This window comes from Microtus oregoni, unplaced genomic scaffold (assembly GCF_018167655.1).
Source record: "Microtus oregoni isolate MIOR12 unplaced genomic scaffold, Mior012 000096F_ref0000112, whole genome shotgun sequence".
In the NCBI taxonomy this organism is placed as follows: domain Eukaryota; kingdom Metazoa; phylum Chordata; class Mammalia; order Rodentia; family Cricetidae; genus Microtus; species Microtus oregoni.
In genome coordinates, this window is record NW_024544709.1 from 1,309,411 (window position 1) to 1,453,589 (window position 144,179).

Genomic DNA, 144,179 nt, shown 5'->3' on the forward strand with positions numbered 1-144,179 from the left:
CTCACCATGCTCTTGATGGGAAGGTCAAAGCGTGTGTTAGCTGTATCAGAACACACCCGTTAGCGTGTGTTCTGATAATCCGCCTTTGAAATAGCGACTTCTGTTGGATTTTAGACTTGCCCTACTTTCTCGGTTCTCTCCCAGGATCATTTAACTGTATAATTATGCAAACTTACGCCTGTCTAAATGATATACTGACTCATTCGTTTAGTTGAAAGGTACAAACCCAAATTCATTTTTGAAAAAATACTGGGAACCTAATTGAAAATTTTCATGAATCATCTTAATGAGAAATCGGTACCAGGAAGCCTAAATTTTCTTGAAGCGTTAATTAGCTGCAGATTCACCCCTTGTGGAGCTCCTCTCTGGCAGTGCTTCCTCTGCGCAGCGTGGGCTGTGGGAATCGCCACCACAACTAATGAACATTTCTTTCACTCTACTTGAAGATGACGATGTGGATTCGCATTACTCCAAGGTGAGGGAAGCAGCGTCTTCCTGGCCTTGGATACAGCCTAATTGTCACCATTATTTGTTAGTCCCTGCAGTTTTCTCTTCCTTTTCCCTTTTCTCCCAGGCTGTCACTCATCACTTCCTCCTATACTTTATCCCAGCTGTCTTTTGCAGACAGCCCCTAGTTCTGCTGTCAGTTGAGAGATATTTTCTGAAAGCTTCTTTTCATACTCTGTATCTCATGCAAAGAAAATCGCAGCAACTAGCTGTTATTTATTAGTTGTACATTTACATCTTGCAAAAAATCCAGTATCCACCTCTGAAAAGCCTAAAATATGAACCTCTTCTTTATCTCCTTCTTATCAATCCAAATATCTTCAGACTCACACTCACATAAAAATTCTCTTTAATTTTATTTTTTTTTTGTTTTCAGAATTTCCTACAATGCATACTTTATTTACATTACTTCTGTTTACCTCCAAATTCATGATCTCTTCTTCTTTAATTCTCACCATTACATAATATTGGTGCGTGTGTGTGTGTGTGTGTGTGTGTGAGAGAGAGAGAGAGAGAGAGAGAGAGAGAGACAGAGACAGAGACAGAGAGACACACACACATTACCTGCTTAGTCCATTTAGTGTTGCATGTATGCATCTGCATTTAGAGCAGAGTGCTGTGTTTGGATGCCCTACCCAGGGCTCAACCTATAAAAGACTGATTCGTCCTCTCTTAGCAACCATCAATAATTGCCTCTAGCTCTTCATGTCAGGCAGAGCCCGTGAGCCCTAATCCACGTTGGCATGGCAATGGATGTTGTCACTGTGAAAATCTTGCTTAAGCGATTGCATGTCTGATATTTATAAGTTGCAGCTTCCCCATGTTATATAGAAATCACCATTTTCCAACAATGCCCATGGTTTCTGGCTCTTAAAATCTTTCACCCCCTCTGTCCTCTGAGCCTTAGGTATTGGGCCTGAACTGTAGACGTATCCATTGGTGCTGGGCGTCTGTTTGTTGCCCTTTGTGTTTTGACCAGTTTTGAATTTATTTAATGGTTTCCAGGAAAGTAAAAAAGGGACCATGGGAGGCGGGGGGAGAAATACTAAAGGAGGGGATAGTGGGACACAGATGCTATGAGGAGAAAAATGGAGAAATTGCAGTAGGTTATAACTAGGAAAGGGGGTGGGAAAGCAATACGGGGGGAGGGGACATACATTACACTAAGATTGTTTAAAAAGATCTTTAGGTAATCACATTATTTTATATTTACTTAGAGATACATACATAGTTTTTATAAATGTATGTATATGCATACAAACAAATAGGTATATAGTTTGAGTAAACATGCTATTTAGGGTGATAAAGCCCCCCGACCCCAAGATTCATTAAAAAACCCAATGCCAGGCATGGGAAATTTCCTTTTGAGTTATTTTCAGGGCAGTACAAGAGACTCAAAAACAACAACAACAACAAAAAAAAACCAATAACAAACTATAAGTTATTGCTGTAGCCTTTGGTTGCCTCCCAGAAGGTGTAGGTAAGACTCTGTGGTTGAAGACTTGACACACTTTGGACGTAGGACTTTGCGGAATCAAGCTGGAACTGACCCGAAAACATCACTGAGGAGTGTTTTCTTAGTATCTGAGGCTGCTGTGCAAGCTGCCAAGGGAGGAAAGCAACCAATAGTATTGCCTAACTGTAAAGCCCATGAACTGCAACACTAGCCTGACAAGACGTCTCCAAGGTACACTAATGGCACTTATATTTTAGGGGTCCCCAGCAGTTATGTAAGTGGACATAAGACCCTTTCAGTAAGGGAATTTATGCCTGGCCCTGTAAGCCTTGCCAACGATCCATGACTTGGTGAGGTCACGGAGCCTAGAGAAGAGCCTACCACTGTTGCATAATTAAAGGAAATCCATAAGAGTCTGCAGTAAGGTATAACAAATGTTTATTGGGGTCACTCACAATACAAGCTGCTGGGTTCCTCTGTTCTGTGGGAGCTGGGGTTGCAAATCAAACTTTGACCACTAACCAAGGAAAGGAAAAAGAGGGACATCCTGTCTGTGCCTATAGTTCCTCAGACCACGCCCTAATGGGCTGGTGTCTGAAAGGCTACTGGCTAAATGAATTCCCACAACATATCACTGCAAGTGGGCCTAAACCACTTTAGTTTTTAAGTAAACCTCAAATATTTTTTTCCTCTAACAGATAAGTGTAGCTGTCACCCATAATCAAGGAAGCCTCTTTTTTTTTTTTTCTTTCAGAAGACAAAGACCATTAAAATTCTTCATCTCAGGAAAGAAGCATACATTTGAGAGAAGAGAGCAAAATGAAAATGTAGAACCAATTAAAAAAAAACAAACAAAAGAAAGATAAAAAGTGTGGTTATGATATTACTATATAAAACTTCCCCCTTCTATGTTTCTCTCAACTTTTAATATTCTTGACTCACTATTTAGCATTCTATGTCAATAAAATTTGTAAAATGTTAAGTATTTGTAGCCAGGCATGGTAGTATTGGGAGGCTGAGGCAGGAGGATTGTTACAAGTTGAAGTCTAGCCTGATCTATATGCTAAGTTCTCGGTCACTCATCGCTATTTAGCAAGACCCTTATTTTTTTTAAAGGTTAAATAATTAGTATGACTTTTACTGTTTATATTGTAAAATGTCACTTTAAAAACATATCAGAATATTTAACTGCTGTGTAGACTCACTGAAATCACATAACTCATATCTCATGACACAGTGTCAGATGTTGCATCCAATTGCTCAGATTACATACATGTGCCAGGCCTGTGAAGACCAAGAGGAGAGGGTTTAACCAGTGTGTGACTATCTGAGGAAATAGTCCCTTGACACAGGATACTGGCAAGGTGAACGTCATCACAGGTGCTGGGACCCTATCCCATGACATAGCATGTTCGTGCCTCTGCTTAGGACCGGCTGCCTTCAGTTTTCCTCTGGTGCCTGCTGGGAGCCAGGCCAATCCAAGCTTTCTCAGAGTCCCCAGTGAAAGGACAAAGGGAATGTTAATTCTGTGTTTTTGCCCTGGGGCAGACTTGGCAAGGTCCAGTCTGGGGCTGCGGCCAAGCCCTCAAAGGACTTAAGTTTGTGGTTTCTGGGAACAAGACTCTTACCCTTGGGCTATGGTTATTAGGGCAACTGTGTCTGAGGTACCCTATGCTCTCTTTGACAACATTGCTTCATCAGCTTTCTGCTGACTCTGTCCCATTCTCTCCTTACAAATTCTATATAAAATACTCTATTTCTTAACATGCTTGCTTGGCATAAGACAAAGCTTGTGCAAGTTCTTGTGATCCCAAATCTTATCTTCTTTATTTTCCGATTCCCTGGTCCGTTCTCTCGGAAACTTTCACTGAAAGATGAGCTGCAGGTCCGGGTCAGGTGCCAGCCACTGGACTGATGCATTATGCCATCTCCCTTTTCCATGGCCTGCTGCCCCTACCTTCGAGGGTACCGCAAGCTTCATGCTACAAGGTTCCAACTACGCTGATCAGGGATGAGGAAGGTTCACCTTTACCGGTTTGGTCTTTTTTCTGGGTACCAGCTAATACAATATGGCACGGGCAACTAAGGGTGTGGTGACCTCAACAGGCTCTATTTCAAGACTTTGTTTAGTCTAGATGCCCAATTTCTTCCCAACCTTCTCCTGTTCTAGGGCACTGCTAGGGGATTTATGGTGGCATAAATTGCCTGGAAAGGGTAGGGTCAGGTCAGGCAAGGCAGAGGGTGGCAAAGGACCAATTCTATACAGATGCAGAGGAAGTGAGAAGGGCGGGGAGAAGGGGCTGTGAGCCACTCCATGAGCTCCTTCTCCCACGGACTTCACAAAGACAACACAGAATCAGACAAAACACAGAATCAACTTAATAAGCATTTTGGGGGGAAGAGCAATGACCCAGCACTTGTTGCTCTTCCAAAGGACCTCTAAAGGATCAGGTGCCCCCTGGCTTCCACAGATACCTGCAACCACATGCATGTACCCACATGCAGTTATACATACACACCCATAATTAAGAATTCCAGAAGGGTGGCCACAGAAAATAAAAGTGACATGTCATGCGGCTTTGTACAACAGCATGAGTCACGCTGCACGAAGCCAACCTGTGCAGGCGCAGCATGAGGGAACTGGTATGTCATTCACAAAAAGATAAACACCCGTTTTAACATAGCATGAGAAGATAACTGTTTGAAATGGTTGTTTCTTATAAGTCATCCACACAAAAATTAAATGCCTATTTTATTTCTAAATCACCTTTAATAAGTATTTTTTAAAAATCCTTAAAAATACAGTTTTAGGGTTCAGTGGTTTAGAGTACTGGTTGCTCTTGCAGAGGACCTGAGTTCAGTTTTCAGCACCTCTCTGGCAGCTCACAACTATCTTTGATTCCAGTTCTAAGGGATCCAATGCCTTCTGGCCTCTGACAACACTAGGCATAGATATGGTACACAGCCACACACTAGGCAAGGCATCAAAACAAATAAATATTTTTAAAATAAGATTTTTTTAAATAAGAAATTTTAAAAATCAAAATAGCACATTGCCATGCTTGCCAACCACTCCTTAGAGGAGCAGAAGAGGCACTGTGTTATGTGATGAATTGAGCTGATAGAGTTTGAAGACATAAAATCAGGTTATAGAACAATCTGTGCTATGTATATTAGCATTTTATATTGTTCTGGAAGACATAGTTAATTAATTCAGGAATACAGCAAATTGGTCTAAGAGCAATGAACAAGGATACAGCAAAAGACATTTCTGAGATGATTTGCCTATAGTGCCACAAAATTGAGGGGGATCAGCCAAAATATTTCAGAATGACCATGAGTTTGGTTGAATGTCTGAACATATAAATTTCTCTGCCACATACCAATAACAGTCAGACTGAAAAATCAATAACAAAATTCCCTTTCCTAGTAAGTATCGATGATCCACTACAGATTCTATGAGAAGGCAGTCTGTCTTGAATGGTGACAGTCATAAACTATGCTATGAGAGCAGAATAAATAATTGAGATGATGGGATACAATTATAAAGGTATTCTGATACTTAATGTTGTGTCTCTTTGATTATGACATTTGGTGGTCAGATATTTGCTCAAGCATTATTCTGGAAGCTTCTGTGAGGGTATTTTTCAATGAGATTCGCACTAAAATCAGTGGTTTGGGTAAAGCATTAGCTGCTGAATAGTTAGCCAGTCATTTGAACTCTGGAAAAGAACATAAAGGCTGGTCTCTTGAGTGCGAGGGAATTCTCCCCAAAAGACTGCCTTTGGTTGAACCATCAGGTTTCGTGAGCTCTGCAAGCCTACAGAGAAGATATCAGCTTCCCCAGGCCAAAATTATTGAAAATATGGTGGATTTTGAGGGACAGTTAATATAGAGATTATGATGCATTTTATTGGGTCGTGTATTTCATTTTGAGAAGGCAGTGAGCATTCTGTTGTGGGAAATAAAGGGCCGTTTACTGTCCTGTGGAAAGCGACACACTTGCAGGGTACATACGGAGGAGGCGTGGTCAGAGGGGTAAAGTATGATGAGCCTCGATTTCCTCTTACTCTGCAGTCACAAAGCTGGGCTTTGCCAACATATCTGTTGCTGTGCAACCTCGTGTGAACCTTGCAGGTACAGGATTCTGGGGGGATTTTCCCTTCTTGATTCTGGTGCTTCTGGAGTCTCGCCGAGCGCACGTTCTGTACTGCCGGTACTACTTACTGTATGTGTCTTGTGTGGCCCAGGTTCCTGCAAGTTGCAGCATTCTCCTATGCTTCCTTCAGACTGGGGTGGTGTGATCGTGCCGTCAATTGCCCCAACCAAAGCCACTGTTCCCCACACTCACTGTTTAGCCTTATTGTGCCAAAGCTACTCTGCAAACGTTCTAGGCTCCTGCAGAGCGCTGCCTTCTCCAGGTCGAAGCTCCACAGTTCCAGCAATGCCTAGCTACCAGCAGCTGCCTTAAAGAGTTGAGCCAACAGCCTGGGCCTCTGACGGTTGAAAATCTGTTTTGTATAGATAGCCTCTCTGGCATCCTGGAGACTCTCAGAAAATCCCAATTATGCTCCAATTTAGGAGACACCTACGTGACTTCTCTGACGCCCAACAAGCTCTGACTTTCTCGGCAGTCTGGGTCTCATCTGCGAGAGTGGGAGTACTGCCTCGGCAGGCCGGTCTCAATCCTAGCAGCGGTGGTTGTTTTCATTACCATGTGGACTGGATCTGGACTCCTCTCATTGGCACTGATGGGGTTTCCAGGGAGGATGAAGTGAGGTGGGAGGACACACCATGACTGTGGGTGGCAGCAGTCTATGGACTGGGGCGCCAGACTGAATAAATGGGGGGAAAAAAGGAAAAACTAAATGGGAAAATAAAATTAAAAAAAAATGTGTGTGTGTGTGCGTGTGTGTGGGGGGGGGGGGAGGGGAAGCGTTCATCTCTTGTTGCTCCTTACTACCGATGTTCCAGCTGAGCCATGTTCCCACCACAGATGTCAGAGCCAGCCTCAACACCATGCCTTACGGGACTGTATCTTCAAATTGTGAGCTGGAATAATTGCTTTTGTCAGGCATCTGTCACCTGGATGAGAAAAGTAGCTCTTCCTCATACACAACCACCAAGTAACTTCGAATTCTGGTCTCATTTTTCTGCCACCCTAGCAGTTCCTCCTCCTTCGTGTTCTTACTACCTACAATGCATATACAGCAAAGCATAATGATTGTAGAGGTAGATATAGTTATTCTTTCTCTCAAGTGAAAAACAAAATCCCAAACTGGTTATTGTGCAGTGTTGCAGCTTTTTTGTGGTGGAGGATCCATTTGATACCCGTTACTTGGCCGTACTAACCAGTGTGATTTCAATTTCTGCTCTATTTTTATTTTCTAGAAATTCTACCTACTTACGTAATTCCTAGTATTTTTAAAAAATACTCTCTGTATTTACATGGTTTATTTCACATATATCTGATGTGGGATGTCCTTCTGTATATGTGTTGCTTTTATTGGTTAATAAAGAAGCTGCTTCAGCCTATGGTAGGGCAGAATAAAGCAAGACAGGAAATCCAAACAGAGATATAGGTAGAGAGTGGGCTGAGTCCAAGAGACGCCATGTAGCTGCTGAAGGAGAAAGACACAGCTGGAACCTTTTGCAGTGAGCCACAGCCTCATGGCTACACACATATGAATAGAAATGGGTTAATTTAAGAGGAATGTGCCCGAGTCATTGGCCAAGCAGTGTTGTAATTAATATAGTTTCTGTGTAATTATTCAGGTCTGAGTGGCCAAGAAATGAACAAGCAATCCCCGTTTACATATATCTCTTTTGTATTTTGTACTCTGTTCTATATTCTCAGTGTCTAAATTCAAAGCTGTTGTGCTGCTGTTAATTGTTTTGTTTTTGTTTTTCAAGACAAGGTTTCTCTGTGTAGCTTTGGAGCCTGTCCTGGAACTCACTCTATGACCAGGCTGGGCTCGAACTCATAGAGATCCGCCTGCTTCTGCCTCCCAAGTGCTGGGATTAAAGGCGTGTGCCACCACAGCCTGGGTTGCTGTTAATTCTGATCCATAGTTGCTCTCCTGTTTTGTATTGGTCAATCTTCTTAAAAAAGATTATTCTTGCAGCTGGAGAGGTGACTCAGCAATAAGAGTTCTTGTTGCTTTTCCGGAGGGCCAAGGTTTTTTATGCCCCTTTATAGCTTTTAGAGGAACTGCATATACTTGCTGCACAGGCAAAACACTTATACACATAAAATAAACATAAAATCTTTTTGAAAGAAGTTGTGCTGTGACTAGGAGTGTAGCCCAGGTGTAGACTACTTGCCTAGCAAGCATGAGGTCTTAGGTTTAACACCAGCACCACACACTCATACACACACAGAGAGAGACACACACACACACATACGAACATGCACAAACACACATACATGCACATGTTGCATCTGTAATCTATAAGAAACTCCTAAGATTCTTTTTTTCTGCTTCAGTCACTATGTTTGTGCATGAGGCACACACATGCTTGTTCATACTTATCTCAGGATCCCTTAAGGTTTCTAACTCACCAAAGAAATCTCATTGCTATTTCAAGCACATTATATCCGTACAATTAGTAGAAAACTGTGGGTTCAAGCAAATTGCCCCCCCTCCCCAGATTGCAGGCTCACTACTGTTCAAGTTCCAACTGCCACTGAATGCCGTTGCTCGGGCTGAGGCCCCTCTTCTGTACATTCTGGTTCCTGCTTGCTCAGAGCAAGTTGAGTTTTGAGCTATCCGGTTCCCACCAGTGACTACCTGAAGCTCACCTCTCAAGAGTTTTAAAATTTTTGTTTTTGTTTTTCTTTTTTTATGGAGAAAATAATCCCCGTGTACTATAACTATTAGAACCTATGATGCATTTGGAGTACAGACACTATGGTTAGGAATTCAGCTTCGCTTCTGAAACTGCATGTGTCTGGGAGCAAAAGCACGTGTGTTCATTTTCTGCTTAGCAGAAGGCAGAAACTGAGTTGTTAGCATAACCTATTTAGCGTTTGTTTCCTAGCTTATTTTTCAGTCCAAATACAAGCTGAACACGTTGCGTGGACCGAGCTGCTGTAAATTTTAGAAACACACACGTGACAAATGGGGGCTGACATTTGGCTATGCTTTAATAGGCTGAACAACCAGCAAATCCTATTCTCGTATTTGTTCCTTTTGCAATAGGTCTTGACATCACCTTCTCCTCTTTCTTAAATTTACTTGCTTAGCAGGCACAATGCAGTTTTGATGTGCAATCTGATTTCAAAAGGATCTTTGAGACAGCTAATCTTCTGTATACTAGCTGTAATTAAATATTACGGCACAAACGGTACATAAGATACCTGCTTTCTTGAGAACTTCTCAGCACCAAAGAGCAATGACATAAAAAAGTATAGATTTCATGGCATTTATTTTTCGGTTTTCAGCTTGAACTTTTAACTGGCATAGTACACCTAGAGTGACATATAGCACCGAGTGGCTAGTTTCATTGTCTTCCACTCTGCCCCAACTCTCATTTTACCTGGTCTAAAACCTGCTCTCCTATTAATCTGTTTACCTTTAAGCTACCGGCTTCCTCTACGTGCCTGCTTCAAGTTGCCCGTCTGGCGATAGTCTTAGAGAAGTGCCATTCTGAAGTACAGTCACTAGTAAGTTTAGTGTCTTGCAAACAAATGTGATTAAAACTATTCATCAAGTTGAGATGCTAAGTTTTGAAGACTATGTTTGTCTCGATGTATACATGTGAGTGAGCTCATGGACTGCTCTCCCAGAGGGCCGAGGGTCATGTTGGATGGCTCACAACTACCCGTAGCTCCAGCTTTAGGGGATCGGCTACCCTTTCCTGGAACCTGTGGGTACTCCCACAGATTAAGGCGTAATCACACATAAAATAAACCTTCACTTCCCATGAAGTAAACATGAGGCTGGAGTGATAAAGCTCAGTGTTTCCGAGTGGTTGGTGCTCTTGCAGAGGGCCCGGGTTTGGCTCTCAGCATCCACATGGAGACGCACAATTAAGTGGACCTCTGGTTCGATGAAACCTGACTCCAGTTCTTGGACTTCCAGGGCACCAGACACACGTGGTAACATACATACATATAGGTAAACAATCATACATACAAAATAAAAAATAATAAATCTTTAAAAAGTAAATGTAGTCATGTTAAATATATTAAAAAATAGAAGCTGGGTGGTGGCGGCGCACACCTTTAATCCCAGCACTCAGGTGGCAGAGGCAGACAGATCTCTGTGAGTTTGAGACCAGCCTGGTCTACAGAGCTAGTTCTAGCACAGGCTCCAAAGCTACAGAGAAACCCTGTTTTGAAAAACAAAAGAACAAATGAAAATTCAAAAATAGTTCAGCAGCAGCTCAATAATTATAAAAACAAAACAAAAATTCAAATATTCAAAGACAACCAATTTTAAGTTTCTTATGTATATTTCCAGATATATTCAGAACATGGAGTTTAAATTGTCTATGTCATTTTGGACACACATTTCTGCCATTCCTTGGAATGATACTAAAATAACAGAATAAAAACTGATTTTTTAAAAGTAATGTTTTCTTGTCATGGACAAGAAAACTGGAAATGGTAATGCAGGGAAAGGATTTTTTTAACTTTTAATTTCAGGAATGGACAGTGACTATTAGATAAAAAGCATGCCACTATTATAACAGCGGCGAACTCCACTATTATAACAGCGGCGAACTCCACTATTATAACAGCGGCGAACTTCACTATTATAACAGCGGCGAACTCCACTATTATAACAGCGGCGAACTCCACTATTATAACAGCGGCGAACTCCGAGAGAGTAGATTCCCACTATTATAACAGCGGCGAACTCCGAGAGAGTAGATTCCCACTATTATAACAGCGGCGAACTCCGAGAGAGTAGGTTCACTATTATAACAGCGGCGAACTCCGAGAGAGTAGGTTCCCACAGTTCCCTTCCCCGAAGTCTGGAATCACCAAAGCTTGCATTATAAATACATGGTTGGCTGAAATGCTGTTTAGGAACCATTTAGATTTCAAGGTCCTCCCTGCCTTTTTCTTCCTTCTCCTTCCTAACATACAGCAGAAGAAAGCCCCTCAGAGCCTCTGAAGGATTCTTGACACAGATGGAAAAGCTCCAAGGAATAAGGGGGGGATCGAGCTCTCTCTCTCTCTCTCTCTCTCTCTCTCTCTCTCTGTATTTAGTTCTAACAAAATCAAAGAGAAGCTTTGAACTAGCTGGCAGAATCCTAGCCAGAGAAAAGACCTGTCAGTGTTGATGATAAAGGGCATCATAGGCACGCAGGCTGGCCAGAAGAACAGAAAGGCAAACCCATCCGTTAAAACCTCATCCTATCCACACAGATTCCAATGTGTTGTAAAATACAAGCATACAGCAAAGATCTATTAGATGCAGAACAAAAACCTGTAATATGAGAGGCCTAACACATAAATGAACAAAAGAGAGGCAACAAAAGTAGGAGAAAAAGTCAAAGAAATTAAAACTAGACAACTAGAAATAAGTAATGTAGTATAAGAAACAAAGACAGAAGACAAAACATTTAGATCTTAAATGGTAGAATTAAAGAATGGATAAAGACAACAAGGTACCACAAGGAGACAGACGGTTAGTAGAGAAGAGAAGATGACAGGGGGAGGACAGAAGGTGCGGTGTCTACATAACAGGTATTTCAGGGAAAAACAGGCAGAGAAGATGAGAGGAGAGGACATTCTCAAAATACTTCAGAAAATCCCGTTCAAAGCTGGTGCTGTGAGTTCACAGATGAAACACTGCTGTGCCCAGCACCAACAGCAGATAAAGACCTGTGCCCAAGTGCAGCAAGGGGGATTAGCAAAGACTGTGGTTTCCAAGGGGGAAGGTAAACAGGACACTGAAAGCTGGAACCCAGTGGGGCCATACTTTTACAATTTGGAGGGAGAGATGAGGTATGCCATTCTAGACTGGTATCTCTGGATAGACGATGCCCAAATTTGAAGCTGGAATAAAGGTGTTTTCAAGGCATGCAACTACAAAAATTCCCTCACTGAGGCGACTTTCCTCAGGGAGTGTGGGACACTTCTCACTACAGAGAAAGAAAGCAGAGCATGGCCTGGAGATGAGGTCCCAGAGCAACAGCTCTGGCACCAGGTGAGTGGGTCACCCTCCAGGTGGGCCAGTGAGACGGAACCTGTCCGCGGGGATTTCCAGAATAATAAAGGCTTACACGTTGCCAGAAGTGCTCAAATTCATTAGCAGTACACACAGCTTTAGAGCTCAATCTTAAATGACTTAGTGATAGGTAAATGAGGGACATAATTTTTTTAGTAAACTGAAATGGAGATAGTTACTAATTTTGACTAAGAATGAGATTTTATAGCTCTTTGGCTTTTAAAATATATACATATAATCCAGTGGTTCTCAACCTTCCTAACGCTGTGACCTCTTAATACAGTTCTTCATGTCGTGGTGACCCCTGACCATAAAATTATTTTCGTTACTACTTCATAACTGCAACTTTGCTGCGATCAGGAATCGTAATGTAAATATCTGTGTTTTCAGATGGTCGTAGGTGACCCCTGTGAAAGGGTCATTCAACCCCCAAGGGTCGTGACCCACAGGCTGACATAATGAATACAACCGCAACACAGGGCTGTGTCATGAGAATGTACACTGTGGTCCAGAGGTAAAGTTTGGGGTAACAATTTTGTTTCCTTTAGAAACCTTCAGCAGCGCTGGAAAAGGGCACCAAACTGCCCTACATACTCATGAGCACCACATTCTACAAAACCATCTTTGCCATCTGAAACTCACATGAAAACACATATCATATTTTACCTTTATGTGCATGTGCTTAAAATTATTTTTCCTTTTAGTCCCAATTTTTTAAAAAAATCTTTTCCTATTCAGGTCCCTTTTCCAGGTACCCCATTTCTCATTAGTATGTGTCCCTCTTGTCTTTCACAAAGTGGAAATTATCTTTGCAAGATGAATTTCATAGTAAGCTTTTTTTTCATGTCCTATTCGCATTGCATACTTATATACATAACGTTACAATTATAGGTATGTTCTTATTTTAAGATGTCAAAATATTTATTATAATATAAAGACAACTGATTACAAAGATGATATTTCACAGAATATAACATGGGAGAATAAGCCATTATTTTATAAGCTACTAAGAAAGCAAAACTGCTGTCCATAAAAGAAAAAGAAAATATACTCTTATTACTTATGATTTTTATTTTATCTACTGAATAGTACACAATTCATAGCTTTACATTCTTTGGGAACACAAGCGCTGCACTTCAAAAAACTGTTTACTTACTGCTAGCAGAAGTGGGATCCGGTGTGGCGACACACACCTAATGTCAAGAACTCAGGAGGCTGAGGTCAGAGAACAGGTTGAGTCAGGGAATTTGAATCCATCTGTGGTGATCTGAAAGAAAATGGTCCCCAAAGGGAGAGACACTACTAGGAGGTGTGGCCTTGTTGGAGTAGGTGTGGTCTTATTGGAGGACTTGTGTCACTGTGGAGGTGGGCTTTTAGGTCTCATGTATGCTCAGGCCAGGCCCAGGGAGACAGATCACTTCTTAGTGCCTTTTGATCAAGATGCAGCCAGCACTATGTCAAAGGGAGTGGCACTATTAGGAAGTGTGGTCTTGTTGGAGTATATGTGGTCTTGCTGGAGGAAGTGTGTCATTATGGAGGTGGGTGATGAGGACTCATATATGCTCAAGCCATGCCCAGTGAGACAGATCACTTCCTGTTGTCTTCAAGTCAAGGTGTAGAACACTCTGCTACTTTGCCAGCACCATATCTGCCCACATGGCACTACGTACTGATGATAGTGGACTAAACCTCTGAAAATGTAAGCCACTCCAATTAAATAATTTTCCTTTATAAGAGTTGGTGTGGTCATGGTGTCTCTTTACAGCAACAGAAACCCTAACAAAGACACCATCCTTGGGTACAAAGTGAGACTGTTCAATTAAACTAAAACCAAACCAAAGTAAAACAGGAAAGAAAGATAACTAATAAACTTTTAAAATGTAATTTCTAGGTGTTCTCTTAGTAAGATAACTCCTGTAAAATAGTAACACTAACAACATGGACTAATGTAATTTTGGCTTTATTTTAAGCCATTTAAATGATTAATTCTTTGAAACAAGATAGACACTCTGTTAAGTCCCATGTAAACTTCATGAACATTTTTCTAATGCTAACAATCATAGTTCTCTCCGAAATACTCTGAGAAGGCTCAAGACTCTGCAGTTTACTTATGAACAGAGGTGTTACGAGTTCAGTTTGACAGCATGTAATGCTATAGGAGTGGGTTTAAGATCAGTGGTAACCCATAAAATTCCCCCAAGTTAGGAAGTGATGTTTCCAGGAAGAAATTAACTCACTGGTATACACAACAGCAAACTACAATGTTTTTTGGTTCAAAGGAGGTACATTTATTTTAAGATAATATAACAATGTAAGACATGTAGCTTTACAGTTAAGATTTATAGTAAAACTCAGACTTTAAGCTAAAACAATTTATTATAAACTATTCTGAGCAGTACCTAGTATCATTTATCATGTATACTTTCTTAGCATAACAGTAAAATTTTATGTAGAGTTTAATGTTTGTGAAATTTTTATAATTTGAAGAGGGAAATTTTGAAGCTAATGTATGTGCATTTAGTAAAAACATTCAATATATTTCAATTGATGAAACCAACATCCCAAGGAGATATTTCTATTGATACCTTATAAATAGACCAATCCACAATAAAGCAATAAAGAATAGTGACTGTGCTTACATTGTGGGCGTTATTTCCTTGGAACAATGACAAGACTTATAAAGGATTTTAAAATAGGTTATTTAATTTTTAAGCCATAGTAACAAGGTTTCTATTTATGTATGATAATATAACTTATAATCAAAGATTAATTTGTATGTTTTCAATTATTTTACATTCGTATATTACCAAGAACATTCCAGGTGTGAGGCATATGAGTAGGTAGGCATCTCTGTCTAGACATTGAATGACTACAATTTCAAAGCAGGTGTAATTAAATAAGTATACTATACTATATATGCCCATTTATATTTCTATATTGGTGCAATAAATAATACCAGACTAAGAATGTGGAAAAGTCTAAAAAACACAAAATCAATACTAATAACACCAAAATAACATTACTTTTTAATAAATAAACTGATGTAGATCAATTTCACATTCAATAACTTAGAAAAATAAAGCCAGTGTTTCCTATTTTCATATGTAAAAGCAAAGAAATGGTTGGAGTGTATGCAATTTATACTAAATATGTCTTATGGAAGAAGATGAATGAATCTATTAATATTTTAGATATTAGATTAATAACACATAATACATGCAATATATAAATATATTAACTTAAACTTGTTGCTTTATTTTATAATACCCTTGTATAAACCAATTTTATCAGGTAGCCAAAGTTATATTAATTCTACAATTCTTTTTCAATGTGAAAATCTAGGATTTCGTTTTGCTCTTTCCCTCTTTTTCATTCTTTTTCTTCTTCTTTTTTTACTTGCAGTGTTGGGACTCAAGCCTGAGGCCCCACACACGGCAGGCGAGCACTCTGCTCCTGAGCTACTTATTCCCCAGCATCTTTATTTTGGCAGGTTCTTCTAAGAACCTAAGGACCTCAAGCTTGTATTACAGCCCAGGCAGGCCTTAAGCTGCAACCCTCCTTGTCAGTCTCTTAAGTGGGGGTTTTCAATAGAAAGTTCTATTTTTCCTTTTAAGACACATTGTTCTGACGTAATGAATTATAGAATTCATCACTAATGGCTGTTTGGATCAATTTTGCATCTGGTCCTTTTGCAAGAAACTAAAGATTATCTTCTACCTAGTAAATATACATCAATCTTCTAAACCATTTATATTAGCTTTGATGCTATAGACATACATTACAATATTAAATATATTACTAATATTATTTCCATATATTGTACTTGCAATAAGGAGCACGTTTCCCCTGTGGTAATTACCACCACCACTGTGTTGACTCCTAACATCAGCATATGACCACTAGGTTTTCTTTACAAAAAAAAAAAAGCTAAATTGCTTTTTAAATAAAATACCTGAAATCCTGTTGACCTTCGTACAAAAACAAAACAAAACACACAAAGAACAGCAAAAACAAACAAAAATTTGCACAAATCCAACAATGTATATTACATAAGTACTTTTAAAAGTTTAAAGTACAATGTAAACCATCATATTTAGTAAATTTTCACTTGTTTTCTGAAATTACTTCAGTGTGATTAAATACAAGGTAAATAACAGGTACTTATGAACATGTCTAAAGGCCCTAAGACAAATCAGAAGCAATATTCCTCGTCTGAAAACAGGTTCACAGCTCAAACCAGAAGGAAATGTGTTTCGGTTTTTAAGCCATCTATAGTCTATCATTCATAAATTATTTTGAAGTAAAGGGCATTTCTAATAAATAAACAATCTAAACAATTGTGAAGGGAATGAAAAAGTTCAGACTTCGGTCAGTCGAGGTGCACGGTCAACTGATTACATTTAGCATCTGCAGGAAGTTTTCTCTTGGTAGTACTAGGGGTCAAACCCAGGGCTACTGTTCGCAACTAGAAGGTTCAATCTTCCTCTGCTTTACATTGACAAACTCAGTTCCAGGAAAAAATATAATTTCATAATATTTCACCTTTCCCTTTATTTTCTGCATGCTCTGACTTCACACTTGAATCCATGCTCAGAAACTTGCTTTTTGCTTTGCTCATAAATCATAATCCTTCAAACTTTGTTTTAAGAGGATCTAGTTAAAAACAAAACAAAACAAAATAAAATGCCAAAGCAATATTTATGTAATTCAAGGCAATGGCAATAATAAAAGTTTTTACAAAAATTATATGAAGCAGACATTAAAACTAATTAAAAACTGTCCATATGAAATATAAGAATCAAGTATTTAAAACACTTTAAACATTTAAAAAGCTTTTTAAAATTGTATTTATTTGTTTACTAATCTGTGTGCATGAAGGCAGCGCATGAATGTGCCATGGTGTGCATATGGAAGTCTATTATTACCTGCCATCAAGTGGGGTCAAGTCGGCTGGCTTTGGGCCAAGTGCACTTATCCACTAAGACAAGTTCATGTTTTGTTAAGAAGCTTCTTTAGTACCCGGTTTCAGAAAGGAACAGGATTGGGGTAACCAGTTTGCACTATGGTTCTGTGCACTAACACGTTATCAGTAGGATCTGTGGGATGCTATCACAAGTAGGATGGGGACACTACATACAGGGATGTATGGCACTAAATGCTCTTCTTGTTTCGGAAGGCAATGCACAGTTCCTTAAACAGAAGTATGGAAGACCCTGGGCAGCTAAATCACAACAGCTACCTTAACAGATAAATAAGCCTGTTTGTCTCTTGAACCACTGCTTCCCAAACTGGATTCCATATACTAGATAGTATACAGTTAGGCCTCCAAACTACCTCACAGAACACCCATCACTGCAGTTTCTTTGTAGAAAGACGAAAACCAACAGTAGCACAGGGAAAGCTGATAAAGGATCATGGCAATGTGGCCATTTCTCTTACATTTCTCAGCTGACTGACGGTTGGTTAGTGCTGACGATTTGACAGAATCTCTTGGGAGACGTGTGAGGAGTTGTGTGGATGCAGTGTGCTGACTGGGATTTTGAACTGTGTAAATGGGCAGGGCAGGAAGCACTGCTCTCTGCTCTCTGATGGTGGATGAGGTGTGACCAGCAGCTTTCTGCCAGGATGGAGTGAGTCCCCTCAGATTAAGAGCCAGAGTAAGCCCTTTCTCCTTAAACTGCTTTTGTTGAAGTATTTTGTCACAGCCACATGAAATATAAAGATACAAAGCAACTTCCTTTTTTCTTCTTGAAAACTGTTTACCAGTACCATATGAAACCACTTTGGGAAATATATAAAGAGCTTCAAGCTTGAGGGAAATAGTAAGAAATATACATAAGAACACATACTCATTTCTAAGTGAGCAGCAAAATCTCCATCATGGGAACCTAACATGACTGACAAAAATTATAGTTATTATTGATGTTTAAAAACAAAAACAACCTTCTTTAGGAGATATTTCTCTGTTTCAAACAAAACTAGGAAAGATTTCCTGAATTACTCAGGGGTACAGTTGTGAAGGCCTATAGTCCATGTACTCTGAAAGTAGGAGGATCATGACTTTAAGACCACAAAAATCAAGAGTTAGGGATGTGAATCAGTGGCAGATCAGCTGCCTTGCATGCCCAAGGCCCTAGGTTTGATTCTCAGCAATGCAGTAGATGACAAGATGACCCTACTTGTGAGACCTGAAAGAAGGACAATCTTAGTACAGTGACATGTACCTAAACTCAGTCTTTATAAAAGTAAAGCTGCCATTTTTGTAGCAATAATTTAGAACCATGCTTCCCAAACAGAGTAACACAGATTCCATAGGTGCTAAAGATCTTCTATTACACAGCACAGCTTAGATTTATCATATTGTACCTGCACAGGTACAGAACTGCAAACTTAACATAAAAGCATCCTTCCTTCCTTTTTCCTTCTTTTCATCGAGCTTGGCTTGGAACTGGATATGCAGCTGAGGATGACTCTCCTGCTTCTACCTCCAGTGTTGGGAAAAGGGGCATGCACCACTACACTTGGTTTACGTGGTTCTGGAAATCAAACCCAGAGCCTTATGCATGCCAGGTGAGCATCCTACTAACTGAGCTATGTACTCAGCTCCTGAAAATAGTTTTTAAACCACGCCGCTCTCATTATCTCTACCAAATTGTAGGTGATCATTATATTTCTTTCAGCTATTTTCTTCTCTTGTGCAACATGGAATTTAACATGTGCTCTACCACTGAACTCTAGCCCTAATCCCTTCCCAGCTATTGCTTATTTATTATAAAATATCTATTCTTAATTATTCCTGGGAAAAGTAGAATAAACATAAGTTAACATACTTATCTGCTATGAAGTTCTTTTTTCAGGCAGGATTTGAAGGTTGGATATTTCTGGACTGTTTTATAGCCCTGTGGAATAGAAGATTACAAATGTTCAAATGAATGTGAGAGAGATTCAGTATAATTTAATTCCTATGTTGAATCTAAATCTATCAGCCAAATTTATGGACACAGAGCAGGATGCTGGTTTCCAGAGGCTGGGAGGGTTTGCAGACACAGGAAGAAGTGAACCATAGGTACAAATTCCAGTCACACAGGAGGAATGCATTTTCAAGATCAATTGCATAGAACGGTGATCACAGCTAATAATCACGTGTATTTCAAAACTGCTTTATAATAGATTTAAATGCCTCAAACTATAAAGAAGCACAAGATTATATCAACTAGATTAAGATAATCCACAATGTATTCATGCAATAAGTGTGCAAACATTAGTAAAACACTATGGGAACTTAGACACACATAGAATAGTGAACAGAGATGAGACTCATGGAACTCAGAGGGAAGACCATGCCAAGGCTTCAGTGTAGTTCATATCAAATTAAATCTTGTTATTTTTGAGGAGAAATGAATGGATTTCTATATACATCCTTACAAGTGTCTGCAGAGTCAAGGGAAATGTTAACAAGCTACCACTAGGTGGCACTGAAGCACAACAGCATCTTTTCCAAGATAGCCTGGGCTTCGGGAAAGTCGTTAGCAAATCTTTGAATTACAATGTTCTACTTCAAATGTTTGACTACAGCAGCTGTCAATTGAAAAGGATTTTTCTCCCCTCTCCTTCTGGAATGTCCATTAAGCACGTTAGCAATATGAACATTTATTAAACCACACTAGAGCTGAGATTTTAAAAAGCAATTTTTAGAAAAGGAAAGATGATCTCCTGTAACTTTTTATTATGTCAAAGGAAAAATAGTAATGAAAAATTATTTTCAGTTTATTTTACACATAGGAATGTATCTGCAGTGGCTTAAGAGCCTCAGTTTCCTAAAGGAAACATTTAATGTGCAACAAGGAATAGTGATGTTTCCTTGTTTACTACCAAGTCCGAAGGCCAATGACAAGATTACATTAAAAACAACAACAAATGGCAATACCCTTTCCCCAAAACAGAAGTAAAGACATTCCCCTAATTGAATATAAAAATGAATTAAACGGGTAGTGGTGGTACATGTCTTTAATCCCAGCACTCGGGAGGCAGAGGCAGGCGGATCTCTGTGAATTCGAGGCCAGCCTGGTCTACAAGAGCTAGTTCCAGGACAGGCTTTAAAAACATAGAGAAACCCTGTTTCAAAAAACAAAAAGAAAAATGAAAATTTATTATATATATTTACTTTTTTAGATTATTTTTTTATCACCTTGCATTGTTTTTGAATGTAGGTAAGGTAATCTTAGTTTTCAAAAAAAATCATTTCATGCTTATAACCTTAAACTCTCACATAAGATTTTTTTTGAACTTAGATTTAAAAAGGATTATCAACAGACTTGAAATCTTCAGACTTACCCGGAATCCTCTATGGAGTCTGTCTTTCATAATTCCAATAAATTCTTTATAACTTAATTGGTCATCTTTGTCAACATCAAAAATTTTGAAGATGGTATTTACCAAATGTGGTGAAAGTTTAAGTCCAGTAGCTACGTAGACGGCACGTTTAAATTCATCTAGATAAATATCACAGAAAATGAAAAGGCAGGAAAAGGTATCTTTTTTAGTACATAATGCTAATTATTACAAAGGCTGTAAATTTTTTTTTTTTTTTTTTTTTTTTTTGCTAAACATGAGCCAGGATGGGAAATAACAGACGACTGCACTGTCACTTAGGGAAGAAGACACTGTGGTTTTAGTGAAAAGAGCAAGCGGAGACTCTATTGGGTTTATAATACACTCAATCAATGAAAGCGGAATCAACAGCTACTGTCAGCAAAAGGCTGTAAGATAAATTCCCAAGAAAGAGTTCAGATGTGAGACAAGATTCTCAGATGTAACTATTATACAAGATCTCACAAAACTTTCCAGAAAGTGCTGAGAATTTGGAGATGAGTGGTTAATTCTGTCTACAATGTGGGCAAGGGAAGAGGGAAGAAAAGCACAGGCAACGATTTCAAAAGGCTGTGATGATATGGGGCTAAGCCCCACAGGACGGATGGTTTCAGTAGCGGACACAAGAGAAATGACAGGTGGGGGAATCTGAAGGAGCATGTGCTGTGAGGGAGAAGAGACCAAAGTGTTGACAATTGGCAGTCTGGCGGGGAGGTCAGGAACCTGCACACTCTCCAGCAGGCGCTGAGGGAACTTGAAAAGTTTGCCACAGTAGTTATAGCAAAGAAAGGTGAATTTTGTTTTAGGGGAGTCTTCCACATGTTTCAGGAATAGCTCATGAAAGGAACGCCAGTTAGGTGGCCTCTGCAAATCCCTTTAAGAAGCAATGGCCTGAGTTGGTGTGCTGACAGCAGCAAAGGAGAAAGGTATTAATCCGAACATTCGAAGAAGTGACACTATAAAATTCTTCCTGTTTTATAGTCCCACAAAATAGCCGGGCGGTGGTGGCACACGCCTTTAATCCCAGCACTTGGGAGGCAGAGGCAGGCGGATCTTTGTGAGTTCGAGACCAGCCTGGTCTACAAAGAGAGTTCCAGGACAGGTTCCAAAGCTGCAGAGAAACCCTGTCTCGAAAAACCAAAAAAAAAAAAAAAAAAAAAAAAGAAAGCAGCTCTCTGCTCTGAACCAAATAAACAGATACTAATTTCTTTTTAAAGGATTTATTATTCCAGTAAGATATATTACATTTTAAGTACATGATATATTTCTATTGTTTGTGATATAAATATTTATATAAGTATCATTTGTGGAGATATGTATATTATTTGTGATAATATATATCATTTGTGGAGACATGCCTTCCAACGTCTAAGCATATAGGTTAGAGAAAGAATGAAATATAAAAAATTGTTCAGGTTTGTCTCATTCAATGAATAAAATGATGCTGTATAACAGATGTAACGTGGGTGCTGAGTGGTTCCAAAGCTGACGGTTTGAATTCAGCCCCTCACAGTTTAATGCTCCTATACCTTCTATGCCTTAGAGAGAAGTAACTATCATCATTTGGGGAAGAGTGTAGTGTGACTTTTTCCTAGAATTTGAGAATAAAAAATTCAAAACTATAATTTGAGATCTAACATATTAGATTCTGGTAGAGGCCAGTAAGATTTCTTTAAAGACACAACCACACCACACAGCAAGAGGACATGGTTATAAGGGAGAGGATCCTAGTAAAAGGATTTGTCCTTTTAGTCAACCCATGAGCAAAGAATGAGGGAGTCCTGAAGACATCAGTATTTGAAGTTATATGACAAATGTATTTCTTTGTAAATTAAAAAAAGATAATCAATTTTATATATCAGTCTCAAAAACCAGTTAAAATAATTTAATGGCTAAGTGGCTCTGCTCATTTATTTTTGGTTTCTGATTAGGCAAAGATCAGTGAGAATTTGTGCAGGCTGCCATGTGTTCCCTGATGGTACCAAGTGGCCTCAAGGTTTCTTCTTAGACCTTTTACAATAAACTTTATTAGTTCTTCCTCATAATATAAAATTAAAGGCCAAAAATAAACCCAGTAAGAAATCAGCACATTCCCCTAGACTTTACATGCTTTTAAGTTTCAGAACTGATTTCCCACAGAAATTATGAAGCCAGACTTTCAGGTAAGCTGATGCATGACCAGACATATCTCACTAGCCTCTTAAAAAGTCTCTGGGAATGAGGTAGGGGCATTTTGACTTTAAAATTTTGAAGAATGATTTCTTACCTTGTCCTATGGAACGGCTTGCAAAGTTATACATATTGAGGGCTATTGCAAAGTCTTCTAAGTTGTTCAGAAATTGGAAAAATGACCTGAACTCATCAAAGGTGATGCCCTATTTTGGGAAAGAAATGTGAATCAATTAGTATTGACAATTAAAGTATTAAAATAAGTGCAACACATTTAATACAGGGAAACATTAGAATGTGCAATATATTTCATAAACAAGCACACAGGCATATTTGGAAAAAATTCTCTAAATAAAGTCTAGGATTCCCTCAGACTTATTTTCATTGGGCAGCACTGCTACTCTGATAACAGGAAACTGTTTTAAGACACTGTCCTGTTAACATCAAGGGTCAACAAGTGCTGCAATAGAATAACTGGGAAAGTTCCAACTCTGATAGTCCTCTAAACACCAGTTCTTAAACCTGCAGGATACTCATAAAAACGTATTTGCTTTACATATTTATTCTTTCACATGGTTCAGCATCAGGACATCAATATGTTTATAATGACAATACAAAAATCAAGATGTTGACTAAGCATTAACTGTCACCAAATGAACTTTTTCAGTCATTCAAATGCAGCCAAGATACCTGGGGGAGGTGAGGTAGATGCAGAAAATGGCCCTGAGAGGCCCAACCCAGGAGGGCACAAGACTATAAAGGAATGTGCTCATGACCACCTGCTCTGGGATGCCGTGTTCACAGGCCGCAGTTCTACCACTGGTGGTACTTCGGTTAAATAGGAACAGCATTTGAAATAAAAATAACGTATCTCAGGTTTGGATGTAATCAACCAAAGTTAAAACAACTGAAAAATGTACAAGGGGAAAAAGGAGCAGAGAGCCAATGGTTCCAGCTTCCCATATCTGGCTTCAACTGCAGGGGAAGTGAAGAGGAACCATGGACACGGAAGGGCTGGGTGGCTAGGGAACTAATGAGGAAGGTAGTTTTCCGGACTCTCAACTTTCAATCACTCTGAATTTCATCATTAGAATTACATCTAAGCCCCCTTTTCTTTTGGTCTACTGAGCTCTATCAGACATGACATGTACCTAACTTTCCCTTCTCATCACCTACTCTGTTCTTGATTATTATTTTTATTAGTTGCCAAAGCATTTTCTCAAATAAACTAAGCCTGTTCTGTCCCCAGGCCCTCCTGTCTAAGATACTCTTCATCCAGTTTTTGCACAGCTCACTCCATAGGCCCTGCTCAAAGGCACTTCTGAGGAACTCCAACAGCCTGCCTTCCCCATCAGTCTCCACATTCTCGGTCCTCTCCACAGCACTTAGCTTTAGCTGAAAGCTGATCTCTTTGTTTACTTAGTTTTTCTAGTAAAATATGATCCTTTGTGCCTTTAGTAAGGCCTTATATTTAATATCTGTGAATGAAAAGGAAGTGCCATTCAGATAACCAGGCTTTTTCTCTTCTGTTATTAGAGAGAAAGGGATGAGTGGGAGATGAGGGAAAGATTTAAGTAGAGTACAGTGGAAGAATCGCTTGCTTAGAGAGTCTTGGATAAGTGTCCAAAGTCCTTAGTTCTCCTTTTCTAAAAGAAATCTGCCAACACCTGCAAGGTTGTTCTGAGAGATGATGCAAGAATCCAGAACAAGCAATCACCATGCAATAACAATTGTAGAGATACTTCCACAAACTGGGCTTGCAGAAAAGCTGAATTTAACTTTAGATTTTTTTATTCTGAAATAATTTTAGATATAGAATTAATTTACAAAAACTATAAAAAGTTTCTATAAAGTCACCCTGCAATTTGACCTTCTAAGTTAGTTTCACAGATTAAAAGCCCTATAAAGTATTTCATAGCTTGAATAGCACAATTTACAATTTTTATTTCAAGAGAATTATCTACTGGTTAAGAAAATCCAACTTAGTGGGTAAAACAGAAAACTCCTTTGATTAAAAGATAATGCAAAGCAAAAGCCAAATGCATGGTCCTTTTTTTTCTTTTTTAGGTCAGTCTGAGAATTGTTACAACTGTCACAATGTGTCCACTCTATACACACTCAAACTATTTGCAAGTTTTCTTGAACAGTTTAACCTGATCCTTCCATAAACAAACAGAAGGCAATAGATCCCAAACATCCCAGGCTTAAAGGGAGACTTGTTACAGCAGTTTCTATTGGGTTGCAATGAAGCATTCAAATACCACTAGACAATGCAACTGCTCAAAAGGGCGGGCACCACACTGGCCACCAAGCAAACACACAAGGAGTTGCCCTGGGTTCTTAACTATTCATGGCATCCAAACCTGTTGAAAAGCCTCATTTCAAATGCAGATAAGATCACCCACTCATCAATGGCACTTTTCTAATGACCTTTTATTAGAGGTGCTACACAAATAAACAGAGGGTGACAGAAATAATGTCAATATCAGCTGCCTTACATGGTTTGGAACTAGTCAAACTATCTAACTCACCAGAATTCTTCTGGAAAATAATAACAGTCATAATTTGAAAAAAACAAACAAAGTAACTAATAGTCTTAAAGATTTTTCAGTATTTCTAAGAATATGATCTCTACTTGAATTCAAAATTAACAGGCCTTGGCATACAGAGGGAAAGAATGATATATATCCAAAATAGTTTTTAATTCACAGAGGAGTTAGATTAATAAAATCATTTAATAAATCTATACAAAATACCATTTATTAGATAATGTGTTTCAAGATAATAGATGTAACAAAATGAAGATAAGGGGTTAAACACCTTTTCTTCAGGTATACTGTAGCGCACATTTTCCAAAAATATTGATGTATTTTCCACATTAGTATACCGTAGAAGAATATGGGCAAAATCTTCTTCACTGATAGTATTCATTCCATTAGAGTAGGAAAGAAATTCTATTTCTAGAACTTCTGTTTGTAGGTTATCCATAAATCTGTGGTAAAATAATGAAAAATAAACAAGGTAAATGATCAAATGTTTACTGCACATTTAATTATAGGAAATAATTTAATTATGTAACGGCTCAAAGTTTCCGAGGTGGAGAGGGATTACTGCTCTGAGCTGTGGTCACAGAGCTGAACCTGAACACACAGCTTCTCTTTCGGGCTGGAGCCTGCTTGTCCACAGAATGGTTACAGCACTTCATTGGGTAGAAAGGGTATTGACTGTTATTATTGCGGCTTACTGAGGCTGAGGAATCAATGAACAATTTTCTTCTAAAAATACAAGACATAATAATTTATATGTATTTATTTTTTATTTTTCAGTAACCGTGTGCCATAAATATAACCAGTGACAGCAGTGGCAGTGGGTACTACACGGAGTACCTTCTGTGAAGACCAGCGTGGCTCAGTACCATTGCACCAGATGATTTCCCGAGATCCCTTGACATTAGCAGTCTAATAATTTTCAAAAAAAATTTAGCTCACCTATAAAAATCTTCAAAGTTGAGCTCAGCTTTTCCTTTCTTTCCAAAAAAGTGTACCAGAAGTGTAGTGTCTGCTACTAAGCTTGTGATGTCATCAGCACGCTTAAAAACATAATTTAAAGTTAGCAGTAAAAAGAAAAACAAAGCAAAATAGGATATTCACTATCTCCCAAGTATGTTATCAGACTATAAACCAAGAAGGGCAGCAAAGATGCTCAGTGGTCAAGAACACTTGCTGTTCTTCCAGAGGACCCAGATTTGGGTCCCAACACCCACACAGCAGCTCATCTGCACGGGCACAGGTTCAGACATGGTGCACATATATACATGCAGGCCCGACAATTTTATATAAACATAAACACATCGGAAAACCCCAAAATGTAAAGGTCCAAACATTAGAATGAAGAGCAAAGGATACAGTCATGAATGCAACTAAAACTAAAGTGGTCCAATTTTAAAAACAGAAATTTGAGCAATATTGACCTTTATCTCTAAAATATTAAAGTCATAGTTTTACTTTAAAATTATTCTATCTGAAGTTATTATGTATGGTCATAGGATACCTAGACTTTATATTATCTAAAATAGTTCAGTTATTCAGACATCATTCAATTATGCTGCTTTTATTTAATTAGTTAGGATTTTCTAAACAACATGAAAAATTCATTCAAAAGAGGGATATTCTCCAAAAATTCTGATTATATGGAGATGACAGAGAATGAACCCAAACTTTTATAAAACAGCTTCCTTTAGCCATGTTTATTATATAACAACTAATTTTTTAAAAATGTCATAATACATTTAGAAAGAGGAACTAGAGTAGTAATTTATCACTATACTTTTTTCAAAGAAAACCATCATGTAACTTTTAAATGGTCAAAAAGTTAATTTCACAGGATTTCCCCTTCTTTACTCAACTTAATAAACTACATTTCCACAAACAAAATTCTACTGTGTCTGACTACAGCCCTCACAAACCCGAACTGTTTTACGCAGCTCCCACTTCAGAGCTTCGCTAGCCTTTCCCTCTTCTTCCCCTTCCTTCTCTACTTTATAAATTCAAATGATCACAAAGCTCCACTGTTAAACAGCTGTGCACTCTGCTGAGTGTGCAGCTGAAATGTGCTCATCAGATGTCAGGAAGCAGAGTGGTTTTCTAAAAAGATGGGTCTCGTGGTTGCGTGTCACTCATTGTCCACTGGGTACATTTGGCTAACAGTTATATTAGCTGGGAAGTAGCTCAGAGGGAGTGGGACATGGTGCAGAGGTGGTGAGGTATTGGTCAGTGGCAGTGTGTGTTATAGCATGACTCAGTTCTAGCACCAGTTCTAAACACATAAAAAGTTATTTTAAATTTCAAAATTTGTATAAAATACAAATTCATTAAAGCTATAAAAAATAAAGTTTTAAGACAGTCTTTTAACAAAGTCTATTGATTACAATGTGAAAATAACCTTAATCTCCAGCAAAGGGAAATTGTCAAATATAATATAATTAAGTTTCTAAATAATCCAATGGATAAGTAGAATTTACAGTACAAAATATTAAATTTCATTTGTAAAAATCAAAATAATTTTAAGAATACTGGTACTGACAAACTGATTTCAGTACCTGTAGAATATACCTGTCATATTATTTTGGTCAGAAATTAGTGCCAGCTGTGACATATGCAAATTTTCTTTATGTAATTTTACAGTAATTTTAAAAACATGGTTTCTCTATAATTTAAAATACCAATAGTTTTAAGTAGTTGTGAAATGACAAAATGAGAAGCTAAGATCGAAGTTACCTAAAATATCTTAAGAACTGTGTATTATATGTAATGAAGAAATACATATGCAAATTTCTATACTTTCCTTCTGACTCAGTTTGAATGTTGAAATAATTCTGTCATATTAATATCAATAGTAACATGAGAAATTATAATAAGTTGTGACTTATAGTTAACTTTCTTTTCTATAATGTAGGGGTGCAGCAACAGAGATAATCTCCAAATTAGGCCCCACTTCAAACTTTAAAGAGAAAATCAAAAGAAGTCACAAATGTATTGGAATCAATGTTAGATGTCTTTCGACACTATCTACCTAATGTTTTTAAGGCAGGGTCTTTCAGTGAATCTGGCTTTGTCAATGCAGCAAGACTGCCTGGCCAGCAGGCAGCATCTACTATCCTCATCTCCTCCTCCTCTGCTGGCACTAAAGAATAGAGAACGTGCCTCTGTGCCAGCCCTTCCCATGGATGTATGATGGCTGAGCTTGGGTCCTCATGCTTGCGTGCCAAGCACGCCAACACTGAATCATACAGTTAGAAAGGAAATTAGATGTCAAGTTTATATTACAGACTTAAAGCCTATTGATGGAAGCACTACATGAATAGGAGAGGAGAGTCAGTCCATCCTGAGCGCAGCACTAAAGTGTCCATAGACATCAAGTTCTGATGTGGGAGTGATTTCTTATTAATAAAGAAACTGCCTAGACCCATTTGATAGGCCAACCCTTAGGTAGGCGGAGTAAACAGAACGGAATGCTGGGAGAAAGAAGCTGAGTCAGGGAGTCGCCATGATTCTCCCACTCCAGACAGACGCAGGTTAAGATCATTCCTGGTAAGCCAGCTCGTGGGCTACACAGATTAATAGAAATGGGTTAGATCAATATGTAAAAGCTAGCCAATAAGAAACTGAAACTAATGGGTCAGGCAATGTTTAAAAGAATACAGTTTCCGTGTAATTATTTCGGGTAAAGCTAACCGGGTGGCGGGACACAGCCCGCCGCTCCGTATTTCAACAAAGTTCAAACAATAATACAACAGAATCTGAGCTGGCTTGATTCTTATTTAAACATGGACTGGCAATCTTAAGTAATACAATGGTCAACAACTTCTCCATTCCTTGACTCAATATTTCTATCACACCACTAGACACTTTGTATCCCTGCCCTTGTTAAACTGTTCACTATTAGTTGGAGAAGTTTAATTGTTTAAAACTAACATAAGAGCCGGCCATCTTTTATAAGTGAAGCATTTTAGTATTTCATATAACACTGTAATGTTGTAGGATAAACAGTTTCAGTGAATTTACAAATCTGTGCTACTATTTCAACTTTCTAGTCCTTAATTAAGTTGGAAAGTTATGCTCTATATATGAAAAAGGTCAATTAACCCAGATAGTAATAACAGGCATCTCTTGTCAGTATAATGAATATATTAAAATACTCTTTCTATACAGTAATTATATATGGCACATAGTACTTATCAATTTACTAAAAAAAAGAAATAGAAAAAATGGTACATTTTTTGCTTCATTTTGTGAGTCTAAAACCAAATGTAGATTAGATTAACAAAAATGGCACGTGCAAGGACCACGTGGAGGCTTCATTGTACCTCTGCGAGGTCTGAAAAGAGTGCTTGGCTTGTGTTACGTCTTAGGGTATCCCAGTAGCTCCTGGAGACGAGTTCCTCAGCATCTGTTTTAAGTACCTGTAGAAGTTTTAAGAACAACATCATAAATCTAAGAACTGTCACAGTGAATGGCAACCTACATGTTGTACGTCTCTTTTAACCGAGAGAAGAGAGCCCATCAACTTACCTCCACTGTTATTCTGCTGCACACAACAGTATTATATTACGCAGCTAGCAGACCCATGGTGCTTTCAGGGATGAAATGGTATATAACCTGTTTCTAAGCACAATGTGGCTATGTCAAAAAGAATCAAATTCTTCAATCTCATCTGTCTCTTTGTTGAGACATATATTAACTTCTACAAAAGTATGACATGAAGATTTTATTTACACTTTGTGTGAAGTGGTAAATGGAGATTTTTGTAAATTTATGGTAACCTATTAAATGCCTATCTAATTTAAAAATTAGTTGTTTTACCATTCATCTCATTAGACTAACAAAATCAAAATAAACATATCCATACCTTATAGATACAAACTTTAATACAAAGCTTGTAAAAATATATACATCACATGTTGAAAACCTGTTCCAGGATTTGACAGCTGTGTCTACTATGAAAGGGAAGGTATATTAATGCTTACTAGGGCAGGGCACTCATGTTCATCTCGTTATTGGCTGGCGTGATGGTATTTCTAAGGTTAAAAACTACAAGTCTAACCTGAAACTCTAAACAAAAATAATTAAAATCAGCTTCTGTCTGGATATTCAATGAATACTGAAGTTATCAGGCTTACAGATCTTTTGGTTATAGAGAGAAGAAAATTTACTATGGCAGGATAGTAGAACTTTTTTTTTCTTCTGTCTCACTTTTCAAAAGGCAGGTATCAGTGAGGTGTGTGCATGTGGTTATTCCCAGATACTTTAGAGTTCAGGACAGGAGACTGTTAGATCCTAAAAGTCCAAGGCCTGATTGGACAGGATAGTGAGACTCTGTCTCAGGCAAATAGACAGGAAATCCGAAGGTAATATTAAAACTATAGCATACACTAGGAATAGTTCAAAGGTATTTTTCTAATTTTAGCTAGCTTCTTAATTAACTAGACAACACTGTCCACTGCTAATAATTTGTTGATAATGAAGTATTGTTTAGCTGGAAACAGGTAACAGACATACATGCTGTGTGTCCACGTGGTCCCAGAATCCATGTGACAAGGATCTGTCATTACTGCTTTTTCTAACTTAGTTGATGGCAATCAGTTACAAACTATGCTAGGAAAACTGGCTAAATACAAAAGTAGCACAGTGCATTTTCCTTATAGATGCTAGATTAACAACGGGCTCATTGTATTGACATATTTTCAACGTTTTTGCATTTTATCTGCCACTTAGAACATTAAAACATGATTTTTAAAAAAGGTTTATTAAACCTACTGAACTAGAAAAATATGGCTTATTGGCCCTATCACAAGAGCTAACAGTAACAACTTTGTGAATTAATGTTTTTACATGTGTAGAAAAGAAGCAACTTTATGAGGTTAGAGCAATACGCTGCCTACATGGCAGGGTATCAACTTTTTGCTTCTTTCAGCTTCCCTATAGTTACAATACTAGAAAATTTATATTTGTCTGTATATTTTTACTACTTTAAAATATGACAGTTATACAGACCCCTCAGAGCTTTTCTTAATTCTTCACTTAGCTTGAGTCTAAATCATGTTAAAACATGAGTTTGTAGAATGTTGTAACTGTCTCTATTTTCTGTTTTATACCATCTTTTAAAATATAATGCATCTAAGATCCAGTATTTTCACAGCTATTATTATTGCAAATAAAAGATGCAGTATCCTCACTGATGCCCATGTGTCTGCTCTCAAGCTAGCATTTAATTTTTAACAAATAACTTTTTTTTTGAATTGTTAAATATTTTAATTAAACTGGATCTTTTTTTTTTATTGAGAAAAGGAAAAAAAAACAAGTTTCCGCCTCCTCACAGCCTCCCATTTCCCTCCCCCTCCTCCCACCCTTCTCTCCCTCCCCCCACTCCTCTCCCCCTCCCTCTCCAGTCCACAGAGCAGTCCGGGTTCCCTCCCCTGTGGAAAGTCCAAGGTCCTCCCCCCTCCGTCCATGTCTAGGAAGGTGAACATCCAAACTGGCTAGGCTCCCACAAAGCCAGCACATTAAGTAGGATCAAAACCCCGTGCCATTGTCCTTGGCTTCTCATCAGCCCTCATTGTTCGCCATGTTCAGAGAGTCCGGTTTTATCCCATGCTTTTTCAGTCACAGTCCAGCTGGCCTTGGTGAGCTCCCAATAGATCAGCCCCACTGTCTCAGTGGGTGGGGGTGGGGTGGGATGGGGGTAAGGAGAGATGGGGAGAGAAAAGAGAGAAGGGGAGGATGGGGGGAACTTGGGGAAAAAGGATGATTGGGATAAAGGAAGGTTGGATAGGGGAGCACGGAAGCACAATTCTTAGTCAACCTTAGGGTTGGCAAGAGACTTGAACCTAGAATGGCTCCCAGGAGCCCAAGGCAATGTCCCCAGTTAGTTCCTTGGGCAGCTGAGGATAGGGAACCTGAAATGACCCTATCCTATAGCAATACTGACGAATATCTTGAATATCACCATAGAACCTTCATCTGGTGATGGATGGAGATAGAGACAGAGACCCACACTTGAGCACTGGACTGAGCTCCCAAGGTCCCAATGAGGAGCAGAAGGTGGGAGAACATTAACAAATAACTTTAATGATACAATTAAGCATGAATGTTTGTAACATGCAAAACTAGCAGGAATATTTAACAGAAGAAAAAATATAAATAGACTCTGCAATAAAGCCCTTTTCCTTGGACTTCCCACAAGGCAGGGCACCCTGACTTCTCTTAGGACTGGAGAGCAAGGGGGAGTGGGAAGGGAAGAGTGGGAGGAAAATGGGAGGATGGGAGGAGGTGGAAATTTTAAATAAATAAATAAATAAATAAATTAATTAAAAAAGAAGCTTAAACTAGAATATAAAAGGAAGAAATACAGAGCATTTAATATCAGAATATAGGTATATAGATTAAAGAAAGATACACAATGTACAACCGGGCACTAAATGATGATAAAGAGAAAGCCCTGACGCCTTTGTGTAAAATGAAAGGCAGCATGCAAAGGCTCCTTGAAGACATCTCATTGTGTGACCTCAGCTTTCAGCCCTGCACCAGTGGAACAAGTGTGGACTTTCATTAAAAGAGACTGTTCAAAAGAACTTCTAAAAAGGATGGAACAGGCAAATGATCTACCTCCTAAGCCTAATTGATAGCTATGTCTATCTATATATTTTGGTCAAAACTCTGAGGTTAAGAATTAATGGAATTTCTTAAACTTTGCAGATTTAAGAATTTCTAAGTTTTTTTTCTGTCAAAGCAGGGTCCTATTCATGTAATTCTTACTGATATCTGTGATAGGAAGAAAGAGTGCAGCGAAGGAGGAAAGAAAGGTCAAAGGAAGTTCTAAAGAAAGACTAACTTAGAGATAATGATCTGTCACTATGGTAAGCAAAATTACTCCCCAAAGCTAGCCATGACCAAAGAGCAAGTACTTCACATACTAACCCACAACAAACCAAGTAAAACTGTCTTTCTATTTTGTGCTGCTGTAGCAAATGTGGCAAGCAAGTAAGCAAACAACAAAAATACCCCAGAGTCATGGAACTGTAATTTAATGCTGTGTTAGACTAGTTTTTCACCTGGTCTGTCAAACTTTCAGAGAGAAGCTAACAGACAGGGAAGACAAAATGAGTGTCCCTGAAAGTTCCAGAAAGCAGTAACAGAGAAAGATGGAAAATCCATTTGGGTAACGGCAGTGAATTCTCAATAATAAAGGGGAGACAACAATTCCATTTTTGAAACTCAACAAATCTCACCAAAGAGAAAAGGAGAGTAGAAAGGCTCCCTTCAGCAAGACTACAGAAAAAAGACAAAGATGAGTTAGAATGGCATTCTGCTACACTCAGTGGAGTCAATGCTGTCCCACCATCATCAGAGAAGGTTCCTCCTGAGGCAGATGGGAACGAATACAGACCCACAGTCAGACAACATACACAGAGTGAGACCTTTGCACACTCTATCCTACAAAAGGATGCTATCAAAACTAACACAGCCTTCTGTTTGCTTGTCTTGTCTAATTCTGATGTGTTAGTTTTTGTTTTATCTTGTTATATTATATTTTATTATTATTCCTTAAAAGCCTGTATGTTATCTAATAAGAGAGAGAAACGGCGTTAATACAGACAGGAGAGAAGTGGGGGAGGAACTGGGAGAAGTAGAGGGAGGGGAAACTGTAATCAGGATATATTATATGATTATATGAGAAGAAATCTATTTTCAATAAAAGGGGGGAGGAGACCCAGGTCACCTACAAAATAACAATAATTACATCCAGAGTTGACCTTTTAATTTCAATTATAGAAGTAAAAAAATCAGTGTATAAATTTTATCATTACATGCTGAGAAGTGTACGTTAAATTAGAATAAAGACATTTTCAAAGAGAGGTTTTGTTTGTTTTCTTTTTGGCTGTGATGTGTATTGAACCCAGGGTCATAGACATGCTAAATAAAATTCAATGGTATAGTTACCATTGAACTATATTGCTAAATCATCATTTTCTTTTTTAATTTACAAAGGGACTCGCTCTTGAATGCATTTTATGAGTATTAGATTACAAAGGTTAGAAAGCAGTGAGAATAAGGATGTGGTCTGGTGTCCGCATATACACATGTGTGAATGTACATATGCATAGGGCAGACATCACCATCAGTTATCTTCCTGCTTTACTCCCCACCTTATATTGAGAAAGACGCTGTACCTGGACTTCATTGAGCTTTGTTAGACTGGCTGGCCCATGAGCTTCAGGGACCCATCTACTCTTGTCCCACATCCCCTAGTGCTGGGGTTACAGACATGTCCCACCTACTTAGCCTTTATGTGGATTCTGGGAATCAGAACTCAGAACAGCAGGTACTCTACAAATGGAGCCATGTCATTAGCTCCAAAAAAGAAATGGAGTAAAGAATAGTAAATAAACAGGCAATTCTAAATAAACATTGATGGTCAGGAGTGATGGCACAAGCCTGGAATCCTAGCATTTGAGAGGCTGACACTGGAGAATCAAGAGTACAAAGGCAGACCAGGCTAGACAGTAAAATTATCACAAACAGATATTGGGGTAGGTATTTAAAATATCTAATTTGAAATATTAGAAAAAAGAATAATACAGACACTGTACAAGAATTCCAATTATCTATGCAGAGAGATACAAAGTTAACCACCCTAAGGATTGTTACTAAGGAAGCACATAAAGATATTAATAGCCTAAGACTTTATTAGTTTAGGTATATTCATCAAAAACTAAGAAAGCAAACAAAGAAATACACCGAGTTTTCATTTAGATTTCAGTTAATCTAAAGAAGGAAAAACTAGGAAAAAAATGATTTATAGAGAAATAATAACTAAATTCCACATCATAAAGTTATCATGCAAATGTAAGTTGACTGAACTTCTAATTAAAACTTTCCCAGTTAACGAGAAAAGCAAAGTTGAAAAAGGTATAGCAGGTAACTGTGGATGAGAGACCAGTAATTAGCACCAGCTTGCTCAATGAGCATAAATGAAAAGGCCAAACAAAAATCTAACACAGACACATCTTAATGGTTCTTACAAATACTATTTGCTTTTGGTTTTGGATTGACACTTGTACTTATAGTACAAAAGCAAAGAGTAAAAGTCCTGGTAACTTCGTACAATGAGTTGAGACAGTGTCATCAAAGACCTAAGTCACCGTGTTCTTCAGTGCCACACACTCAGACTGGAGAAAAGAAGATTCCATTTAAGGATGCACTTGCTCAAACTGTTGAGTACAGAGTTTGGATATCTGCTGTGGTAACACAGGAAGAATCCTGGAGAAACTCTGCTGCATACTCAGGTGTTGGAACTGCCCAGCCAAAGACAGTCTGGGTTACAAGCTGAACTAGCTACTCTCTTCATGAACCACCATGCTCACTTGGTAGAAGAACTGATAAAGCCACTGACAGCAACAATAGAGAGGCTGAGCAAGAACTACCCACAAGGATTCCATTCATATAAGGTGCAAAATGAGGAAAACTGGAGCGTATTTTTCAGAATGCCTACGTAGTGACGTACAGATCTATCTATAAACTACAGCTGCAAAGACCATCTGGGGATCAGAGAATTATGACATTATAAAGGGGATTCTGGGGCATAGTAATGTTGTATTTTTTGAATTATTTTATAATTATTCATTTTATTTGCATTAAGTTTGAGCTAAAATATACTTTTAAAATCAGAAAAAGCTTCATTATCATTACAGGGAACGATAATTAAAAAGTCTAAAATATTAATTAAAAAGGTAATCTATACTTGTAACTAAACTAGATGGCAAAATATACCCAGAAATCTAGTATAGTGCCTACTGGAAATTTGGCTAATAATAATTTATCTATATTCTTACACACATAATGTATCAAAATAGATAAAATAAAAATGAAAACCATTTTGAGTAGACAATAAAATCTATAATTGTAACATTTAGTTTAATATACCAATTGACAGATTAAGCAAACAAAACTGCTAGTAATGACAGAAAAGGAAGAAAACATACAATTAACATGCATGGTAATATATGTGTAAATATATTTACACATATGTATTACAACTCTGCATCATAAACCATAGAAGACACATTTTTTAAAATAAAAATTATTTATGAATATCAACATTTAGCCTATAAATCACATTTCAACATATGATGAAATACAAGAGAAACTATTAAAAATTAACACATTTTCTGTTAGTAATATAAGTAAGGTATTTAAGAAAAATATTCTAAAACAGTAATAAAGGATGCTGAAGTAAAAAATTTCTAACCTTTGAGATATTTGAATTACTTAATCTTTTGAATTTTCTCTTACTATGTGAGAAATCTAAAATGAATCTGGGTTACTTAGAGTAGAAGATCTACTGAAGGTAACTGCTTTATTCATAGACACAGGGAATAGCCTCAATCTTTCACTGCAGTAGGAAAATGAAAACAGGCAGAACCTACTGCAGGAAGAAATAATCTTGGAACAGCCTATTTGAGGGGTCAGAGAGTGTCTGTTTTCATGTCCAGACCCCACCTCCTTCCTGAAGGTACTTTAGGAAAATCATTACTAACTGATAAGAAATTTTCTGTTATATGAAAAAGTTCAAAACGTCAATCAAAATCTTAAGAGAGTTAAATTATGTAATCCACTTGAGAGTGTAGATTAGAAAAACATGAAGTTATATCACATTCACATGTCTCTTACATAAAAACAAAGGTTTTCCTCAATAAATGAAATGAAAAATGTGCTAACCAATAAAATAAAAAAGATAGTATGTTTTCCTGATCAAGGATAATATAAACAAGACATAGTCTGTTTATATCTGGCTAATCTCTTAGCACTTGAGACTGTAAAGGACACACAGTTTAAACTGTATGGTAACTACTCATGAAATTAAACAAACTATTCAAACTGCTGCAGTTAAAATGTAGCTCATACAAAGTTATGGAGTACTAAAGTCATAAATATTATTAACCATATGTTTAAAAGTACATATGATTTCTAATGTGAGATTTTCATTTTATAATTATAAGTTTTTACAAAATTTTAAAGGATTAACAGAGAAATACTTTTTTTTTTTTTTTTGGTTTTTCGAGACAGGGTTTCTCTGTGGCTTTGGAGCCTGTCCTGGAACTAGCTCTGTAGACCAGGCTGGTCTCGAACTCACAAAGATCCGCCTGCCTCTGCCTCCCAAGTGCTGGGATTAAAGGTATGCGCCACCACCATCACTCAGCTTTAGAGAAATACTTTTAAAATCAACTAATAATTGTTCTTTTTTTGGGAAGCAGCAGTACATTTTATAGAAAATGGTTCCTATTCCTTAGACAAACTTAAACACTTGGGTATGTGATTCCCATAGACTTGGCTTGCTTTCCAATTATTCCCTGCTGTTCCTTGTGAGTAGGCAGGATACCTGAGCTTACTTGATGCTGAAACTGCTTCCAGTGTGTGTTTAAGTTTAAAGTAAGAGTTTTACAGTTTAGAGTAGCTAATTTGATATGGGATAACCCCTCTGTATGCTGTGAATATGTCTTATTACCACTGGTTAATAAAGAAGCTGATTGGGCAATAGCTAGGCAGAATAGAGTCAGGCAGGAAATCCAAGCAAAAAGACAGGGAGGAAGAAGGCAGAGTCTGGGAGAAGCCAGCAGCAGCATGGAAGCAAGATGTGAGGTAACAAGCTTCATGGTAAAATATAAAATAATAGAAATGGGTTAATTTAAGTTGTAAGAGCTAGTTAACAATAAGCCTGAGCTAAAAGGCCAAAAAGTTTATAATTAATATTGAGACTCAGAGTGGTTATTCGGGAGCTGGCAGGTGAGAGAAACTTCCGGTTACACTAATTAGACAGTATGGAAGGTGAGTGCTAGCCTTAGAACTGCACGTGATACCTTAGACACGTGCCTCTGAATTCAAGGACTTCCCAAGCTTGAAGGATACCTAGGGAAATTAAATGAACTGCACATGTTTATAGGAAAGGGTCAGGTCTATTCTGAGCAGGTTCTTATGTGCTAGACTAACCAATAAGTTTGTTTTCAAGGGAACAGAAAAGTCAGAATTAAGGAGAACATTTATAGAAATTTTCACAATGAAAGAATGAAACTCATAATTGTCTCTGTGTAGTAATATAACAAGCAGCATCTTATACATCTATTTAAAAGACTACAGCAAGTTGGCAGGCAACAGAGTTTCAGAAAAAGATGAAAACTAAAAATTAAAAAGATCTACTCATTAACATGCTTTTACTGGCAATGACCAATCTAGATTTAGTTCTTAAAATACCTGTGTTCTTCAGGAAGAGAGCCTATCTGCTCTATTATTTTTGTATAATGCTTCATACATTGCTGAAAAATATAAAATTTCAATTATTCTACCAGAATTTCTGGTGGTACCTGTTCACTCACATTTATGCTAATTTACAGATATACAGCTAATAAAGATACATGATTACTTTCTATATTTTAGTCTCAAAAGAACCTTTGGCTTGATTGCATCTTACTGTATTCAATAAATTCCAAAACATTTTAAATAGCAGATATAGCTTTAGATATAGAAATAACATTATCTAATATAACAGGTGAGGGCTATATACATAAAAAACATTTAAAGGGTTGTACATACACTATTAGTAGGAGAATGGTATCCATAAAGTTGAAGACGCTGACATAGAGCACAAAGGGCCAAATGAAGTGTCACATTTCAGAATGAACCCAAGTACAGCGAAAGAAAAAAGAAAAAGACGACAAAATAATCAATTAGGAAGGGCAAATCATTATGCTACATTCTCTATAAAGCACACACACAAGTGAGATAAATGTTAAAGATGAGTAGCAAAGTTTTTAATATCTAATATAATTAACCATTAAATGATTTTGTGCTCATTTCAACCACTTTTACTGTACGTGAGATGACCACGGCTGTGAATGAACATGTTCCTCTTAAGCATGCCGTCTGTGAGGTCCAGGACCTTACATAAGATGGCGATGCTAGACTCGGCAGCATGTGGTGACAACGGTGAGAGAGGCCCGCCCTATCTGCTCACTGTGGAGCACTATTAACACTTACCTGGCAGAAATGAGAGGAGGATAGACCTAAACACACTGTTCATTTCAGAGTCTTGTTGATATGGAAGTATTTTGATTTTGATACACTAATTTTTTGGCTAAAGAAACTATGTTATTAAGTGTACTAGCTAATATTTTTAATATTTATTTTATTTTTATAATTATATTTTCTACTGGTAAGTATCTAAGCATTTTAGCTCATTTAATCCTTATAAAATTACAGATGGTGACAATACTGTTTTATCATTTAATTGTAAAACTAAAAATTGTGAGACAGGGAGGTTAAGAATCTTGCTGAAGATTCCACAGGTAAAAGCATCATACAGGTAATAGTCAAATCCTTCAAATTAGCTCAAGAGCATAGTTTACCTTCTTTTGAGGCTTTTTCTTATTTTTATTATAAGATAAATTTTAGTTGCTTCAAGCTCACTATTTAGAATACATGTTTATTACTGTTTATATCAGCTTGACAAAAGCATTCATATTTTACTTGATCTGCATAGATAAGACAGTATAAAGTCTATTTAGATTTCATTATTGAAAATATTACTAACACAATGAAACCAAGGGCTGTTCCTTTCAAATACAAGAAAGAGGATTTGCTGTCAGTGAGAGGCAAACTAAACACTACTTCAGAAACACTGAAAGGAACATCTCCTAACTAAACTAAGTAATGAGCTCTTAACAGCGCTATGTAGAGTAATATCAACCTCTGAGGTGCCTTTGAGATCAGATACTGTAATGAAATCCTTTATGTACATAATATAAAATTATATACAACTTATTTGTTATTTTTCTTGCTCTTTAAAACTACATTTCTTCCCCAATATTTGCTAGGGAATGCATCACTAACATGTGGATACAAGACAGGTCATCAAGGAGAAGCTGATCTAATATGGATTTCATAATCTACCCAGAATTCACCTAATTAATCCAAGTTAATGTGATCACTATTATAAAATGCTCGCCTTAACTGTGTCCCAGAGCCCTTCATCCTGGCTTTTGTGTTGACACTGTAGCTTACTCCCATGTGTTGTGTGTTGTATTTTCCTGTTCTTCTTTCCCTTTGTTATCCGGTGTATATATCTGAAAAAATTGCTAATAACTAGAATTGATACTTCTAGTTAAATTCCTGTTATACATCAACAAAACAATTTCTGATATTTTTAAGTAGCAAATGGGTAACTGAAGATGGATAAAAGTACAGAATTCAGAGCTGGCCACCACAGGCTCAAATTGTGACTTTTTCATTGAACAGTATTATAGCTGTAGATAAGATATTTAAACTTTATAACAATCAGCTTCCTCATCCTTAATTATGTACAACAGGAAGATTGTTGAATAGATTGACAAAATCCATGAAAAGCAGCTAGCCTTGCATTTGACAGTAAGTACTTAGGGCCAGTTTTTATTATGTAAACTGGCCTATTATCAAGACTGAAATATTGGGACAAATAAAATGAAGACTGAGAAGATAAAATATTGTCAATTCTAACTTTAGAACAAAGCACTAGTATGTAACCCAGAAAAAGAATTTATACTACTTCTTAGAGATGCAGAAAGTCTACCTTATTTCCTTATATTTACCACTCATTATGTAACATTATCATTAAATCCATTCACATAATTAAACCTTTGCATATTCACCTTTAAATTTTTACATGCATAATGATCTTATTAATCTATTATATGATATATACCCTTCAAATCTCACAGATAACAACAGTATGGATGAAATGATTTAATGAGTATGACTGTGGATACAGATATTTAATATCAATATTTAACACAAATATTGATATTGATGATTAAGATACTGAAGTAATTTTACTAATTAAACCTCAGGAAACTTTTAATAAAGGAAAAGATCCAAATTCTAAATGTTACACTGTTTCAACATGTAAAACATAATTCTCACCTGGAAAAACCCACCTGAAACTACCATAAAGTATGTCTTACCAGCAGCGCACGTTTCTCTTCATCTCCTTTAGTTTCTCTCTTCTCATTTTTTTTCCTGAATATCTCCTGAAGCTATAAGGAAATAAATCAGGAATCGAATTCCATCAGAATTTTGAGATACCTACATAATTCTCTATGCTAAGTACATCCTAAAAATAAGGAAAAATAGTTTAGTCAACATTTAAACTACTCTAGTTACATTTTCACAAGAAAACCACATTCTTTGGTACTGGCAATTCACAGCTGAGTTCAATGTGTCTAATGTTTCAGTTTCCCTTGATCTCCATGACACAAAGACAGGGAGTCTGAGGCCTAGACAGAGATGGAGCCTGTTGGGCTGTAGAGAACATGGAAGCAGTCCTCCAGGAATCTGTCAGAGTTCAGCTTTGGTCTCACTGTCATTTAGGCCACTCAACTCCTACTGCTCTAGTTAGTTTATGTAGGAACAAAGGACAAGTTCTCGCAGTAACTGCTCTGTAGACAGTAGACTGCTGATATCATTCCTCAGATGAGTTCATTCTCTGAGGTTCATTTTCTGTACCTGGAACATAAGGAACACTCCTTACTCCTTGCCTTATGGAGTGCTATATAAAATATAAAATAAATACCACAACTAATTACCTAGCACTTTGCCTATTATTTCTAAGTAAATGTCAGCTAGTAATATTCTTTAAATTCTGTGGTTTTAAAATGGAAGCCTGCTCCCACTTCTTTTACTGTAGAGGACATGAGCTCCTTGTGCTCACAGATGAACACTAAGAATGTTAAACACACAGGGTTGTCTCTCTTCAAAGGAAGAGACGTTTTGATGTTTAAAAGATAACCAATTTTCCACCCAGACAGTTGGACATGGATGTGGCTAATTGCCTGATGACCTTTGTCCTATCTGTATGGCCAGGCCACACCAGATCCTCCAATGACCCTTAAGGCACACGTGGTCAATCTATAGAACCCATCTTTATGGGGAAGGTCACATGCACTTTACAAAGAGTTTTGATGTAGTCATGACTTAAGCTTTATTTTGCTCATAGGACTGGGTTAATTTTCACCAGGAAACTTTTTACAAATTGTGATGTGCTTCAATATGGCTAAAATAACCTGCCTGGTATCAGACTCTTGAAGTTTGAACCAACACTGGCTACTGAGTCATGTTGAACTTCCTTCTTGTCTCAGGCTGATCATTACTCTGCTGGCCGTGATGTTTGCAGAGATCTTTCTATCACACACACAATTTTTTAAACCAATTTTCTGGATAGTTCATCATTCTTGTCTATGAAATTTAGACAGCAATCTCAATTTTATTTCATTTTCCCATCCCACATGCAGACAACATTTCAAAAGACACGTGCATAAAGAGCTTTTAAGAAATGGGATTTCCAAAAGTCAGTGTTGATTAAGAACACTTGTTCAAAATTATTCTATTAAATAGGTCTGTTCTGGAAAAAAAAAGAGCCCTTTATATGCCACCTTTTTCTTACTTCTAAACATAAGACACAAAAAGATGGAACTGAACACTGATATTAATAGAAGATTTTGCTACTCTAAAAAATAAATTAACATTACTTTTTATTTCAGAAAAGTGAAAACCAGCAAAAGCATTTTTGCCACAGAACAGATGTAAGACACAGAAGTAAAAGGAAAAACAAGAGGAGAGATGGGAAAACGAGTAGCAGAAGAAGAGGGCCAGAGATCAAAGCTCTTGGTCGAAGGAAAGCAAGTGTGCAGGCAAGTGGGTCAGCACACCTAAAATATAAGGTAACAGTGAAGGAAGAGGAAAGGAAAGGGAAAGTGAGCTCGAACTGATAAAAAGAGAAGTTCCTACGGTAAAGAGCTGCAACAAGGTGGCCAGTTTGACAGCAACGGAGTATTAGCGGGACAAACATAATCTCAGAACTGTGTATTACCCATCAAGTACAAAGTGTCTGACAAATTCCAAACTTTTAGCTATATTCATCTTTAAAAACTCAATATAATTTATGCTTCCATAAGGTAAACATTACTTGAGGTATATACTTGCTTATTAGATTCAGGTGAAAGATCACTTTGTAGTAATAGTCCCAATAACACAAAAACATAACGTATCAGTGAGCAATATTCAGTTATTAGAAAACGCAGTATATCATGTACCTACCACCAAAAATTCTTTTTTATCCACCATCTCATTTCCATCAGTGTCAAACATGTTGAAAGCTATTCTAAACCCTGCATGAGGCTCTGCCAGAAAAAAAAGAACATTCAACAGATACATAGACTGCAAAAAATAACCAATAGAGAAAAAGCAACATGTTACTATAAGTTAAATACAGTGAAAGTTACACTGAAGGACACATATTTCTGCCTCATGTATTTCAGACATAGAATCAGAACTGATCATAAGCTTTCTAAGTACTTTACTGCTATTTACTGCATAGCATCAAAGGAAATATTTGACTCCATCCCTCTATAAACAAATATTCACATTTCTGCCTACTTGTTAAAAAAGAACTAAGAGGTCTCTACATTTGAATTTTTTTCTGTATGTTCAACTACTTGAAGTAGCAGAAGAGAGTAAAAATACAGCACAATGCACCAGTTTAAAGTCTTCAGAAAAATTAGACTAAAATCACCTGTGGAATAAATGTGATCATGAGAGGGAACAAATTTGTGGTTAAACTTCTAGAAGCTTCAAAAAAACAGAAACTTTTATACTATGCTTTAATGTGTAATTGAAGCACTCCCAAATCCAAGGAACAAGTTTATTTTGAGGAAGATTCATGTCTTATGTGCTGACTTAATTTTATGATTCTTTTCTGGATGCCGATGCTTTTATTTATTTATTTGTTTGTTTATTTATTTATTTATTTATTGGTGTTGTCTTTTGTTTTGGTTTCTATAAACAAGAAAACCTGGATGGAAGAAAAACTTGGATTATCTTTCAAGGAGAGGTTCAGTGCACAATGCCTTTGGACAAGAATTCACCGTTTCCTCTGAAATGGCTAGAAGAAATCTAAATGTTCCCCCTATCCAACTAATAAACTTGCTACCTTGATAGGAAATTCTGACCTTTGCCAAGAGCAGATAACCCTACTTGCTTAACCCATCATAGCCACCTCTGGAAATATCAGAAATGGAAGCCAGTTCCTTATTGTAGTGATAGTTCAGTTGTATTTTAATAAATAAAGCTTGCCTGAAGATCAAATATTTTATATTTTTAAAAGATTTTGAAGAAAATATATGTAAAATGAACCTTTATAAGCACTACTTAGAAGGCAAAATGACTAAAGGCCAGAAGGAAGCACTCACAGGCCCATACCACAGATAATATGGCCACTTCTCCATAGTTTCGTCTTATACTTATATTAATTCTAATCATGTGACTTCCCATAATTTTCCTGAGACACTCTTAGGAAATGTCATTGCACTAGACAATTTAACCAGTCTATAGTAAGCGAGCTGATTATGTGTTTGCCTTAACCCCTCACAACACCCTGCCCCTTCTAAGTGGCTTCTTAACCAACAGTGTCCTTCTTAATTCACCATCACTAAGCTTATTTAAATATTTATAACTTGCAATTTTGTGTCCAAAGACAAATGTAAATTCATCTTTGATGTGCCTCTCGACATTGTGGTTTCACGGCAGGATCATCATCACAGCCTAGACTGGCACTGTCGCTAGTGTTCTAGCTGGCTCAATCCCAGCTGGCCCTACTAACAATGGCAGAGCATTTATTTTCCAACACTAAAAATTTAATTTCATTATGGGAATAAGCTATGTTAAATTTTGATATAAACAAGTATTCACATGTTCACACCTACCCTTTATATATCACTTATAACTAAAGTAAGATTATCACAGTAGTATAACATTTTTAAGCATAGAAATCAAATTTTAAAATGAGTTTTACTAATGCTCTTATTTGTATACATCTACACATATGTCCTCATCTGAAATCTCCTAAAGTGATATTCTAATATTCTTTCTTTTTATCTTCATTAGTTGGCTTCTGAAAGAATACTATGAATGAGACATTGTTCTTGATATAGATGGCCCAAAAGAGTAACATTTAGTAATTACAGACTTTTCACAGCCATCACAAGACTGACCACATAAACCAGTAATTTCAAATAATCTAAGTTCTATGAAGAAAATAAAGCATGATGAAGGGATTGCCGGGGAGAAAATTGAGATCTTGGGGGTGGGGTGGGATGGGGGTAAGGGGAGATGGGGAGAGAGGGGGGAGAGGGGGAAAATGGGGGGAGCTTGGGGAAGGGGGAGGATTGGGATGAAGGAAGGTTGGATGGGGGAGCACGGAAGCACGGTTCTTAGTTAAGGGAGCCACCTTAGGGTTGGCAAGAGACTTGAACCTAGAGTGGCTCCCAGATACCCAAGCCGAGGTCCCCAGTTAGTTCCTTGGGCAGCTGAGGATGGGGAACCTGAAATGATCAAATCCTAGAGCAATACTGACGAATATCTTGCATATCATCATAGAACCTTCATCTGGTGATGGATGGAGACTGAGACAGAGACCCACACTGGAGCACTGGACTGAGCTCCCAAGGTCCCGATGAGGAGCAGAAGGAGGGAGAACATGAGCAAAGAAGTCGGGACCACGAGGGGAGCACCCACCCACTGAGACAGTGGAGCTGATCTATTGGGAGCTCACCAAGGCCAGCTGAACTGTGACTGAAAAAGCATGGGATAAAACTGGACTCTCTGAGCATGGCGAACAATGAGGGCTGATGAGAAGCCAAGGACAATGGCACGGGGTTTTGAACCTACTTAATGTGCTGGCTTTGTGGGAGCCTAGCCAGTTTGGATGTTCACCTTCCTAGAAATGCAGGGAGGGGGGAGGACCTAAGACTTACCACAGGGCAGGGAAATCTGACTGCTCTTTGGGCTGGAGAGGGAGGGGGAAAGGAGTGGGGGGAGGGGGAGAAGGGTGGGAGGAGGGGGAGGGAAATGGGAGGCTGGGAGGAGGAGGAAATTTGTTTTTTTTTTTCTTTTCTCAATAAAAAAAAAGTTAAAAAAAAAAAAAGAGAAGGGGGAGAAAGCTACTTGAAGAGTGGGGCCAATTAAGGGCTCGTTAGTGTTTCAAGAGGAACCTGAATGGTTCTCGGCTCAGTGTTGAGAGAAGCACTGGGGGCTCAAAGAGCAGGGCTTCCTCCCTGGGGTTCGAGGCCAAAATGGAAAGGCCAGGTGCCCAAGGTTCAGTGAGTACAGCACACAGTTTCCTCTTGTGGATGAGAACAAAGTCAAGCAGAGCTCTAGTATTTCACAAACACTGCTGCATGATGTGCCAGGGAGCGCGCGAGCCACTGCAGGGGACAATGGTGGGTATCGGGACAGGCTCCCCAGCAGTTAGGAGACTCAAGACCTTCTACTCTTTCACATTAAACTTGCAGAAAACCTGGTTTAAGTGCATATAATAGAGCCTTTATAAATTATAAGTTCTGATCTTTAAGGTCTCATGTAGCTTAAACCCCAAAGAGTACTATAGTCATAATTTATGAAAATTTTATTATTGTCACAAGCCAAGATATATAGGGTTTTGACTCTGACAATGTTGTACTTGACATTTTCCTGTGATAATTAGACATGAATCTGTACAACAGCCGACATACACACGAGGTAATTTCCAACAGTATGCCAAGAAAGACACATTTTTAAGATCATAAGGAAAATACATTTAGAAATAAATTTAATGAGTATACTTACTTGTTAAAATACATAAAAGAAAAAGATACTCAGTATAAGAAATCACACCTAGAAGAAAACAGTATCAATTATGCCTTATAAAATATTAACTTATATTTCACAAACATAAAAGCTAAATGTTGTATACAATAAAAACTATTAGTAGTTTTGAGGTATCTGCTAAATATTGTTTAAATAAAACTCCAATATTATAAAATCATTGCAAATGTTGAAAAATTCATTTTATTTAAATTTTTCACATGCCTCTATGAAAATTCCTACAAAATGCTCATTCATGATAAATATGCTGGCAATAAGAAACAACATGTTATATTTATTTATAGTTTAACTTTTAAACTTGTTCTTGTTGTTACTCTATGAAACTGACATAAAACGGTCAGAAATGCTATAAATAACTTAGTCACTTTTTAGTAACACTTGAATAAAACATATTTACTTGCTTAGAAATTTGATGTATAACATTCAAAAACAAAAAATACACTTACCAATCTTTTGCTGTCAAATGGCCCCTCAGTACCTTTATAACAGCTTGTACTCTTAACTGACTCTAAGGGTTTCTTTCTTTAGCTCAGTGGTCCTCACTTTATGTTTTCTGCATACCGAGCTCTCTGTATCCCATAATTACAAATCTTACCCATTTTGTGCATGAAGTAAATAAATACACATTCTGTTACTGCATTTTCCACTTCTAGGCTACTCTTTCGTATTGTTAAAGCTAGAATTAATAGTGTAGCTGACTAAGAAAAGACTGAAATAATTAAGTTCAGGAATAAGTCTGCAATATTTACCTACATTGCAATCAATCTTGATGTTTGGTTAAAGGTATTAAAAAAAAAAACACCCTTCAATACATCGTGGACTTTACCTCTTCACTTATCTGATGTCCTTTGAAGCTTCACTAACTCTTTGTCTAGAACAAAGAGACTAGGAGTCCCCACCACGCAGTTTGTCAGGGCCATGAAGGTAACTGCGCACTAGGCTGGGAAAACATTGTCTCCTGTTTATACTAGAATATGTGACCTAGAGACATAGTTCTGGATGACTGCAAGAACGTTCTGGGAGAGAGGTTCTGAAACAGTCAGTGGCTGTAGAGTTACAACTATCTAAGTGTCCTCTTTTGTTCCAATTCACTTAGTAGGTGACAAAGTATTACAGCTGATATAAGGGACTTTAAAGCCATATAATTACTATGACTAATTCAAGATTAACCTTACGAAAGGTTTAATTAACAGGAAGACTGTTATTAAACAGTTTATTATTAAGAGGGTCATAGCAGACATTTTTTGGTAGGGCTAACTTGGCTACTGAGTTGGATTAATATTCACACAGGAGGAGAGAACAAAATGATATAGCTGAAAAGAAAAAGGTCAAGGAGAAAAGAAAATACTGCTGCAGATGAATTATAGATTCACAATGCTTTCTAACTATAAACATAGAAAACCAGAAGAAAATGAGAAGATCAACCCTTCAGTCTACTTAAGGCTAACTTAAGTAGGACAGACAACAACATAAAGTTAAATGCTACTATATAGCAATGGTAGTTTTTACAAGTACAGGATAAAGAACATGTCAACTAAATTACACGTAATCAAGAGGCAGGAGGACTGTAAGTTCAAGGACAGCTTTGGGCTATTTAAAGAGACCTTGTCTTGAGTAGTAGAGAGGAAGGAAGAAGAGATGACAACTAGGTTTTAAAAATTCAATTAAAAAATTTAAGAATTTCCATAAAAACATGACATTGCTAAATTACTATTTCTTGATATAAGTGTTATTACATACTGCTTTTATGAAAAGCTGCTGAATTTTTTTACTGAGTTATAGCTAAAAAGATAAAATCAGTTTTAAATTATTATTTAGTAACTTTAAAGATTTAGCTTTAAAGATTTCCGACCACGTAATGTTTGTGGGCATGTGTGTACATACACACACACACGTGCATACATATATAATATATAAATACATATATATATATGTAAATCAAGTAGTTCAGTATCTCTCAACCACTTAGCAAGCTGGTTCTAAACTCTTATAAGACCATGGTTTAATGATTTTGCTACTATCAACAATATGAGACAGATATAAAGTTTCCTGTAGGTAATCAATGGGCAGGTGCAGTTATTTAAATTTAGACTAATACAAATAAAATTATATTCTTAGTTACTTTAGCAACATTTGAAGAGCTCAATAATCATAACTGACCAATGGTGTCTATACAAAATAGAAGAGAAACATGAACACTTCCAACACTGCAGAGAGTTATTCTGAACAGTGCTAAATGAATATTCACCCCTGGAAATAAACAAAAACAGACAGGAAACATAAAAAATGCATATAACATGTGGAGGGGTAGGCCTTCCAGGCTAACCTTTGCTTAGATAAAAAATATTTCTTTCTTGTATGCACTGTTTTCAAATTATATTGATCCATTTATTTTCTCATAAGATATATTAAGGCAAAAAAAATTCATTACACTTACCTAATCCTTTTGAGTTTTGAACATTCCCAGTGCTATTAACTCACTCTAAAACATGAACAAAATTTCTAAGAGTATTTTCTGTTTTGAGATGTCTTTGCTATGCAGTCTAATTTGGGAGGAGAGCAGAGAAAAATGTAAAGCTCAATAAAAATCAATACAAAAATAGAAAAAAACCCTTAAAATCCTCCCTCTTCAGGCTACAGAGAAGCTGAGATCAGTGAAATCTATCACCATGCCCAGATCTCCAAGGAGTATTTTAATATACCCGATTCCAGTATTTAAGTCTAAAAAATATCCACAATAAAAAAGCATCTCTTTCATTCATATTACGTGAAGAAAATTGGGGAAATATTATAGACAAAAACTGCAAAGATATCTTTTACTTTTTCTTTTCTTTTAATCAGGGCATGATGTAGCACAGGTTAACCTTGTATATCACTTAGTGGAGAAGTAACAATTATTTCCTAGATACAAAATGAAATGAAGAAAATTAATACTTGAAGACCTAATATTTTTGAAAAGTATGTTCTATGAGCAAATGTAAATTTTTTTCAGTGTGTTTGAAAATGATGAAGCTAAAGAGGTCATGAAGTATATATATTTGTGTATGTATATAGTGGTAATACCATCCTTAATCACACTATACCAAAATACTATTACTTACCCAGAAACATTTGCATTTGGTGGCATATATGTGTATCTCTCTCTCTCTCCACATACAATTTTAATCCATGCCAATATTAAGATGCACAGGCACCAAGGCACAGACTAAGGTTAACTTACCTCTTTCTTTAAGATTTCTAAAGAGCTTTGATGATCCCTTCCAAACTGGTGGAGTTTCTGAGAGCATCTGACTTAATTCCTATAAAAGAAGGATTGAAATACTGATTATTATCCAAATTACTTTCTTACAACATGAATCTTAAAAAAACATATGTATCCTCGCCAGGAAATTCTCCTTTTAAATGACCAGAATTGTGACATTAATCATCTTATTCTATACCTGTCCTTCATTCTGCCACAATATTTGCCCATAATGCAAATATCAAATAAATGCTAAAGATGCTATATTAAACTTAATTAGTGCTATTAAAAATTTCAGGTAAATTTTCTAACTAAATGCATATAGCTAAGACAACCAAATTAAGATAAAACACCAAGCTTAAGTTCTGGAGTGAGGAACAAGGGACTGCCTATAAAAGCCATGTAGATTTCCTTATTAAAACAGGTGATCAGTTGGTTCCATATTTTTCTTTGCTGCATGCCTGGATTTATCTGAGTTTGAGCAGAAGAAACAAATGAGTGAAGGAATATGCTAGGAATGAACAGACTGTTTTCATGGGAACCCAAAGAGTCTTACTACTGGGGCAACAGAATATTGACTTCCACTCAGCATTCTAAAGGTAATTATCACTACTGCTGAGGGATTGTTGGAGAATGTAAACAGTTGAGTCATTGCTTATATAAAAATATTTGAACAGATTATGCATATTCTGAAAAAAATCATAACAAAGCAACAATTGCAATACGGTTGACTGTGAGAAAAACCAGTGAAAGAATTTGGTAAAACAACGAAATACTCTGAAGTTTAAAAATTACTTTTCTCAGTAACACATTTTTAGCAATACATTTTCAATGTAGAAGCCACTTCTACTTCTAGATTTGATGCTTATTTGTCACAATGTGGTTTCCAACAATCCCAGTGTCATCTGAAAGCATATGGAAATGCAGAGTAGCATTTCCTCTTGACCTTCTGAAATAGACTCGTGTTTTTCCCAACCTCCAGGTGATTTTTATGCACATTCAAAGTTGAGAATACTTGAGACTTTTTCTGGTAATTGAAATCCAGAAAGTGTTCTGTGATGTTAGACTGCAAAGTTGAGGGAGCCGGAAAATAAAGAAATCCCTGGGATGTCAAAAACAGGAGATGTCTAGGGGTTTCCAAACTGTGTGTGGATTCTAGCATTCATTTCCTTCACAGGGCTTTATCTGCACTGCATGGAACAGATGCCAAGCTAATGAGTAGTGTCTAATAGGAGACTGTGGCAAACAGGTAAGACTTCAGCTGTGAATGATAAGGAACCTGGAATATTTACTGTTTAGAAGAAACTAAAATATTTTTGTTAAATTAAGAAATTTTAGGCGAATCAGGATTCTCTTGCACCGGTGAGAGTGCGCGGCGGACCACAGAGCTGAGGCACTGGTTCCCAATCCTCGGGGCACCCAAGCGGGCGGGAGTCTCTTTGTTTCTATGGTCTGCCTGCACCAAGCAGGGTAGGCGCTTTGTTTGCGACCTGCCCACCAGCACGGAGGCCTGATCTCTTGGCGCCAGGAGACCCAGCGTTGGGGTGAGTTTCTGACCCTGCGGCGCCAGCCCGGGAAGGGGAGTTCAGAGCTTCCTTGGCCCCCTCTCTTTCTTGAGCTCTCGGCAGGGCCCCCACTCCCTGCATACCTCCTCTTTCTTCCTAGCCCACCCAGCTTCCATCCAGAACCCTCCCCAATTTGCCCCACCGCCCTCTTTCTGCACATAACATCACCCAGCCCAGCCTGTCTGGGCACTGGTTCCGAATCCTCGGGGCACCCAAGCAGGCGGGAGTTCCTTTGTTTCTTTGGCCTGCCTGCACCAAGCAGGGTAGGCGCTTTGTTTGCCACCTGCCCATCAGCACGGAGGCCTGATCTCTCGGCGCCAGGAGACCCAGCCTTGGGGAGACCCAGCATTGGGGAGAGACAACGTTGGGGAGATCCAGCATTGGGTAGGCAAGGAGACCTGATCCGGTAAAGAAGATCCATAAGGGAGCATTTGGAAGAAGAGATGGGTAGACGCCAAGGCAAGAATTCGTCCAACAAGCTGAAAAGCAACATGAAGCCACCAGAAACCAGCGACCTCACAACGGGAGGACATGAACACCTTAATCAAGAAGAAGTAGAAAAGGTTGACTTCATGAAAGTGATTGACGCCTTAAACAGCATGTAAAAAATGCCCTTATAGAAATGGATGAGAAATATAACAGAAAGTTTGAAGAACTGAATAAATCAGTGAATGATACCCTAGAAAACCAAGGAAAAACAATCAAACAGATAATGGAAACGGTGCAAGACGTGAAAACTGAAATGGAGGCAAAGAAGAAAACACAAACAGAGGGCCGGCTGGACATGGAAAATTTAAGTAAACAAACAGAGTCTACAGAAACAAGCATAACCAACAGAATACAAGAGATAGAAGAAAGAATATCAGATTCTGAAGATACCATAGAGAAAATAAACACTCTGATCAAAGAAAACAGCAAGTCCAACAAACTCTCATCACAAAATATTCAGGAAATATGGGACACAATAAAAAGACCAAACCTAAGAATAATAGGAGTAGAAGAAGGAGAAGAAGTGCAGCTCAATGGTCCAGAAAATATATTTAATAAAATTATAGAAGAAAACTTTCCCAACCTGAAGACAGATGTACCTATGAAGGTTCAAGAAGCATACAGAACACCGAATAGGCTGGATCAAAAAAGAACATCCCCTCGCCATATAATTATCAAAACACAAAGCATACAGAATAAGTAAAGAATATTAAGAGCTGCAAAGGAAAAAGGCCAAATTACTTATAAAGGTAAACCTATCAGACTTACACCTGACTTCTCCATGGAAACCATGAAAGCCAGAAGGTCCTGGATAGATGTACTTCAGAAACTAAGAGACCATGGATGCAAGCCCAGATTACTATACCCAGCCAAACTTTCGTTCACTATAAATGGAGAAAATAAAATTTTCCAGGATAAAAACAAATTCAAACAATACGCAGCCACAAATCCAGCCTTACAGAAAGTAATAGAAGGAAAATCACTAACCAAGGAGTCCAACAATGACTACAATAACTCAGACATCTAGAGACCCTTCACCAACACAAATCAAAGAAGGGAAACACACAAACTCTACGACTAAAAAAATGACCGGAGTTAACATCCACTGGTCATTAATATCACTTAATGTCAATGGACTCAACTCACCTATTAAAAGGCACAGGCTAAGAGATTGGATACGAAAACAGGATCCAACATTCTGCTGTTTACAAGAAACCCACCTCAACCACAAAGACAGGCACCTACTCAGAGTAAAGGGCTGGGAAAAGGCTTATCAAGCAAATGGACCTAAGAAACAAGCAGGTGTGGCCATACTAATCTCTAACAAAGTTGACTTCAAACTTAAATCAATCAGAAGAGATGGAGAGGGGCATTTTATACTCATAACAGGAACAGTTCAGCAGGATGAAGTCTCAATTCTGAACATCTATGCCCCTAATTTAAAAGCACCCACGTACATAAAAGAAACATTGCTAAAACTCAAGGCAGCCATCAAACCCCACACACTAATTACTAGAGACTTCAACACTCCTCTCTCACCAATGGACAGGTCAAACAGACAGAAACCTAACAGAGAAATAAGAGAATTAATGGAGGTAATGAATCAAATGGACTTAACAGACATCTATAGAACATTCCACCCAAATAGGAAAGAATATACCTTCTTCTCTGCAGCTCATGGAACCTTCTCAAAAATCGACCACATAGTTGGTAACAAAGCAAACATCCACAGTTACAAAAAAATATTAGTAACCACCTGTGTCTTATCAGATCACCATGGATTAAAGTTAGAATTCAACAACAATGCTACCCCCAAAAAGCCTACAAACTCATGGAAACTGAACAGTCAACTACTGAACCATACCTGGATTAAGGAAGAAATTAAGAAAGAAATTAAAGTCTTCCTGGAATTCAATGAAAATAAAGAAACAACATACTTAAACTTATGGGACACTATGAAAGCAGTCCTAAGAGGAAAGTTCATAGCACTAAGTGCCCACTTAAAGAAAACAGAGAAAGCTCACATTGGAGACTTAACAGCCCAACTGAAAGCTCTAGAAAAAAAAGAAGCAGACTCACCTAGGAGGAGTAGAAGACTGGAAATAATCAAACTGAGGGCTGAAATCAACAAAATAGAAACAATCCAAAGAATCAATGAAACAAAAAGCTGGTTCTTGGAGAAAATCAACAAGATTGACAAACCCCTATCCAAACTAATCAAACGGCAGAGAGAGAATTTGCAAATTAATAAGATCAGAAATGAAAAGGGGGACATAACCACAGACACAGAGGAAATTCAGAGAATCATTAGATCTTACTACAAAAGCCTATATGCCACAAAACTGGAAAATGTAAAGGAAATGGACACTTTTTTAGATAAATACCATATACCAAAGTTAAACCAGGACCAGGCGAACAACCTAAATAGACCTGTTAGTCGCGAAGAATTAGAAGAGGTTATCAAAAACCTCCCTACCAAAAAAAGCCCAGGACCAGATGGTTTCAATGCGGAATTCTACCAGAACTTCCAAGAAGACCTAATACCTATACTCCTTAATGTATTTCACAATATAGAAACAGAAGTGTCATTGCCAAATTCCTTTTATGAAGCTACAGTTACTCTGATACCAAAACCGCACAAAGACTCAACCAAGAAAGAAAATTATAGACCAATCTCACTCATGAACATCGATGCAAAAATTCTCAACAAAATACTGGCAAACCGAATCCAAGAACACATTGGGAAAATTATCCATTATGATCAAGTAGGCTTCATCCCAGGGATGCAGGGCTGGTTCAACATACGAAAATCTATCAATGTAATCCAGCATATAAATAAACTGAAAGAAAAAAACCATATGATCATTTCATTAGATGCTGAAAAAGCATTTGACAAAATTCAACATCCATTTATGTTAAAAGTCTTGGAGAGATTAGGGATACAAGGGTCATACCTAAATATAATAAAAGCTATATACAGCAAGCCGACAGCTAACATTAAATTAAATGGAGAGAAACTTAAAGCCATCCCACCAAACTCAGGAACACGACAAGGCTGTACACTCTCGCCATACCTTTTCAATATAGTACTTGAAGTTCTAGCAATAGCAATAAGACAACATAAGGGGATCAAAGGGATTCGAATTGGAAAGGAAGAAGTTAAACTTTCGTTATTTGCAGATGATATGATAGTGTACATAAGCAACCCCAAAAACTCCACCAAAGAACTTTTACAGCTGATAAACACCTTTAGTAATGTGGCAGGATACAAGATAAACTCCAAAAAATCAGTCGCCCTCTTATACACAAAGGATATGGAAGCAGAGAGGGAAATCAGAGAAGCTTCACATTTCACAATAGCCACAAACAGCATAAAATATCTTGGGGTAACTCTAACCAAGGAAGTGAAAGATCTATTTGAGAAGAACTTTAAGGCATTGAAGAAAGAAATTGAGGAGTATACCAGAAAATGGAAGGACCTTCCTTGCTCTTGGATTGGGAGGATCAACATAGTAAAAATGGCAATTCTATCAAAGGCATTTTATAGATTCAATGCAATCCCCATCAGGGTCCCATCAAAATTCTTCACAGATCTTGAGAGGTCAATAATCAACTTTATATGGAAAAACAAAAAACCCAGGATAGCCAAAACAATCCTATACAATAAAGGATTGTCTGGAGGCATTACTACCCCTGACTTCAAACTCTATTACAGAGCTACAGTGATGAAAACAGTGTGGTACTGGCATAAAAACAGAGAAGTTGACCAATGGAATCGTATAGAAGACCCGAATTTTAACCCACAAACCTATGAACACCTCATTTTTGATAAAGGAGCCAAAAGTATACAATGGAAGAAAGAAAGCATTTTTAACAAATGGTGCTGGCATAACTGGATGTCAACCTGTAGAAGAATGAAAATAGACCCATATCTATCACCATGCACAAAACTCAAGTCCAAATGGATTAAAGACCTCACTATCAGTCAGAACACAGTGAACCTGATAGAAGAGAAAGTGGGAAGTACCCTACAGGAGATGGGCACAGGAGATCGCTTCCTATGTGTAACCCCAACAGCACAGACTTTAAGGGCAACATTGAATAAATGGGACCTACTAAAACTGAGAAGCTTCTGTAAAGCAAAGGACACTGTCACCAAGACAAATAGGCAACCTACTGACTGGGAGAAGATCTTCACCAACCCCGCAACAGACAAAGGTCTGATCTCCAAAATATATAGAGAACTCAGGAAACTAGACTTTAAAATGCTAATTAACCCAATTAAAAAATGGGGCACTGAACTGAACAGAGAATTCTCAGCAGAGGAAGTTCAAATGGCCAAAAGACACTTAAGGTCATGCTCAACCTCCTTAGCAATCAGGGAAATGCAAATCAAAACAACTTTGAGATATCATCTTACACCTGTCAGAATGGCTAAAATAAAAAACTCCAATGATAGCCTTTGCTGGAGAGGCTGTGGAGGAAGGGGAACACTCATCCATTGCTGGTGGGAATGCAATCTTGTGCAACCACTTTGGAAATCGGTGTTTCGGTTTCTCAGGAAATTCGGGATCAACTTACCCCTGGACCCAGCAATACCACTCCTGGGAATATACCCAAGAGATGCCCTATCACATGACAAGAGCATTTGTTCAACTATGTTCATAGCAGTATTATTTGTAATAGCCAGAACCTGGAAACAACCTAGATGCCCTTCAATGGAAGAATGGATGAAGAAAGTGTGGAATATCTACACATTAGAGTACTATGCTGCGGTAAAAAACAATGACTTCTCGAATTTTGCATGCAAATGGATGGAAATAGAAAACACTATCCTGAGTGAGGTATCCCAGACCCAAAAAGATGAACATGGGATGTACTCACTCATAATTGGTTTCTAGCCATAAACAAGGGTCACGGAGTCTACACTTGGTGATCCCAAAGAAGCTAAGTAAGAAGGTGAACCAAAGGAAAAGCACATAGTTGTCCTCTTGGCTATGGGAAGTAGACAAAATTGCCGGGGAGAAAATTGAGATCTTGGGGGTGGGGTGGGATGGGGGTAAGGGGAGATGGGGAGAGAGGGGGGAGAGGAGGAGAATGGGGGGGAGCTTGGGGAAGGGGGATGATTGGGATGAAGGAAGGTTGGATGGGGGAGCACGGAAGCACGGTTCTTAGTTAAGGGAGCCACCTTAGGGTTGGCAAGAGACTTGAACCTAGAGTGGCTCCCAGATACCCAAGCCGAGGTCCCCAGTTAGTTCCTTGGGCAGCTGAGGATGGGGAACCTGAAATGACCCTATCCTAGAGCAATACTGACGAATATCTTGCATATCATCATAGAACCTTCATCTGGTGATGGATGGAGACAGAGACAGAGACCCACACTGGAGCACTGGACTGAGCTCCCAAGGTCCCAATGAGGAGCAGAAGGAGGGAGAACATGAGCAAAGAAGTCGGGACCACGAGGGGAGCACCCACCCACTGAGACAGTGGAGCTGATCTATTGGGAGCTCACCAAGGCCAGCTGGACTGTGACTGAAAAAGCATGGGATAAAACTGGACTCTCTGAGCATGGCCAACAATGAGGGCTGATGAGAACCCAAGGACAATGGCACGGAGTTTTGAACCTACGTAATGTGCTGGCTTTGTGGGAGCCTAGCCAGTTTGGATGTTCACCTTCCTAGAAATGCACGGAGGGGGGAGGACCTAGGACTTACCACAGGGCAGGGAAATCTGACTGCTCTTTGGGCTGGAGAGGGAGGGGGAGAGGAGTGGGGGGAGGGGGAGAAGGGTGGGAGGAGGGGGAGGGAAGTGGGAGGCTGGGAGGAGGAGGAAATTTTTTTTTTCTCTTTTCTCAATAAAAAAAAAGTTAATAAAAAAAAATAAAATAAAATGTCTAAAATCAAAAAAAAAGAAATTTTAAAAAGTCTTCAATACACTTTACATACTTAAATTTATACCATTTCTATTGTATAAATATTAATATTCTCCCATTATAACTATATTCTGCAACCTCTGTTCTGATTTTTAAAAATTAGTTACCTTTATCAAGAGTCCTCTGTGTGATTAACAATGAACTCGTAACAGCTCATTTAGTTCTACTAACCAATTCTTGCACATATAGACCTAAATTGGACAAGTAATCTACGCAAATTAGGCACATAAAGGAAATTACAGAAACTGATCCTAATTGATTTCAAGTATTTATTTATTTATTTATTTATTTATTTATTTATTTGTGATTTTCGAGACAGGGTTTCTCTGGAGTTTTTGGTGCCTGTCCTAGAACTATCTCTTGTAGATCAGGATGGCCTTGAACTCATGGAGATCCGCCTACCTCTGCCTCCTGAGTGCTGGGATTAAAGGTATGTGCCACCATCACCTGGACAAGTAGTTATTTTTAATAAATATAACTATAATAAATAAAAATATAGTTTTTCCATGCTTAGATTATATAGTTGCTTTTGTGATCATTTTTGTTTTCTGCTATTTTTGATTTTTAATATTTACTAAAATCTTTGTATATCCATTCATGTTGGAAATTTGCTTCCTCACTAGCAATACTTATCTCTTCTATTATACTACTGTACTACATAAAATGAATTTGGCCTTTGTCTTCAGCTCCTGGAAGAGAGACAAAATCCATGAGTCACACTTGAGTGTTTATTAAGAAAATAACTCACAATTGTGTTTGGTCACAGAAGAAAGGATGGGAGCAAGGATAGGAAGAGACTCAGAGATAAAGACATGATTGGAAACTTACACCTCAGAAATAAAACCCAAGACAATTCTAGACACTAAGCACACTGGAGCTCGAAGAAGATGCTCGGAGGGTAACAAACCAATTCCACGTGGAGAGAGGACAGACACTCTTGTTCAGGACACTTCCAGACCTAATACTTTTCTTCTTCATTTGGGATGTCTTAATATATGTTCTTTGTCTATAACCACAACTACAGCAATTTTTGAGTTCTATGAGTCATTTTAGTCAATTACTAAACCAACTGTAGGAAAACCCTGGAACTACAGCCAGTGAGGGCAGGAGTGAGGTGCCTTGAGACTCTGAGCTGTGGAACATACCTGAAAGAACAGCAGACTTCTGGGGCACTATGTCTTTAAACTAACTCTGGGTGTCCAGTGTTAGAATTAAATTGCAGTATTGCAAGTAGATAACAAATACGCATTTGCTGAATTAATTTTAGTTTCCTAAAGTTATAGGTGCTTTTAATGTACTTAATTTTTTAATCACATAGTGCAAACATTCCCCCTCACACACACTACACAGGAAAAGTGTAGATTTAGAAAGGAAATTTACATGCAAAGTCAAATCAAACTTCAGTTTTATTTAATAGTCTTTTAATCTAAAACATCTTATAATCATAAACATCTTATAAAGCATCTTATTATTGTAAATATTAAATCTTTATTGTCTATATACTGTTTTGTACTTTATTCTTTGTCTTTTACATAATATGGACATATCTTCATGTCAAATAGTCTTTATTTTGATATTAATACCTATAATGTGACTGTTCATAATGGCTTTTAAAAGTCAGCTATTTACATTTTTAAAATACTATGAACACGAAAGATGTTTATCTGTATTGTACTCATCAGTGTTTATTTAAATGTGAAAAATGAAAATGTAAAGTCTAAGCATATACAACCCCACACTCCATCGGTTGTCCAGAGTGATACATCACTCATCACACAACCTTTAGAAAAATCTAGACACCTGTGAGAGGACGAGGCCGAACAGAACCAATAGCTTCTCAGAATCAGGAGAACTACTTTCATTTCCTAGGTCCTGGAAACATCAGCATCCCACCACTTGCTGGGAGCTCTAACAGTTATTCATTTTATTCTGTATTACTTTGTTATCGGCAGTATGCTACTTTACAATTATTTGATCCATTTCCCCAGTAATTATACTGTTTCTAAATTTTTTGCCTTCCCATCTGTGTGTGAGGAAAGATGAACAAGATAGCTGATGTGAACATTTAAACATTCCTCTAGCATACATACCTGTAAATAGGACCCCAAATATACATTGTAAATTTCATCAGTCATTACCAAAGTGAAGGCATCATTTATTTTTTTCAATTGGTTCTTTCACGCCCTTGCTCATTACTGACACTGTCAAGTTTCTGGAAGCTAGCCATCTGGTGGGTATGGGATAGAACATCACTGCTTCAATGTGCCTATCTTTGGTTATCAGTGAGTTAAACTATTTTGCATGTATTTACTAGCTATTCTAGCTATGTTGTCCATTATTTCTTATTGAAATGATTATCTTTTAGTGTCTATTTACACATGTTCTAGATAATTATAAGATCCTTTTTCAAAGTTGTTTTTGGACAATAAATAATGAAAGCATTTTCCCATGCATCAAATTTCTTTTAGTGTTGTTGATGGGTTTGGGTAACTAAAGTTTTAAGTATTTAATTTAGTAAACTCTGCCAGTAACTTCTTTTGACGATTGCTTCATGTGTCCTGTCTAAAAAGATCCTCTCATGTGTTCTTCAATTTTTGCATTTTTACCATTTATAATTTTTAATCATACATAAAAACATACAAAAGCCCAACTAACATTGAGAACTCTGATACTACTCTTGGAGACTTCCTGTTCCTCGACATAACAAGTCTATATTCATTGTGACACTCTTTAAACATTTTTGAGTTGGGTTATCATGGAAATCTTTTAGAGCTGGATGAAAGCTTCTGACATTAACTTCTCTCAGCAGTAATGATATATATTTTTCAAGACAGTTATTTTCTTTGGTGGATACAAAGATCTCTCCCTTTTTAAGGGAGTGAGTCTTCCTTTTTGGTGGAAGAATTTGCATGTAATCTCTTCCACACATGGGAAGCAAGATACTCAGCCCTGATCTTTCGGCTGAGCTCCATCTGGGGGGAGGTTACTTTTTTTTTTTAATTCTAAGGTGGTAGGACTTTAGACTCGGGTGGGTAGAAGTTATCATTTTTATCACATTTTAAAGGCAATAGCGAAGGCACTGCTCTGACAAGCTCTGAATTTTACGGAAAGCATCTCTAGGTGCTGACTGCACCACTAGCATTTGGTAGTAGGATTGAGAGGCTCAACTGCCTGAACTATAAGCTTTTCTTCTCCTGTACATGGAAGCATCTGATTATACTTTATAATGTTCCAGATTTCAAGAAATTGTCAGTTCTGGATCAAAGTTATGTTTATAGGGAATGAGAATTTATGAGGGTAAAATATAACTAAAGGCCATCTCTAATGTTATTTTCCAGATCCCTGGAACTTCATATTATCTCCTTTACCTCCGAGCAGGAACATTATCTCTTTGGATACTAACAATCCATTGATATGTTAATGTTTACAGGTGGAAGAATAAGGCAGCCAATATATGCACAATCCTCAAATTTGTTTATAATAATTTATAGCCAACTGTTCACTAGACTATCAATTTACTTAGTCATGACAGTATTTGATACATAATAGGTTATTTGGACATAATAATCATATTTGTGAGCGAATCATTGGTAAAAGATGAACACTTTTGGTAAGTATCTATGCTGTCAAAAAGTACAAAAAATATATACTTTTTACAAATTTGAGATGACTTCATAGTAAATATATCTATATTATATATATTATATCGTATATTATGATGCATTCATCCTTCTAAATATATGATATAGTGAAGAGTAAAGTTACTAGCATCTACCATTAAAGGGTTATGCAATCGTCTTCCAAGAAAAAGGAGCATGACTGAGACCAGGCACCGCATGACAGGGCAGTCCCTGCATGAAGGTCCAGAAAGGCCATTGTGTGAAGCTGTAAAAGAGAAGCCTGGATTGTGCTGGAAACTCCAAGATGTTAGAGGTGCTGGAGACATGGGATATCTTCCAAGGAGAGATGCCAACAGGGAGCGGAACCATCCCAAGAGAAAAGTATGTTGCAGGCATCAAAGATGGAAGGTCAGAGCCATTTCAGCCCTCTACACCAGAAACAAAACCACAGGATTTGGAGTCTGCTCCTCTGGGTTTTAGTCTTGCTTTGGTACAGTATTCCCTTACTATGCCACAATGCCTCCCTTACGGAATGGCAATTTATATACTGTGCCACTGTGTGGTGGAAGTACGTAATTTGCTTTTGATTTTGTAGGTGTTAAAATTAAGAGATTGCCTTGAGCCTCAGAAGAGATGTTTAGACGTTGGACTAGAAACTGAGATTGAAAGACTATGAGGACTTCTGATGTTGGACTAAATTGATTTTACATTATGATATGGCCACTAGAGGTCATGCGGGCCACGCAGTGGAATGTAGCAGTTTGAATGAGAATAGGCCCCAGAGCATAATATATTTGAATATTTGATTTCTAGTTGATAGCTGTTTGGGGAGCATTAGAAGATATGGCTTTGTTGGAGGAAGTATGTCACTGGGGGTGAGATTTGAGGTTTCCAAAGGCTTGTTCTATTTTGAGCTAGCTTTCTGCTTCCTACTTTCGGATCAAAATGAGGGCTCTCAGCTGAAATAATTTCTATTCTAAGTTGCCTTGGTCATTGTGTTTTGTCACAGAAATAGAAAAGTAACTAAGATGGTACAGTTTTAAGTACCTGACAGATTTTGTTGCTATTGTGAAATGTATCTTTTTTTGAAATGTATCTTAATGCGGTTTTATAATCACCATTATTAATTTAAAATTAAATTTCACCATGTTATTAATTTAGATTCATTTATTTTTATATAGAGTAATAACTTGCAATACTTTTATTGGATATGATTTTTAAAATTGTGTTAATTGCCACTATTGTAGTTCTTACAATTCCTCTTCTCCACTCCACCCTTCCCCCCGCCCTCATCTTCCCCTCGTCTTTCTCCTTGATATACTAAATATTATGGCCATAAGGCAGCGCCTGAGAACCTGGCTATTTTGTAAACAGGTCCTTTAAAAGTATCACTAATGTTATGAAATCCCCTAAATTATCAGAGGAAAGACCAAGTGAAAACAGAGTGAGAAGATTGCCATAGAAAGGTTTAAAAGCCCCAGAGTAAACCACCCAAATACTCTGATCTTAAGTGTCTACTTTGCAGACCTGTGAGGTGATAAACGCAGTTGCAGCCACTAGGATGTGTACTTTATCAGGGCAGTCTAGAATCCTCAGCTAATGAGGAACATCACTTTGCTAGCTGTCTAGCTACGACAGCAGTCCCTGTATCTTACAGTTAACTGTAAAGAGAAGTTTCTGAAGTTTCACAGGGAAACATGCATCTGCCATTATAAGCTCTGCAGAATTTCCTTTTTCTAGTTAAGGAAGTTAAAAATAGCTCAGTTAAGACCAGGAAATCATCAGTATGTTAGAAGTCACTTCGAGGCTCTCCCTGATGTCAGTCCTACTATCTGAATATGTTAATGTTCCCCTTTCTTTTGGCAACTGTGGATGTATCCTTATATAACTATAGTGTTGCTTCCCCAGTTTTGATTTCTGCCTGAATGGAGTTATATTTTTTGAAAATTTATTAGGCCTATTACTCATGTGCTTGTTTTTTAAAACCATGATAAGCAGTCTACAGACTTCTGAACCACTTCTGTATGTAACTGATAGTTTCTCTAGGTATGAACACCAATGTGAAATAACCTAGTCATAAAGTTGATTAAGTTTAAGTTTGCTAGGTACATGTGAATGTACTGCTATAGAATTTAACCTCAGGTATGGACTTGTTGAGTAAAAGTCTCATATATATCTTCAATTCAGTAGATAATGCAACTGTTTCTAAACAAGGAACACTAATTACACTCACACATGACAATTAGCCTCTATCTTCACTAGCACATAGAAATGACAACCTTGTTTATTTACTTACATTATAAAGACTAAAAAAATACTATCATTATTTGATTTTAATTTGTAAAAACCACACAAAAACATATAACTATCTAATCAGATAATGTGCATATGTGTTTACATGTGTGTGTATTGTGTGTGTACATGCATATCTTGTATACCAAGATCTTTAACTTACCTGTTTAGAAAGTGACTTCCACGTTTTAGCAACTAAAATAAATATAAAATAATTAGATAATATTCTATGTAATGTATATCCATATTTAGTAACCATATATAACCATAACTCAAAATCAAGCTTTTATGTTCAAAAGGCAGACGATTTTACCCTCAATATTTGAATCCAATCATGTTATCTACTTGCTTTACTGTACCTTACAGTAAGTAAAATCAGTGTCACAGAACTTTTCCCCCCATAATTGGATTATGATTGGGCCTTTCTGGATCCACAACACAAGTTAAGCTACTTAATGTTAAATATTTTATGGCACTTGAAGGACAAATGAAGATACTTATAAAATATTCATACTGTAATTAGATGAATGAGTATTTCTGGAAATAATTCCTTGGTGAGGTCTCTCCAAGGTAGAAATGATAGTGGCAAAAAGAAGAAAAGCTAACAGGAGAGCTGGGAAAGTTCTTATCCATCTTCCTTCTGCAGTTGTTCTAGAAGTATCTTAGAGGCAGAAGTGTACTAGCTAAATAAAACATTTTCTTTATCATGTCAATGATCTCAATTTAAACAGTAAAATGCGGGTACAGATGAACAGCCCAAATAGTTGTTTTTCTTGTTCAGCTCCTACCATTGCAAATGGCTAAGAATTATCTCCAGGTTGATGGTAATTAATTCCTACAGTGTACCTGCATTAGGAAAACTGGTAGACTAATTGTGTCTACAAAGCAAGTCTGTATAATTAAAAATATATCAAATTTAAAGTTATATGGAAGACACATTGCTATATAACTCTCTTTTTAAGGCAATACACTAACTCATCTTGAGATCAAAGGTGAAGATATACTTTTATAAAATTTGGAAACTAATTTTTCTTGGAGATCAATTCTTTATTTCACAACAAAATCTTTCTTTTACCTAGCAGTATATGTCAATAGGTGATCAAGCCCTAAAATCACAGGAATTTGCATGTAGCCTTACCTATGCTACTGTGCACATAATTCTGCAATGACTCTTTTTAATGAATAGAACAATGAAATAGCTTGGTAAGAGTTTAAGAAAAATCCATTGAAAGTACAAATACATGGACATGTTTTTATGCAATGCTCAGAAACTATTTATCCAATGAGGAAAACACTCCTGAGTTTGTGTTTTATGGGATTTCCACAATAGATTATTTACAAAAGACATATTTATTCTGCAGAAAATGTACCATGTTCGATATCATTAGCTGTTAAAGAAATAAAGACTAAAGAACCAGTAAGATAAGTCTTCAAAGGGTGTTCTGACTTTCTAAATTCCTTGTTTCATAGGAAATCATCGAGTGTATAAATATAACAGGTGGAGGGAGGCATTAAATCTACAAATTAAATTGATTCTTGATGCTATAGGAAAATAATTACATATTTTAATCCTAAAAGGGGAATTTACCTATCAGACTCTATTCTAAAGAGAAAAATAAGAAAAATTAAACAATACAAACAACAATGTGGTATATTTTACAATTAATGTTTATTTGAGCTACAATTACTAAGTAAATACTTAAATGCAGTTTCCTATTTAATGTCATTATAAAGATGTTCAAAATCTTGATTATGAATTCAAGTGATAACAGTGATGATGACAGATCCAAAACTGGTTCTAGGCAACTAGCCACACCCAATTTAGTCTCAGAAAATTCTTCATGAGGTTATTATTATTTTCATATTAATAAAATTAGTATGGAGTGCTCAAAAATAGAGAATAAATAAACCACATTATACCATGTCAATTAAGTCAAAGGGCTATAAATCTTATCTTAGTCTTCTAATTACTATTAAAGAACCCTACTTAATTTTCAGCCTTTTTCTGCCCTACACATTTACAAGTGACGATTGTAAACATACTACTACTCTCTTGGTTTGTTTATTCTCAAGACTTTCCTGCTAGTAAAAAAACAACTCCTACTTTTAAATTTTTTGGGGGTTAAAATCTTGCATCATCAAGTCTCTAACTTAAATTTCAATCCAGCTTCATTTCCTTTCCCTGTCAGAGCCAAGCATCTCGAACAGGTACCTGTCAGTCACTGCCTTCATTTCTTCATCTATTATTCCACTATGCAATCTAGTTTTGGTCCTAGTCAATTCCACGAAATGTCTGTTTTAAAATCATCAGCAGCCTTCATATTAATAAATCTGGAAAATACTCTGTGCTAATCTAACTTGACTTCTCAGCAGTGTTCTGCTCCCAGGACCACCCCAACCATTTTCTTTGGACTCTCTGTCTGTACCACTCTAGTTTTTGTTTTGGTTTGTTTTCCTGTGTCTCTGGACAGTGCTCTTGAGGCCTACATTCTCTAGCATTTGCACATTCATCTTTTCAAGTGTAAGAGTTCCTCAAGGATTGGCTCCCAGTCATGTAAAATAGTATAGTGTTTCTCTGGACAATTTCATCATCTGTAACATTAACTAGTAATGATGTACAGACAGATCCCTATATTAAATCTCTTCCTGATCTCCACTGCCGAGTATTTAAAGCATCAAAAGTCAATTCATTGAGGGCTGTGATGAAACTCAACAGAAAAGCACTTGCCCAGCAGATACAAAGCCCTGGATCCAATGTCCAGACTGAGGAGGAAGAAAGAATTAAAAGCTAGTCTGCACAAGTTTGATAAATTATTGAAAAAAAGTTTAATGTTTGGTTTTGCTTTGGAAGAAGAGGCCATGGTTGTTCAATTATCATATATTTTTATAAGAAATTGAAACAAAGATTAGACAATTTATTTGGAGTATTAATTTTAGTTATTATCTTTCAGCGAGCTAAAACTAGACAAATTCAACTTTTACATATCTGATGCATCTCAAATGCATCAGTGAAAAGTTTAATCTTCTTATTTTTCCCTCCTCAACCTCATTCTTACAACTCAGCCATCCAGTTAACCTAGCCCAAACCCCTTCATACTGGAGTATGTTGCAATACCATCTTTGGAGATTTTGAAATCCTGCACCACCACTAGCAGGTTGTAACAGTGTAAAAAGAACAAAGTCGCCTGCCCTTCCCCGACCACCTGTATCTGTGAGGGGGATTTTCTTTGCACACTTCACTGAGAAGAACATAATAGAATAGGCTGGATACAAAAGGGTATGTAAAAATCTTGCTACATTTTTAAAATCAGTTACAAAGCATCTCCAGAAAATGAGCAAATGTTTAAAAAGCAGTCCTTTAGCATATGGAAAAGTGGGGAAGAATTAGCCCATCTTTATACTTCAGGAGGTAGGACAAATGCAGAAGACATAAAAGCAGAATTCTTAAGCAAGGATAACTTCAATGCCAGCTCTCAATTATTTTATTTATTTTGGATACAAGAAATAGTAGGTAGAACATTAATCTCTTATAAGAATATCTAAAGTAAGGTAGTGTTTAAGTGCAATATATAAGGGAGTGATTCAAAATTCTGAAATTTTAGAAATAATAAAGGTTTTAAAGAAATATCAGTCTGCAATCTTGTATAACAATGAATTCTGAGTGGTCGCATTGCTTTTGTGATATAGTCTAAAATATGTGTACTGTTTCATATTTTTACAAAATAGATTTTCTCTCTAAAGTTCATTTTTATTGTCATCTATTTAACCTGACCAGAATTGCTTAGTCTCTATTGCTTTTTCACCATCTTTGAAAGTGTTTGAAAATTATATTATTAATATACCAAAATTGTTATAAAGGTAAAATTATGAAGGTAATTTAAAAATTCTACTTACATTTGGGCTCATCTGTTGTAACAGCCAGAATAAAATCATATGGAGTCATGAATAACTGTCCTTCACATTCTATAGATGCAAATAATCGAAACCGCCTCTCTCGAGATGTCGCATAGAGGTCCAAATCCTCAGTAACAGCTCTACCAGTAGCAACCTGCGGTTAAGAAAGCAGGAAAATATTACCTGGGTGGAGCACCACCACTTTTAAGAAGACTGATATTTTTAAACTATTAAAAGAGAATTACTCAAGTAAATGTGAAAGAGTGAAAACCGCAATCCCTTTATAAAACCCCAGTCTCTTCATAAGGATTTTTTTACAGTAATAAAATGAATCAATGATTGAAAGTTCCTGGCACCATGTTATTAAGGGACCGAGTATTTTAAACAGTCATCCCTCAGAAGGGTTCTTAGGGTTTAGTTGGAGAGAATATTACGGACCCACTGGCATTGGGACACCAGCCTTTTCCAACTGTTTAGTATGCGTTCCATGAGCTTGTCTGTCTTTTCTAGGGATAAACCAATGCCTTGAGGGTTGTTGCTTATGGCTGTGATATCACTACAGAAGCCTTAGGATGGTGATGCTTTTAGGTTTGGAGCTGAAATCATAATCTAGAACAAAGTACAGTTAGCACCAACGGTATTCTGAATTTTGAATAGGATTAGCAGGTGCATATACATCGTTATTTGCAGAGTCCTCTGCTTCCCTTAAGGCCCTTCTTTGTAGACAGACACATCAGGCTTGAAAATATTTAATAGTATCTACAAATATTACTTTGGGATAAAGTCCTAGAATTGACTTGTCAAATAGTCCCTTAGATACTAGTAAGCTGCCTTCAAAAATTTTATTTACATGATTATAAATTTTTACATGTTAAAAGCTATTTTATATTAGACATAAATCTTATTTAGAATGAGAAGATTACCTGTCTCTACTTTTATCTGTGAAATTATAAAAAAAACTATGTACAAACTATTAAAATCATCTAGGTACCTAATACACTAGGACAATTTATGAAAAGAACCTAAAAGAGTTTTCTACAAGAAGATTACGTTTTAAAATTCAAACTATACTCTATTAAATGAAAACCCAGATTAACCTTTTCTATCATTTTCAAGTCTGTTTTCTGAAAACATGAAAGCAGTCAAGTCTTTACTAAAATGTTTCATACCCCAGTCCCCCAGTCACACCAAGGACTGTGCATGTGTTACTAGGTCTTGACAGCCCCCTTCCCTCCTTTTTAAATAGGTATATAAGAAATGGAGCATATGATATCTGTCCTGAAGGAATCCATATGAAAGAACACAGCACTAGTTAGAAGGAAAAAGGAGACAAACATGGATACAGAGAGTCAGTCAAATGAAAATAAATAGAAGAAAAAATGCATTGCAAGTGGTGGCTAAAATGAATGCCTGGCAGGGGCTCCAGAGAGCTGGCTCAGTGGTTAAGAGCACATAGTGATTCAGCACATACTCTTCTTGTAGATGTCCTGGGTTGGTTAGCTGAGACTCGGCCTGATGGCTCACATCCTTATGACTACTACACAAAACCCTGGTGTTGTATTCTTAGCCAATCACTCAACTTCCACCAAACCCAAAGCTAAGAATGCCATTGAAGAAGGGTCAGAGGAACAGGGGCTCATCTAGGAAACAGGGACTGGCCCCTTTAAGAAAAGCTGCTCCTTGCTCTGGGTCTTACCCCAACACCAGAGAGGGAGGCAGGAGCCTGTCAAAACTCTGACCCACAGCTCACACTACAATCAACACAGAGTGTCTTGGGCATCTCAGTATTTTGACTGCAGAGGATGAGGGCATTCACTACCAGATGGGACACAGCTCATCAAGCTGCTTCAGTTTCCTGGTCTCTCTGCCCGACATGGGTCCAGCTGCGGGCATGGGGTGACATCAGTTTCTGTGAGTCACATAGGGGCTAGGTTAAAGGTGTGCTGTAACATTCCTGTAAGAAGAGTACCTGTCTATATTCGAGAATACAGAGGGCTGGCCAATAAGCAGGCCACCCAAGGCCACTGCTTTCTAGAGTCAAAGGTGTTTTGACACATCCCCATCTTCCTCTTGGGACCTCACTGGGCACACTTCTGACATTCAGCTGCAGTGACATTTCATTTGTATTTTAATAAATAAAGCTTGCCTGAAGATCATCAGAAAAGTAAAACAGCCACATTGGTCAGTCTTACAGGTAGTGATGACACACACCTTTAATCCCAGTAGCCACAATGACACGTACCTTTAATCCCAGTAGCCACAAACATGCACCTTTAATCCCAGTAGCCACAACGACATGCACCTTTAATCCCAGTAGCCACAATGACATGCACCTTTAATCCCAGTAGCCACAATGACATGCACCTTTAATCCCAGTAGCCACAATGACATGCACCTTTAATCCCAGTAACCACAATGACATGCACCTTTAATCCCAGTAGTCACAATGACATGTACCTTTATTCCCAGTAGCCACAATGACATGTACCTTTAATCCCAGTAGCCACAACGACATGTACCTTTAATCCCAGTAGCCACAAACATGCACCTTTAATCCCACTAGCCGTATTAGCTTGCCACAGAAACCAGGCAGTAGTGGTGCACGCCCTTAATCCCAGAATTAGAGGATTATAAAACGGAAGAAGATAGTTCTCAATCACAGTCTTATTCTGAGATTCCTGGAGGCAGAATCACAATTTTCAGACTGAGGTAAGAGCCAGTGGCTGTGTGCTTTGCTATTTGTGGTCTTCAGGTTGAACCCCATTATCATGCTACATTCAGTTGTTCAACTACTTCTAGCTGCAAGATGAGCTGTGCTGGCAGCTACTTCACTGATCCACACTAATCATAGATGGCTTTGAACAGCTTCCTGAGAGCTACAGATTATCAGTCTTCAAAAGTAATAATGGTAGCTAAACCGTGGTGGCACATGCCTTTAATCCCAGCACTCAGAAGTCAGAAGCAGGCAGATCTCTGTGAGTTTGAGGCCAGCCTGGTCTATAAGAGCTAGTTCCAGGACAGGCTCCCAAGCTACAGAGAAACTCTATCTTGAACCAACAAGAACAACACACACACACACACACACACACACACACACACACACACCAAAAACAAAAAAGTAGTAATGGTAATGGCAGGGTTAACTGTTTCAATAAAAAGACTTCTGGGATTTTTCATCTTAATTATTTTAATAGAGGGAAGATTCTAGTTTCTAAAGTCTCATAAGCAGAAATATACTAACATAAATCTGGTTTAAGTATTCAAGTTGGAAACAATTCTTTAGACATTTTTCTAACAGATTAAAACATAAATCTGCATATTTAGATTTTATTTTATAGTGAACGTGTGTGTGAATGTGTAGGTGTGTTTGTGTGTGTGAGTGTGCATGCACATGAGGTCAGAAGACAAGTTTTGTGGAGTGGCTCTCTCTTACCCTTATGTAGGTCCAGGGATGAACCTCAGGTGTGGCAGCAAGCACCTTTAGCCACTGAGCCACCTAGCTGGCCCCACATATTTATATTTTAAAAGTGGTTTCTATATATGTAAAAATGTTAAATACAGTGTTATCAGGTATATAAAACTACAGTTGATTATGTAAATCAAATTTTCCCTACTGCAAAAGTTTTTCCTTATGAAATACTTTTCAAAAGGAATTTATAAAATTCAAAAGCAACAAGAACAATTGGACAATGTTTATATATCAGGAAATTCTAAAGAAGGAAAATTTAGATTTTAAAATTTGAACAACTATTGGGTGCTCAGACATAGGGAAAGCAGTTAGTTGTTGGACAAAAGGACAAATATAGACATTACTTGGAAGGGGTTGAAAGTTGGCAGGATACAGAAGCAGCTTCACAGAGGGTCTGAGAAGCAGTCAAGAGAATGGAAAACCAGAATAGGGGAGCTGGGAAAGATGTAGCATATGGCTCAATTGGCATAGTCCCCAGCCAAGTATAAGACCAAGCTCTGGATCTCAGCCAGGACACAGGTGATACTCAGAGGTTCAAGTAGCATGCACACTGCTGCAGTCCACTCTTCAGAGATGAACGAATCAAGCCAGGAGATCAGCTTGGATCAGGAACAAGTATTTTAGTCCTTGGAAAATTAGCATAAAGTCACTGGGGTACAAGGTGAGAATTCAGGAACTTTCTTTAGATAAAACCCTGGGACCAAGTCCCAGGGATCAGTTCCATCAATGTTTAAATGGGCTCAAGAACAACTAACTCACTCCTTATATATTTCTATAGGTCTTGGTGTTTGACGTGAAGTTGGAACTACAGGTGCACAGTCAGGTGAACTTCACAAGAGGAGAATACAGTAACTAGTCCAGCTGACAGTTAATTTACCTTCATTAAAAAATCATCTCCTTTCTCAGTGATAAGGGCCCCTTGCAGTTAATCACTTCTCTATTTTGTTAATAAGTTTCAATTTCTCAAATACAATAATCAGTCCAACTATGACAGAAGAGAGTTCATTTCTTTATTTTCTATGGATCCAGGAAAAATATTCTAGGACTAGGGTTGGATGTGGGCTCAAATAATTGTGCTTCATGCAGCAATTCATAGACCCAGTGTAATGGTGACTGCCACAATCCATCAAGGAGAGGGTGAAAAGATGGAAAGAAGTTCATGTGGGAAGTACTTAGGGTGAGGACTAGGACAGGTATGATCTGCCTCTGCTTACATGGGCACTCACTTGGCCACACGGTGTGAGAGATGCTGGCAAGTGAGGAACGATCTATCCGTTAACTACTATGGAGGAAGAGACGAGACCAAGGTTAACAGTTTACACTCTGTCACACCACGTTTGGAACACCAAGTACTCATGTGTCAGAACACAGTCCAAGAATGGGGTCATATGAGGAGGATTCTGAGTACTTGTGAGAAAACTCCAAGAAAACAAGACAAGAAACTTGTGACCTCGGTTTCTTCAAAACATGGAACTGTTCTTGGAATGCGCCTTCATGCCCCTCCCAGGTGTAGTGGATAGCTGTGAGCTTCCTTCAGTCTACTACTCATTACAGCTGCCTACCGTTATCTGTTTATATGCCTCCAAAGAAAAAACATGGTTTTGCACGTGCAGCTTGTCCTTGCAATTTTACAGTTTACTCGGAGACTCGCCTTAGCCTTCAGAGTATAAACTGCCTGATGTATTGTTCTGAATAAAGTCAGCTATCGTGTGAGATTTTAGTCCATCTCATTTTTTAGATCTCTGCTCTCTCAGGTTTATACCACAAACTAGAAGGGTAAACATTCATGTGCTAAAAAGGATGAGAGAGAAAAACACAAACACTATGTATGTAAGAGGGATTTAAACTAACAATAAATAATCCAAAACTGAGGTATTAAAAGGCTCATGGCAGGAAACATCTAAGCTGTCTTCATCAGTTTGCAGGGACACAAAGCTGCTGTGGCTCACTCAGGCTGACAGCCTATGTACACATTAATGGCCACGCAGGCTGTGTCTCTCCGAAGTCTTCAACACAGCCATCATCGACTTGTAATTTAATGTTTGTACTTGCTTTTCTTCTAGCTGTGTATCCCCAAATTTGTCAAAATGCTTCTGTACCTCTTCCCCTCCCCCCAAACACTGCCCTATGATTAAGAAGCATTTTGATCTGGTTCTCTGACCCTGGATATTGAGATACTCATATTTTGTTCTGTTTTTCACTCATATGAGATGGACATATTTTTTGCTCTTTTTCCAAATATCCCACATCTGTATCTAGAAAACGCTGAGCAGTAGTTGCTCTATAGTTTATAAAAACATAACTTCAACTAAGTATAGCTGAGAAGATTATGATGTTCCTATTTTACTCTCCAATTAGAAATTGAAATATTCCTAAACTAAATCTAGTGACAAGTTCCTATAATTAAAATATCAACCAAAATAACTAGATCTCTAACTCTAAAATTCTGAAAGTTAAACTTCTTTCATCATTGTTAGCAAACCTCACTCTGAAAATAAAGTACCAAATTCCCAAATAACGAAATAACACATGAATAATTTTGACAAATATTAACAATTACATGTGATACAACTAGAATTTTGTGGCTTGAAATTGAAATATTCTAACAAGACTTTGAAAAAATCTTATAGCACTATTTTTTTTTTAACAAAAAAGGAAAATGCAGACACCATGCACTTATGGGAAGGCACTGCCATAGGACTTTAAAATTCTTTGCAGTTTTGGAATATGGTCTGATGAAGTCCAGGCCCTCTGTGCAGCTAGGGATGATAATGACTTTCTGACACCCGTTTCCACTCCCAAGTTGAGATTACAGACAAGCACCACCACATCTGATTTCACGTGATGCTTGGATTTGAACCCAGCCTCATGCATGATGGGCAAGTGCTTTACCAATTTGGCTCCTCAGACCAAAGGATTTTTGCATGTAGTGAATTTTGATAATGAGCTGGAAAATTTTCACAGTAGATGTTTTAAAACACCTGTTTCAAACTACCCAAGCACAGACCTCAAAGCTGGCCCGATTCTTCTGTACTCACAGGGCCACAGGGTAGAAGATAAACCATAGACTTCTAGAGTTCGCAGAAAATTTAGACCTGTCTTTTATTATTATTCCATCTAAGAAATTACATCTTACACTTTCTAGAAAATTAGAACAGTTGAAATTCTTTTTTTTCACATTAGTGAGGAACGATTGGGAAATCTTATCTCTACAAAAATCTATCATTTCTTCACTATTAAGAATCGGTGAGCTTCACTTCAGGTTCTAATCTCAGGTTTCCTACTCATAAAAAATAGAGAAATTCGGGGCTGAGTAGAGAGCTCATCAGAATATTTCTTTTACAGTAATAAAGACCTGATATCAAATCCCCTACACCCATATAAAAGCTGGATGTGGGTGCATGGACTCCTATAACTCCAGAACTGGGGGTGGGAGCAACTATTGTGGCTTAATAGCCACCCAACTAGTGCCAGGTTCAGTGAGAGACATTTGACAAGGGATAAGGTAGTTATCAGGACACCCAGATGATGGCTTCTCCTGGCCACAGGTACACATAACAAGTGCATCTGTTTACTCATGCACACATATCATGTGAGTGTGCTTGCACATGTGCACATATATAATTTAGTAATAAAAATTAGTAAACATTTCCAGTTTACTGTGTGGATCCTCTAAATTCAAGCTGACAGAACTAAGATGAACTTAAAGCAGAGATTTTTAAAAGTTCTATTTTTAATTACCGTGCTTTCCAAAAGAAACAAAAATAATGTGTCAATGCAATTATGATCCTGGAATTTCCCAGTGCAAACCTTTGCAAACAATATTTAGACGTTACTTATTACTGGAGTTTAACTAGGGCCTCGAGGCAACAGAGTACATCATTATCCTTCCTATGAATAACAGAAAGCAAAGGTTCACTGCCAAGACACAGTCTCGTGTTACTTCGGGTCAGCAATGTGAAAATTTACTCTGTGGTAAGGCCTAGTTTTCCCAGGGAGGCAAGATTAAATGCCAGATAAGGGATTTACTACTAGACAATTAGAGAAATTAATGCCTACAAGCTGATAATACCATAAAAAGGTAATTTGAAACAATTACCTCAGCAGTGTACATTGCATTTCTTTTTAGCAATCAAGAAACAGAGAAATGAGAATGAAGAATAGCAGGAAAAGTAAATATCATTTGTATTAACCAGATAATTTAGAATAAACATCATTACTACTTTCCTTTAAAATACATTTGCTTTAATTAAATCAAATAATACTAAATTTTAATGTATTCAATTATACATAGGAAATTGAATACCTGGTAATAGGTCCTATCTGATGCTGGCAACTGTACCAACAATTTTCATAAAACATTAAAGACCAAGTAACTTTTTACATTTACATTTAGCAATCTGTTGGGCAAGAGTCTTATGGGCCATATTTATGATTTTCTTCAAGTAGCTACAAAAGCTGTTCATGGTAGTATTATGTTAACTTTCTCATATGGCTTGAGGCTTATTTAAGAGTCTAAGAAGATAAAAGAGGTAGCACTTTCTTAGCTTGCTGGGTGGTCTAAAGGTTAAACATCAAATTCCCGGGGCGGGAAAATCCCAAGGTACTCAAGGTAAAATGTTTTGATGCTTAAAAAAATAAATCTATATGGAAAAACACAGCTGAAGACAAGCCAGTAGTATATTCCTGGCTGAGATCAGATAAGAATAAAGGTGTTAATAAGAACAGGCCATTTATGAGAGGTTGTTTTGTTTTGTTTTAGGTGCGTGGGTGTTTTGTCTATGCACCACTTGCATTTCTGATGCCAATGAATGCCAGAAGAAGGCATCAGATACTCTGGAACTGGAGTTACAGATGGCTGTGAGTCTCCACATGGGTGCCAAGAATCAATCCTGGTTCTCTGAAAGCAGCCATTGCTCTTAACTGACAAGCCATCTCACGGGCTCCACGTTTTATGTTTCTATGTGAATTGATGCAATAGCTTATTCTTTATAGATTTGTCAAGTACATTTCTTACTAACTGATAAGCTATAAATGAGGACATTCCTAAGAAGGCAGTGCAAAACCACGAACTACTGCTTGAAGCTTCTATCTTCTTGTTTATTGAATACCTTATTCCTCTAATACCTTGACCTACAATTTCATGGTTTTCATCCTCTACTGAATACTTCCCTTTGAGTATGTCCATTGCACTACTACCTCCACCTTAGAAAGCCTCTGTCTTACTTCCCCATTTAGCTAGCTCTCTTTTCCTCCCTTCTACTTCTTTCCTACTTTTCCAGCAGGGCTACTGGAGAAAGCAGTCTACATTTCCTGTCTCAGATTTCTTCTCATTTTCCTTTGAACTTAAGCAGGCTCGACTCTCTTCCTCCACTAAAACTATTTGTCAAGGTTGTCAATGACTTCCTTGTTGCTTAATCCATAGTCAACTCTCAGTTTTCATCTTACACCATTTAGCACAGTTGGTAACTCCCTTGAAAATTTTTTTGTCAATTTCCCAAACCTGCTATTCTTCTGCTATTCCTGTCCAACTGGCAGCCTTTTTGGTTCCTTTCTTTAATTAAAATTTTCTTTTTATATGCATGAGTGTTTGCCTGCATGCATGTTTGCTCACCATGCTGTGTTTAATGTCCAGGTGCCACACTTGTGAGAAAACTCCATGATACCAACACAAAAGTCTTGTTAATTCAGTTTCTTCAACAACAATGAATTCCTTTTTAAAAAATGGTACAGTTAATCTTTTCAAATTACATACATTTACTTATTGTACATGTGGTGTATGTGAGTGCCTGGCATACTGTGGAAGGAAGCTAGAGGACTACTTGGGGAGTTGTTCTTGGCTGGGCTTTCATGCCCCTCCCGGGTGTAGCAGATAGGAGTAAGTTTACCTTAGATTATTCAATACAACTGACTGTTGTTATTTGTTTATAAGCTTCTACGGAGGCATATGCTTGCCTGGCAATGGCTTGTCATTGAGACTGTACACTTTGTCGTGTGATTCCTCTTAACCCTCAGAGCACAAATTGTCTGATGCTTTGAATAAAATTGGTTATTGCATCAGACTGTAGACCTCCTCATTTATCAGCTCCACGGTCTCACCACCTCTAGGGCGGTGACACCCAAGGCGGCAAAAAAAGGGTGTAAGATCCTCTAGAATTGGAATTATACAATAAACAACTTGTGAGTACAAGGAATCAAACCCTGGTCCTCTTCAACAACAGAAAATGCTCTTAACCACTGAGCCATCTCTCTTAGTTTCCCATTTGGGGTACTTTCAATTTACACCATGCCCTAAAATTGGCCCTTAATCTTTTTTTTTTCTTTTTATCTATAGTTATTCCCCATTCTCTCATTTATCACACAGGCAACAACAGTTATTTAGTTTCTTGGGTTTCCCAGTGCCTAGAGGAATTTCTGACTTCTAATAGGTTCTCAAACGTCTGCAGATGAGTGAATGCATGACTGCAGCTGTACAGCTCACTGTAACTGTTAGATGGAGACTCTTTTAACAGTTACAATATATTTGTAACAGTTACATCACTCATGCTCACCCTGGGCTCTACCACTGAGCATGAGTGAGATCCTGGGTCTGATCCTCAGCACTTTGAAAAGAGGAAAATCAAACAAACAAATTGCAATAATTTGCTATTTTGTTACAGTTTGGATGTTAAATGTTCCCCCAAGAGATTCATGTGTTTGAATCCTTGGTCCTCACTTGGTGACAGTCTGGAAATGTGTGGAACTGTTAGGGCATGGGGCATAGCTGGAGAAAGTGTGTCACTGTAAAGCCAGGCTCATGCCACTAATCTGAGGCTGTAAACCTTTGGGAAATGGACCAGATGGAATAGATCACCTAGGGTAGAAGGGGGGGGGGGGGGAGTCTTAAGGTCACTGCTCTTTCAGGTTTCCTGTCTTTCTGCTTCCTGAGTGCTAAAGGATGATAAACCAATTGCACCCGTTCCTGTCAGAGCTCTCAGCGGCCATGCCTTCCCCACCATGATAATGGACTGTATAACCTTCATCTCCCTTTAGTAGCTTGGTCATATCAGTGAGAAAATTAGCAAATACATATCTATTAAAAATACATTAGTAAAACATAGATGCAGAAGTGATAGTGTAAAACATAACCATGTGTCCTTCTAGAATGGGACATTTCTTTTTAATGATTTATCTTTAATTTTCAGATACACATATTACAGACTGTTTGACATAAAGTTTCATCATATAGCCCTTGATGATATGGAACTTGCTATATAGACAAGGTTGGCCTCAAATTTATCAAGATCCCGTGCTAAGATATCTAATTATTATAGATTACTCAATTTTGTGTATAGGAAATAAATTAAAAACTGAAAACAGAATGTTCAACTTTCAAACCACTAGAAAGACAAAAATAAAAAAAAATTGGATTCAATCTATGCCAAGGGATACAAGCAAAGAAAGATATTCATAAAACAGCAAAAACAATGCAAACATGTTCCCAATCACAACAAATAGATCCAATCTAATGACAAAAGACACAACAGGAACATATATTCATAAAACAACAAAAGGAAACACAAACATGTTCCTAGTCACAATAAATATGATAGTGCTAAAATGCCTCATTAAAAAAAATAACCTCTTGGGATTAGTGGGTTTGCTCATTAGTACAGTGAAGGTTTATTATGCACAGGATACCCAGCACACACAAATACAGAAAGAGAAACTATCATATAGCGCTTTTCAACACTCCACATAAATGTTCCTTAGAACTTTCACAGTTAAACACTATTGATAATATCTGAAAATACATGGAATTAAAGTCTAGAAGTATTAAATGGGGGAATGAAAAACTCATAACTAACCATGAAATAAGTAGCTATAGATCACTGAGTAACTGCTAGAGAAGAGTATTATGAATTAAATGAATCAGAGTTGAGTCTTTGATAAATCTCAGTTAAAATGGAAAGAAACCACATGAGAAAATCTGAGTAACAGAGCATGTATGGTGATTATTAATATTATTTCTAATAAATAGGCAATATAAACTAACCATTTATCCACTCTTCACAAAATCATCAACAACATAAAAATGTGGACGTTATCAGTCTGGGAAATAATTAATAAAAACTTCATAAAAAAGAAGTTATTAAGGTTTAAAGTAGAAAGTTGATTTCTGTATGACATGAAGATTTTAAAAATATCACAATGATTTTCAACAAGAAGCTAAGCTTACTGAAAATAAAAATAAATCACCCATGTTACTTGGGAAAAAATGTGGAAGTTATATCAGTTTATAGTAGATACTTGCACATAAAGATAGGGGTATGTAATTCATAGTAAAATTACCTGCATGAAAATAATAAAATCAAATTCAGAACACAAGAACAGGTGAAAGAACACAAGAATAGATAATTTCTAGAAAAGAAACTTTAAAAAGTTCTCTACCACAAGCTGGTCATGGTGGCCCATGCCTTTAGTCACAACACTCAGGAGGTTGAGGCAGGTGGATCTCTGTGAGTTCAAGGCCAGCCTGGCCTATATATAAAATTCAGGCCAACTAAGGCTACACAGAGGAACCTTGTCCTAAAATAAAAATGTCTCTACTTCACTAATCAGGAAAACAGAAAATGGATTATACAAGCAATCAGTGGACAATATTAAGTGAAGGTGGAATATGGAAGCCTATTACTAATTGCATATGAAGTGTATCTTGGTAAAACCAATTTAGACAAGAATATGGACAATGAAATTGATACAGTAGATTTAGGGGTGATATAAAAAACAGTGGGGAAAATAGTTAAAGAAAATTTTGTCTTAAATTTTCTTGTTTATAGATATATATGTTTACATGTAGATAAAACAAATTTTAAAATGGTGTATTTTCTTTTTTAAAAAGATTTGTAACTTTTGTTGAATTTGTTCTTGACAATTTCAGACATTAAGGCCATGTTGATTACTTTAACTGTCTCCCTCTCAAACCTCCTAGCCACTCCACTAAGCCTCTCAAAACTCCCTTTCAAACACCTTCTCCTTCTGAGACCCACTGACTTTAACCAGAATCACCTGCATGATCATGGGTTTAGAGCCTAGTGGACACCTCAGTATTCACTGAGGTTAACTAAAGATGCTGACTGCCCCTACCATAAAATCCTTCTATAAGAAATATTCACTTCATCTGGGAAGGGTGGCCCATGGGCCCTTCTTAATATACGACTGATTGTTTGTAGGTTCACTGTAGACATCCACAGTTGCTGTGAGGCTATGACTACATTGGCTTTGCCATTCCCAAAAGTCAATATTCACAGCCTTTCTCCCTATCTTCTGGCTCTTACATTCTTTCTGTGTCTCTTCTGCAATGATTCCTAGCCTTAGAGGTGGTGGTGTAAATGTCCTGTTTTTCGACTAAGCACTCAACTGTTACTTAAGAATAGTGTGTTATCTTTTATAAAAATATATATTTGAGATTTTAATTACATTAGTATATTATCTTTTCACAAGCAAATAGAAAATGTATTAGTCTAATCTTGAAAAGAATTAACAACAGTCTATAGAAGCTGTCACCAGGGTCATAGAGACAGCAAACGAAGTTAGGACTAGATGTCAGTTGTTTTGACACCCAATCCAGTATTCGTTCCTATTACACAACTTGGTATATTGGAATAAAAGTACACTGCTTTTGCAATCCTTCAGGGTTCTGTTCAAATGTCAGCTCCACCACTTTCTATTTAGGTGACCTTGGGAAAAACTACCTTGCTGAACTTTAGCTCTAAAAGAGATAAATACTAAGCCTGCAAATTTTAAAGACAAAGCAAAAATTAGTGAGAATACTTTCTCTGGTAATCAAGATCTTATTTGACTGACTCTTGAAATAGTCTAAATGCTCAGCTTCATGTCACAGGTTTAAACTAAGTCTCTCTCTGTTGCTGTAGGTTGGATGCTCACTACATTTGTCCATGGAGATAAAATTATTCCAGCTGCCTGCATTTCATTGAGCATCTCACCTGCCCTACATTTTATCACTTTTCTCCCAGCCTCACTCACTTCCAAACACCTAGCACATACAATGTGCAGATACTCTTTACTTCTTGAGTCACAGCTAGATTTCAAGGCAAAATCTTTAGCTATGCACTCAACCACGGTCAGTACAATGCCTCTGCTGCGGCTTCAAGATGAAGGTCCCCATTAGGCTTCTGTGTTGAAAGCCTGCTCTCCAGCTGGCAGCACCATTCTCAGACCTGATGAGAACTGTAGAAGGTGGGGCCTAAATCAGTAAGTCAGTCACTGGGGGAGTGTTCTGGTAGTGTTGTGTCTTATTCCCAGACCTTTTCTCTATCTCACTGCTTCCTTTCTGCCCCGACATGAGCTTCATGCTTCTGTAGCCATGGTGTTCTGTTTATGGTGGGTCCTAAATAAAGGAGTAAGGGCTATATACTAAAATCTGTGAAACCTTGAGCCAAAATGAATCTTTTAAGTCAGTTTTATAGATACTTTGGTATACAGGCTCTAAGACAGTTTTTCTAGGAGGCAATTAAAAGACAGGAACACAAATATAACATCAGTGTTTACACCATTTTCCCCCAAGTAAATTACCCTGAACTTACCAACTATATTACTCAACCTGAGCTGCCAAAACCAGTCAGCGCAAACAGCAGACATTCATTTCTAATGGTTTGGGAAGTGGAATATCTGTTTGATTGTAAGGGTCCTCTTACTGGTTTGCAAATACCCACTTTCTGTGTCCTCTCTGAAGAGGTGATGATGCTATCTCCGTGTCATCATTTAACCTTGATAATTCCTGAGCAGCCCAATCTCTGTCACAGCCACATAGGTCAGAGCTTCAAGATGATCTGTGGAGGCCACCAACGTTCAGTGCATACTGCCAATCAGAGAGCAACTCCTCTGGCCCTTTCTCTACACTCTCACACAAACTTTAAAGACGTTCCAGCAGGTCAGTCTTACCAAGTGGGCATGTTACTCTGCGAATGTTATAGATCACCTGAAAACAAACAAGATAGTTCTTAAGATCACACCCAGAATCCTTGGCCACGTGGTCCGTGTCAGTGGAACTGCCTGCTTCTTTGACCTATGTCAAGGTTAACTAACCAACAACCTCCCTCGAAACTCCCCGAAACTCCCGCAGCCCCAGGCTTTGGGAAATCTACATGACAGCACTGAACAAATGGCACCCTACTGGTAGGATTTCACACCGTCAGACCAAACAAGCCAGTCTCTGTTAGCCTTGGCCCAGCACCTAGAGATTCTGTGACTACTCAAATTCTGACCTAGGCAGAAGGTTTCCTCCCAAGTCTGCTTATTCCTGGGGTATTCTTTCAAATTGTAATCTCTTCTTCATAGCTCATCCCTCACAGAGATGATTTTGTATAATATTACAACAGTTGCCACAAACCATTAGACATTTGTTAAAAACCACAAATGTGTAACACTAAGAGTGGAATTTTAATGTGTATATATTTATATCTATCAATACTAGGGAGTAATAGTTTGTAAATATAAGTCTATCAGTTGTATCAAACATATCATGCTGCCAGATACTGGTAGTAGGAGAAACTGCATATGTAGGTATATGAAAAATCTTTACTTTCTGCTACATTTTGTTGTGAATTTAAATCTGTTTTTAAAATGGCCTATTATTTTGCTCTGTTTTTGAAAGAAGATTATTGCTCTTAAAAACTACAGTACACTTAGGGAGCATATATTTCTGAATAAAAATGTAAAAATATCAAAATATTAATTTTTAGTTCTGAAAGATAAATATACCACTTCTTAACTCTTAAGTTTGGAAAAATTACATAAAAGCATATAAAAAATACATGAACAAAAAAGGTATAAAAATTTAAAATAATGTTCATTTTTTCATTACAGAACTCATTGAAAACAATGTTTATTGTTTTTATTTTATACACTAGGGATTGGATGCATGGTCTCGGACATGTTATACATATGTTTATATATGTGATATATAATTTGTTCATTAAAATTCACATATTTAAATTTTGCTAGTTCTTAAAATAAGGGCTTTAAAGTTAAGTCATATACCTTAACTCATTTGAGCAACATTTTTATCACAATGATCTAATTTTGTTCCTTATGTCTTTATTGAAAAAGTTTTTTCTGTACAATATATTCTCATAGTGGCTTCCCCTCCCCACCTCCTCCCAGATCCTTGCCATCTCCTGACCCATCCTATTCCATGCCTCCCTTCTTTTCTCTTTCTTGAGAATACGAGCAATCAGGTTAACAAACAAAAAAATCCCACTAAATCAAATTTTTTAAAAAGAAAAAAACCAAGAAACACACACACACACACACAGAGAGAGAGAGAGAGAGAGAGAGAGAGAGAGAGAGAGAGAGAGAGAGCGCTTTGTGGTAAATGGGAATGATTACAGAGAAATCTTTTTTTTTTTCCCCCGAAGACAGGATTTCTCTCTGTAACAGCTCTGTGCCGGAACTCACTTTTACAGACCAGATTGGTCTCGAACCCACAGAGATCCGCCTGCCTCTGCATCCCGAGTGCTGGAATTAAAGGCATGCACTGCCACCATCCAGTTAGAGACACAGTTTTAAAATAATGACTGAAACACAACTCTAATTTAGTTCTTAGCACATACTAAACTACGCACCCAGCCCTTTTCTTATGACAGGATCTTACTGTCTAAACCGGTCTCACATTTACAGTCCCTGCCTCAACCTCCCAAGCAGCTGGCTATACCACTGTTTAGAGCTTGAATAAATTCTAAACCACAGATGATTTAGTCTTGGCAGTCTATTTCTATCCATCCTACTGATGCTTTTGTTTTGTTTATCTAAGGGTTATTTAAATGTAATAGCAATGAAAGCCAAAGAGAAATGATCTGGGACCAAGTTTATAAAACCAATAATTAAGTTTATAAAAACTGATTTGAATGACAGTTTGTAAAGAGTTTTCTGTATAACTCAGGATGGTTTTGACCTAACCATGCTGTGGTCTCAGGCTCCCAGGTGCTGAGATTATAGGCATGTATAGCCACACCCAGCTAAAACAGATATTAAACTAAGAGTTACAGGGAATTGTGGGATGAAAATAAAATTGAAAAAACCACTAACCAAATAAGATGCTACTTAGCACTAAAGATCTTTATAGGTAAAATGGACTTCATGGATCCTAATCCCATAATACTTCTGAAGGGATGAAACGATCTCCCTGAAAGGTTAAATGGTTTAATCATTGTCAAAGAGACAGACAGTGGCAGAGAAGTCAGTGTTTTTATATATCCTATCGTATTTGAGAAGCGTTTGTAAAGGCACAGTTAACACACAGTTCTAAGTAAGTTTTTATAATTTTACTCTTGCAGACTATTTTTTCTTTTTTTTTTGGGGGGGGGGGGTTTCAAGACAGGGTTTCTCTGTAGCTTTGGTGCCTGTTCCTGAACTAGCTCTTGTAGACCAGACTGGCCTCGAACTCCCAGAGATCCTCTGCCTCCCGAGTGCTGGGATTAAAGGCATGCGCCACCACCGCCCGGCTTCTTGCAGACTATTTTCAGATGCTTCTTTAAACTACCTACGAAAATGCTGGAAATGGCCTCAGTGTGAGATAGGTACCAACACAAGCAGAGAAAAACTTGTCATTCAAAGAAATAGATCAAATTCTTTTAAGCTGTTGGCCTCCAGGATCTGCACAGCTTTTGCCAGGGCAGGCTCCCAACTTGCCAGCAGATCATACAATGCTCTTGGGAAATGGCTCTAGGACCGTTGAGGTGTTTAATTTAGCAAAAACTAAAGTCAATAAATTTCTCCTACTATGAGGAAACTCTGGAACTCAAACAAGAAAGCAAATGCCACAGTTTCATTAAGCCAGTGGGAGTGTACTTTTATAGACTGATATTATCAAGGAATGAACATATATAGATATGTACACATACATACACACACCTATATGTTATATCTTATATAGTTATATTTGTTGCAATTCTTAGACTTGGGGTTTTATATATTTTTATCTTCTAACACTTTTTAAGTAAAATATAACATTCTTAAAGTGAAAGCTTAAATATTAAGACATGATATTTGAAGTGAGTAATAGAAAAACTACATTAACTCAATGAATTAAAAGACATTTATTGAAAATATATAGACAAGAAGTGGAGGAACATCGAAACAGTCAAAGATTTGTCAATTAAGGAAAATAGTTGTTCTTGATAGCTAAGACAACATGCTGTATTTTCTCACAAGAGAATTTCCAACATAGTACTGTGTCAATTTAGAAAAAAGAAAACTCACTTTCAGTGTTTAAAAGATAATATATGTTCATTCTAGCTTCATAGCGTTAGATGGACAGTCAATACGTTGCTTTCAGTGTGGCTCAAACAGGAAAAACAGACTTGGTGGTAACTGAAAATGGAAAAGGCTGATTACCATATCGTGCACTGGAGGAAAAGTTGTTTCATTTTGAAGTGGTTCATCATTAAAGAATATTCCACCAATTTCCAATCTAACCTGCTTCCCCTTCTTCATAAGCATATAGCTGGAGTACATTTCTCAATACCTTGCACTTAGATATACACATATTATCAAATTTAGAAAGTGTAATAGCATGACTGGAATATATGCCATTAACAGGCCTGATACACATTTATGTTCTCCTGTTTTTTTAACCTTGTAGTTATGTATGATATCAGCATTCTGATTAATCTTGGAAGCTGTTAAAGAAAACAAGTTTACCTTGCTCTCTAAGTCCCTGAATAATCAATCATATGGAAGATAGAAACATAAAGAAGTCTTGTTAACTATATATCTAAAACAATGATATGAAAAGATTATATTGTGCATTAACTTGATATGGGTCTTCAAGATGATGTGAATTTCTTAATGGGAAAGAAAATGAAAACACATCTTCATGGAGAAGATTGTTGTGGAATGAATATTTAACTAAGTAAAGATGTGTTATATTTGTTTTGCTACAGAGTAGTTTTTAACTATGTAAAGATGTATTGTATTTGTTTATGTTGCAATTGTTTAACAATGTAAAGATGTACTGCTCTTTCAACTTGATTGGTCTATTAAAAAGCTGAACGACCTAATAGCAAGGCAGAGGAGGGATAAATGGGAAGAGACAAAAGGGCCACTAGCAAGCCAGATATGGAGGAAGCAGGAAGGCAAGATGGACAGTAAGTTAAGAAGGTAAATGAGCCTCAGAGCAGCACATAGATTGAGAGAAATGGGTTAATTTAATGAAAAAAAAGCTAGCTAGAAACAAGCTCAAGCTAAGGCCGAGCATTCATAACTAATAATAACAAGTCTCTGTGTCATAATTTGGGGACTGGGATTCAAGAAAGTTTCCTACAGAAGAGAACATCTCAAGGAAAAGAAAATCTTCCTGGAATGTGCACTAGTCCTTATATTGGTCCAATTATTCTCATTTACCTTTAAAAGTCAACCTATCCCCAATAATTCAACATATCTAATTAAGTTAATATGTTCTCTCTCATTTACTAACCAATTTCTGGTAAGTGATGATGGAAGTACCCTGTTCACTTCTGTCTCTAATTTCGTCTGCCATGTGTATCTGGCAGTCCAGTGACTAGTGCTAATAAAGGTGTGTGCACCGATTCTATACTGACTACCACTTTGCCTTAGCACTTGTAAGCATTTCTACTCAACTCTTAAGAGGACTTCTATACACACCTATGATCTTCCTCACCACCCCACATCAGAAATAACTCGAGTGTTCATACAGATTGCTCATTTAGTAACAGCCTCAAGGCTCACTGACATCCTACTATCAAGACGTAGGTTCAGGATATGAACTGTGAACTTTTCTCACTAGCTTCACAGGGAAAGTTCTCTTCTGTGGGACTAGAAGAAAGGAAGCAAGTTGATAAGTAGGCAAACCTACTTGTGAAAAAGTAATAAAATGAGAAAATTTATATCTGATAGATAATTTCTACCATAAACACAAAAAGCGACCATGTGCCTGTATTAAGAACAGTTAAGGAGACTCTGGCTGGAATGTTGGGTGGCACAGGTTTCACTTTCTCAGAATTTTGGACAACATGGAATCATACCCGACCCCCAACTAGACTGTCTTTGTCCCTTGTCTTCTGTCCCCTTTCTTCCCCTTACAGTCTTTCTTCCCAGCCAGGACTTGTGCATGGTGGGTGTCTTAGTTAAAGAGTTTTTGTCGCTGTGAAGAGCCATCATAATCATGTAACCCTTAGAAAGGAAAACATTTAATTGGGGCTGGCTTATAGTTCAGAGGTTTAGTCCATTGTCATCATGGAGGGAAGTATAGTGGAATATAGGCAAATATGGTGCTGGAGAGGTAGCTGAGAGTTCTACATCAGGATTAGCAGGCAGCAGGAAAAGAGAATGACACTGGGTCTGGCTAGAGCATCTGAAACCTCAAAGCCCACCCCAGTGACATACTTCCTCCAATAGGCTACACCTACTAGTGTCACTTCCTATTGACCTATGGAGGACATTTTCATTCAAACTACCACATAGGCAAGTACTGCCAGTGGCTACACTCCTATCCTTAGAAAGAATTTCTGGAGAAAGAGAAATGTGAGTCCTTATTTGACAATAAAATGCCAAACTATTTTTTGAATGTGTACAAGTATAACCAGTGTAGAAGAACTAAGTTGTTCCACATCAATGCTGACTTTTACTATAGCTTATATTTGAGCATTCTAGTTGGTAAAAAAGAATTCCTCACTGTAGTTATAATTTGTATTTCTGTATTTTAGTGGTGGTAAATACCTTTCCATGGGCTTGTCAGCCATTTGAACATTTTTAATTTACCTGTTCACTTTGTCTAGCAAAGTCTGCAGTCTTTTGGTACCAGTCTATAGCCCGCCGCTATATACTCTGCATAGTTATTCCCACTGGATGCTGTGTTATGTCTTTTGCCATTCCAGGACTTCTCTGTCTACTTCCCCTTCTGGACTTTACTTTTGTTTTCAAAATCAGTACTAAGACACATTCCTCTAAATATTTTTAGGTTTTATTTATTACATCTAGGGCCCTAATATACTTGAACTAACTAAATTCTGATCATGTCATGAGGAAGAGAATTTTATTTTTGTTTGTCACAGAGTATTTTAATAATGTCACTTAAGCTTGCATAAAATTACCATTCCATATTTAGGACAGACCTTGTTTTACTCTCTTCCTTAATCTCCTATAAACAGTGTGCATACAGAAAATACAAATCACATTATACTGTCAGATGTGCAAGATGATGGAAAAAGTTTAGATGACCATATCTGAATACAATATATTGTAATAGAGTGGAGTTATCTTAAAAGAACTGACGCATGTAGCTTCTATTATATTCTTTCCGGGGAACAGAAAAATACAAAAATCTTACCTAGTCAATACAAAATATCAACTAGACAGGTTTCATACTAATGAAAAACTAGAAAACAATAGAAGTATTTAAAATTCTTGTATATTGGAGAGGTTTGAAAGAAAATAGCTCATAAAGAGAGTGACACTATTAGGAGATGTGGCTTTGTTGGAATAGGTATAGCCTTGTTGGAGGATGTGTGTAACTGTGGGGGCAGGCTTTAAGGTTTCCTATTCTCAGAATACCACCCAGTGACTCAGATGATTTCCTGTTGTCTGCAAGAGGTAATACTCTCAGCTCCAGCACTACATCTGTTTGTACAGCACCAAGTTTCCATTATGATGATATGGCCTGAGCCTCTAAAACTGTAAGCCACCCCAATTAAATGTTTTCCTTTGTAAGAGTGGCTGTGGTCATGGAGTCTCTTCACAGTAATAGAAAATCCTAAATAAGACATAAATTGGTACCAGGGACTGGGGTATTATTATGATAGGCTGTACCATGTATTTGTTTGGAGTAATTTAAACTTTGGTACTTTGGGTTTGGGAAGCAATAGAATGTTTTAAGTAATGCTTAATGGCTATATGTTGTGGAATATTAGTTGAAGATACGATACATTTGCTTATGCTGTGGAATATTTGTTTAATGATACAACTTTTTAATGTTGCATTTGTTTAACGCTGTGAAGGTGTGTTATTTTGCCTGTGTAAAATGCCTGGTTGGTCTATAAAGAGCTGAATGGTCAACAGCTAAGCAGGAGAGGGATAGGTGGGGCTGCCAAGCAAAGAGAATAAATAGGAGAAAAAGAGAAAAGGGGGAGTGATAAATGGAGAGGAGGATGTCAGAGGCCAGCCCCCCAGTCAGTTACGGAGTAAGAAGTAAAGAAATTTATATAGAATAGAGAAAGATAAGTCCATAGGCAAAAAGCAGATGGGATGATTTTTCTTAAGAAAAGCTGGCTTGAAATAAGCCAAACTAAGTCCAGCTATTCATAAGGAAGAATAAGTCTCTCTATGATTATTTGGGATTTGGGTGGTGGGCTCCTCAAAGAGTAAAGAGTAAGAAACAAACAAAACATCAATAAAAACATGGAAGACAGTGGTGCTGAATGTCATTGATGAACTGTGGGAACTTGGCTCAAGAGGTTACAGAGAAGAATATGGTTATGTTTCCTAGTGAACATTCTTGTGATATTTTGGTGAAGCAAGTGGCTGCCTTTTGTCCTTGTCTGAAGAGTCTACCTAAGGCTAAAATGAAGAGTTTTGGATTAATTTTACTTGCAGAAGAAATCTCAAAACAGCCTAGAATAGACTCTTCATGTAGTTTGTAGTGGTAATTCTAACGAGATTTAAAATGAAAAGAAGCAAGCTGAGCAGGGTAATAAAAAATAAAAAATTTGAGGTGAAAAAGAGCACCAGGAAGTGGAATGCAGCAAAATTCTGTGTTCAAGGAGATAGATGGATTCAGAACTGGAATAACGGACAAGGTTCCACCTAGCTAAATTTACAATTTGTGAAAAGAAACTAAAGAAAAGCTTAGAGACCTATGTGGTAGGGCACACCTTTAATCCCAGCACTAGAAAGGCAGAGGCTGGCAGATCTCTGAGTTTGAAGCCAGCTTGGTAGACAGAGCAAGTTTCAAGGTAGCCAAACTTAGGCAGTGAAAGACAGTTTGTGAAAATGTAACTGAACGAGAGGGCCATGCTCCAGTCGCAGCCATCAGTAGAACGTGGCAGCTTTGGCCATAAGGTTTTGGCTTTAGAGTCAAGGAAAGAAGGAAGGAGTTGTGGAATAAAGCTATTGAAGCCAGGCCTGTGTGAAGGGTATTTCTGAACTGAGGTCTAGAAAGGCCAGTGCGTGACGCTGAGAAGTTGAAGTCTGGATTGCTTTGGTGACCCCAAGATGTTAAGGACATGCCAGAACTGTAGGGCACCTGCTGAGGAAAGCTGCTAACAGGGTGTGGAACCAGTCCAAAAGAAAGAAGAGTGTTTCAGTCAAGAAAGCTGGAGAGACTTGGAGATCTGAAGAGTCCTTTGACATCAGACATGGAGTTGCTGAGTTTAGAGTGTGCCCACCTGTTTTCAGTGTAAATTTTGTCCAGTGTTTCCTTGCTATGCTCCCTTCCCTGCATTTTAGAATGGTAATGTATATCCTGTGCCATTATATGCTGGAAGTATATGATCTGCTTTTTGATTTTGATTTTTACAAGGGAATTGCAGTTAAGAGATTGCCACGTGTCTCAGAAAAGACTAGATTTTGAAACAAGTTTGAGACTGTTAAAGACTGTAGGAACTTTTGAAGGTGAACTAAATGTATTTTTGCATTGCCAGGGAGTGGAATGCGAAACGACCCCCAAGAAAATAACCCTCAAAAGAAGTGACACTATTAGGTGTGGTCTTGTTGGAAGAAATGTGCCACTGTGGAGGTGGACTTTGAGGTCTCTTTTGCCCAAGCTTCCCTCAGTATCTCTGTCAGTGAACTTCCTGTTGCCTTTATCCATGACCCTCTTGGTTTTCTTTCCACATGTCTGGATCTTATTGCTCATAGCTGCAGTGCTCTACTGGTCAGTTCTTTAAGTCACTCATGCTTTTCCTTAATCTGCTTTGCCATTCACATAGTGCAAACCATTCGTTAATACCTGATGATTCCCAACTTCATGTCTATCAGACAGACAGCTCTCATGAGAGTCTAACCTATGCTAACTGGAAGTTTTCCTTCATCATTAACCTCATCTCACTCTCTAATAATTTAAAAAAAATTATTTTATTGATGGTGATACTGGGGTTTAAACTCCGAGCCTCCTAGGTGCTAGGCAAGTACCCTGCTACTATACTACTCACCAGGCTTCATTTCCTTCTTTAATAGTTCCTATTAATTTTACACGTCTTATCTTAATGGTACTTATTCCAGGAAGATGCATTTTTAAGGTGTGGAGTCTAGGGTATATTTCTTTCCTGTGTGGTTCCATGGTACATTCTATTTTTCCCATCACATCATTCATTGTATTGTGAAATATTATAGTTATTTGAGCTCTCACTAAGTTATAAACAGAACATCTATGAATTTTATTTCATTTATCAATCCCTGACAGAGGCATACCACCACATTATCCCCTAATAAATAATCTATGAATAAAGTATTTAAATGAACAATGGACAGATTGATATATTTATTGTACTTCCAAGTGGAATGTGTAACAAAAATCTTGGTACTATATTCGTGAAATTAAGAGCAAAAATGTTTGATACAACAGTTTAAAAAATATTAATCACTTAGGGCTAGATGCACAAATTAATAATTGAATATGTAATTTGTTTGCTCATAAATTATTCAGAAACAATTATTTACAAAGACTTATGGCCCTTACCATAAATGATCACCTCTAGACAGTGCATTATTCTTTAACATATCAAGTGCAATGGACATGTTGCGCATAATTTTAAAAAGAGAAAAATGGGAAGTGAGGATGGTCACTATTTCAGTCTGAATGCCCCTACATGCTTCTCTTTTGAAAACTTCTTCCTCAGCTTGTGGTACTTTTTAAGGAACTCTAGGTGAGGTGAGGTCTAGTGTATATTAGGGATGTCACTGAAGTGAGTCTATGATGGTTTCCACTTGGCTCTGTTTTGTGGTCCACCATGATGTCAACTGTTTCCACATGTTTCTGAACTGTGAACTGAACTGCTATGTATGCCTTCTCTGCCATGATAGGTTGAAAACTTTCAATCATAATAAATCTTTGCTAGCTTAAGTTTATTTTATGTCAGATTATATGATCAAAGTGATGCAGAAGTAACTAATTAGAGATGAAAGGAGCCATTTGCTGACACAATTACTAAATTGATAGTTATTATGAGCCAGGTGGTCAGAAGTCTCAATACATAATTTTACATGTGCAACATCTCAAAGTAAGAAAAGCATAAAAGCATTTGCTTGAACACTAATGCTGAAAAATACATAAGGATGCATATAAACAAAAAACTTTATTATATGCTCAGAGTGGTAGAAATAAAAGTATAGATTTAGCACCTGCTATTACAAAACTATAATTATTCTGTTTATACTTGCTCAAGCTATTATAACCTAAGTGTCTATTCATTAGTCCTCACAGGTACATAGTACAGCATTATGACTTGTGGCCTGGGTTCAGTTTCTAGCATCAGTAAAGTAACAGTATATTATGAACAACAGTCACTGTCAATTTTCATGGGGTGATGTGCAATGGGCTTTAATTTTAACATTCATATGCAAAATAGTCTCTGAAATTAAGGCCCACAAAATTTAGAAGAGACTCTGAAAACTAAAACCGCTCTTCATGGAAGATTAGAGCAAAACATCCAGATACAGTATGGTGGCTTGAAAGAAAATGACCCTCAAAGGGAGTGGCACTATTAGGACATATGGCCTTGTTGGAGTAGGTGTAGTCTTGTTAGAGGAAGTGTGTCACTGTGGAGGAGGGCTTTGAGGTCTTATATATGCTCAAGCCACACCAAGTGAGACAGTCTACTTCCTGTGGCCCATAGGATGTTGGATTCTCAGCAACTTCTCCAGCACCATGTCTGCCTGCACACTGCCATGTCTCAACATGGTGAAAATGGACTGAACCTCTGAACTGTGAGTCAATTAAATTAAATTAAATTAACCTCAATTAAATGTTTTCCTTTATAAAAGTTAATGTGCTCATGGTGTTTCCTCACAGCAATAAAAACCCTAATGAAGACACATAGTTCTAAGTCTTATCCAAACAATGTGGCTTCTCACAAATTGTGCCTCAATATGAAGAAAAACTCCAAAGTAAACAACAGCCCTGAAGATGAGACAGCATGACAGAAAACACCTTAGAAAACACTGTGAATTCAGGTTCAAAACATTGAGATACCTCTGTATAAGATGTATAAGACATCCAGGGTTATAATGTAGTCTACCATTCCATGTTCATCACTAATCACTACACTTTATTTTTAAACATTCCTTTGAAGATCACTACATCTGGAGGCGAGGGTCAGCAAGCACGGGAAGAAGTCAAATACTAGCTGTCTCTCATCGGCAAGACATGACTTATACATCAGCATGAAATTCCCACACTCTTTGCTTCCCAATGTTGGCGATGGGTGTCTGTTAGGTGCTGGGGAAAAAGTAAATTGAATTTTCCAAAGAAGTGGTTTAGAGTGCTGTAACTTCAACTGGTGTTAGGAATCGGACATTGTTTCTTCTTGAAATGTTTGTCTTAGCTTGATAAATTCAAGGTGAAGGAAAAAAGGAAAACTTGGTAAAGATGGTAAAGTAGCTCACGTGAATTTTTCTACAAAACATGTGGATGAGTTACTTTTCTGTTGCTATGATAGGATACTCTGACAAAAAGCAACTTAAAGGAGAAAATGGTTAATTGGGCTTAAGGTTCTAGAGAGGTTACAACCCATCACTGTATGTGATGTAGCAGAAGATAGTCTGGCAGGAAGAAGGGTGATCACATTTCATTTTCTCACAGGAAGTAGAAGGAGAATAGGAAGTAGGGCCAGGTTATAGAATTCAAAACCTATCCAAGAGACAGAACTTCTTCTATCAAGGGTCTACCTTTTATAGATTCTATAACCTTCCCAAATAATGCTCCAGCTGGGGATCACAAACAAGGCTGTTGAGGATATTTCATATTCAAATGTATATATGCATACGTTATCACATATATATTTGTATGTATATATGACAAAATACCAAATGACACATGAACTCATAAATGCAACAAAGTATAGGATTAGTATAATTGTTTTAATGACTTCTTTAAAGACTTTTCCTCTTTAACATTTGGAGTATCATTCATTTCTTTAAAATTATTAAAGATAAATTATATAGTCAGTCTCTAAGAGGGTAGCTACATTTTTCTTAAAACATTCCAACCCCTTGGTGGCTAATGCTGGTTGTCAACTCAACAGGACCTAAACTCACCTAGGTAACAAACCTCTCAGCATGTCGACTAGGAAGTTTATCTAGACTGGATAATTGGTATGGAAAAAAAGAAACACTGTGCATGACACCATTCGATGCACTGCACTGAATAAAAATCACACTGTGATCTAAGCATGAGCAAGCATCTTTTCCACATCCTGACTGTGGCTGCAATGTGACCAGCTGCCTCACATGTCTGCTGCCAGGACATCTCCACCAAGAAGGGCTGTTCTGACACTGTGAGCCAAGATAAGACTTTGCTTTCTTGCAGGGCAGTGGTGGCGCATGCCTTTAATCCCAGCACTTGGGAGGCAGAGGCAGGCGGATCTCTGTGAGTTCGAGGCCAGCCTGGTCTACAAGACCTAGTTCCAGGACAGGCTCCAAAGATACAGAGAAAACCAGTCTCAAAAAACAAAACAAAACAAAACAAAAAAAGACGTAACTAATACAAACCCCAAATCTGGATGGAGTTGAAAGAATAAATATTTCTTCCTTCAGGTTGTATGCCGAACCTAGTCTTCTAAAAGTGAATGATATTTGTAGTTAGTGTAGCTAGGCTGAAGGCTGGTTATAATGCTCTGTGAATGCTTTTTGGTTTTAATTTAAATTAGCATTAGAATTAAATTAGGACATCAGGCTTAAATTCAGACCCATAGTAGTTCCAGAAAAGAAAAAGAAGAGAAATAATATAAGAAACATTACTAGAAACTTTTTGTTTGTTTCTCTTTAAAGAGACAGTTTCAATGTGTAGCTTTGGAGCCTGTCCTGGCACTCATTCTGTAGACCAGGCTGGCCTCAAACTCACAGAGATCCACCTGCCTCTGTTTCCCAAGTGCTGGGATTAAATGTGTGTACCTCCCAACTACATTATAAGAAGCATTTAAACATGAATTTCTGTAATGAAAGGGCTTTAAGTACCTAACACAAACAATGAAAAAAGTGTTTAAGTCAAAGCTCATTATAGTGAAAATTTTATTATTCAAATAACAAAAAAATATAAAATGTTTTACAGAGGAAAAACTACAACATGCAAAAGGTGTGACAACTATAATGTTGAATCAGAGCCTATGGGAAGGGTAAGACACAGGGCTTCAGGATCATTGTACTTCTTAAGTAATACACGGAGTGTGTACAACGGAAGCAATAATAATACAAACAAATACATATAGATAATAAAGGGCTGAGGAGATTATTCAGTGCTAGAGCACTTGTGTGGCTTGCATGATACCCTGGACTTGACCACCAGTAACATAAAAACAAACAAAAACCATGAAATATGAATGAAGGCAAAATAAATCCACTGACAGCTTATTACACACCAGCTGTTCCATTCAGCTCCAAATACATTAACATATTGAACTTCCAGAGCACTCTTTGAGGCTGTTAGTCTCTTTTACAGACACAGGAGCTGGCATTGAGTCACACAGACTTCATCTATAATGGCACAACTAGCAGTGTCCGAGTCAAACGTCTGGCTTTCTGAGCACAGTCAGGTGATAAGGTCTCGTAAATCTAAAGTCAACTTTTAAAAAGAAGGAAAGAAAAAAAAAACTATGTGCACGCTCCCTACCTTGGTAATCTGTTTCCAGATCAACTATAGTCAATTAAAGTTCTTGCATGGTCAATCAAGATGTTAATGTCATGCTGCTCTCTTAAGCCACAAAATAACATATCTGTTCTGCGGGGATCCAGGGTTGAGGGTGTTTGCCAGTACTTTATGGTTTTTTTTTTTGTATAAAATTAATTTACATAGTGTGTTTGATTTATCACTAAACGAAGGTGAATAGTGTAGCATATATTCCCTAACCTAAATGCACAGCCAACCTTCACCCAAACCATACCAAAGAAAAAATAAGCTGTGTACTTGTATCTGCTCACTATTGTATACTTACAGTACAAACACTATACAATTTTAATAAGGTTTAAAGGGACATAGCTGCCATTTTCCTAAATTATTTTCATCTAATCTAGTTTTCTATTCTGCTAGTCCTGGAGTGGAAGTATTCTCAAGACCAAGTTTCTAAGCCATTTACATGACAATTAAATTCAGAGCTCTGACAAAACAAAACAACACCAGGCCCCTTACCCTTGCCTTACCTTATGTCACAAACTACATTACAGCCCAATGTAATGTATCATATATCATATATCACTTCTGCAGGAGTTGGCTCCATTCATAGTTTACCATCATTCCTGTCCTATCTATCTTCTGGTTTGTTTTATTTACTACTCTAGGGATTGAATAATTTTTCCTTTCTTTTCCAGTTTGGCAGCATCTTTCATGGGATTTCCATACACTAATGCGGCAGATTTTGATCTGTTCTGACACCTTCAAAACTCATCCTGCACTTGCTTCTCCTATCATTTTCTGCTTCCTGCCTTGCTCAGTCGGTCTCGCCCTCTTATTCATGTGGCCCTCCATCACGTCTTTGTTTTTATGCCTGTCAAGCCCATTATTTGTGACACGTGTGTGGTGATGGAGGGTCTGGTTTGCATTTGGTTGCTCGACGGTCGCTGCAGCAACCTCTAGGGTCCTGATGCATCACTGACAGCATCACCCACATCTTCGCAGCATCCCTGTGAACAGGGACGCCTGGCGTTGATCTGCGTCGCTTACTGAAGGTTGCCCACTCGCTGTCAGCATCCTCAGTGCCTCCACAACCTCCACTGTCCAGTGTCACGGTGACCCCCGCCCCTCCAAGCCCTCCCTGCGCAGGTCGGACACCTGGCAGCCCAACTCTTCGCTGTCACCTGCCAGGGGCGCGCACGCGCTCGGGCACTTACCGTCTCCTTAGCAGCAGCCACCGGGATGGGCAGCAGCCCCCTGGCCCGGGGCGGGTCTTCGGGTTCTGGGGCCGCTAACTCCGAGGGCTCTGCTCTGGGGTCCCCATACAGCTGGTAGCACACGAGGCCAACCAGCCCCCCGCCCGCCGCCGCCGCGATGCTCAGCTCACCCCAGCGCCGCCGCCGCCAAGCAGCCTCAGCCACGGCCCCCTCGTCGTCGTCCTCGCGGCAGGAGAAGGGCCGGCCCGACAGCACGGGAGCCGTCCCTGCAGGCCGCCCCCACGGTGACAGGAAGGGCTGCTGAGGGCCGAGAGTCGGCGAAAGCCGAGGCGGCGGCCACAGGAGCCTCCGGAGCGCAGCCATAGCGGGAGCCCGGGCCAGAGAGCGCGGGGGGCGGGAGGGGCGGTGCTGAAACCTCGCGAGAAGTCGCGGCGGGGCGAGCCCGTGCTGCTGCCGAGCGACCGTCGCCGCCGCCCGTGCCCTGCCCGGAGCCGCTTGGGGATGGCAGCGCACCCGGGAGAACTGTGGAGCCCCGGAGAGGCCGGGCTCTTCAGTCGTCGTAGCTAACGGGCCCCGCATCCCGCGGTACCTGACAAGGGGACCCAACCCCGGGGAACCGCTCGTGGGCGGAACTCCGGGAGCTGAGGCTGCGGGGCCACCCGGCGCCCCTCCCAGAGGCGCCCGGCTCCTCACCGCGCTTCGTCCTCGGACACCCTGGGAATGACTTGTGGTTGTAACTTCACGTGCACAGCATCGAGGAAACAAAGTGACATTTGCTTCAAGTCATAAAGACTGCATTTCTGAATTTAAAATAGGTGTTTCGACTCCAGAATAATGGTTTCTGGACCTTGGGCAAGGACAGGCTAAAGATTTATAGTTAGCGTTAATATTTTTTGGGGGGACACTAGTGTATGTGATATTAGGCCAATAAAACTGTCGAGTATGTGAAACAAAGGGTTTTCAAAATTCTTAAGGCTCCGTTTTGTCCTTTGTTGTGTGAGGCTGCTGGTGTAACTGTAACTGACATGTGCTGTGCCCTCTTTATTTTGCTGCACGTTATACTTTTGCGTGCACATTGTCAATGTCAGTTTTATGGCTGGCTTAGGCTTGCTCTGCTCTTCATGTAGAATGGTGCCAGGAGCCCCTGAAATGTTTCAGATGTAGGACAGACAATAAAGTCCAGTAGTTTCAATTAGTTGGTTATAGTCCTTGCTGACTAAGGACTGTCAGAGGCAACCAAAATAAAGTTTTCTGGCCTACATCGTACTTTTGTACCTCACCCCTTACCCGCAAGTAACCTATTGCATATGCTGCAATACATTTTGCTTTCATATAGGCTCATAGAACTTTACTTCCTCAAAGCTACTAAAAATGGTAAGAAAAAAATGTCTATGACGTATAAGGACAATATCTATTTTAGGGTATTATCTGTTTTTCCACTTAAGCCTGTTAATGCTGCCAGGAAGACTCCTTACTTTTCCTGGATTTTTTTTCTCAAAATTTTTTTTGTCATCTCTGAATTCTGATGTTTTTAGATTTCCCAAAGCACTTACTTCCCGGAGGCACATAGCAGTGTGTGTAATTTATTCTAAACTTGTCTTCTTTGAGCTGAATGCAATTTCCTGATATTTTTGTAATTTTCCAACATGAGCTATTATTAGAAATCTTGGACAGACTAGATTTTTTTATTTGTGACATGTTAAAAGCTAAGAAGCTTTGAAAAGAAATGTGAAAGAAATATATACTGTTACTACACATGAGGAAAACAATGAGTTAGCAAAGATGACGTTATATGTATATGACATATGCCCATAGTTATCTATTTTCTCCAGTTTTAATAAACTTATAGGTCATTTTTTCCCCAAGCATTTTCTTTGGGGAGACACCAAATTCTCTTGTAAGAGTGACAGAGTACTCCAGTGTGCGATAAAAATGTGTCATTGTGCCCAGAAGCTATCTAACTTCCCACACTCTCTTTCTTCTAAACCCAAACTGTTAAGAAAACTCATTGCTTTCTTATATGCTCTATAACAATAGCCACATCAAAATAGCCAAATTGTTATCTCTATAGATAGTGTCCCAAGTTTATTTATCAAAGTAAAAGTGATAAGAAGCCATGGTATTAGGAATTTGGGCCTTTTTGAAATTTCAGATACTGTGTTTAGATAAATATTGATTCAGCCTGATTTCCCTCTTCTCTTGGGTCAATTCTAAAGGGAACCAATGACTACCCTCCACCCCTGCAAAGTCCATACTCCATAGTTAGAACTCAGAATTTCAAAGAAATTGCATCCACTGTGGTCTAAGTGAAAAAAGAATGTCCAAAAGTAAAAATTAAAATGCAAGGATTAAGCCAGAAATGATTCTTGAAGAAAGTGTGTATCTTAGACAACTGGAAATTACAGGCTAGAGATCGGGAGTCTCGTCCTGACTCTACAGCAGCAACTAACTGCAGTATGTTGGAGGCCACACTTTGAAATATGGGGCTGAATAGATGGGTCACCTTATGGATCTGTTACATAATCATTTTCATTTCATAAATATATACATACACATTTTATAACATTTGTTTGTTTAGTTCTTCGCAGTTCTAGGAAACATAGCATCTCTTACATGTTATCTCCTCTAATCTGCAATTGCCCTACTTGCTTTGTTTTTTCACCTTAAAAATTGCATCTTCTATGCCAGATGGTGGTAGTACACACCTTTAATCTCAGCATTTAGGAAGCAGAGGCTGATGGATCTCTGAGTTCAAGACCAGACTGTTCTGCAAAGTGAGTTCTCCGACAGCCGGAGCTACACAGAGAAATCCTGTGTCTTAGGGATTTTGTTGTGTCAAGACATCATGCCCACAACAACTCTTTAAAAGGAAATCATTTAACTGGGTGGCTCACAGTTCGGAGGTTCCATCCATTATCATTATAGTGAGACATGATGCTGGAGAAGGAACTAAGAGTTATACATCTTGATCATCAGGCAACAGGAACAGAACTAAAGCTCTGGGTATTGCTTGAACATATATGAAAATTCAAAGCCCACCTCCACAGTGGCACGCTTCCTCCAACAAGGCCATACCTGCTCCAACAAAGCCACACCTCCTAATAGTGCCACTACCTATTAGCTTATAGGGGCTAATCACATTCAAACTACTACATTCCATTCCCTCGCCCCAATAAACTTGTAACAATATCATATACAAAATACATCTAGTCCAAGTTCAAATGTCCCTACAGTCTATCATAGTCTCAATAATGTTTTAAAGTTCAAAGCCTTCTTCTTCTGAGATTGGTGCAATCTCTTAAATGTCATCCCCTATTAAATCAAAATAAAAAACAAATCATGTGCTTCCAACATATAATTGCACAGGTTATACATAACCATTCTAAAATGCAGGAAAGGGAGCATAGCGAGGAAATACTGGACAAAAACAATGTTGGAAACCTGCTGGGAAAACTCCAAAGTTTGCACCTCCATGTTTGATGTCAAAACACTCTTCCGATTTCCAACTCCCTTCAGCTTTGTTGATGGTAACACACTTATTCTCTTTGGCTGGTTCCACTCTCTATTAGCAGCTTTCCTCTGCAGGTATGCTACAGTGTTGGCATCTCCAGTCTCTTGGGGTCTCCAAGGCAATCCAGGCTTCACCTCCAGAGCTTCATGAAATGACCTCTCTAGGCCACCATTCAGGGACAAAACTGATACATGCCTGGTCTCAGCAGCTTTCCTTAGTCATTCTTGGACTCTAAAGCAAGATCCATGTGGCCAATGGTGCCAAGTTCTGCTATTTACTGCAGCTGGGACATGCCCCCCAGCACCTGGTCAATTAGCTACTTCACTACTTTTCTGTCTCCCGAGGTTTCCTTCACTGCCTAAACTTGGTTGTTTTGGAATTTACTCTGTAGACCAGGCTGGCATCAAAGAAGTCTCCCAGCCTCTGCTTTCTGAGTGCTGGGATTAAAGGTGTGCACCACTATACCAGGCTCTAAGGTTTTCTTTTTTTATTTTTTATTTTTTGCTTTTTCGAGACAGGGTTTCTCTGTGGTTTTGGAGCCTGTCCTGGAACTAGCTCTTGTAGACCAGGCTGGTCTCGAACCACAGAGATCCGCCTGCCTCTGCCTCCCAAGTGCTGGGATTAAAGGCGTGCACCACCACCGCCCGGCTCTAAGGTTTTCTTTAAATCCTTTTCACCAAGTGGAAACTTACCTGGGTGGGATCTTGCCCTGAGGTTGCCACTCTTTTTATTCTATTTCTTTAACTGTTTATCTCTTTGAACACAGGACTTAACTCCATTCCACTTCCTGGTGCTCCTTTTCTTCTCAAAATGGACATTTTGTATACTTTCTTGCTCATTTTGCTCCTTCTCATTATAAATCTTCATTAGAGTTAACATGAGTAATCACATAACAAAGCTTATATTAAGCTGTTTTGAGATTTCCTCTGGTGGCAGAAATTATCCGAAACTCTTCACTTTAGTTTCAGGCAGACTCTTTGGACAAGAGCAAAAAGCAGCTACATTTTTCACAAAGATATCACAAGACTAGTCTCTAGACAGCATATTAAAATTTATCTCTTCTGAAACCTCTTGAGCCAGCTCCCCACAGTTCATCAAATCACACTCAGCACCACTGTCTCCCATGTTCCTACTGGTATGGCCCATGAAGCAACACTTAAGGCATTGAACTGCTTCTCTAATCCATAGTCTCAAGGTCTATATTCCTTCAAACAATAGCATGGTCTATCACAGCAATACCCCTGTCCCTGGTACCAACTTCTGTCTTAGGGTTTCTATTGCTGTAAAGAGACACCATGGCATTGGCAACTCTTATAAAGGAAAACATTTAATTGGATGGCTTACAGTTCAGAGGTTCAGTCCATTATCAACATGGTGGGACATGGCAGCACATAGGTAGACATGGTGCTGAGAGTTCTGTATCGTCATCCAAAGGCAATAGAGGGAGACTATGTCACACTTGGCATGGCTTGAGCATAGACCTCAGAGCCTGTCTCCACAGTGACACACTTCCTCCAACAAGGCCACACCCACTCCAACAAGACCACACCTCCTAACAGTACCACTCACTATAAGCTCATGGGGGCCAATTACATTCAAATGTCTTGTCCTGAAAAACCAAAAAAGTTGCATCTCCTGACCAAAATATGTTAGCCTTTTGATACTTGCCATCTTGTAAATAAGGACAGAACTGAGTCTAAGAAGTCAAACACAAAAATTCATTTATGGGGTGAAAAGATGGCTCAGTGGTTAAGAATTGGCAACTCTTCCAAAGAACCCGGCCTGAGTCCCAGCACTCACCTGGTAGCTCCCAACTGTCTGTAAGGCTAGTCACAGGGGATCTGACATCCGATACCTGCTTCTGGCTTCCATGGGCACAGGTTCAGTGCACAGATATACACGTAGTCAGAACAGTCACATTCATAAAGACAAATTTCAAAATTAGACTTACTGTGCATTATTGTGTGTGTGTGTGTGTGTGTGTGTGTGTGTGTGCACAAGTGCATGTGAATTGTGTGCATGTGGAAGTGAGAGAAAAATCTGCAGGAGTTGGTTCTCTTCTTCCATCATATGGGTCTTGGGGAATCAAACTCAGGCTACCAGGCTTGACCAAAATGCCTCTGTTCTCTCAGCCAGCCCTATTCATTTATTTATAATGTTAGAACTCAGGACAGTTGGTTCCCAAGAAAAATGATGGTGATGAAACTAGTTAAGGAAAGAGATTTCCAAAATCCTGTGAATGTCCTGGGTGAAATGGCACAAGTGTCTGCTTTCTGAATATCCATAAAGCTATACTCTTAAATTTTGCATGTCTTTTTGTATATGCCACTATACAAAATGTTTATTTTAAATAAAACATTTTCTTCTTGATGCTTTTAATTTATATCAACTAGAAAATCTTAAAGAGTTACAAGTTATAAATTTAGGAGGATATGGAGCTTTGTATGAACTGAAGCAATTAGATTAACTGAAGAGTTAAAAACTAGAAGGAATTTAGATAATCTTGGCACAGACCAAAGAGCTTTAATCAAAGAGTGTTATACAAACTGTCCTTTTCAGTACTTGGAAGCTATAAAAGAAGGTCACCAGCTATTTTTAAATTTATTTAAAAGGAAAACCAAAAGACACTTAGGATTGTAAGCCAATGCTCAGTGTTTCCCCTTCTGTGGCCTATAGAATTCTCTTCTCCATATGGACAGACTCAGTGGGTACCTGCTCTTAAGGCCTGGTGCAAAAGTACACCCGTGTCTCTGGTCCTAACCCCAGACTGGCGTATGTTAGATGGGAAATTGCTTTAAGGGTAGATATCCAAACAGAAGGACAACCTTCATGACAGATGGCAAACTCAGCTTCAAGAGGGAACCATCAGGAAATCAAAAGCAGCAAGGAGAATTCACTGTACGTACCTGGAGAGAACTAGTGGGTTAGCAAACCAGTTTCATCTTTTGCCAACATCTGTGACTCAGTGTTGTTTATTTAGTATTTGGACCAAATAAGAATTTCAGGGCAAGCTCAGAATTCAGAGGAAAAAGTGGATGAATGGGTCATCTAAGGGTGAGCTATGCAAATGAGACTGATCACCACGGTTTCTTCGAAACTCATCTGGAGAAAGGTGACGCACGCAACAGCAAGAACAGACAGACAGATAAAGAAATGCTTAAATATTTCTTCAGTGCTCACATCGTAAAGTCAGAGGACACTGAAAAGAATTTAGGGATAGCTTACTCCAATCTTTTAAATCTTTTATAAGTTTTTTTTCCAGGAGTGTTTAGTGGAAATTATCCAGAAATCTCATAGGAAAACCTGAAATACAAAGTAGATAACTGGAAAGGAACCCTCATTAAGAGGGGGAGGGGTATAAGTCTTGTCTGTATAATGTCTTTTTCAGTGTCCAGTCTAGCCTTAAACCTAGCACTTAGAAATTTCTTATAGTCAATCCTTCAGAAACTGAGAGGCACATTAAGACACATTGATGTGTAAGGAATACAATCATTATCCCACTCACTCAATTAGAAGATATATTCTTAGGTAAAATCATGTGGAAGTCAGTGAAAAGATCCCAGAAATTTCCCAGAACATCTGTAGATCTTAGTTCCAATTATAAACAGAAAACGTTTGCTTAAGCCAACATGATAGAGAGTTGGGGAGTCATATAACAAAGAAGTTGTTGAAAAAACGGGGAGAGCAGCCTCCTTTCCGAGGCCCTATGGCCCAGTGGGCTGGTAAAAGTTTAATGACCAGTTGGGAACAGAAGAGATGGGGAGCTCTAGCTTGCAGCATTTGCAGGTCAGGGCAGAGCACACAACATTCCTACCATGATGATCCTAAACTACTGGTGTGGTACACTTGACTATAAAGTTGGGAAGAAAGGCAGAGCACTGTGTCGTTGTTCAGATTTCCTACTGTCTGTCCAACAGTACGTGACAGCGAAATAAACAGCAAGTGATGAGTTTTGGGTACCTATTACCTTTGTATTCGTATTTAGCTAGTAAATGTAATTTATATTAACTAGTAATTTAGCCTACCTAATATGATTCAGCATTTGTTACCATTCTTGGTATACAACTGGTTAGAAATGTTTTGGAAAATTCAACACCTGACCTAAGAATGAGATGGGATCCATAAGACATTAGTTTAACCCAGAAAGGCCAGGAGTGAGGATTTCTCTTTAGCCATAGTGGCCAAATGAATTTATTCATCTTTAACAAAGAGGAGGATCTCAGTTCTTCTCACTTTCAAAAACTTGCTCATTAATTTCAGTCAACCTACATCTTGCCATTTTTATTATTTTTTTCTTTAAGGATTTGGGAACACTTTAGGCCTGCAGACACTACACGGGTACAACATACTACTCACACCTGGTAGAGACTACTATGGCTGGATCTGCAAGAATCCAGCAAAAAGAATTATTTTTATTTTATAATACCAGGAAATCAGGTCTTGGTATAGGTAAACACTAATTTTTAGATTTGATCAAAATATATTTCAAATTTATATATCAGCGATTTAATGTATTTAACCAATAATTAAATTTATTCCACTTAAAAATTGCTTATTATCCACATGAAGGTATTCATTCATAAAATTAAGTCATATTTGAATAATTAATACAATGTGATTTTTCTGCTAAAATAAATTAATATGCCCTAGAAGCTGGGGATTGATTTAAACACAAAGTTTGAAAGTGCAGGCATTCTTAAATTCTTTGGCAACTGAAGCATATCAAAACTCATACACTTCAAAAATGATTTCTTATTTTTGAAGGTCATCTCAAATCTTGTGCTCAGGACCCTGCAAACCCCAAATGACCACATCAAGGAAATGACTTCACTTGGTGATAAGACTTTATAGGAAACCGCTGGATTATCTACCTTAAATCATTGCTCAGGTGTACAGGTCTCCTTTAACAAGTTATTCCAGAATAAGGAGATCTGCTCTGCCCCCTACTTGAGTGCAATATAAAGAAAGCACATTTGACGAGAATCTTGATATATGAAACAAATAAAGTACTTGTTTCAGGGTATATACATTGACCAAAACTGTGTCATAGAGACTTATGCTCTGTGAGACTCACAATTAATCTTTGCACTCATAGCTAAATACAGATAGATGTTACACAGGTGAGCTTCAGAAGAGCTTGTGTTTATGGTGGATTTGTCAGTGTGGAAGAGTACAATTAAAAATCAACCCACAAAATTCAAGGTATTTTCCAAAACCTAAGGTAATCTTCCAAACTGGAAATAAACCCAAGAAAGAATGAAGAGTTGAAAATTGTCTTAATAGATCAGTTTATCCATTTAAGTCTTAAGCAATTAGAAACTTGCTCAATAAGTCTCAAACGGTGCACAAATGCTCAATGGGTCTTATTTTAAGTCTGTTCATTGAAATTAAATTTTCTTTGAGTTTTTTTTTTTCTGATGACTTTTCTGGCTGACATGGCATTAAACTAGAAGTGGTTATGACATAGATGTGAATCATACCTTTGAGAGAGGGGCCTTTTTCTTTTGTAAAGAATGTTTAATACATCCTTATTTTGTCATTGATATGCAGTTGGCATTTATTGAAAGTCTGGAATGCTTGGTTGTCAAATGTACTGTTCAAATAGTTTTGGCAAAGACACTTCAAGACAGATAATACCTTTTTTACCTCAGGAAGTTTCCTTCTGCCCCTCACAATTAATTCATTATCCTTCCTATCAAGAAGTCAACACTGAACCTATCTGATATCTCTCATAAATTTAATTGTCTTTGCACACTGTGGTATTTGCCTTTTGAGGCGTTTTATATAAATTGATGTTATTATTTTCAAACAATCTGATTATCTGGCTGCTTTAACTCAGCATGTTATATATATTTATACATATTTTTGTTTATACCAATAATTCTTTTTACAGAATAGTATTGTACTTGCTACACTATGATATAGCGATCCATTCTTCTGTTGGTGGGCATAGGTACTATATTCAGTTTTAGCCCCCATAATTATTTCTATGGACATATCTGTTTCTTTTTCTTGGATTAATGCCTGCATGTAGAATTTCTAATAATTTCATAGATATGTGTTTAGCCACTTAAGAAACAAAAACATTTCTCAAAGTGGTGGTGCCATTTTGCACCTTCATCAACCAGGGGTGAGCATTCTAGTTTCTTTATATCTGGCATGGAGGTCATAAAGGTAGTTACTCAAATTTAAGTGGTTAATTCCTAGATGCATTGCTTGGAAAATCACCTGATAATTAGTTGAGTTTTGAAAACTAGTATTTATTTTAAAACTCAAGATTTAAAAGTTTAGACTTGTGGTTTGTATTAAAATAAAAAGATTTTGTTATGTAGATAGCATTCGTACAATAACAAATGGGAGGTTGTAGATAGACCTACAGAAATACAATGTATGTTTAGGAGAGCCTCAGAAACCTCACCCTCTTGTGTGCATAGAACATGTATATGTGGATTTGTTTGAATCCCATAGTTAGAATCTTCTCCATCTTCCTTAGAGCTCTGACTCTAGGGTAAGGAGAATTTAAATGATTTGAAGAGACAGACTTGTGAAAATTAGCCTGTAAAGCCAAATTACTTATCTATATTCTTCTATTAAATACTGCTGTGAAATTTGGATAGGTTGTCTTAGAATATTAGGTTGGATGATGCTAGAGACAATCTAGACAACTGAATAGATTTCTTCTTTTCAAGGAAAAACTCCATCATTTGGCTTTTGTCTGCTGCCCCTCCTTTCTCACGCCCTCTCCTCAGGACTCCTGTGTGTTAACTTAAATGCTTCTCCTTTTCCAGTGATGGCTCATGCACCCTTTGCCTAGTTTCAGCGAAGCACCACAACTCCCCAATGCCACTTTTGTCAATACATAAAAGGTTTCTTCTTCATTTGTTTGTATTCAACAGCTAGCCTATAAGCTTCAGGAGGGTTACATTGCATTTTACTTTTTTTTTTTTTTACATGATAGCCATTGTCTGTTAAGTAGTAAGAACTTATGAGTTGGTCAGTTACAAAGCCCTAGGCTCAATCCTCAGAAGTCCCAAAGAAAAGGAGAAGTGAAAGAAGCTTTAAAAGTCAAGGGGGTCAAGGGTATCCTTGTGGGTTTGAGGTCAGCATGGTTTGTACAGCAAGTCCCAGGCAAGCCAGGGCTGTATTGCAAGACTCTGGCTCAACAAGCAAACAAGCAACCTTATGTGCTTTTAAAAGAATGAAAGTGTTGGTTTTTATAAATTACTGAAAATGCATAGCAGTTCTTTCTTCAGGGCAGTGAGAGTGTGGCTCAGTTATTATTCCAGCTTCAGAAACCCACGTCGACAATCTTCCGGTTAAAAATGAGACTGAGCTGCAAAACAAATGGCAACTGTAATAGTTCCTCATAAATACTTACAGCTTGTCATCGACAGCTTTGAGGAAATGATGCTGGGTCTGAGTTTGCTGAAGACAATAAGAGGCCGCTGCCAGAATTTTTTATGTCTTATTTTATAAACCCACAGGATGGATTGCTGCTGTGATTCTCTTATTTTGTTGCAGAATCTGGTAAACACAGTTTTATGCGTGTTATGGTTCTTAAAGAAATCTTTAATGGTGGCATTTGACACAGTGGACTCCAAATCCAGCCACTAATTTCTTACCGTTTCATTTCTTTGACTTAGCTTTCGTCCTTGAACTCATTTCGAAGTTTCACTGCCAGCTAGAACCTTATAGCTTGTTCGCAGGAATAGCTCGAGTCAAATATTCTCAGCGTCAACACTTTCTCAGAGTCCTGACAGCTGTGTAGTATCTGCTGACCTGCCGTTTTCTTCCCCGTCGAGACTATTGGCATGTCACAATTTTCTGTGACTTTTTCCTCTTGTCAATCACCAACGCCTTCTAATTTTGCTATTTTTTCCTTCTCTCCACATTTGGAAGTCAGAATTACATTCAGAATTTGCCAAGGGTAGGATAGAAGCTGGGAAATGAAACTTGGCAGCGTTCAGTGCAGTTTTGCAAGGTCCCCTCTTGGCCTTGTCCAGGTCTTGGTATGTGACCACACCGTCCTCTAGTGGCTGACCCAGGAAAGGCCGGCAACCACGTTCCCTCAGTACCGGGATTGCAGGATTGATGTCTAGGTGTAGCTATTTTTCAAGATCAAGTGTATTTCCCCCTAAATGTACTTGGTTATTGAGAGCCAAGTTACATTTTTATATTTCTGAATTCTATAACTTAGAATAATTATTAATTGTGAGCAATGGTAAAGTAAATTCAAGAAATTAAAGCAACTGCTTGAGGTTTCTAAAAAAGTTCCAATGTGCATATCAATTAAGCAAAAGGATACTTATTAAGTGTGTAAAATATTCCGGAGTTCATAGAGTATTTGCCAATCCAATTGTTACAGTAACTCAAAGAGTTCTAAGCTATGTAAGGTTGTTGTGGGCTTTTAAATTTTTCTAATTTTTATTGTTTGAATATTTCATGCCTGCATATAATGTTTTAAATCCACCCCCTTAAAACTTCCTCTTCATTTCCTCCCCTCTCTTCCCCGGACAACATTCCTTTCTCGACTTTATGTGTTCTGGTTTTCTAAAAGCCAGATTCCATTTAGTCCTGCCTGTACATGCCTGGGTGGAGGGTTATCTACTGGAACACGGGTAACCTCCCCCAGACCACATCCTTAAAGAAAACTCACTCTTTCTCCCAGTAGCTGTTAACTGACAGCAAGACCTTCGCTAGGTACAGGATTTAATGATCCCCTCCCCCATTAATTGAGATATTTGGACTGGCTTCATCTTGAGCAGGTCATGAGCATGCAGTCACAGCTTCCGAGACTTCATTTGTATATAGGAACTGCCATATTTGGAAGACACTATTTTGCTGCAGATATCTATTCTCTCTGCCTCTTATGATTTTTCTGCTACCTTTCCTGAGAAGATACCCCGGGCCATGGAGGGCAGCAGGTGATATGTATGTATGTATGTATGTATATGTATTGATGCATGTATATGTATGTACGTATTCCATCTTAAGTTCAGTCTTCTATAGTGTATTATTCTCTTCTTATTCTCTGTAGTTTCACTAGTTGTGCAGCTCTGCATTAGTCACCATTACTACAGGAAACAAACAAAAACTTCCAAAGAGCCTTGAGAGATGCATTAATCTAGGGGGCACAAAGGACTTATTGGGCAGTTCATCACTATGTCCATTTTGCAGAATATACAATTAGGTTCCACCATAGGTCCTGTGACCTAGCCAGTCATGGGTTGCCACTCCAGTTAGTGATCTTAGGTTTGAGTTCTGTCCTGTGGAGAGGGCTTTAAATCCAATGATTTTAAAACCTAGCTGATTGCTTCTATGACTTCGATGCCACGACTGCACCAGTGAGTGCATTTTGTCAGTTCTGCTGTTATCTTAGGTCACAGAGTCGTAGCGATGTAATGCTGCTGTCTACTTTTCCTAAACTGGACTAATTAACTCAGACTTCTAATTAAGGGAAAGGAGTGCATTATAAGACTTTAGTCAGCTTATCACTTTGCTTGCAAGACATAAAATCTCAAGGTGGCTTAATAAGTCACTCATCCATTTTCTGAACTTCAAAGAGAAGGCCATTCATCCTTGTTATTGATGTTATTACAGATTAAGCATGTACCTCCACCTCTGAAATGGCACTTTTATTTCTAATTCTAAAGAGAGAGCAGATTTATTAATTATTAAAATGCATTACCTATGTTTTATGGAATGATTCATTGTTTGAAAGAGTACCACTTAAAATGAAATTTCAGTGACAGTTTCATTCTCTTGGAAAAATTAATTTATTTGAATGAGATGACTTAATATTAACGTCATCATAACAAAAACATCCCCTTAGTGTTCATGTGGTATTATTCTTCCAGAGAATGAAGGCTGTTTCAAGAATAGTTTCTTTACTTGAAATGGAAAATAACAAACACCTTCGTTGCATCTCTGGACACATTCATAATGAAATAATAAAAAGGGTTGAAAAGTTAGCCTTAGTTCACTCTTCAGTGGCAGAGTCGGGATCCATCAAGTAATGTGTATAAGCCAATTTGGACCAGTTTTTCATATAATTCAATTGTTTAAAAAACATCAACTTTTATTCCCTTCTTAGGTATTTGTAGAATTAGCTATTAATGAACAAAACAGATACAGACCCCTTCCTGCATGAAATTTCATATAAGTAGGACTGTGTTTCTCTTTAGTGTGATATGGATGCCAGACAATTTTTAAACGTGGCCAGTTTCATGTAACCATAGTAGCATGGTCTGTGTTCTTAACATTAGGGATGTCATTTGGTTTTTCTTCTCTGATCTGCCTCAGGACAAGTAGGAGGTACCGTTAGAATTAATTTAAATTATGTGTATTTTTTTCACTAGCTTCCTGGTACTGGTAATAATAATAGTGAAGTCACCTTACTCACTGTCAAATGAAGCTCTCAATTGGAGTGATCTGGCCTGTTCCTCCCATGAAATTAGTCTTAAGTATTTTCACAGTAAATTTTTATGAGCTTTTAAATGATAATGAAAGGTTACACGAGACATTAATGGACACGTGTTCATCACTGTAGTGAAAATCTCGGATACCTCACTCAGGATAGTGTTTTCTATTTCCATCCATTTGCATGCAAAATTCGAGAAGTCATTGTTTTTTACCGCTGAGTAGTACTCTAATGTGTAGATATTCCATACTTTCTTCATCCATTCTTCCATTGAAGGGCATCTAGGTTGTTTCCAGGTTCTGGCTATTACAAATAATACTGCTATGAACATAGTTGAACAAATGCTTTTGTCATATGATAGAGCATTTCTTGGGTATATTCCCAAGAGTGGTATTGCTGGGTCCAGGGGTAGGTTGATCCCGAATTTCCTAAGAAACCGAAACACTGACTTCCATAGTGGTTGCACAAGATTGCATTCCCACCAGCAATGGATGTGGGTACCCCTTCCCCCACAACCTCTCCAGCAAAGGTTATCGTTGGTGTTTTTGACTTTAGCCATTCTCACAGGTGTAAGATGATATCTCAAAGTTGTTTTGATTTGCATTTCCCTGATTGCTAAGGAAGTTGAGCATGACCTTAAGTGTCTTTTGGCCATTTGAACTTCTTCTGTTGAGAATTCTCTGTTCAGATCAGTGCCCCATTTTTTAATTGGGTTAATTAGCATTTTAAAGTCTAGTTTCTTGAGTTCTCTATATATTTTGGAGATCAGACCTTTGTCTGTTGCGGGGTTGGTGAAGATCTTCTCCCAGTCAGTAGGTTGCCTTTGTGTCTTAGTGACAGTGTCCTTTGCTTTGCAGAAGCTTCTCAGTTTTAGTAGGTCCCATTTATTTAATGTTGCTCTTAATGTCTGTGCTTCTGGGGTTATACATAGGAAGCGATCTCCTGTGCCCATCTGTTGTAGGGTATTTCCCACTTTCTCTTCTATCCTTTTCAGTGTGTTCGGGCTGATATTGAGGTCTTTAATCCATTTGGACTTGAGTTTTGTGCATGGTGAAAGATCCTGAGTGAGGTATCCCAGACCCAAAAAGATGAACATGGGTTGTACTCACTCATAATTGGTTTCTAGCCATAAATAAAGGCCACGGAGTCTACAATAGGTGAATCTAAAGAAGCTAAGTAAGAAGGGGAACCCAAGGAAAAACATATAGTTATCCTCTTGGCTAAGGGAAGTAGACAAAATTGCCGGGGAGAAAATTGGGATCTTGGGGTGGGGTGGGTTGGGGGTAAGGGGAGATGGGGAGAGAAAAGTTAGAAGGGAAGGAGGTCGGGCCTTGGGAAAGCAGGAGGATTGGGATAAAGGAAGGTTGGACAGGGGAGCACGGAACCACAATTCTTAGTTAAGGGAACCACTTTAGGGTTGGCAAGAGACCTGACCCTAGAGGGGCTCCCAGGTGCCCAAACTGAGGCCCCCAGTTAGTTCCTTGGGCAGTTGAGAATAGGGAACCTGAAATGACCCTATCCTTGAGCAATACTGACGAATATCTTGCATATCATCATAGAACCTTCATCTGGTGATGGATGGAGATAGAGACAGAGACCCACACTGGAGCACTGGACTGAGCTCCCAAAGTCCCAATGAGGAGCAGAAGGAGGGAGAACACGAGCAAAGAAGTCGGGACCACGAGGGATGCACCCACCCACTGAGACAGTGGAGCTGATCTATTGGGAGCTCACCAAGACCAGCTGGACTGTGACTGAAAAAGCATGGGATAAAACTGGACTCTCTGAACATGGCGAACTATGAGGGCTGATGAGACGCAAAGGACAATGGCACGGGGGTTTGATCCTACGTAATGTGATGGCTTTGTGGGAGCCCAGCCAGTTTGGATGTTCACCTTCCTAGATATGGACGGAGGGGGGAGGTCCTAGGTCTTACCACAGGGCAGAAAACCCTGACTGCTCTTTGGACTGGAGAGGGAGGGGGAAAGGAGTGGGGGGAGGGGGAGCATGGTGGGAGGAGGGGGCATATGGTGGGAGGAGGGAGGGAAATGGGAGGCTGGGAGGAGGTGGAAACTTGTTTTTTTTTTTTTTCTCCTTTTCTCAATAAAAAAAAAAGATAAAAAAAAAAAAAGAAAATCTCGGTGTCTATTCCCTGAAGCTCATCTCAAAAGAGTACTTTAAAGGCAGAAATGAGAGCATCACTTGATCTTGAGAGTTCACTACCAGCCTGGGCAGTGTAGCAGACCCCGTCTCAGAAGAGGAAAACACAGCTATGGATTAAGTTTTCCACAGCAGAAAGCAGAAAATTTCTTTCTTTTTGGGTTCCAAATATCATTGCTAGTTCTCATGATGTTCTTCACGTGTTGTGGGGATTCAGTCCAATAAGCCAAAGGCACTATTCACTCTCTATCTTTGCCTTCTTGGAACCCAAGTCAGAACATGAAATGTTATGTCGTCTAACAATCAGGGGAAGTGGTAACAAACGTAGTTATTAAAAACCATTCCTTATATTTTCACACACAGTGATCCATGTGGTTCTTACAGTACTCACACAAGCTGAAGAGATGAAATTTTACTATTCCAATTTCATGAAAAGAAAAAGTCTGAGTTCTGTGGAGATAATAAAATTTTCCCAAGGTCTTGCCACAACCAGTGACATTATTCTGCTTACGTTGAGCAAGACAAGGAAAGAAAAGAAAAAAAAAACACAAAAGAATAACAAATGCAAAGGGGAAAGGAAAATACATGGTTAAATTATATTATGTGTTTCTATTACTTTGTTCCTCTTTGTGGTTAAAGAAATGGAGAATGGATCCCCTGTATTCAAATTTATGATTTGTGTAAATACAATTTGTATGGCTTTATTTTTCTAGTTGGACCCCTAGAGTTATACATCACATTTAATTTCTAGGTCTCTTTAGTTTTCTTTAACCTGTACATTAAACCTTTGACATTTTGAACAGAGCACAGGCTAGTTGTTTCATGCACTGCCCTCAGCTGGCGTTTATTTGACGTCATCATGATGAAATCAGGTTATGACGTTCCCACTGGAATAATACATACGTAACATCGTATCTTCTAGGGTTCATGATATCACTGTTCATTGTCAAGTTGACAAGACTGAGATTAGTAAAACACACTGCCCTGTGTTCACCAAGTGTTTCCAGAGAGAACTGAGTCAGACAACTCTGATGTAATCAGCGGATTGATCCCTTGCTGAGATCGGAATATGACACTGTAATTGGGAAGTACTATTATTGGAAATAGTAGAAGGTAGGGGAATGTCTTCGGAGGAGTGCATTTTGTCATTCTGTTGTCATAGGTCACAGAGTTCATAGCGGTGTAATGCTGTTGACTACTTTTCTACCCCCCAGCAGTGTGCACAGCATTTGCCAATATGGAAGCTAGCCAGTAAGGATGAAACTCCAGGTCTGTACTGTCTTGTACAAATGAGGCCAAGTAGCTGTGGACTGAACCCTCTGAAACCAGGAACCAAAGAAAACTTTCCTCTCTTCTACTTTTCTCTCAGGTAACTGACCAGTACAGGCATAAGAGGAAAATGAGGTTTATCGGTCACATTGCTGTGTTTCTTGCTCAGGTAGAATAATAGTCACTAGATTAATGTACTATAGTTACTGTTCTCTGTGTAATAGATATGCTTCATCCCCCTGCCCCCATTCTTCAGTTGTCGTTGTCATTGCTAGTTTTAATCAAAACTTACTATCAAACTTTCCTATGCACTGATTGTGTCTGTACTGGCAGTGTTCTTATTTTTAAAAAGATGATCTTTCTCACCGGGTGGCACACGCCTTTATTCCCAGCACTTGGGATGCTGATGAGGGCAGATCGTTGTGATTTCGAGGCCAGCCTGGTCTAAAAGAGCTAGTTCCAGGATAGGCTCCAAAGCTACAGAAAAACCCTGTCTCGAAAAAAAAAAACAAAAAACAAAAACAAAAACATAAAAAAAACCAAAAAACAAAGGAAAACAAAACCCCCAAAATAAAAATGTTCTTTCTCTAATCCATAATTTGTTTGCTCTTTAGTTGGTATTCTTCCCCTTTTATTTTATAAAATTTCCTTTTATCATCGACTGTTTCCTTAAACAGTTGCCTGTGAATAGTCTTATTTTGTCCTATAAACATATTATTCTATCATTTATTTTGATGCTCAGATTGTCATAGATTAAACGTAATATCCCTTTCTTATATTCTTATAATTTTCTTTCTTTCCTTGCTTGCTGGCACCAAAAAGATGCCCCAGTCTTAGACCCAAAGGGATAATCTCTTTAAGCTTCCCAATCATTTCAGGATGTGAATAAATTAAGAAGACCAAGGTGTAGCAAGGTGTAGATGTTAGGTATGTTCATTGCCTGGGCATGTTTGCATTCAGGCCCTTTATAGTGGATAGAATACACACACACACACACACACACACACACACACACACACACACACACACTTTAGGGTGGTGGTGGCCTGGGAGAGAGAGAGAGAGAGAGAGAGAGAGAGAGAAAGAAATGGTAACCACTTGTAATTCAACACTGCTGAATCAATTCTAGTCTCCTGTGCTTACTAATGTAAGCCCCTCCCCCGCCCTTGGTGTATTTGTCCATTTTTCAGTCCTCCCATTCTCTAACTTGTACTGCTGGGAAAAAGAATCTTTCTCACTGTTGTTCGATATTTATTTATTTAGGTGCTTGGAATGGGATTATATAACCAACGAACTGCCTTACGGAGCTGCTCATGTTCTGGAAGCAGTGTCTGTTTTGTGTGCATTTGTCATTCTATCTGCTTCAACCTATACGGCTAGGTTCTTTTGTTCCTGTCTTTATTCCACCCCAACCATCTTTACTTATTTTATTTTACTTTATAAAAAAGTCAAAGTTCTGTAAAAAGTTCTCGGAGGAGTGTTACCACTCTTCCTTTCCATCTCTCTATTTTGTCCCGTAGCAAGTTTTATTAGTTTCTAATTCATTTATTTTTTATAAGCATACATGCGTAAACTTTCTTTTTACTTTCTGTCTTATAGAAAAGAGAGCGTTCTGTATATAAATCTTTTTAAATTTATATCATATTCTAAGGATAATGGATATTTATGTAGCATTCTCATTTTTAATGATCTATATAATGTCTCATTATTTTTATCATAATTTATTCTATCAGTTTATTATATACAGAAATTTATGTTGCTACCAACGTTTTATAATTATACATAATGGATAATGTTACACATAGGGATTTTTCTTTTATTTAAGGTGTCAATCATGACTTTTAAGTGAGCCAATTTTTTCTCAGGTGAAGTCCATATAGAGTCATTGAATCTATAAAAACAAATGTTTATGAGACTATGCTAACTGAAAAGGTGTGTAGGATGGCGTGGTCTGCAAAACTGAAACTACATTTTGTGTAAGTAGAACTCATGCCATATATTTGAGTAACAGCAGGGTAAGTGGGGTCTCTAGGAAGCATAGGTAAGGTTGATTAGATTGCAGTGTATACTTAAACGTTGAATAATGTACCCTTGTAAAACACTCTTCAAAATTATTTAACTTTCATGATATCATCACAGTATGTGCAAAAAAAATCTTTAACGTTATCTTTTCCTGTCACATGACTAGAACAAACAAAAGAAATCCTTATCTTTTTGTTTCTATTCTGGTTTTTTATAAAATAGCAGTAAGCACCATTCAAAAACTTACACATTAAAGCTTTGGTTTTTTTTTCTTTTTAAAAGGTTTATTTTGCATTTCAGACAAATTGCCTTTGCTGAATTATAAAATAAAAACACCAAAAACCCTGCTCAACAATTGAAGTTGTGCAAGCCTTTACACACAGAGGAAGCCTTATAGTTTTAAACCTCTTCCCAATGTGTATTTTCACGTTTAGGTCTCATAGCAACCCTGAGTACAGTGACCTATGGAGTGCTGCTGTCTTTATTCTACAAGGAAAGGATGTTAGGCTCTGAACTAAAACCCAACAGAATACACAACTTTCCTCCTCAATAACCTGGTTATGCTTATCTTTTTGGGTTATTGGTGCTATAGGAACCACACAAAAATGCTAAGGTACACAAAGACAAGGGAGATGTGTGTGTGTGAGTATGTGTGTGCACACACGTGCGCGATACAAGAGATTTAAGAATTCTAATAGCTATAAGTTACACACCATGAGTGAAAGTGTTCATGGGAGGAAATACATACTAAGCGAATACTTCTAGGAGCAGGTGGCAACAATATATTCCTTGTGGAATATTAACAATGTTATATGTTGCGTAGAACTTAGATCTTGAAACAAACCTCATTAAAAGGCACTTAATCTCAGTTTAAAACCTTCAAGCACCCCCTCTTTAAAAGTGATCAATGTATGTTCTGGCTGCCCGAGCTATCCTGCTAGGAGATTCACACAACTTTGATCTAACTTTCTTTGATTTAACACTGCAATTAAAAAGATTTGGTTCAAAGTAAAAGCTCATTGGTTGATGCTTTACACTGATGTGATAATGTTTACACAGATGTGCTTTGAAATCTTGATTATGGTGGATTTGGGGGTCCCACCACATAACAGGCTGCTGTTATTGGAAAGGTAAAATAAGAAGACATTTACCTGGTACAACCTTTAAGCAAGACTTATCAATCTATGTTTCTAAAGTAATTAATCTGCTTGCTGTTTATGGCCTGGGCTTTTGTTTTATTTTGTGTCTATCAAAGGTAAATCACTTGCTTTAAGGACTCTTTTATAGCCTGGTCCCACAAGGGTCAGTAGTTAGGCCTGTGGTGACAAAAAAGTGTAACTTTACCTCCTTTAAAGCACCTGCCAATCAATTATCTGAAGGAGAGGGAGGAAGAGGGGAGGACGAGGGGAATGAGGAGGGTGAGGAAGAAGAGAAGCAGTGGAAGGAAACAACATTTAGAGAAAACAAAATAAACCAGTCAAATCCATCTGAGCTCCCAAGGTTAGGCTTTGCTGAACAGAGCACAAAACAAGACTGGAATTCTAATATTAGCTATTCTGTAAACTCTCTGTGTAGGGAAAGAACAAATCTGACCAGTGATCTCAGCTTTTCTGCCACTTACACATCTCACTAGCTAGCTCTTAAGGCTAGCTAGCTAGTCGTATAGAGTCTCAACATTTAAGTAGATATATGTCTAACTCCTTCAGGTCAATTTTTCTTTCGTAAATATGTTTAGTTACTCTTAAATTTCACCAGTCACCTTTGAAATCTCAGACACTCATCAAGAACCAATATAAGGTTAGCATCTAGGAAATTACAGCTAAGAAGAAGGAAGTTCTCTCAGCCTGGATAAGGGCCCAGGGGCTTCTATCATTCACGACACTATTTGTATTCACAGCAAATTATAGGAATGTGAACCAGCCTATTTGAATGTCCTTGTAGCCTCACGATTCATAATTATACTGCGCTATGTTATTATTCTGAGGAGAAGCCCACGTCCTCCACACACAATTTATGAGTTCCACGTAGATATAAGTCAATCCTGGTTATATCATTTGCTGAGTTAAGATAAACATTAAAGAGAACTAGAGAAGGGGGGCAGGGTGTTCCCAACTTAAGCTTGATTATGTAAAGAAAATCCCCCATCTAAATGATAAAAGAAAAGAGTAATGCTTGTACATTTTATTAGTGTTTTAAAATTAGTGCGTTAAACTGTCAAAGCTTTGATTTTTCTTTCATGTGTGTCTGGGCAGGCCTAAGCCTCGGGTAACGCCCTTTCCCCTTCTCCCTCCTTGCCTTTCTTTGCACCTGTCCACTGCAGGCTCCCAGCAGCTCCCAAGGAGTCCAATTCTCTTGTACTCTCTCTCCTCCTCCCACCCATCTCCGTTTCGGTGCTCCCTCCCCCCTCCTGTATTCTGCAAGCTGGGCTCCTTCTCCCAGGTCTCTATCTCTGCAAATGAGCTCACTTCAAAGGTGGCACAGGAGCGGCCAGACAACACCGTGGTTGTCTCAGAGACAACCCAGAATACCAGGGGTGTCGGCTGAGCCTCCCCGATTTTGACTGACTATCGCCAAGCGCAGGAATGAGTTTTCCAAGTGCTTCTTCCTTCAGTCACTTCCGAAGAGCAAAACGTGTTGAGAGGAGGCTGGTTTAAGATTTCAAACAAAACCAACCTCCCAGGCGCGCATGAAAGGACTTGATTAGCATATGTCAAGAGGACCCGCATATATACCGGGAGTGTATGTACACAGGACTGTGATCTGATCAGTTTGCTGAGCTGGAGCCCCAGCCCCCAGCCCCAGCCCCAAATCAGCAACCTCAGCTCTAGATGTTTCTGCAAAGCCAGCAGCCAGCTCTCACCTACCCAAGGAGAGAAGATCGCTTCCAAGACGGTGCAGTGCACTGTCCCTGCAGAGACCTCACAGAAGTAACCCAGCCTTAACTTTTTGTGCCTATTTTGCTATAATTTTTTTTCTGCATTAGCCTAGCCACCCACGCTACACTTTTTTTTTAAATTGGGGTTCTCTTGTTTTCCGGAATTTTAGCCTTCCTGTACAGCCCCTCCATGGCTCCCTTAACCGAAGTCGGGGCTTTCTTGGGCGGCCTGGAGAGCTTGGGCCAGCAGGTGGGGTCACACTTCCTGCTGCCTCCTGCAGGGGAGCGGCCGCCTCTGCTAGGCGAGCGGCGGGGCGCGCTGGAGAGGGGCGCCCGAGGCGGCGGGCAGGGTTCCGTGGAGCTGGCGCACCTGCACGGCATCCTGCGCCGGCGGCAGCTTTACTGCCGCACCGGCTTCCACCTGCAGATCCTGCCCGACGGCAGCGTGCAGGGCACCCGGCAGGATCACAGTCTCTTCGGTAGGTACAAACAGCCTGTCCTTGCGCCCCCAAACTCCCCTCCTCGTCTCACCTCCTTCACTCCAAGCTGGCGGACTGAGCCTGGGCTGCGTGTTGCCAGAGACCCTGGACCCTTTGGGTGCTAGGTGCAGGGCTCTGGGCTTGTGAGAAATTGCCCTGACCTGGAGGAGCGTAGATCCTCGTGCAGAGCGTGGGTGAAGAAAGCGTGGGTGGGTACCTCACCCCGGGGTACGAAGTCGCTCTGTTTTCTCTGCTGCCTGGGGCCCCAAGCCTTGGACTAGGAACCGTGTTTTACACCGCTTCTCCCCCCTCACCCAGTATTGCCTCTCAGGCAGTTTTATTATTTTAAGAGGTTCCTGTATCGCGTTCTCTTCCCTTCCTTAACACACTTATAATTCTGTGTCCACTTTTTCTAAATTAGTTACGGGAAGCATCCAGGTTGTTATGCGGCTAGTCCTCCGGTGTCTCTGAAGGGATGGTTCTTAAACAGGATATGAATCTTCACAGTTCTACTTAGAGGACTGCCTGACTGCAGCTTCCTGAGCTCTTGCCTAGCGGGTTGGGGAGGGTGGAAGGAGATGGAGAGAGGGAGGAGGAAGAAGGACCGAGCATGCCCACCTGGCCAAGATTCCCTTTAGAAATTGCGAAACTCGAAAGCAGAGATCTTGGTATTGACCTTAGGTAAGAGGAAATGGGAAAGCGAAAGAAGATATGGCTGGGAACACAGAGAATCGTTTCTATATACAGCAGTGTCCAGGAGCAGAAGGGGTTAATAGGATGAAGCCGATTCTAGATTAGATCAGTACAGTTTCTACTGTTAATTACTCCTGGGCCAGCCAGGTAACTAGCAAGCGCCCTCCCGCAGTGTAAGTTCTGCTTTCTTGCCTGCACAACACACAAGAGAGGCTAAACCCGATGGTTTGCTAAAGGTACCTTCTGATTCTAATATCCCGGGATACTTCCCTCGCCTGTTGCTACGTTTGTTCCTTTTGATCAGTTAACCTGCTAACATGTTCATGGGACTTTCCATATCTAACCCGTGATGTCACTGGAGGGTGTCATTATAGTTTTAAAAAAATACATGATATCATTGATTTGTCAACACCGTTCTTTTCCTTACGGAATTTCTTGAGAATCTCCTCTCGGTGCTGAGTTCTTTCTTGTCTCATCCCCAATATCGTTCGTACACTCCCACTTCTTTTTTCACTTGTAGTGCTCATTAAAACTTTGGAGAAGTGTAAATCTCCGTTTTAGGATCGCACGTAACCTTAGATGGGAGAATAAGCATGTGGTGGTCATTTGGCAGCACTTAAGGGCTTAGAAAACTGACTTTAAAAAACCCACTTGCTTGCAGCTTCCACTGATCTCTTCCCATTCCCACCGACTATGAGTCAAGGGTGTCATGACCTAGTGGCCAACCTGAGGTCACTTTTGGAAAGTGTTTTTTTTTTTTTTTTTTTAATTGAGAAGCCTGACATTGTGAACCTAAAGAATCTGCTGACACCAGGTGGCCCAGTTCTCTTCCTTTAAGGACAACTACACTCCACTCTTAACATGAAAGTCTCCCCAAATGTGGCAACTCTTTCAGGCAAAGCCACTGGGAGATAAATGTAAGCAATATCCGACTTCCCTTCCTGATACCAACTGAGTAAGGGAATTCTTCCTACAAGCCGCTTGTAAAGCAGGTGTTACCTCTTCCCCTGCTGTGTTCTGTCTCCTTAGAAGACAGATTCTATTGGAAGAGATTAATGAATACTTTGCTGACTTGGTACCTTCAGCTGTATTGAAACCTGATCCTTTAGGAATGGGAGTGGCATATTCTTGCTAGTATACTGTAAAGTTTATATGCTGTATGATTGTTTAGGAAAGTATGACTTTGATTTTGTGTTGGCTTAAGTCATGCTTTGGTGGGAGATTATTTAGAAAAACAAAATAATCACTGTTATATAAAAGGAAGACAACCCATATTAGTATTTGAGCCTAAAGGAACAGCCTCTGTATGATACCTTAAAGTACTCGGAGTGACCTAGATACCACAACTGACTACCAGAGGATAAGGGATAAGGTCAATTTTAATGTATGCAACACAATGTGCTTCTTCATCCTCTATTTCTAGTGCCTTAACAACTAAGTATTAAATGAAAAACATAAACAAACTCACTTCTGTGATATGAAAATAAGAATTCTGAAAAAAACCCCTCAAGGATGGCCATTTGAAATATTAAATAGCATTACTATAATTTTATAACAATTTGAACACAAAAATAAAAACTCAAATCTTTAAAATTAAAGCCATATTAATTGAAGATGAACAGAGGGTTCTCAGTGAGGCTAAAATAATATCCCACCCGAGCTACCTGAATCTCTCTTGCAGAGTTTCTCTGCACAGCAGTATAGAAGGAAGACTTTACCTAACATGCAAACATAGAATCATTCCTTTAGAGAAAAGTGTAGCCTGAGATCAAACATATTCATTTAAAGCCTTTCCCTTTATTCTCCTCTATTCTCTATAGATTTGTCTGATGTGGTTGCATTGTGGGTTGACTCACCTGTTTATTATGATTTGAGAAAAGGCTGGCTTTGAAAACGATACCAGAAAGACAAAGGACCTCCAAGTCTTTTTATGGGACACTGGGCATTAGAAAATCTACCTAAAATCTGTGATTACCTCTTAAGGAAAGTGCTTCATGTCTATTCTTTGGAAAAGAATTAGCTTAGTTGCCACCTCATATTATAAATAAGAAAGACTTGTCAAATCTCATTTAAGAATCAAACGATTACAAATTACTGTGTGGTATACTATTTCTTTGGTGAGAAAAAGGATCAGAATTTTAAAGTGTGGCTAAAATCTTTAGGAGGGCCACAAAAACACACATAATCTTTTCCCCATCAGTTCCATGAGCCATTGCAAAATCATTTATGCCTGATTATGCATAAGGTTTTACATGTTGTTTAATAAAGTTAAAACTATTGGATATAATTATTCTAAAGGCATGTGTAATCATTTTCACTTATGTAATTACATATTTTGGACAGCACTATCTTCAGATAAGATTTAATGTGTAGGTGGAGTGTGTCCTGGGGTAGAAACATTGTGTGCACAACAGCAACACTTTTTAATTTGAGTGAATATTCAACATAATTTAAAGTAATTACACATTCATAATTATATCCTGGGTGAGATTCCATTTATATGTATTTAGGCCAATTATGTTTCAGGTTTATATTTTTATTCCTAACATGGATCCTTCACTGAGAAGCTTGGCAGTGAGTGTGATTTTCTCCTGTACCCCCAGTACACAGTTGCCATTGTGCTGTGTCCTGTGGAGTCTAGACCTTCCCTTCTCTGCTCCAGCGGCTCAGTTAGGGAGACTGGCTCTTTCAAGTCTTTTACAGGCTGTTTAGTAGTGTATTAAGATCCATGATAGCTCTAGAGTTCTACTAGTTTGAAAGTCCTAATAGTTTGAAAGAGCTCACCCGTCTTACTAAAAATCTATGTTTTGTTTGTTTTGGCAAATAGCAAATTAATCTCTGGGTAGAATAGAGCTTTCCATATCAAAAAGCAGTCAGATTCTGTACTTTCTCTTGGCTTTGGGAGTATCACATGCCCAAAGAAAAACTTGTACAATAAATCCAGAAATGGATTTATGCTATTTGTAAATCTTAGGATGGGGTGAGCGCAAAAAGCCACTGATGAAGACATATCCAAACAAAATGTGTATGGTGACCCTTGTTCAGTGGTCTAAGGAAAGAACCAGAAAAAGGCATCATTAGGCCAAAAGCTAGTGTGTACAGCAAAATAGGGCATCATATAGAGAGACCGTGCATCTTTTTAAACTATAGTTTGTTAGTGTGTTAAGTTGAGGGTTTTCAAAGGTAGTTTATCTCTTAATACATCAAAACATCTCCAAAAGCCATGCATAGAAAAATCTATTTATATACCAAACTTTTGGTATTTGGCTATTATATATAATGAATTATAAAGCCTGAATTATTTCTCTGAACTACACATTTTATTTTTATATGTCACAGAAGAGGATAGGGCACATTTTGTAATCTATAGAGTCTAGAAACTATTGTATTTCCATGTGTAGTGTGGTAGAACCTTTAGGTTAGGGCTCAGAAAATGTAGCACAAAGCACTGTCTTTATCAGTTACAAAGGCCATGTCAGTTACAAAGGCATTTCAGTCTCTCTTTAGCATGGGAATAACAATATCTTCCCTCCTAATCATCAGAGATTTTTTTTTAAGGTTGAGGCAAAATTATTAGCTCTTTATCTTAAAATGTTCATTCTGCATATATGCCCTTGTACCACATGTGCACTGCAGGGCCCATAGAAGCCAGAAAGCGGGTCAGATCCTCTGGAAATAGAGTTGTAGCTGGTTGTTCTCCGCCAACTGGGTGCTGGGAACCAAACCTGGGTCCTCTGCCAATAAAATATCTTACTTAGGTTTTCCATGACTATTACAAAGCATGAACCAAAAGGAACCTGGGGAAGGAAAAGTGTATTTCACTTGTAATTCCCAGGCCCTCACTGAAGGAAGTCAGGTCAGGAACCTGGAGGAAGGGATGCTACTTACTGCCTTGCTTCTTATGGCTTTCTAAGTTTGCGTTCTTACAGCACCTAGGACCAACTGCCCTGAGATTGTACTGCCCACAATGGGCTGGGGCCCTTTCAGTATCAATCATCAATCATGAAAATTACTATGGCTTTGTCCACAGGCCAGTCCATTAGCATTGTCTCAATTGAGGTTCCCTTTTCTGAGATGATTCTAGCTTGTGTCAAGTTGAAGGAAAAAATCAACACAAGCCGCAAGTGCTCTTAGTTGTTGAGCCATCATTCCAGCCCAGAAGTCCTTTTAGAAGCTTTAAGATGTTATACCCATACTAAGTATATGGGATTGGTATGGTTATTGTACATGAAATCAAAATAATTTATGGAAAATGTTTATAATTAAGTGAAAGAGCCATGCAAGACCAGAAATAACTGTCACCTATTCATCCACAATGACAGTACCTTCCATCTGTTTGTTGAATGCCTAAAAATGTTGATCTTTATCACTGTCCTTCCTGTAGTTATATTTCACTAATCAATCCAAATCTTTACTTTGTTTATATCTTCAGGTATCCTGGAGTTCATCAGTGTGGCGGTGGGACTGGTTAGTATCAGAGGTGTGGACAGCGGTCTTTACCTTGGAATGAATGACAAAGGAGAACTCTATGGATCAGTATGTATTATCATTTTTCATTTCTTATTATAGTTCTTGAAATAATTTTAATTAAAATTTCTATTCATGATGTCTGATAGACAATATTATATGTGACTGACAAATTATTTAGTTCTACATATATATGTAAAAATTAGAAATCAATCCTCTTTAAGTGTGTTGAGGTCATAGTATAGTCATTCAATATTACTTTTTAAATTTTCAACCATTATTGCCATATTCTCACCTGGTCTTCCTGTCCATTTTCTTGAGTCTTTCCAATTCCTCTATATTTTGATCCTTCCTACCAGAAATAGAACACTAGGTGTCAGCTCTGGGAAAACACAAAAAGTATGCAATATGTAGTGATCTGGAGATAGAATTACAAAACAATAAATAGAATTTTGAGAAAGTACATGCACACAATGTTTATGGTATGTGTTAGGATAAATAAACAATTGTGCTCTCTCTCTCTCTCTCTCTCTCTCTCTCTCTCTCTCTCTCTCTGTGTATATATACACAGTTCGAGTTAATTCCTTATTCTTGGTACTCTTCACCAATACAGTCTCTCGGTGAAAAACAGAATGCCATCTTCTGACTATCTTCTTCAGTGTTATCGAACAGGAACTGCAACTTAAAAATAATGGCTCTAGGTTCATCAAGTGTACATCAGCAGGTCTTTGTATAATTCTGGAACTCGTTCTGGGTCCACTGGGTCTGTATATATACAGAGAGAGAGAGAGAGAGAGAGAGAGAGAGAGAGAGAGAGAGAGAGAATATTTTGAAAATGTAAGAAACCATTGAACTTCTACGTCATTTTCCTTGATATTAATAGTAACATACTGAGGGCCTGGCGGTGGTGGCGCACGCCTTTAATCCCAGCACTCGGGAGGCAGAGGCAGGCGGATCTCAGTGAGTTCGAGACCAGCCTGGTCTATAAGAGCTAGTTCCAGGACAGGCTCCAAAACCACAGAGAAACCCTGTCTCGAAAAAACCAAAAAAAAAAATAGTAACATACTGAGAATAATAAATGTATTATTGAATAATACATTAATAAGATGATATCTAATGTGAAGTGATGAACTTGAGTTATGAAGTTAAATTGGAGCAAGATCTTGACTCTCTCAACTTGACAGCAGAGGTTTCATGTTTGTGACTTTGGCATATATCTCATGATGGGACAAGATGACCTACAGACCCTCTTGGTGATGGTGGCAAGGAAGTGATAATACAGAACACAGGAAAGCTAAAAGTTATCTATTGCATGTTTGAAAATAAAATCTAGAGTTGGAATATTTATTTAAAGTTCTTTGAACTAATCTACTGGATGAAGTAATATAGAGGAAAAAATGATGCACAATGTCTGAGCAAAATCAAAATAAAACATTATAACTTAATTTGATAAGGATCTTGCTATAAGGAAAGACATAATATAGAGATGAGACTTTTATAGGGAACTTATTTCGAAGGCATTTTTAAAACGCTGTATTTCTTTTTTCTTTTTTTCTTTTAAAGGAGAAATTGACTTCTGAATGCATCTTCAGGGAACAGTTTGAAGAGAACTGGTATAATACGTATTCATCCAACATCTATAAACATGGAGACACCGGCCGCCGGTATTTTGTAGCACTTAACAAAGATGGAACTCCAAGAGATGGTGCCAGGTCCAAAAGACATCAGAAATTTACTCATTTCTTACCAAGACCAGTGGACCCAGAACGAGTTCCAGAATTATACAAAGACCTGCTGATGTACACTTGATGAACCTAGAGCCATTATTTTTAAATTGCAGTTCCTGTTCGATAACACTGAAGAAGATAGTCAGAAGATGGCATTCTGTTTTTCACCGAGAGACTGTATTGGTGAAGAGTACCAAGAATAAGGAATTAACTCGAAGCAAAGCGACATCTTCATAAATGGATTGTACTTCCTCAGACTCCTTGGTCCAGTCATGTCAATTGATTGAAGCTGAAATCAGTTAATCTGGATACTGTGAACCATGCTGCTGACGCCTCACCTCTCTGAATAATGTTTACTTGGACAGTGACCTTAAGGATAGATACTTCATGTTGAAAATAAATTAAGATGACATAATTACTGCCTCATAAATTCTGAGGACCTTGTAGAAATCTTCAGGTTATAACAGTATACATAAAACAACAACAAATAAATCAAAATTCTAGATGACTTTGAGCTACAGAACATGCCACACCAAGATGGAACATTTCTTTTAGAAGAATGGACCTATTTATACATTTTCAAGTTACAAATATTTATTATATATATTTATTTATTAAAGAGTTTATTTTTACTGGTATATGAAGACTATACAAAATAAAACAAACAAGATGAAAAACAAAATGTCCTTTATTGTGCCATTACATTGCTTTGGTCTTGGGATGTAAAGAAGACTTCATTTTTATAACACATTAACCACAGAATAAAGCATTCATTGGTTTTTAAAATTGAGTACAATGTAGGTTATATTTCTATGCAATGTCTTGACTTCTAAATGTAACATGGGTCCCTTTTGACCTTGTAGCTCTTGTAGACCAGGCTGGTCTTGAACTCACAGAGATCCGCCTGCCTCTGCCTCCCGAGTGCTGGGATTAAAGGCGTGTGCCACCACCGCCCGGCTTATAGAAGATAATTTTAAAATGAGAAAAATTTAAGTGCCCTAGGAAAAAAAATCTTTAGTATTTTGAACTTATAATGTTGAAGTTATCAAATAATATAGTCAATTTATGATTACTTGTTTTCTAGGTTTCATATAGGGAAAAATGCTTCTCTTACCCCATGTGATCATAGAAAGAACTGGTCCTTGAACAACCTCTATGAACAATGACAAGGTCTTAACTATTGAGTTAGGTGTTCTTCCCATTGGTACATCCAATGTTCACTGATGGTTACTACATACTAGACATTATGTTGGGAACTAAGGAATGTGACAATCAAGAGGAAGTCATCCCTGCATCAGGGATCTTAATGAGTGGTTAGAGAAAGTTTTAGAAAACAAGGAAATTAACAAATACCCTGTGTGAACTGCAATGCACTTCAACAGGTAAACAAGTTCCATACACTGAAATAAAAGAGGAGAGAACAGACTCAGAGACTAGATGGTCCAGAGAAAACATCTCTAAAGAGGTCAAATTTCTGGTGGCCTCAAAACACAAGAAGGAGTTAACCAGCCCCAAAGGTGTAGATAAGGGAAACAATCAATACTTTTCCCTTCACGAAATCTAAGCTTCTGCATGTCCCATTGGTGACTTCAAAGATATTGATGGCCAGGCAACTACCAAGCAGAATTTTCCAGGAGTGTTTTAACCTCAAAGATACTCATATTTGTATAAAATATGTAAACATTTGGTTTCCAACCTGTTCACACAGATTTTTGTAAGGGAAGCACTAGTTTTTTCTTTCTTTCTTTCTTTCTTTCTTTCTTTCTTTCTTTCTTTCTTTCTTTTTCTCTCTGTCTGTCTGTCTTTCCTTCCTTCTTTCTTTCTTTCCTTTCTTTTATATTTTTAAATCTTTGTTTTTTTTGAAATAGTGTCAGAGTAGCTCTATCCGATCTAGTATTTTCTATGTAGACTAGGCTGGCCTTGAACTCACAGGTCATCTTATTAGTAAATGTGAGTACTAACCCGCTGATGAGCTTCTGTTGGGAATGGAACCTCTACCAGCAGATCTGAGGGAATGGTGTGAGCTCTGGCTGGGATTCCGGGCATTCCTTCCTTTACTAGCTCTCCCCACATTTCATGTTGTTGTGAGGAGAGATGTGGTAGATGCTGCAGCTCTCCTGCTTTGGTATCATAAATACCGGAAGCTGCTGTCTGGTTGAGTAGGAGGTTTATTCTCATCAAATTACTTCTCTGCATTGACTACTTCTCTGATAGGGATGCTGTGTAGAGCTGGTTTGTCTTCCTTTTTCAGAAAGGATGCTGGTGGAATTGCTTTGTAGATCGTGAGATGAATGAGAGTACTAATTCTTATGAATGAAGAAGTTGGAATGGAGGGGATTCAGCAGAAACTAGAATACTATTTGCATGTACATAGTATTTTGGTTGCTTGAAACTAGATATGAAAATCTCTCCTTCACAACACAGTGCCACATCATTTTCTTCATTATACAATTAAACACGTTAGTGGGTATAGGGTAAGCTTTTAAAGTTCCTTTAGTTCCAGTAAAAGTGATCCCAAGCTTAATTCTTGAACGAGTTACTTGTCTAAGGTTGACTAATCATGCATACCATCTTAGTCACAGAATCTAATGTAAGGATCAACTAACTGTGTCAAATAAAGCCCTTTCAAGGGTCTTTCTGGACACCAAAGTAAGGCAGGTTATCTCCTGGAATGGCAAGGATTAAGAACCAAGTAAGTTTCCAGTTTCTGGTTCTTAGTGATGACATGAAGGAAAACCTAAAGCAAGGTTAAAGCTAAAACTAAGTAAAAGAAGGGTGATAGAGACTTCGTCTAGGGTCTTGGAACACAAACAAGAACTCTTAACAATTATCTGGCAAGATTTGAGAACCTCCTTTGTTCTGGAGAGAAAGAGTCTTGATATGCAGGTCTTCTGGCCTAGACCACGCTGGTCTCCACCAGCTTGGTACAATGCATGCAATGCATGTGCTCTTGCCTTCTCTCTGCCTGCACTATGGAGAGGTGCCACCATGCCTGACCCATCTCCTTTTTTTTTTTTTAAATCAAACTGTTGATAGCTTTTACATTGTTTCTATCCTATCACTGGATATTGGATATGTTTGGGGTATAAACCTGTCTTTTTGGTTTTATTTAGTACACGGATTAAGAGCAACTGTGCTGTAGGAGTTAACTATGTATGCCTTAGGAATCTCTTCCATACATAATGGATGTATACAATAACATTTGGGCTTTTAGATGTTGCTAAAGTATTGATAACAATGGAGACACCTGGGAGAAGAAGAAATTTATGTTTAATTTTCCCTGAATCCCTGCCCAATGCTCATGCTTTGATGTAATACCCCTCCCTGTGGAGCAGATGTGACGGCTTCTTAAAAACGGACTATGGAAAAGTGAGGGGTCCTATACCTATTACGCCACATAAAAATCCATTTTGGCAGTACATTTTCTAGCAGTAGGGAGTCTCCTTGCTGAATGGATGCGGTAAGCGCCACAGTGGGGAAAGTCAGAGTAGCAATAAGCCACAGGTGGCCTCTAGGTGCCAAAGAGTACATCCAGCTGATAACTAGCCCAAAGCCACACCGGGTTCTACAATGAAAAGAAATCAACTCCTGCCAGGAATACTGATGCAATTCTGTTAGTTTAGGACAATTCTGATGCTACAGAGTTTTAATGTATTTACCTAACTTTTTAATGTAAAAATTAAAAATAACAAATAGCATCAAGTTATTTTTGTATGACTCCCCCAAATGAGGCAGTTCTAAAGAATGGACCATTTTAATTTCTTTCTTTCATACTGTTACCTCAAAGCTTCATCAGGCTACAATGTAATGTTTCAGTTATGTGGAATTTATACATTGCCTTATACTTGTAGTAATGCACTTATTGAGTGTTCTATAAGTAGTAAGTAGAAACATTTAATTTGTATTATTGTGTTGCTGAAAATGTCCTGCCAGGTTTTTCTTTTATCACGTCACAACTCTGATTATTTATGACTATCCTAGAATGTGTTCCAATCATCTCTATTTGGCTTTTCTAGTTGCTGAGATGGCATGGCTTGATCTCTTTCCTGGGAGAGCATCCCCTACTCACAGCCATTTACCCATAGGACTATGCTATGTAGGATGCTTTAAGATCATTGCTATTTTTCACCAGAGCCTCTGACAGGCAAGGCTGAAATACACCAGACAGTGACAGCTGCTAAAAAAGTTCCTACATATGCTAAAAATAGCTTCTATTCTCACCAGACTGAGTAACCTTACATTCAGGCCCCCACAGTCCATTGATGTTGTACTACAACCTTGTGCTACAGCCTCACTGGGTAGGGACCGATTTGCAGAACAGAGATGCTAGGGAACTATGAGAATGACCACAAAAACCAAAGAAGCCAAAGAGCCAAAGAAGGCTGTGTGGCTTAAAAAAGAGACTCCAAAGTCCTTTTCTTGTTCTGAAATTCCCTTACTTCTTTTTTTGTTAAGATATTTAGCATATCGTGTTCCTCTGCCTACAAACATCCCTTATGGTCTGTGGCTCTTGTGAACGCAAGTTCTCTGAGCGTAACTGTCATTAACATCTTCATGCAAGCAGCTGTGACTGCTTGCACCTGACCCTTATGGTTAGGCTTATTGATGTACCCTCCTAGAGGAAGAGTTGCTAGAAGCCACATTAGACCCTCACTTATACTGTTCTCCCAGCTGTGTGCTAAGGTTTTAGAGACCTTGGAAAGTACTAGAGTGTATACAGTGTGGCAGGTTAACTTAGAGGGCTCTCTATTTGTGCTGCTGGAGGAAGCCCTCATTCATGCTAGGGCAAGCCTTTATGATGGTATAGCTATTTGGGAGTCACCAAAGCTCCAGTAAAAAGCTCCTCATATAGATGCTCAATAAACTGATTGATTCCCCAAGCTAGACCTGAGTGAAATCAGATTTTGGTTTTTTGTTGATGCCCTGTCTGGGGTGAAGAAACACTTGTTCATGTCTCCCCGGAGAAGTTCAAACAGTAGCAGCTTCTGATTGGGTTACACATTTTCTTCCAAAGAGAATTTGAGTATTTATTTTGTGTATCTCTGGTAGCCAAAGATCACTACATTCATTTCATCCGGAACCATTACTCCCCAATAGCTACTGTTGTAGAGAGTAGAGGGCTGTGGGACCAGTTCATGCTTACCTAACATGGCACTGATATAGATATCCAGTACTGGCTAAGATGACTAGTGCTGGACATTTGGGGAGGTGGGGGTGCAGGGGTATGAGTCAGCACAAATTGGCCAATACCAGATGCCTGGGGAACCCAAAAGTAAACAATGATGTAATCTGTTATATAATTACTTTTGGCAGAATGCCACTTTAATGTAAGTTCTGTGGTGTAGGAGGTCCTTCTGTTTGTGTGATGCTTTCATTGGTTTGTCTTGAGACTAAGGGTGAGTGCCCCATCCCTGAGTACTTAAAGTATGTTGCAAGTGCTAAGGTCTAAGCATGTTCTTTAATTTCCTGATTTTTTTTTGTTTTGTTTTTATTTTTGCTCTTCAAGACAGGGTTTCTCTGTAACTTTGGAACCTATCCTGGAACTTGCTGTTTTAGACCAGGCTGGCCTTGAACTCACAGAGATCCACTCTCCTCTGCCTCCTAAGTGCTGGGATTAAAGTTGTGCGCCACCACCTCCTGGCTTCCTGGTCCTTTTTGATTCCCTTTCTGTACATGCTCCCAGAGCTCATGCCCATCAGATTCATAAGAATGTCTATGTTTATAACGATATGTTTAACAACCAACCAAAATCATTTTATCAAAAAACCGTGTTATTCTAAATTTAGTGAACCACTCTGCTCAATTGCTTTCTCTCTGGTGCTTTAACACAGTGTCAGGACATACACTCTGTTGCCTCAGGTAGCTCCTTTATGATGAATATCACAAAGTATTCTTGAAATTTTCCCATGTCTATTGACTAGACTGTTACTTTCAACCATTTTTCTGAAGTCATGAGTTAAGGGCAGTAGCACTGGGAAGGGAGAAATTACTTTGGACCTAATGAATAATACAATTGTACCGCCAACCACTTCTGGCTCTGAAATTGGAATTTTGGTGGCCATCACACATTGCATTATTTGTAAGTCGTGGTCCTAGAGATATTAGTCCCTAAGGGTAGGAGTCAACTATAGTGTTTCTCAGAAGCAGCAATGTGTTTTTAGCATTAATGAAAGCGCTTGTTTCTAGGGCTGGCTTTAGGACTCCACCACCATTCCATGAAGGCTTATTATTTCTTTGGAGATGAGAATTCTGCTCTAATGATTATAATATACGTATTTAATGGCAGAGATCTCATTTACCTATTCTTTCCTGAAAGTGACCAGTTATCACAAACAGATTCACGTGGGGAGTAATAGGATTCGAAGGTCACTCTAGGAGTTGTTATTTTAGCTGCAGCAAAATGAGTAGCTGGAGACTTGACTTGCATATTTGAGTCTTGTTATTTGTGTAGGCACATGATAATAGATCTCTATCATGGCGAAACACTAAGGAGTCATGCTTTGTTTCTGTGGGCTGTATAACCTGTAAGACATCATGTTTATCATGTTCTACTAATGTTGAACTTGCTACGAGATACAAAGGTGGTGATCCTTATATGTAGCAATTTTTTCGCTTCCTGTTTAGTCATGTGACCTTCAACAACAAATTCTTTTTCTTATTGGGTCCATAGTTTATTTGCTTCCCATAACACTATTCCTAGAAGACTTTTGTTTTCTTCCCCAAGACATGGTTGCTAGCTGTCCTATGCAGTGTTAGCTGTCCTGGAACTCCTTGCTCTGAGGACCTTAGTCCTCAAATGCAGAGAGATCTGCTGTTTCTGCTTTCTAAGTGCTAGGATTAAAGGCATGCTCCATCACCACTATCCTGTCCTAATGGCCAGTGGGTATTTTTTTTTCTGCTAAATTGTTGTGTTGTTGGTACTCATAAAATTAATGAGGTAAGACAGTTCCCTGGATATAACTTTTTCTAACTACTAATCAATATGGTTTCTTTGAAATGAAAACTGTGCCCACCTGCATTAGGTCCAGGATTTCTGTCTAAATTCCATGTACCTAGATTATACCATGGTGCTTGAGAATTTGTTCCCAGAGTAAGACAATAAAGATGAAATTCTGTCTAAATGAAGGCAAAATATACTGGTGATCAAAATCAAGAGATCTGCATTTGCTATTTCAGTGACCACGGATTAGTAAAAGGCTGATGTAATGTCATCCTCTATTTCAGACTTGCCAAACCAGTTCGATAGAAGGATAAATGGTGTTTGGGGTTATTCTCAGTTTCTCCAACACCCCTATTATGTAATTTGGTGTACTTCTATGCAGCTTGGCATCATTTCGTATTTGCAGTCGTGCCGATGTTGAATTATTCCAGAGGTCCTCTTTCAGCACAGCGATTGTTTTGCTCCTGCTCCTATCTTATAGAATTGCAATGACTGTCTCGCAATTACCCACTCATGAAAAAGAGATGCCACTCCAGGAAACCTTCTTGGGATTCCTGCATCTATTAAATTATCACATCTTAGCAACTTCAGCAGCTTCTCTCCAGATCCTTCAACTGCCCGATGGATTTTCTTTTTATATTCAGATTCCCCAGAATGGTTGTCTAATTGCTCTTGAGAGTCTTGTCTTTTGTTCTAAACAGGTCATACCATTTAGAGTCTACCCAGGTGGGTCTGATATTCAGTGGGCCTGCTTGCTAAGAACCAGGGAACTGTTTTGTCCTTTTCTTTGAAAGATTGGGTCGGATCCCCAGACTGTAGGCTTCTTAAATTTAAAGAGATCAGAAAATAAATCAAAGAAAATGCTTTAGAAGTTGTCCTTTGTTTTTCATGCACAGGGAGACATCTATCCTTAAGATTTACGGAGTCCTTGTTTCTAAGTTCCTTCTTTTGGCTCAGTTCCCAGTCATTTTAAAGTGGCTTGTTACTGTCTGTGTGGAGATTTTTCCAAGGTTGTTGCCATGGCTGCAGTGCCTGCAAATTTAGATGATTCTTGTGTCCTATTGATCTCTAAATCTTATCAGTTCACCAGCAGTCTTCTTATAAATTTGAGGTTGTATTAGCCCAAATCCACAATGCTTTTGTTTGAGTCACAAAAAAATTATTATGGAGATATTACATAATTCCAAAGGTTTCATTAGCCAGCTTTACCACAGTTTTCCATGAAATTCATGCTCTCATTGAAAGCTTTTCAGGGGCTAGAAACTCAATCCCTTGAACGCAGACTTAAATTTCGGAGCACAGAGGGAGTGCGATACAGAAGCACAAGGAGGGAGGAGGAACAAATAACAATAAGGATATTTATTAAAGCCACAAGAAATTATACTATCTTATATTTATCCCAAATTATACACAATTTCTATATATCTACACATCTATACCTATGAAGTTATAACACTTAGGCTTACAATGTTTCCCATAAGAGTCATGGAGTATTTAACAAAACTCCAGTACCAAGCATAAGAAGCCTCTCTGTTTGAGTTGTTCAGGGTACTCTAAGTGATTCTACAAGTAATATAGGCTATTGTTGCTGCCCTTGTAGCTTCTCAGAAGTCTCTATTGTTGAAGATACCACAAACTTCAGATACAGGACTCCAAAAGTTCAAGCAGGATCTAACCTAAACGTCTTCTTCCTGTGTTCTAGCTTTCAAAGTACTAGAAAGAACTATGTAAACTGTCAAGGGCGGGCAGAAATCAGTAGTCCTATGCAGCTGTGATATCAATGAGCTATAACAAAGACCACCATGGCAAGGAACCTCTAAAGGCACAATAGCGGCACTCATGTCTTGGCAGTAATCAACATCTCTTTAATTGGACTCAAGCCTCACTCGGTAGAAGAGGTATCATGACTGGTACTAGAAACTTAGTCATCTAGCAAGGGTTAGTGAAGTCATAGATCTTTAGTGAGATCCTACTACCACTATTAGATCAGCACAATTCCTAACTGCACTCTAAAACTTATCCTGTGCCCACAGATAAGTGTAACTATCACCTACCATCCTAGAAGAGTCTCTTCACAGCACATGAAGACCATTAAAGAAAATTGCAGCTGGGCATAATAAAGAGAACATGTGGAGCCCAGCCTCAACAGATATATCTACAATGTAACTCCTCTACCCAAGGCTCAGGGAACACCATGGAAGAGGGGATGCAAAGGTTGTAAGATCTAGAGGATCAGCAAGTCTGCTGGGAGAGTGTGTCTTCTAAATATGATAGGGAGTTTATACCCACAATACCTCAACAATATGGTTGCCTAAATAGGACCTGAATGATGATAATATCAATTGACATATTACAGGGTCCCAATAACAAGTCAAGAACTACCATCAAGGAATGACTGCTGAGAGAGGGAGAATTAGTCTCTACCATGGACAAGCCTCGTAATTGGTTATCCAATATAAAGTGGTCAGGATTGAAACCATCTACACAGAACCATTATTCATATACATATGAATAATAAATCAGTTTGAGAGGGAGTGATTAAGGATCTGGGAAAGGGACATGGGAGGGAATGGAGGGAAGTGACATAATTACATTTTAAATGAACATTTTAATGAAAACAAATAAAAATGTAAAAATAAAAAATAATGTAGAAGGAGTAAGCTTTTTTTGACTTTATAATCTACTATCTGGAACTTCCCAACACAGAATAAAAAGATGATTAATATTAATTATAGCCCTAGAAAATATTTTCTGAATGTCAACATAAAGAACAGCATATTAAATATAATTTGCTAATTACTTTTATAAAGATCAGTTCCTAAAGATAATCCTTTGGGTCTTGTGTTCATCTGTCTTCTTTACTCTGAACAATAGCTATTTAAAATTCCTCCTTATTAACCTCCCTAAATCTTTGATTATCAGTTTTCTGACAAGTATTATTCCACTATTTTTTGATGTTTTCCTTTTTGTTGCTGATTTTGTTTGCATTTTTGAATCAGGGTCTCACCAAGTAGCCCATGCTAGATTGGAAGTTGTTATGTATCCGTGAATGATCAGAGACACTGGTATATCTTGAAAAATAGAAGTTCATGATGCTGGCCTGGTAGCTAACCTCTATTTCTGTTACCACAACCACATCTTCATGTGACAATTACTCAAGCATGAGAATGGCCAAAGCCATGGGCTGGTTGATATCATCCTGCTGAGGCATTTTGTGTACTTGATTAATGCCCGCTTTATGATGAGAGCTTCTGGGTAGGTCTCAGATTTTCGATTTTCTTCAGAGATTCACACACACTGGGCAAGTACTTCTACCACTGAGTACACTCCCAGTCTAGTGCTTCCTTCTAATAGGAAGCTTTTCATACTTATAACCACTGCCGTTTATCTATAGACATTCTTTTTCTGTCAACTGTCTCTGATTTTTCAAATCACATGTTTGTTTTATAGTTTGATCAACAAGAGAAATAACTTTCCAGTACCTTTAAATCCTTATGTCTTCTAATCTCTAACCAGATTTTATTGTATAAAATGGTAAGCCAGATACATCGGTAAAAATTTGAAATTTTGAGCTCTTTCCCCAATTACCCTACAGTTGCTTTCATTCATATAATGAGATAGAGTCTGTGTGTAAACCAGGGTGGGACATCTGTGCCTTCCATAAGCTGGTCCTTTGCGATATCTTTTTGAGTCATTAGGTAGTGACATGAAGGCCCAGCTTTCTGGACTTGTTGATATGAAGGATCTCAACTCAAGCTGATATCAACTCAGATGGGAAATTGTCACTTTACGGTCATACATGTCCCATAGTTTGGGTATTAAATTATACCACAGCTGGGTAATATGATAAAAGTCGTCATATTTGAAAGACATATGCTTTCTATTGCAAATTTTGTGAACTTGTTCCATTGTAATGGGTTTTATGGTATGATTTACACACGGGGACTTCCCATAAACCTTAAATTACACCTTTTGCCAGTTCAGAGGTCTATCCATAATTTGTGAGGATCTGATGGCCCAAGGAAGTGGTAGGGTGCAACTTGAACCCAACTGTAATCTCAGAATCTCTTACTTTCACAGAAGTACAGCGTGTTTGATACTTTTAAGTGCATGGGATCATTTTTGTAGTTTCACACATATTAGCTCAGTATTCCATCATTGGATGATATCCCTAGCTCCTTTGTTTTATTTTAATAGCTATTTTTTTATTGTAGTTTCTAACAAGTGTAAATATGCATATGAGAAAAGTGACTTCATAAGGCCTAAGCTGTAGCTAAACTATCTGAGAAACTTCTCAAAATTAATTTGAGAGAGTTATTTTTACTTCATTGTTCACTGAAGATATTGGCTATTACTCTCAATAGACTCAGAAAGTTATGTCCACAGTTAATATGACTATGTGTGTGATATGTATATTTTTCATCTGATTGAAAATAATTTTTTTCATATAATATATCCTGATTACAGTTCTCTTCTCTCTACTTCTCCCAGTTCCTCTCCACCTGCCCTCCCATCTGAATTTACCCTGTTTCTGTCTCTCAGTAGAAAACAAACAGGCTTTTTAGGGATATTATTAAAATAAAATAAAACAACAGCTACAAATCTTTTTCCAGTTCCTCTCCATCTGCCCTCCCATCTGAATTTACCCTGTTTCTGTCTCTCAGTAGAAAACAAACAGGCTTTTAAGGGAAATTATTAAAATAAAATCAAACAACAGCTACAAAATACATTAGAATAAGACAAGGTAAATGAAAAGAAGGAAAGGAGCCCTAAAAGAGTCACAAGAATCAAAAACTCACTCATTTATATACTCAGGAATCCCATAAAAACATTAAGTTGGAAGCCATAATATATACACAAAAGATGTGTAGGGTAGAAAGAGACTAGCAAAATATGTAAATAAAACAAAATTAAAAGCCAATAAGTTTTATTTTTGAAAGCCCTGATACAACGCAATGAGATAAGAGATCTCCAGAGATACTGTTGAGTTCATTTTCTCGTGGCCATCTCCTGGTAGACATGCTGTCTACTCTTAAGATTAGTTTCTTTCACCAGTGAAACTCCCTTGGAAAAAAGTAAATTTTCATTTGCAATTGGTTATCAATTACAGATAGCTTCTGGGTCAGGGATGGGAACCTGTGTTCACTTCTCCTTTTAGCTCTAGGACACCATCTGGAACAGACCCATGCAGGCCCTGTGGATATTGCCTTGGTCTCCTTGAGTTCATATGAACACCAAACCTCTTGACTTAGATGGTCTTATTTCCTTGGTATTCTCCAACTCCTCTGCTCTCTTTATATATTCCCCTCTTCTTCTACAGGCTTCCCTGTGTTCTGAGGAGAGGAATTTGACAGAGGCATCTCATTTGGGACTGAGAGTTCCAAGTGGGCCTTAAGTCAAATCAGATGTGGAATCCTGCTAGGTGTGGCCACTGGGGGTTCCAGGTAAAAGGTGTTGGTAGATATTGGGAGCTGACACTTAAAAATGGGGATGGGCTAGGAATTGGGTACTGAGGGAGTTCCCAGGAGCTGGGAAAGCAGGGTGTTCCACCAGAATCTGCTTAGTCCCTTGTGGATGGCAGCCGGGGTGAGAGGATAAGTCTGGAGAAGGTTGGAGGAGAACTGTGTGATTCACTGGAGGTGGGAGCAGAGAGGAGGAGGCCACAGTAGGTGGCTTGCTACAAAGTCAGGGATGCTACTGAGGGATTGGATTTGGAGACGAGAGGGAGGTGAATATCTGTAGTTAGTTTACTTTCTTCTGGCTGGAGTAGTCTATACGTTTTCAGGGAATGTGTACTGATGTTCGGGTCTGTGGTAATGTAATGAGCGGTGGCACAAAAGGTTGGAAGAAAAGATCTGGGTGAGCCTTTGGAGATGTGGGTTAGGAGGGAGGGACAGCCTTAGCAGGTGGTTGGATACAGAATTGGAGGTGAGGTTGAGAGGTTGGATTTGGAGAAGAGGGAGACATGAAGATCTGGGTTTAGTCTCCTTGGTTCCCTGGCCAGAATGTGCATGTTTTGAATAAGCTTGGAGTGGAGCAGGAAACAGAGGAGAGAATATAAGGCTGGTAGAATGTCCACGTTGGTTGCCTGATTTTGCTTAGAAGGAACAAAGAGGAATTTTTTTGTTTTTTGTATTTCTACTCAAGCAAAAATGAGCTGACATCTACTATAAGCAATTTTTATAAACAATATATTAATAAATATAAACTAAAATATTGATATGACAAAATATGTGATATTACTTTCTAGAAGAAAAAATATGCACTATTTATTCTAAAGGAAAAATCAGAATTTTTAGTCTTCAGATACATCTTCACTATCACTTAGTTCAATCACTTCATTTTGCAAACAAGAAAAATCTTTTAGCTCATTGATTCTTTTCAATGAAGCCATGAAACATTTTTTTTTTTTGTTTCCAAGTTAGTAAATTTATCCGCTTGCTTTTAAAATTCTCTTTTATGATGCTGGCTAGCAATGGTGAAATTAGCATGTTTTGATCTTTGTGCAAGTTGTTCAGAAAGAACTTAAAAGAAGTATTTAGGAAAATCCAAGTGCTGAAACACTTAAAATATGCTTTGTGGTTTCAATTTTCTGTGATTGTCAGCCAGAAAGTTTTCTGATTAAGATGGCTTGCCAATTCCCTGCCAAATACATTATTTATCATACTAATGGGGATTTCCTATTTGAGATGTTAAAGACTAAATGTTGCTAGCGTCATTTCCCTTAAAATAATTGGTACAAGGAAGTTGACATAACTTTAATAAATTAATTAAGGACAGGACAGAGGTACATGAAGACAAACAGGTAGTTTGTTGAAATACAGTAGATTTAGGTAGATTAGAGAATTTTTGTTCATTCATTATTGACAGTGAAATTTGAATCTGAATGAAGCTGAATTTATGCTTCTTTTTCTGAGATCCATTTTCTTGTAAGAGTGAAATAACTTTTATCAAGGACTTCATGTAGTTAGATTAAGATGACAGTTAATATAATGAAGTTTGGTGTAGAGATTTTAAAAGATCATGGATAGTTGCTCTGAAGTGAGGTGGGTTTTAAGAATATGTACACATAGGTAATTAAGTTAACAAGGACTCTAAATTTTAGTTAGTGTTAACCATATACCAACAATATGAGGATCTGCGATCATAAGCCTGTATCCTTAGGCCAGGTATATTTTTTGGGATTAAAATAAACTTTATAATTAGAGATTGTGATACATACTGTAAAGGAAAATAATGTGATTTAAGAAATCCTATAAGAGGCAGTTCTTCCAACAAAGACAACCAGAATGGGTTTTTCTCGTGTATAAAAATGAACCTGTGAGTGGAAGGCAGAATGTCCGCAAATAGTAAGCCAGAGGTCAGAACGAAAAAAGCTTCATGCTTATAAAAGGGTGTGATAGGTCCAAGAAATTAGTAAGGAGGTCAGGGCATCTAGAGTAGTTAATAAAGACAAAAACAGCCTAGGATGAGATCGAGACAAATGCCACATCATACAGGTTCCTACAGCCATGCCAGGTCATTTGAATGTGTGTGTGTGTGGTGTGTGTGTGTGTGTGTGTGTGTGTGTGTGTATTAAAGCACTGGATGGAAGGTTAAAGAGAATGACAATATTTCATCAATGTCTTAGTCTAGAAAGAATTGGGATAGCTTAGATGGGAATATTGGCAGTGAAAATGAAGAATAGTGAATTGATACTGAGTATTTTGAAGATAAAAATTGGGGAAATGAAGAATATTAAAAATGGGAATAAGAAGTGTAAAGATGTACTCAGGTGTCTGGTTTCAGTAAATATATGTATATATGGTGGAGGTGTCTAATAGTATTATTTGTAGGGATAATTCAAGATTGTATTAGAGAAAATAAAAGAAAAGTTCAGTTTCTTTCTTTTTTTTGAGATAGGATTTCTCTGATCCTGGTTGTCCTGGGACTCACACTGAAGACCAGGCTGGCCTCAAACTCAGAGATCTGCACCTACCTCCAGAGTGCTGGGTTTAAAGGCATTACAACCATGCCAGGTGAAAAGTGAAGCTCTCGAAATGCTAATTTTATTATGCCATGTAGGTAAACAACTGAAGGCCAGGCAAGGAAGTGGACACTTAGGCCTGTAAATGTTGGCTGAAGGTGTAAATTTTCAGCTATTAGCATGTAGATGGCAGTCAGAAAAATAACAAAAGTACTGAGATATAGTAGACCAAATAGAAGAGGAAAAGTCATTTAAAGAGAGGGAAGAAAAAAAAACAACAAAGTACCACATCACATGATCTAAAAAAGATACATTTATAGAAGGAATAAGCCATCAACCGTGTTGTGTGTCACATGAGAACTAAACATGTTGATTAAAATTGGCAGTTTAGCAATTATGGTGACTTCAAGAGCAAGGGGATTAGATCAGATTAGAGCAGGTTGAACAATGAAAACGAGATGGCCTAGTGGAGGGAAGAAATAGGGACAATTATAATGGACATTGGTGGTTGACTACTCACTGGCGCTTTTCTCAATGTTACCAAACCCCTGTTCTTTCAATGATGTCCGAGTGCTCAGGACCCTTAGGGAGGCACTTAGAATTTGGGAGTTGAATTGATGTTGTCTAAATGAATCATCGTACTTTCATTCATTTTGACATGCGATTTGCTAAGCTATGAAAATGCTAAAAACTAATATCAGAGTTAACCAAACAGCTTCAATATGGGGACACTACTTACCATGGATTATATGCAATCACTCTATTCTGAAAACACCTTTACTGTCTAACAATTAAAATTATTTTTATTTATTGCTTTCTTGCTGTATACCAGATGCTGCAGAATGAACGCTATCATTCAGCTCTACCCACAAGAACCATGTAAAACACAATTGCATTATTTTGTAACTAATGAGCCAAGACAGAGAGAAATTAAAGTGTCCGTGGTCATAAACAGACCAATAGAAGGAGCAACCACTGACTTTCACAAGCCATGAGATCACACATTCTCTGCAAAATATAGGCTATCCTATATTGTGTCTATGCAAGGGGTATTTTTTTTTATTTTTTATTTTATTTTTTTTTAATTTATTTATTTATTAAGGATTTCTGCCTCGTCCCCACAACCGCTTCCCATTTCCCTCCCCCTCCCCCGATCAAGTCCCCCCCCCTCATCTGCTCGAAGAGCAATCAGGGTTCCCTGACCTGTGGGAAGCCCAAGGACTGCCCACCTCTATCCAGGTCTCGTAAGGTGAGCATTCAAACTGCCTAGGCTCCCACAAAGCCAGTACGTGCAGTAGGATCAAAAACCCACTGCAATTGTTCTTGAATTCTCAGTATTCCTCATTGTCCGCTATGTTCAGCTAGTCCGGATTTATCCCATGCTTTTTCAGACCTAGGCCAGCTGGCCTTGGTGAGATCCCAATAGAACATCCCCATTGTCTTAGTGTGTGGGTGCACCCCTCGTGGTCCTGAGTTCCTTGCTCGTGCTCCGTCTCCTTCTGCTCCTGATTTGGACCTTGAGATTTCTGTCCGGTGCTCCCGTGTGGGTCTCTGTCTCTGTCTCCTTTCATCACCTGATGAAGGTTAATATTCCTGAGGATGCCTATGTGTTTGTCTTTGGATTCACCTTATTTAGCTTCTCTAGGAACATGAATTATAGGCTCAATGTCCTTTATTTATGGCTAGAAACCAAATATGAGTGAGTACATCCCATGTTCCTCTTTTTGGGTCTGGCTTACCTCACTCAGGATAGTGTTTTCTATTTCCATCCATTTGTATGCAAAATTCAAGAAGTCCTTGTTTTTTACTGCTGAGTAATACTCTAATATGTATATATTCCATACTTTCTTCATCCATTCTTCCGTTGAAGGGCATCTCTACAGCACATGGGCACAGGAGACCACTTCCTATGTATAACCCCAGCAGCACAGACACTAAGGGCATCATTGAATAAATGGGACTTCCTGAGGCTGAGAAGCTTCTGTAAAGCAAAGGACACTGTCACTAAGACAAAAAGACAACCCACTGACTGGGAGAAGATCTTCACCAACCCTGCAACTGACAAAGGTTTGATCTCCAAAATATATAAAGAACTCAAGAAACTAGACCGTAAAAGGCTAATCAAC

The 144,179-nt window shown here is 38.2% G+C and overlaps 2 protein-coding genes across 3 annotated transcripts; one reads left to right on the top strand and one right to left on the bottom strand.

Moving 5' to 3' along the window:
* Positions 1–14,422: 14,422 nt before the first annotated feature.
* Positions 14,423–97,908, bottom strand: Micu3 (mitochondrial calcium uptake family member 3). 2 transcript variants are annotated; one of them, XM_041644475.1, is made up of 15 exons: positions 97,525–97,908; positions 68,001–68,154; positions 64,270–64,301; positions 50,188–50,266; positions 46,929–46,976; positions 43,365–43,447; positions 41,234–41,305; positions 38,832–38,870; positions 29,552–29,647; positions 26,175–26,275; positions 25,507–25,678; positions 22,784–22,892; positions 20,482–20,639; positions 18,978–19,046; positions 14,423–16,800 (listed from the first exon to the last, which is right to left on the bottom strand). In XM_041644475.1, exons 1-14 carry the CDS (start codon positions 97,885–97,887, stop codon positions 18,978–18,980), a joined length of 1,575 nt encoding a protein of 524 aa, XP_041500409.1. In that variant the 5' UTR covers positions 97,888–97,908; the 3' UTR covers positions 14,423–16,800. The 2 variants fall into 2 exon arrangements, with proteins under 2 accessions (XP_041500409.1, XP_041500411.1); XM_041644477.1 differs by lacking the exon at positions 38,832–38,870.
* A 22,063-nt stretch (positions 97,909–119,971) lies between these two features.
* Positions 119,972–127,229, top strand: Fgf20 (fibroblast growth factor 20). Its single transcript, XM_041644487.1, has 3 exons — positions 119,972–120,260; positions 125,386–125,489; positions 126,984–127,229. Exons 1-3 carry the CDS (start codon positions 119,972–119,974, stop codon positions 127,227–127,229), a joined length of 639 nt encoding a protein of 212 aa, XP_041500421.1.
* The last annotated feature ends 16,950 nt before the right edge of the window (positions 127,230–144,179 follow it).

Bases quoted from the DNA above. Each gene is read 5' to 3' on its own strand.
- Micu3 (XM_041644475.1), bottom strand. From the start codon at position 97,887: ATGGCTGCGCTCCGGAGGCTCCTGTGGCCGCCGCCTCGGCTTTCGCCG. The intron at 50,267-64,269 runs GTAAGTTAAAGA...CTTCTTTTATAG, and splicing joins GGAAGTCACTTTCTAAACAG to GAATTAAGTCAGATGCTCTC. The intron at 46,977-50,187 runs GTAAGTTAACCT...GTTTTCTTCTAG, and splicing joins TAGAAATCTTAAAGAAAGAG to GTGTGATTTCTTATACTGAG.
- Fgf20 (XM_041644487.1), top strand. From the start codon at position 119,972: ATGGCTCCCTTAACCGAAGTCGGGGCTTTCTTGGGCGGCCTGGAGAGC. The intron at 120,261-125,385 runs GTAGGTACAAAC...TTATATCTTCAG, and splicing joins GCAGGATCACAGTCTCTTCG to GTATCCTGGAGTTCATCAGT. The intron at 125,490-126,983 runs GTATGTATTATC...TTTCTTTTAAAG, and splicing joins AAGGAGAACTCTATGGATCA to GAGAAATTGACTTCTGAATG.